Source organism: Nyctibius grandis, chromosome 11 (assembly GCF_013368605.1).
Source record: "Nyctibius grandis isolate bNycGra1 chromosome 11, bNycGra1.pri, whole genome shotgun sequence".
In the NCBI taxonomy this organism is placed as follows: domain Eukaryota; kingdom Metazoa; phylum Chordata; class Aves; order Nyctibiiformes; family Nyctibiidae; genus Nyctibius; species Nyctibius grandis.
Genome location: NC_090668.1, coordinates 16,708,944 through 16,852,308, shown reverse-complemented (window position 1 = coordinate 16,852,308; position 143,365 = coordinate 16,708,944). Strand labels below are relative to the sequence as shown.

At 40.9% G+C, this 143,365-nt stretch overlaps 5 protein-coding genes and 1 long non-coding RNA gene across 10 annotated transcripts; 4 read left to right on the top strand and 2 right to left on the bottom strand.

The window, feature by feature from the left end:
- The first annotated feature begins 7,409 nt into the window (after positions 1–7,409).
- BNC1 (basonuclin zinc finger protein 1) lies at positions 7,410–13,833 on the top strand. Its single transcript, XM_068410759.1, has 4 exons — positions 7,410–7,545; positions 7,711–7,946; positions 9,176–11,103; positions 13,152–13,833. The coding sequence occupies exons 1-4, from the start codon at positions 7,410–7,412 to the stop codon at positions 13,831–13,833; spliced, it is 2,982 nt and encodes a 993-aa protein (XP_068266860.1).
- A 30,354-nt stretch (positions 13,834–44,187) lies between these two features.
- HDGFL3 (HDGF like 3) lies at positions 44,188–83,042 on the top strand. Its single transcript, XM_068409854.1, has 6 exons — positions 44,188–44,630; positions 67,503–67,579; positions 70,905–71,043; positions 72,341–72,499; positions 74,088–74,234; positions 81,628–83,042. The coding sequence occupies exons 1-6, from the start codon at positions 44,547–44,549 to the stop codon at positions 81,631–81,633; spliced, it is 612 nt and encodes a 203-aa protein (XP_068265955.1). The 5' UTR covers positions 44,188–44,546; the 3' UTR covers positions 81,634–83,042.
- Positions 83,043–84,250: 1,208 nt separating this feature from the next.
- TM6SF1 (transmembrane 6 superfamily member 1) lies at positions 84,251–105,057 on the bottom strand. Of its 4 annotated transcripts, XM_068409850.1 has the most exons (10): positions 104,633–105,056; positions 102,364–102,467; positions 100,932–101,029; positions 99,842–99,945; positions 98,882–98,964; positions 97,370–97,491; positions 92,652–92,756; positions 90,455–90,547; positions 89,303–89,422; positions 84,251–84,626 (listed from the first exon to the last, which is right to left on the bottom strand). In XM_068409850.1, the coding sequence occupies exons 1-10, from the start codon at positions 104,722–104,724 to the stop codon at positions 84,435–84,437; spliced, it is 1,113 nt and encodes a 370-aa protein (XP_068265951.1). In that variant the 5' UTR covers positions 104,725–105,056; the 3' UTR covers positions 84,251–84,434. The 4 variants fall into 4 exon arrangements, with proteins under 4 accessions (XP_068265951.1, XP_068265953.1, XP_068265952.1 ...); XM_068409852.1 differs by lacking the exon at positions 89,303–89,422 and having other exon boundaries at positions 104,633–105,057; XM_068409851.1 differs by lacking the exon at positions 90,455–90,547.
- On the top strand, positions 104,909–113,920 carry LOC137668405 (uncharacterized). Of its 2 annotated transcripts, XR_011048936.1 has the most exons (4): positions 104,909–105,204; positions 105,555–105,643; positions 110,767–111,056; positions 112,987–113,920. It is a non-coding gene; the product is annotated as an uncharacterized lncRNA (long non-coding RNA). The 2 variants fall into 2 exon arrangements; XR_011048935.1 differs by lacking the exon at positions 110,767–111,056.
- A 33-nt stretch (positions 113,921–113,953) lies between these two features.
- C11H15orf40 (chromosome 11 C15orf40 homolog) lies at positions 113,954–118,792 on the top strand. The gene is made up of 5 exons (XM_068410758.1): positions 113,954–113,993; positions 114,078–114,475; positions 114,553–114,679; positions 115,781–115,908; positions 117,950–118,792. The coding sequence occupies exons 1-5, from the start codon at positions 113,954–113,956 to the stop codon at positions 118,040–118,042; spliced, it is 786 nt and encodes a 261-aa protein (XP_068266859.1). The 3' UTR covers positions 118,043–118,792.
- A 17,486-nt stretch (positions 118,793–136,278) lies between these two features.
- RAMAC (RNA guanine-7 methyltransferase activating subunit) lies at positions 136,279–141,019 on the bottom strand. Its single transcript, XM_068410547.1, has 3 exons — positions 140,968–141,019; positions 139,023–139,197; positions 136,279–137,421 (listed from the first exon to the last, which is right to left on the bottom strand). Exons 2-3 carry the CDS (start codon positions 139,187–139,189, stop codon positions 137,232–137,234), a joined length of 357 nt encoding a protein of 118 aa, XP_068266648.1. The 5' UTR covers positions 139,190–139,197; positions 140,968–141,019; the 3' UTR covers positions 136,279–137,231.
- Between the last annotated feature and the right edge of the window lie 2,346 nt (positions 141,020–143,365).

Genomic DNA, 143,365 nt, shown 5'->3' with positions numbered 1-143,365 from the left:
AGCATGGTTGATTTGACGGGGCGGTGCCATCGTGTGAAGGTATTACCTAATATCAATTCCATCTTACTGAGCTTTTTCACTTCCCCACACACACACACACTTTTTGGCTGTTTTTGAGGATGTTTTAGTCAATTATTACAAGGACAATTAGACATTTTCAGCTCAAGGTGCTCAACTGCACCCACAAGAGAGAGATTTGGTCAAATTCTAGGCCAAAATGGGCTTTGCTTAGCCCCACTGATGGAGAGGGTAATGGGGTGATGCAACTTGCTGCAGGACCTGGGTTGTAAATACTCTGTTTACATGTATTCTCAGGCTGTGGCTGTTTAAAAGGAGGTCAGGTTTTGGTATCTGACCCCAAATAAACAGTATGAATTTATACATAAGGATCCAGATAATTAATGGGGTGTATTCTGTGGTCTTATCTAGAAAATGTATGCAACTTGTGGCCTTTGTGTTCTTTTAGGAGTAAAAATCATAACATAATTTCCCAACAGAGAAGGGATAAGTGGGAGTTGAGTGGTATCAGCACCAGCCAAAATTTTTGGCACAATAGGTGTTAAGTGCAACTCCTAAATACATGTTTGGCCTCTGAAACAAAAGCTTTTTGTCTGTGTTTTTCAAAGGTTGTTGCACCTCCTGAGCTTGGTAGAAGTGTACGTGGTTGGTGTGTATGAAAACCAGCCCAGTTATTGAGGAGCCATCGTGGATTTAGGAACTGAGTTGTGAGTGTAACTTTGTGTGTAGTGGCACAGTAAAAGGCAAGTTGTGGCCCATCTCCATCTTTCCCATCTCTCTCCTAATTGGTCTCTTAAGCAGGAGACAAGAATTTTGCTAAATTATTTTACTAATAAGCAGTTTGTCAAATGAATCATATAGGGATTTTAAACATGCCTGTTAATGGAGAAGGTTGGAGCTATTTGGTCAGTGCTGTTTACTCTGTCACATCCATGTGCAACTTTTCTCTGCTTAATTAAAAGCTCAATATAAGGAAGATATCAGACTGTTTTCTGTATACAACAAACTGTACTGCTTGTTTGCTTCTCATGAAAGATATTTGTTGTTACTTCTTACGTTTATTAAATAACTGTATTAAGGGCAGCTGTTACTTTGTAACAAACATTTTTGGTGAGAAGACTGTGGAAATAGTGTGTGCTGCGTTCAGTCCAATATAATTAGAAATCTTATAGGGACCTTTTCCTTGTTTCAATAATTTTATGTAATTATTTTAGGCTTAAGTATTTTTAAACTTTAGTATAGAAACAGCAGAACTTGCAACAACCAAATGTATTTGAGTAGGTATAAATGTACATGAATGGAAATCGCTTTGTTTCAAGGGCTGAAGTTGTTAAAGGCAGGCAGTTTATGTTCTGTCGGTGGTGTGTGACTTACCAGTACAGCTTTGACCTCAGCCATCACTGGGAACCTTAAACACGTGAGAGGAGAAAACACCACCATACCGAGCTGAACGTGTGCAAGTTGTAGCATGGGCCAGGTCTGCTTTGTGCAGAGTAACTCTCACGTTGGCCTTGCCCTCAGACCTGTACATGTGTAAGCGCATTTCAGTGCACTGTGGCTTGGTGAGTCCCTTTGCCCCATTCCCTGGGTGTCCTCCCAGCTCTACTTACAGGCAGCGAAGGGTTCCCGTATCCTGTCCAGCCTCCAGGCATCCCGTTTCCTCTTTGAAGTGAGCATGTCAGGAACAGTAAAATGGCCCAGAGCCTTTCTTGAAGATGCTGCAGGGGCCCTCCTAATGTTCTCTACAGGCAGATGGGATTCATAGCCTTACTGAACTTGGAATACATTGAAACTTTCAAGGAACAATGGAGATATAAGATGTTTAATCTAAACTCATAACAGACATAATATCAATATGCAGTTTAGGCTTAATTGTTGGGCTGTGTCTTCAACAAGTACTTACACTATCTGGAGCAGCCCAAAACCTTTTGTGATTGTACTTGGAATATACTGGAATATATTTTCATTACAATAAACTGCAAGGAGCTCAACAGAGTATCAAAAACTGAAGTATGTGTTTAGGAAGAACACGTACAAGGGCTAAATATGTACTATAGAGTGGACAGGGTGGATACAAATACATGTAGGGTAGCTGAAAAAAACCCAAATATCACACTACTGTGTGACACAGTAGACACAGCTGGGTTGTGATACAGTGAAAGTAAGGTGGACAAAATGTAAATTGAGAACTTGTTTTAAATCATGGCAAAACTGACAGACAGTATTATTTATCAGTGGAATATATCCCTAGGGGAAATGGCAAAAGTTGCCTGACAAAAAATGGACAAAGCAAAGCTTTGCTCATTGTATGATGTGAAAAAGCACGGCATTGACAGAGATGCTTAAGATAAGGTTTTTTTAATTTGTCTTTGCTTTCAGTGTTTGTTCAAAGGATTCAAATGCAGAAGTAATCAAATATAACTGGGTGATGAAAAAGGAAGACTTATTTAAACTTTGCAACCGCAAGAAGCCCGGTGGATAAGAGTAATAACAGGAAAGAAAACAAATTGAACAGGAAGGCAACTTCACACTCATGTATAGTTACTGTTTTCTTTACTGAAAGATGCACACAGATTTGGATTTGGCCTTTGATGTAGCTGTGGGCTGTACTTTTAATTTAAGAGATGCTAAATGTATCCATCCCTTTACTTCCCTTGCAAATCTTTTGCAAGGTGTGAACAAGAAAATATTTCCTAATAACCAGACATATGTCCTGTGTTTAATTTTATTTCTACAAACCAAAAAGAGAGCTTAATTTCTGTGGATTATTCTTAATATGTGAGAAAATTGTTACCTGTACTCTAGGAAGTAAAAAGGCTTTCATGTTTTAGCTGATTGGCAAGCAAAAAAAAAAAAATCCTAATGCTTTACAAATTGATCTTCTTCCCCCATTATAAAACTTGCCTCTTCCTCCACAAGTGTTCTTCCTGTGGAGCCACTGCAAGTCTATTCTGCAGGAATGGGACACGTCCCAGTTCTTTCCTATAGGATATGTGCTCACCAGAGCACATATCTTGGAGGGTTACATATATTCAGTGGGATCACTTTTTCTGGGAAATGAGGGTGAGATGGCCATAGGAGATGTGGCTTGTTGCTAAAAGCCCTTAATAAAGGAGGTATTAAAAAGGTGGTATATATAAAAAGGAGGTATATATAAAAAGCGGTATCTGTTATATCTCATCAGATGAAAGTTTCTCTCACATGTTTCTTTCATGTAACTTCTATTTCTTCTTCAAACTTGCATTTTAAACCGATGGGAATTTCTAATCCCTGCTTGCAAAAGATGTTCCCGTAACACGGCATCAGTGACACCATTTTGCCGGTAATCCGCGCAGCAGAGCAGCGAAGCTCTCGTGCTCTTCATGCGGTGGCAGTAGCTTAAAAAAAGCGCAGTTTCTAAAGTGAGGGGTAGCTTTGTGCAACGAAGGCAAGGGGTTCTCTTGGATGCCAGAAACCAGTGAGGGTGCTGACCTGTGCTTTACTGATGCTAAATACTACCAGGGTAATCTGGGACTTGCTCTTCCATTTTACTGGTGTGCATGCTTGCAGCTCTCACTGCCTGCAGAGAGCCAGGCTGGCTTTATAGCGTGAGCAGAGATCTCTGACTCGGTCCTGACAGGGTCTTCAATATTTACTTAGTTTTTAATTTATTTCCCAAGCCAAAGTGCTGTCAAACCAGAATCCATTTAACACTGAATCAGATTTGATACAGTTATACTACCCTTCTTCTCTTGCTGCATTTTTTTAAACCTGCTCTTAGTATATTGCAAGTGAACATAGGTCCCAAAAGGCTTCAGGAGAGCATAGACAATCTCAAACTTGCTTTATGAAACGAAGCCTGATTATATACTCAGAATCAGAATGAACTTGTCCCATTAGCCTGTGCTTTTCTTTAGCTGTGAAGGCTGTGAGTGTGTTGCAAAGAAACGTTCAGTGACTTTTGAAGCATAATCAAAGCCACATCAATATCTGGCAAAAAAGATGTCAGCAGTCGTGACTTTCAGGCAACAGATGTTAAGATTTCTTTTTCAGTGATTAGTAGATGTTTTTCAGTGGCCAGTTTAATGGTTAATCTGTATCTCTTGTAATGAGGAATCATTTCTATTAAAAATCCAACGTTCAGATTCCCACAGTCATGCTGGTAAAAACACAGAAAATTTTGATCACAATTTTCAGCTCTATTTTTTAAAAAATGAAGAAGGAGTTCCTGATAATGGATTTGGAAAGATCCATTTGTGAGGGAAAGAGTGACTGGAAAGCAATAACAAGATCCTTGATGATAGTGTAAGATTTATTTTTTTAAACATCTGCCTTATGTTTCTGGAAAATGAAACTAAATAATAGACCTGAATGAAAGGACTGCACTTAAAAAAATCTCCACTTTAATTTCCATCTACATTTCCAATCCTTTAATTATGATTTTGAAGCTTTACATGTATGCAATATAGAAAGTTATTCCTTTGTTCTGTAGAATGAAATTGTGTGTACATTCCACTTGTTGGGAAAATAAAGCTCATTAGAAGATTTGATATAATTACAGTACCTTAGAATAGGCATATTAAGGATAGTAGGATTAATAGGCAAAAGACAAGCATATTAATGTCATGAAGTTTTGCTAAGTTTCTCTTCATTAAACTCCGATATAAGTTAATTTGGGAGATAATCAAAGCACATCTTTTACAAGTGCCTTTTTAATTTGAACAATGAATGAAGATTTAAAATTGTGACTCACTGGTTATTTTAAAAGTTAATTTTGCCATGTTATATATTTTCTGTGACTGTATTAACGCAAATGTTGCTAGAAAAGTTTTAGGTGACACAGACTCTGACAAGCTCAAATGAAGGGAAATGCCACCAACCTGAAAATCACACTTGTTTCTTCTCAAGGATTCTGACAAGTAATTTTTTAAGTGAGCCACAGATCCCTGATTTGAGGGTATACCTTTGATATGTTAGCAGTGTGCAAGGTAACTACATCTAAGACTGGTGTCCAGAAGCAGTAATGTATTGACTTGAGAGGGGATCAGTTCCATATTTAAAATAGAAGGGGAACTCTACTCCCTTTTTAATACCCACTTTCATATATGTAAACCAAAATGTCCTCCTCTTTTTCTGCTTTTTGCATGTGCAGTCTTCTACACATATACAGGAAGACAAAATAAATACATGTACAATACAGAAGAGAGATCTTACACAAAGCTATGAAATGCAAAATTTTGTGTGGTATATCTTTCTTGTCTAAGTACACAAATTAAGAAGAAAAAATAGTTTTAAAGGTCAGTGGTTTGTGGATCATGTCCAAAGGAAAAAGAATGAAAAAAATTTTGAAATCTCAATTAACTTATCATCATGACAGCTTTTTTCATTGTGCATATTTCTGTTACTTATTGCAGAAAAAGGAAGTACTCTTTTGTAATTTTGTCTGGAGGGACTGCAAAAGATGCATTCATGGAATGCACTGTAGCTTACCAAACCTAGCAGGGTCACTTATGGAAGGGGTTCAGTCTGTGCAAGTCACAGAATATTATGTATGTACAGAGGCAGAATACTTTGAACTGAATTATTGTTTGATATCTTGTGATAGAAATGAATCACCAGCCAACTACACCTTTTTTCCTAACCTTTCCATAAGAAATTTATGGCTTTTTATTGTTATATGAAAGAATTTTAGCATCTGAGTGAAAATATATCCTCCATTAAAATGAAGAAATTCGCACTGCATAGGGTTTTGATGTGTATTTTATGACTTTATGGGGAGCACAGTTCTTTTCTCAAGAATTCAGTATTTTGCAATGGCTCCTTGAAAAGATTAAAGGCAAAGGGATTCAGAGATTTTAACAGCCCTGTTGCCACTTGTTCCCATCCTTCAAATAAAGATGAATCTCTGCATCAAGTCAGTGTAGTTTGGAGATGTGCACGTAAGCTAACTCCTTGATAAGCCAGCTACTGAGACTTTCAAATCTCAGTCCAAATCCAGTCATGTAAAGCATTAGGCATCCAAATGTCCTGCACACACTTGTTTGTAGTAGGCTGTTGTATGTAGTGTCCTCTTCTGTCCTGAGTCAGTCAAATTCATCAAGCCTTAAGAAATGCCCATTGCAAACCCCAGTGAAATTACCTTTCTCTCATGTCCTTTTCATTTTAAACATTTCCTGAAACCATCTTTCTTAGCCTGATTGTCCAAAAACTTGCTTCTTTGTTTTCCAAAAGTGCCAGTGTGGGGATGCCTGCATTGAAAAGATGTTACTTTTTTTCTTCGAGTCTTGTCTTGCTTTTCTGTGGGTATTAATAAGTAGTGGAAGTCCCCATTTTGCATAAGACCCTAGGAACAGGAGTTGCAGCCAGCATACTTTAAAATGTAAAACATTTTGTTTTGAAAACAGAAAAAATGCAGACAATTGCATAATCTAACTTTTTTTTTTTGTATTCCAGTGCAGCCTTTCTGCACATTAATGTCTTCACTTTCCCTCCCCTAATAAATACTCCATTTATGCAGGAACTATTCTCAGTATCAGACCTAAGCAATACAGAATCCTGCAAATGCTTTGCTCTGTAGCAATCCCCATGGAGCTTTAACTAGGACCTCAGAGTTGTCTGTCTGTCTTCTGCAGCAGATGGGCACATACAGAAGAAAACATATTCCAGGAAGCAAGTTTGTACACCCTGTTGATTAGTAATATCTGAATACTAATTTGATTTGCATTATAGATGACCTTGGTGAGGATAAAATGATGCACAAATTGAACTGTGCAACTGGTTGCTATCTGTTTGTGTGCTCTGTTTTGCCTATTATCTTCTAAGCATTTCCCTTACAAAATGTGACTGCTATAGTCTTCGAGGAGTTGAAGTACTTTTTGGTGAGCTTTGTTACTGAGAAGCGTTAGTGAACTCCGGTATCTTTGGCCAGATATGTATATTCTGTGTGGATACTGCTGGGTGTAAGGGATGGCATCTATGCAGAGCGAATGCATTGCTCATTAGAACTTCCTATATTGCAGTATGGAGTTCCAGCAAACCTTCAAGAGAGTGGGACTTTCATCTCTATGTCTTTGTTTTCAAACCTTCCTGAAAAAAGTGATCTTACATGAAGATCATAGCTTCGGTGAATGCACAAGAACACTTTATTATTGTTATAAAGGTCCTTCAGCCTAAATAAATCCACAGAAGTGTTGCTACGTGTGTTACTAAATATTTTGCTTCCATAATATTCTAGTGTTCTAGCTGGTGACCGATTCTCTTTAAAGCAGAAGTAGTCTTACATAACTCGGGTTTTGCCTGGATTACATATATTGCACATTGATAGGTATGGGCTGGTATGTTAACTATGTCTTCATATGGATTTTATGGCTGTATTTTATATGTATAATCTCCACACTTTAGATGGTGCTTATATGTTACCTGTCATCCTTTCTATTGATTTCCAGGCTATCCGATGCACTCTTGTGAACTGTAGTTGTCAGTGTTTCAAACCTGGGAAAATAAATCAGCGACAATGTGACCAATGCCGGCATGGATGGGTAGCACATGGTAATATTTGTTCTTACAATCTATATAAAACCTTTTAGGATCCTCCTCACTACAGCGTGCTTTTTGTGTCACCCCTCACCCCCCCACACCCCAATATTAGTTACATTCAATTTTCTCCATCTCTTGTGACTCAAGTTTATTTCTGTTTTGTGATTCTGTTTTCAGCCCTGAGCAAATTAAGGATTCCCAACTTCTACCCATCAAGCCAGGTAGAAATAGTTCAATCCAATGTTGTCTTTGATATCAGTAGCCTCATGCTGTATGGAACCCAAGCCATTCCTGTGCGCCTTAAAATTCTGCTAGATCGGCTTTTCAGTGTTCTGAAGCAGGAAGAGGTGATACAGATTCTCCATGCCCTGGATTGGACACTACAGGATTATATACGTGGATATGTGCTACAGGTATTTAGAGGGGCTTTTTTAATATAAATATGATAGCTAAGTAGTATTTCATAATGTTTTCTAGCTTAATCTTATCAGTGGTTCACAATGCGTTAACAGTGTGCTACATCTGAAAGGCAGTAATAGACTTGTACAAGCTTAGTGCCAGAAAACAAAAGGTGGATTTTTGGTCATTGCTCTCTTTTTAGTCAGACTTAAGTGAAATCTTCCTACTTTGCTCAAATCTGTCAACAACAGTAAGCCAAGATAAAAAGTTACTGGGAATGTATCAAAGTAAAGGCTTTATAATTTGCTCTAGTATTATTTAAACAGTGAGTTTATTTTTATACAGCAGGGTAGTAATACATTGACAAATAAACTTGCCAGCATTTTAAACACCGGGGACAATATTAATCTCTGGTGCAGTGCTACTGACCTTACTGGGGCTATATCAAGGATGAATTTGGCCCTATGTGCTTACACTGATGTTAGTCCTTGCTACTGTGGAAGTTACCTTTTATGTAAAGTAACATTATGATCTTACATTATGACACAAATCAATATTTAATGGTCTTGATAATCTTGCTTTTTAGTGTTAGGATTAAAAATATGGAATCAATTACCTTGAACCTCTACCACATGAAAAATTTATAATGTTATGTTCTTCATCATCTTAGAAACTCTTACATGCACTGTGAAAAATCTCAGTAGGCCATCAAATACATGTTCTGTGATAAAATATTTATTGTAGTTATTGGGAAAAGTTAGGCATAGCTAGAGTTTGAAAGAACTCCAACACTCTAGTGTAATTACAGCTGTGCTCTGTGAACACTGGCAATAGATCAATACAGGTTCATTTGTTCTCTGATCTTGGTTGCTTGGAAGATTATTAAACTTGCAATGAAAGAATACTTGACTTAAATGAGGAGCTAAATCTTGGTCTGATTGCTCCATCTCTGCTGTCTGTACTTACATGATAGCAACTGTTGTTCAAATGACGTGTCTTAATTTTTGTGGAAAAAAAAATAGCTTATTGGAAAGTATTACTGTGAGTTCAGAAAGAAATAATATCACCAATGTGGTAAAATCTGGAAGAAAGTATCACAGAATTGGCATTAATCTCTCCCTAAATAGAACAATTTTATCATTTCACTAAAGAAGAATTTTTAGTCTCTGAAAAAAGGAGAGATTCAGAGGGTTTTTTTGTTTGCTAACTAATGTCTGACTCATCTAAATATTTTTGGCTTTAGGATGCTTCAGGAAAGGTGCTGGATCACTGGAGCATAATGACCTCTGAAGAAGAACTGGCTACTTTGCAGCAGTTTCTTCGTTTTGGAGAAACGAAGTCCATTGTAGAGTTAATGGCAATTCAAGAGAAAGAAGGGCAATCAATTATAATACCACCACCAACTGCCAATTTGGATATTAGGGCATTCATTGAGAGTTGCAATCAACATAGTCCTAATTTTTCTGCTTCCTTGGACAAAATGAGTCCCACCAACATTCATCCCTTTGAGAATATTGTAAATAACATGGCTTTCATGCTGCCGTTTCAGTTTTTCAGTCCAGTGCCTCCACCTTTGATAGGTTCACCACCAGAAAGACATTTGATTGAGCAAGGTCAAGACCATCGCAATGAAACTAAACAAGATGTTCATATACCATTTTCTGAAAGCAGCTTCTTAACTTCTAGTTCTGTACCATTTCAAGTTGAAAATGAAAGGAGCATAAATGGTCCAGATGTCACCACTAAAACGGAAGATGATGCCCTTTTAAGTGATTCCAGTTCACATAATACAGCAGCAAAGCTTGAAATGACAGCACTATCTCCAGAAAACAAAATGAAATCTGTTGAAAAAAATGGCGCTGGGCCAAGGAAAGGGCGTGTTTTCTGCACTGCATGTGAAAAGACATTTTATGACAAAGGTACTTTGAAAATACATTACAATGCTGTTCATCTGAAGATAAAGCACAAATGCACAATCGAGGGCTGCAATATGGTATTTAGCTCTTTGCGTAGTCGAAATCGTCACAGTGCAAATCCTAACCCCAGACTCCATATGCCAATGAACAGAAATAACAGGGATAAAGATCTAAGAAATGGTTTGACCATTGCCGGACCTGGAGATAGCAAAAGGACAGAATTTACAATTTTAACTCCAGATAGCAGAACTATTACCAGCTATGCCAGCTCTTGTACAGATTCAAAGGGTCAGGCTGGATTTCCCAGTATTGGACAGAATGGTGTCCTCTTTCCAAACCTGAAGACAGTACAGCCTGTCCTTCCTTTTTATCGTAGTCCAGTCACACCAGCTGAGCTTGCTAATACTCCAGGTACTCTTCCTTCTCTGCCTCTTGTTTCTTCCTCGATACCAGAGCAGCTTGTTTCAAATGAATTGCCATTTGACATGCTACCCAAGAAGAAATCTCGTAAATCAAGTATGCCTATTAAGATAGAGAAAGGAGCTGTTGAGACACCTAATGAAAGTAGTGATGTTGCCAGTTCTGAAGATGATACACGTCTGCAAGTGGTAAGCGATGGAGAGCTTGAGACCTGTGAGCATAAGATAGAGAAGCGGGTGACCGACAGGGTGGAAAAGCACCCCCATTCAGGTAATTCATGGCAATCTGTCTCTGGGGTAGAGGGCCCAAAGTATTTTGAATCTGTCTTTGCGCCAAATAACAAATACATCAAGGATATCTCTGACAATGAATTGCATCACTGTGAGAAAGAGGTTAAACCAGAAGAAAACCAACCATTAAAAATAGTTTCCCATGAGATTATGTATGAAGATCCAAAACACCACCACAATGATGTTATAAAAACAATGACTGAACCCCCCATGTATGTTAAAGAGCAGTCAAAGCGCAGGATTCCTAAAAATGACTGCCCTGAATTGCAACAGCACTTGCTGACCGGGGGCTTTTTCAGCACTTTATCAAACAGGGGTGCTGCCATTCCTTGTTTTGAAGACTCTAAAGATACGGATCATGTCAGTCAACATGCACTAGGGATTCAGAAGGAAGAAAGCCACTTTCATTGTGACATCTGTAAGAAGACTTTTAAAAACCCTTACAGTGTAAAAATGCATTTTAAAAATGTACATCTCAAAGAAATGCATATTTGCACAGTTGAGGGCTGTAATGCTGCTTTCCCTTCTCGTAGAAGTCGAGACAGGTAAGAAAATTCTAAACAAAGTTGTATTTATTTTACCATCACAATGGAGCCTAATTTGAAATTAAAATGAGTGTTTGAGGAATGAAGCCTGCAAAGATTTTCTGTGTATCCTCGTATAACAGGTACGATAACTTATCAGAACATTCGTGAAATGAAAATCCATTGAAAGAAACATTTCCTTTCCACTAGACTATGAGGTATTAAATAAAGCCATGAAAATTTCATAACTGATAAAGACTGCAATAGTTGAAAGAATACTTTAGAACATAAAGGGAAAGCCACAAGGGTATGAATTCAGCAATTTTCCAGTAGATGCATGTGTGGACTTATACGTTTAATATGTACTTTCATGTGTATTTTAATGTGTACAGTGTTCTTTAATGAAAAAGCAATGAGATCAATTCAGGAAGTTCTCACTTGCCCTTGTCCTTGCTTTACTCAAGGATTTTGAACAGACTGGTGGGAAAAAGCCCATAAGAAAAGCAGGATTACTCTCTGTCAGTATAAAATTAACATTATGCGGTGCTAGTTGAACTAACACTGTCTGGTGTGTATCCACATTGGTAGTGCTTTCTTGTGAGATTACATACTAATTCCTAAACTATATCATGAGTTTGATTCAGTTTACTGTTAACTGCAGTATTGTGTTGTGTAAATAGTTTTATTTCAGCCTATTATGCACATAGGCTGAGAAACAAGAACGGAAGCTTTCTTATGGACCATCAGTTATGTATCTGAATTGATACCTGATAAATAACAAACCTGTTAGAGTGTGACTAAGTGTTGGAAGTTTTCTGACTCTCCTGTAACAATGTTACAGCAGCTTTTGGCTGCAGGAAGCATGCCTGGATAGTAGTTCAGAGTGACACAAGGTTTAGATTGTGTGTAATCAGCTAGGAGTACTGGAGCCAGCTGATGCAGTCCAGAGAGAGGATGAGCCAGTCTCTGAGGACTGGCCGCTGCATCTGAGATGCACAGATTCATCTGCTGCTGGCCGGGCTTTATACCCTGATCTGCTGTCTGCATCTTCCCAGATGTGAATTCCTCTCCACTGTAATTGTGATATGGGCCACAGGAAAGAAGGCCATCAGTAAGCATTCACATGCTACAAATTCCTTCCCACACCAATATATTCAGTTAAGTTTCAACATAGATGCTTTTGGAAGATGGTTTATGTAAAAAAAAAAAAAAAAAAAAAGTTTAAAAGCTTTGTGCAAAACAATAGTTACTTGGAACAACTTTGCAGAAGTTTCTAGACTTTAATATAGAGTGCTGTGACTGCAAGTGCAAAATATTTCTGTGCCCTTTTGAACAGTTCATGCTTTGGATTAAACCATGATGGCAGTGGGAAAAATGAGTGTTTTCCCTGTCTTGCAATAAGCTTAATCTTCTAGCCAGAGCCTAGAAGTTCCCAGTGAGCTGATTGATGGTATTCAATGAGGAGCAGGGATTTCTTTTCTTTTGATGGTTTTAAACTGAATCCAGAGATGCCCATTCAAAAACTGCAAGTTGCATAAAATGCAGTATTCCTTTTTTCAAGGAAATTCATGTCAAGGAGAAGCTCTGTACTGAAGTGTACAGCTGCATCCTGGCACATGGTTACAGTACTTGAGATCATCAATATATTTTGGAGACTCAGGTGTCACTCCTTTCCTGCTTTGTCCCTTAGGAAAGAATCTTGTTTCTTCCCCCACTCAGACCATTCTCTGATCTCAGTTCAGTATACAGGTTTTTAGTCTGTCCCCCAACTCTTTTAGGCCCAGCACTAGATCTGGTGGAGCAGATAGCTATCCACAATGCAGGAGAGGATCTGAAACATTGATTTCTGTAGAGTTATTTCTGATATATGCCAGCACAAGCAAGTTCAGATACCCAGTCACGTGTAAATCATTCGTGTGCACTCCCAGTGTGGCAGCTGGTCAAATTAAAAGTATACAGTTCATGCATGCTACTAAATATTGATTTTTTTTCTTTGTTAATGATCATTATGAAACAGCTGTTAAGTGAGGCAAAACACTTTATTGCTAAGCTTCTCTTTGTTCTTCTAGACATAGTTCAAACCTAAATCTTCATCATAAGCTTCTGACTAAAGATACACTGGAATTCAACAACCATTTCAATGCAACATACCTCTTGAAAGACATGGCTAACGAGTTTTGTCAAGATGTCTCTTTAAAACAACATGTTGGACATACTTCTGTAATCTTCAAAGGAATGAACAGAACAGGCAGCTTGGTTTTTCCAATGAGCAAAATTAGAGAACCCTGTTCTGAGAGTTATGGATACGATCCATTGAATGATGGAGCTGTTCTGGATCTAAGCACTACTTCCAGCATTAAATCTGAGAGCAGTGCTCATTCTTCTTGGGATTCTGACGGAGGAAGTGAAATATGCACCATGCCTTTGGATGATAGTGATGAAAGCTGTGAAGGACCCAGCCTAATGCCTAATGATGAACTCTACCAAGACTGTACTTTAATTGAGAAAGCTAATCAAAACTTTACAAATTTACCTTGCAGTTTGCCAATAACTTGTCATATATGTCAAAAAACTTACAGTAATAAAGGAACTTTCAGGGCTCATTACAAAACTGTGCATCTCCGCCAGCTCCACAAATGTAAAGTCCCAGGTTGCAACACAATGTTTTCATCTGTTCGCAGTCGGAACAGGCACAGTCAAAACCCTAATCTGCACAAAAGTCTGGCTGGGTCACCAACTAGCCTACAGTAAGATCATGCTGATCTTAATTTGTTTCTCCTAAGAATTAATCATTTCAATTAAGGAATGTGTTAACATTAGTTTTATTTAAACTCATTTGACTTCTAGCCCACTCAGCAACCACAGTCAAATTCTTTTCTCCTGTGTGTGCTCTCCAGCAGTTTCATTTAGCAAAGCCTGGTGCTGTAGTTTTTGTGCAATTGTTTGGTTTGATGTTAAATGGCTAAAGCTTCTCTAAGGAAAAAAAAGCATCTTAGAAATGGGCAAAATATGGAGACATTACTAAAGTATTTCTGATACCTGTGAAGTATTACTTGCCAACAGTAGGAACTTCAAGTGAGAACCATTATCCCTTGTGTTTACATGTTAAATGAGTTATTGTGTCGTGTAAGAAACGCGTAATGATTGAGGTGAGTTTCGTCTGGTGGGGTTGAGAGTTTTGGGGCTACCATTTCGTTCCTGAGACCATAGTCTGAAGATGACTTGCAGTATTAGTTGAACGTGGTATTTGCAGTTTACTATATCCCAAAATCCAAAAGATAGAATACAAATTTGTGACAGCTTTGCATACGGTCCAAATCTTCTGAAAATCCTGCAGTCCTTACTCTTTAATTTGGCATTTCATTCAAATAAAGATTGCAGTATTTTGGCTTTCTTGGAATTTAATACCATTTGCTTTGCAAAAGGAGGGGCTACCTATCTTGGCAGGGTTGCCTGAATAAATCTGAGACATTCTGGCAAGTTGTAGCCATAGAAATAATGAATAGGTTAAGCTAAAATTTCTGAACTGCAGCAAATGCATCCATAAAATAGGGGGATTTTAATTTAAAATGCACTTTTTGAGTTCTACTTTCAGGAAGAGAAAAGTTTTTGTTAAAAATAGGAAAAAAAAAAAAATGAGAAAACCCCAACCAAATATCCAAACTGATTAAGAGTTTGAAGGTGCAATTCTAAGCCTTTGAGACAGAGATAAAATGGATGCAGTAGATATCTTTCATGATTCAGCAGTTATTGTTTCTCTTACCGGTGGGGGGGAAAAACATGTTGATCTTTGTAACAATAGAAGAATGCTTATTCTCATTCACACCTTTTTTTTTTTAATGAGAACACTGTTCAATATCTGTTAAAATGTTTAATATCTTTGTACTTGTCCCTGTAATTAACAGTATTCTGCATTATGTTCTATGCACTTAAGAAGACTGGTCTTGCATAGTATTTAAAAAACACTTTAATATTTAATTTGTAGTCACATCATACAAATGCTGCATGTGTACTTGTGGTGCATCTTCTTTGACTGAATCATTTCCAAAAAACAAAAAGAAATAAGAAAACAAGTCTTGCAGTACCTTTTTTTTTTCTTTAATTCACCTGTTGAAATCTGTTGATCAATTCTAGTATGCAAGCATGATATTGACAGCACAATCTGTACATATTATACCAAAGCGCTTACAGTATTTGTGGTTTCTAGAACTAGTCTAGTTTTCCAGTATAACTGGATCTTAGTCTTTATTCATTTTTGTGACTGAATAAAAATAGACTGAATTTCTGGGTTTCGTATGTATGTAGAAAGAATAGTACAATGCTATTGCCATATGTCTTGATGTTTAACTTATTCTAAAATATACTATGGTATTGTAACCATTTCATATTGTATAAAGGAAACAAAAGTGGACTGAATATTTCACTAATTCTTTTGCAAACTGGTTTGTGTGTGAGTATGGGTTATGCAAGGAAAAAACATGACACAGTTGTAAATGTTTGTGCTCACTAGAAATGGTTTCCATGCATTGTGTAAAGTAATCTTCTATTTTTTTAATTTACAGTAGGTTTATGTGATATTTAAAATAATCCATTTGTGCTTGAAGCTGTCAGGAAAAATTATTAGCCTGGGGAAAGTTGTGCCATTGCTTTGAGTTTTTGTGTTTTGCGGGGTGTTGGTGTTCTGGGGTTTTTTGGGGGAGTTGGGTAGTGTTTGTTGGGTTTTTTTAAATGGGAAGTTATATCAGTGGAGGTCATGGTTTGAAAGCTAAGGGCACAATCATAGGAGACACAATTGCTCCCAGCCTTTTGATATAAATCAATGATTTGTTATCCAGCTATTTCAAGCTTTTTTTTTTTAATATATGTATATATAAAAACCTATTTGTTTAATCATAAACAGTGTTTTTTTTGAAACAGCGTGATGTAAACTAATGCTGTAATGCCCATTAATTTAGCTTTCACTGTGTCCAAAAAGGAAACACATTTGTATACCCTAATAATTTTGTATGTGTTAATAAAAAAATAATAATGCCTCTGGTTGATTCAGAAAAGTAGGCTTTTGTTATTGAAAAAAAACTGCTATTCATTTTTAAAAAAAAAAAAATCTGAAAACACATTCCATCTGTAGAGAGCACTGTTTTGACAATGGTACTAACTTATTCCATAATAAGGAAGTGTCATTATTTTAATGAGCCATTAGAAAAAATGTAATAAATGTTGGCAGATATTGTATTGATTTTTTTTTCTTTTTTTTTTCAGTAGGCAAAGGTAGAGATTAGTTTAAATGCCATCAACTACACAGAAGGTAAATATCTCATCATTGAGAATTGTGTTAAAAAATAGATATTTTGGGCCCTATTTATGCTTTCTATTTTGGAAAGGTTTTTTTGTTATTTCTCCAAAATCTGGATAGGATGGGAGATTTATCAGAATAGGCTAAGCCTGTAGTACCCCTAGTACAGCATATGTATCTCATGAAGCATTCGTGTAGCTCCCTCCTCCTAATGATCACAATGTGGCTGGATCAAGCCTTAACATCTCCTGTTAGTTTTAAATATGTGTGATGCCTATAGCAGCCTGTATCACATATTCACCACAGATGTTGAAGGAAGTAACCTCACTTCAGAATAGTAGTACCGTTATTTTTTGAGCTTTTCAGAGTCAGTCTGGAAAGCTGAAGCGGCTTCCACTGACTGGGGCTCAGTTCCAGGGATGTTTTACATCTGTGATGCTGAGAGTTGGAGGATCAAATCTTACGTGAGATTTGAACTGGGCCTGGATGTGCCTACCCTTGCTACCCAAGTATGTTGCTCCATTTTTTTATTTGTATCTTTTTTTTTTTTCCTCTTAGAAAACAAGAGCCTCAAAAAACTAGATCGTGTCATCTTTCTGTGACTCCAAAGGAGAAGGCACAGATGTACACTGCGGGTAGCCACTCTGTACGTTTGAGCATCTGATTTCTCAGAATACAGGTATTTTGAATAGTTCTTGGTAGCAAGCCAATATTGCTCTGGAACAATGAGTGTCCTAGTGCTTACAGGAGTATTTGCAGAAATCCATTTTGAACGGAGTGGAAGGGATCTGTTTTTGTAGCTCCAGTTTTTTAAGTGCTTTGGAAAGAACTACAGCAAAACCAGAGGCTATTGTTTCTGATGAATCTTTAGTGAAGTTATACACTTTAAAACCTAGCAGAGTGGAGAAAGAAGTTCTGCAAATACCTGTCTGATGCCCTGCATTGAATAGGGAAGCCTAAAAAACAGCTAAACTACTTGGACTTAGTCCAGGGATTTTAAAATACAGTGCCAGGTCTTCCTTGAAAAGGGTTCACAAGCAGCTTATGATTAATCAGCAAGCATAGGTTTAAGAAATGCAGCTAAACTAAAAACACCTTTAGAGTTTGAGATACAGCCCATAAGGATTCCATTCAGCCTGCAAGTGAGCATTCATGTCCAAACTGAAATGAGAGTTTGATTCTGAATTGGGAAGGAGACAAAAATGCAATAAGAGAAGGAAGGCTGGATCAAAGAGGTTTTGTAGAGAAAGCCAGGCTACGGGTTTTTTCAGAGCAGCATTTACTGCCAGTCCCCAGATTTGAGGGGAGGGCAAGACAATATATAAAAGGTAAGGTTTGAAGCTGGATTAAGTATACATAGCGTGATCAAGTCAGCTTTGAATTATTTGGAAAACTTTTGGAAAACTCTTTTGAACAGTTTGCTGTCTAGTGAGATTTCACATAACCTCAGCCAGCATGTTTCTGAAGGTAGACTGGCTTTTAATTTCCACTTGCCTTCACCCCCTGCCCCCTGACTCCCCATGCCTTTTGGCAGTCCTTGGATTACAAGAAGTTGCTAACTTGCAAATGTACTGTTGAAACATCACCCTGTTAAGCTCTAGCCCTGTCAGCTCCATTCCCTGTGAGCACCCTTCAGCTTTCATGTGCGTTCTATAAACAGGTAAAGGAAAGGTAATGCCGTGAAGTGACAGTCCCTCTGGTGAGCACTTGGTCTAATTCTGCACCAGTTTAGAGCTTCGCAGAAGCACTTATAGCCCTTTGTGTCTCTGTAACTCCTATCCTAAACTGGTAAAACTGTGAATTACTTGCCATTATTGCCTGCAGATGCATGTGTTTAATAAGCACAGAAGTTGCTTTTAACTCCTCAGTGCAGTTCTAAAAGAGTTTGTCAAACTGGTGCTTACCAAAGTTGCTAGCAAAACTGCCACTAGTTCGAATTGTAAGGAGTACCATATATCAGCATCCTTCTGCAACTTTTTGAAACTTTTTTTCATTCTAATAAATTAAGGCAAATCCAAACATGTCTTAAGTGAGAGATGATTCTTTGCTTCAGTCTTTTAAATCTTTGGTCACTAATCTTCTTGTTCTATAGTTTCTGCTCATTCAGTGTAGGGATTTCCATAATGTGTCCTCTTACTACTGTTATCATTAGTTCCCACCTCTACCACACTTTACAAATTTAAGTAGAGGCAATCACTGAAGACTGTACACTTAGTGGGTAGTTTTAAGTCCAAGAAACTGTCGGGGTTGGACTGTGGAAATTAGTTACCACTTTCTGGGAAAGCAGGTGGTTGTGCTGCTTGAAAAGAGGTCCTGAAAGCACCATGTACTAGAAATAGCCCAAGCCTTCCCTGTCATATGATGATATGAGCAAGAGACTTCAGTACTTTGAAGCTTCCCTGATGACTTTTTGAGGTTTTGAGTTAGACTGTAAGTTCCTCAATATGCGTAACACATTTCCTACTCATTCCCTGTCGGCACACCTCCTACCACAGACTAGCATTTCTCAAGTCCAGAAGCCCAGCCTGCCCTTCTCATTGATGCCTAAAGCCATAAACCCAGCTACCAGTGAGGTGATTGTCAAGGATGAACTAGAACATCCTGGATTTTTTTTCACCTCCTCTTTGTGTCCATTCAAATTCAGAAACAGCTAGTCCTAACTTTTGTTCGCGTCACAATAATAAACTGCAATGGCTTCCTAATTTTTTAAAAAAAGAGGATCCTTGAATTGCAAGGAACACATTATTGTTAAGGTCTGTACTGAGCACCGTACACTTCAGTAAAACAGAGCAAACAGAAAGATTTCAGTCTGAGTTCTCATTTTAATTCCAAAAATTATTATTCTTAATTATTGTCATTACACAAGCCCTTTTCTAGAAAAACATTTATCTTATCTGAATCTGCTAATTTATATGAATGAGAGTATATATATGCACTCCATGCATAGGTGATTTATGCACACATATATCAATACATAGTATAGTTGCGTATGCGTAGGGCTGCATTTTCATGTTAAACCTAATTCCACTCTCATTTATGGTAACATAAGTTGGGAATAATTTCAATAAATTCAGTAGAACAGGGCATATAACACTGGAGTCATGTCTCAACAAGGATTGTAAGTTACATGTGTGAGTACATGGGCTCACGTTGGCTGCTTATACTGCTTTGTAATTGCTAGCTTACGGAAGCAGTTCAAAATATAACACTTTAAAGAACAAATAAGTTTTAGTAATGTCTATGCCCCCATCTCAACTATAAATTACTAGTTTGCAGATCTATTTCTACATGATCAATGTAACAACTGTACTATGAAAAGTGTTATCTTTGCTGGTAAGATAGCGTGAGACAGGTCCTGTGTAGATGTAAAGCACTAACTCTGAGAGAGCTCTGCCAGTTCAAAATCTGGACAGATATATCTTATGATACTCAGACAGTCTCCAGCCAAAAATTCTCAAAGAGAACAAAATGTGCGAGTGTATGGCCTATAGAGATGTGGAAGAACCAGGAGCAGCCAGAGTGACTTCAGAGGAGATGCTAGGAAAACAACATAACTTACTAGAGAGGAGACACATTGCTGCTCTGGGAAGCTGACTTATGTACCTCTGTGTGGGTTGATATAAACCTTACGCTGGATTCCCGAGCACAGAGAGGCCATGTGCAAGTGAGAGGTACACGCAGGCTTCCCAGGCTGCAAACAGCTTGAACAGAGCGTGCTCCAGACCAACAACTTGCCTAATACTATCATATGCACAGTAATGCAGGGCTTGTTAATAATATCTACAAAAACGAGGCCTTATCTCTCTTACAGAAAGTCACTGTGAAGAGCTTCCAGCCTCCACTGATGTCCTATGGACTGTGAGCCTCTCTGCCTTCCTAGGCATATGCAGGAAAATCTCCTCTGAGTGACATCATGTACTTAGCTTGCTTTCCCAGCACTCTGCCTCCCCCTGCTTCAGCAAAAAGCTACATCTTTACTCTCTGCATACAAAGGATGGAGTAGCTAGATCTTCTGCTGTGCCCATCCTTACCCTTCAGCTATTTCTTCATCTCCTTCCTTTCCAGGGGAGGAGCGAGGGGGCACCTCGGTTTCTGTCACTGCTGTGGAGTTTGACAAAAATCTCCCGGCTCCTTTTGGTTTTTCTCAGCCTTATCTTGCACAAACAAGAACGAAGAAGAGCAGTAGCTGGGAATGAAGCCGAGGGGCTGTAATCTGGGCAACGACCACAGGCTTGTTCCCAAGGGTGAAGGAGTGCATGGAGCACCTAGTTACTAATACAGGTGACATTTGTGTACTTTTGAGTGTTATCACCATTCACAGAGAATCTTTTATGAAGGGTTCCTTCCAGAGTATTATGTGTGGCGAAAAGGGAGATCTTTCTTTGTTGAAGAAAACAGTAGGAACTAAATAGAGGAGAACCCATTTTGGACGCTATGCGGGCATGAACGGCCACTGCCAGTGCGCGGGTGATGATATTGGGGGAGATGAAGCAGGAATGGAGAAAGATCTGCATGTTGAAGGTGAAAGGGGAAATTTCTGTATTTTCTGATTCACTTTCTCTTTTCCTACCCTTTCCTGTTGCATTTGAGAAGGCTACTCTCTCTTCCCTGTATTCTGTCATGACAGAAGAAAAAACTCGTGTAAGGGGACAGTTGGAAAGCAGTCTCCATTTCTCACCCATATCTTTACAACACTATGGTAAAGGGATGGGGGTTTTCCCCTCACTTGGGCCGTGCAGTTCAACTGTAAGAAAAAAAACAGTGCCTCCTCTCATTGAGCTGCCAGCCCTGCATTACTCACTCTTTGCTCTCTTGCTAGTGCCCTTGAGCAGATGTAACGTGAGCCTGGTATGTGCTCTGAGGATGCATTCTTCCTGCTGAGGAGGGGAAGGGCTATCTACAGGTAACTGAGCTGGATTGGCGCTCAGGAGACCTACGTGAAATCTCCAGCCACAACTCTAACTTTCTGTTTAATTTTAAGCAAAGATCTGCAAAGGCATTTTATGCCTGTCGAATAGTAGATTCCGACCTCATAAGAAAATTGAGAGAGTAACTGAGCTAATAAAGGCTTGGATGTATGCTGTGATATTGCAGAACATGTAAGAATCCAGTTCTATAAAATCCTTTTTATGTCCCTATGGAAGATTATTGCAAAGGTAGTTTTTGGATTACATTATACTCCCCCACCCTTTAATTCCTTATTTTAAAAAAAAATCTTCAGCATTCATAAGCAATCACTTCTTCCATCACCAGTCTTTTTGTTTACGGCAAAATGGCAATAAAAAGTAAATTACTCTGTTTTCAGAGCTAAAGAGCAATAGCCACCGTTTGATGTCAGCTCCCATCCCCTTTCTATTACCCTTCTGTGTGACTGAAAGAAATCAATTTGTTGTTAAACGGGCATTTATTTTGTTTTACATACCAGGCTATCATTGCAGGGAGTGAGTGACTTTTTTTTTTGGCCATTTTCTGACTCCATCCTGTGAGGACATGTTCAGCATGGGTATATTATACTGCTGCACTCTTCTGGATGGAATTAGACCTGGCCAGACCAGCCTTTTCATTGCTAACAACGCGAGGTGATTCTGGTTCCGCCACATGGTAGATGCCTGTGTAAAATCTACACAGGCATGCTTTAGAAAAATAAAATCTAAGTTTTCTTGTCTCTTGTTTCAAGAGGTTCATAGCAGTAATATCCCAGGCAATGCCTAACTTGACATAGATTCCTTACAATACACTGTTATGAGGCCTGTCGGTCGTTGTAACAGACCAAGATCATGAAGTGTGCAGCACAAACCAACTGTTACTGCTTCAAACTTTGAGATAATAAATACACATGATCATGTTAAGTAATGGAAATATATCAAGTGTTGCACATCTGGTTTCAGGGATGCATATAACCCAGACAAAAACAATAGTCAAACAGGGAAAGCAGAATAATTTCCAGGTCAGTAATAATAACTGTTCACACAACGCTCAGGGGAAATCAAGCATGCGTATTTGCATTCAGATATGTACTGCAAACTCAAGAAGTCTGCATACCCTTCTATAAAAGCATGCCAAAGTTTCTTTGAAAAGTTGTGTTTTTCATCACATTAATTACATGTTGGATTTGGATAGAAGACCACCATCATGATATTAAATCAACAGCTTTTGCACTGATATAAATACCACAAAGAATCCTGCAAACTAAAGTGAGCACACTCTACCCCAGAAACCTCTGCAGAACATGGTTTAGCAAAGCAGACCAGAAATATCACCCTACTTGGCACCCTGCTCCTGAAATTCAGAACACCTCATGAAGCAGTGATGCTCTTCTAGAAAGGGAGAAGATATCTTTCTTATTTCTAATTTCTCCTTTTTTATTTATAGTTTCTGTCTTTATATTACATCACAGTTCGTTCTTAGATGTATTTCTCCTGTGCTTTAACATGGATATAAGTGGAAAACAAATACAGTGCCTTTGAAAATCCCAAAATTGCACAAATTCTGTGAGCAGCAGAGTGCACCCTTTTCCTAACTTAACATCAAAGGAGAGTCTCAGGGCATTTCAATTGAAGATAAAAATGTTTAATTCTGTGTACAGAAAATACTTTCAAGTGAAACACACATTGGAAAGAGAAAGCTCCCTCCCCAGTGTCTTGGCCTTGCAGCCTCTCTAAGTTCCCAGGACTGAGACTGAGTCACAAGCAGAATTTGAATGCTTTATTTGTTGTTTTTCTTCTTGGCTACAATAATTATATGTTGCCATGTTAGTGGAAGCAGGTTACTCTGTGGAAGAAATAGCTAGGGGTTGTTGGATATTCAAGACAGCTGTATGCTTTATAGAAGCTATGTATAAGCTGGAGGATAGTCCAGATTTCTGAATCTGGGTGCATGACCCTGTGTCCATCCTGGTGCAAGAGTCAACTTAGAGCCTTCTTGTGTCTTAAGGACTAGTGCCGTAAGGCATACAAGGGCATGCACCTAGGGTTATTTTCATTGCAAACTGCATGGCTTAAAATGTGTCAGAATAGAATAGTTGGGTTAGGTGTGCTTTGAGTTTTTTTCTGCGTAACACAATGATTGACTTTTTCATCCCACTTTTCCAGCCTAGGATCCTGGCACCAAGTGCGGCTATGTGGCTTCTTTGCACCAATGCAAAACTTCAGAAATATAATTTGAGTAAATGAAGGGGAAAAACAAATGTGTTTTTATTCTCAGTCCTGAGAATTCTTACAGGAATAGACCCAAGCATAGAGAAATTAGTGCCATTGGCGTGTTACAGTAAATGTGGTTTGGGAACGCTCAGATATTCAGCATTGTATTCCTCCAGCCAGCCAGCCCAAAACGTAATACATTATAATTCCAACTGTTGTTAATATTCCATTTTTATCTGTTGTTTACAGTGTGAAAACTAAGCCCAATGTTGCATCCTTACTCAAGGACTATGTTACAAGATCTTTCTTATGTGGACTGTGATATAAGGAAAGATTATTCACATGATCAGATCATGGTCTTCCTACATGTTTCCTCAGGCCTTTTGCCCTGAAAAGGTGACTCTCATTTTTAAAGTGCTGACTTTGAGTAGCAGTACATAGCAGAAGTATATTATTTTTAAAAATGAATACTGTCTGTGCAACTTTATCATGCATGAAATGGACAGTGGCTGTTGGAATTATACTGTCTAATCTGTTGAAAGCCTTGAATTCACACCTGCAGGTAACTGAATTAATAGAACTCAGTTTTGTAAAACAGCTAAATAATGGTGGTATTATGCCGAATATCTGATGGGTGGAATACATACAAGCTCTCTTCTTCTGCAAGTATTGAAATATTGCTGAGATCTTAATGTTCATGGCTCCAAAAACTGAGAGTAAAGAATTGTAATCTTATGACTTGCTCCTTTCTCCACATTGTTCAGCAATGTTTTTTCTGTTGTTGAGCACTTTTTCTGTTTTTTTCTTGTGCTATGTTAAACGCTGGACCACATTCCAGGTTTAAAACTGAGGATCTGGTATAATTTGTGCACTTCTGCTTCTGTCTTTTGTTATTCCGACATTCTGCTCTCACATAATAAATGTATCTCTCTGCTGAAGTCAATACGTAGTGGGGAAAATTATCTTTTTTTCCAGGCCAATGGTGAGCTTTCTCAATAGAAGGACACCTTTAAATGTGTTGCTATAGCAGGTGTAAAGCAGAAGGATGGATGTTGGGAGAAGACGTGTGGTAAGATGGCTCTGAACCTCTGTGCTAGAATTTTTCTACAAAGAACACAAAAGAACACAAAGAAAAAAGACCCACAAACCTGCTTTGCTAGTTGGATTGTTCATCACCTTCTGCTGGGTTCATGGTCCATTCTTGCCCTATTTTCATTTCTTGAAGGTAGCTATAGCCTACTGAAAGGCCTTAAATTTTGCAGCAGCAAGAAAGGAGGGACCTAACTCTTGTTTAGGGACCTAAACAAGGAAAGAAAGTTCCTCAATCTCTCTGCTTCTTTCATGTGGAGTGAACATAAGAGCCACTTTTGGACACAAAACAGGGCCAATTTTTTTCTTCTGCATCCTGGTCCCTCATATGGATCAAGATCCAGTTAATAGTTGAGTTTAAGGCAGACCTTTAATCTGTGATATTCTGGTGAGCTTTAAATTGAATAGACTCACTTTGAGCTTCTTCAGGTGCAAAACATGATAAAGGTGCCTTTGAACTTGTAGCCTAAGTTCATTTTCCTTGCCATTTGTTTGATTTCTTCCTAATGTAAACTTTTGAATGGTCTTGGTCTGAAGATCTTGGCTCATGGAAACATTTTGAGACAACATAGAATGTTTATGGAAAACTAAGAAAAAAAGCAGTAAGAAGGAGGGATATGGTCAATTGTACTTACTGTTCCAGACCACAGCGATACTTGTGTGGCAGCTGCAGAGCTTCAGAGGTGTTCATGAAAGAGTCTTTGTCATTCTTGGAATAAAGGAGAGTATTGGTGTCCTTGGCTTTAGCGAAAGGGAAGGATAGTCTCCTCGGAAGTAGTCTCTGATGTTGTTAAGACTTTTAGGTAATTTTCAAAGGCTGTGAATATCCATAACTCCAAATGAAATCTTTGTGTTGTTCCCAGACAATGCTGGGTCCCATTGTAACTTCTTCCAGGGTCTTTCAGTTACAAGATTATCCATCAGGGTAGAAAGAGGAGCGAGTTTTATCTACAATGTCATCCAGACTTGCAGCAGCTATGTGGGAGAAAAGCATCTAACTGCAAAGTATCAGAACTGGAACTGAACTCTGATATCCTGAGGTTTAGCAGGTCTGCCTCTCATCTCGCCATTACCATAATCACAATACACTTTTTTCAGCTAAATGCAAGGTAGCAGGACAGATTGGATTATGGCGAGTTCCCCAAAAAGTCAACATACCATCTTAAATCAGAGACAATACTAACAAAACAAGGATCAGCTTTAGCTGGAATGCAGGCATTTGCTGGGAAAGAGGGAGTGAAACATGAATCAAATTCTACCCAGAGTTTGCAAATCAAAGAACTACTGAGTTGCAAGTGAGTTTTTTCAAAGGACTGCAAGAATACCTACTAGAGTATCAAGGGACTTCTGTCTTATGGTGAATTACAGGCAGAAGACAGATGCAGGCATTGATTTGACTAAAACATTGTTTGAGACACAGTGGAACTTTCTGCTATTTGATTAAAATTCCTTGTGCTGAACAACAAGCAGTTCCTCTCTTTCACTTTGTCCCGTAGGGCTTGCTATAGCAGGGGACACTGAGCAAGTGAGCACGTTATCAGTCTGTTCAATACATACACCTTCTGCCAGCTGTGCCTGAGTAGGAGGGATTGAGTCAAAGCTGCACAAAGAATTATGGTGCTGTTGGAATCTGGCCTGCAATCACATCCAAATAATGCCACCTTAACTCCAGTATGATTATGGTGGTGTAGGTCGGAGTAAATTGTGCTCCTGTGCTAAGGTAAGTTGTAGGCCTTGTGCTATGTGCTGCAAAGAGCATAACACCTTTTCTCATTTTGCAATTGTTGTTTGTTGTGTTTTAAGGCTGACTTTTTCAGTATTGTTCTCAGTGCTATACATGAAGCTTCCAGTACTGCCTCAGTGCCCCAACTTGTAATATTTTGTGGAAATGAAGTGAGTGAGAGAGAGCATGTATGTATGTAGGGTTACCATCTAATAATGCTAGATTTTATGACATGAGTAAGAGCTATTAAGAAATTGGCTTGTGATTCTTCAGACATTCCCCACAAGACCTACTGCTATGAGTCACCCCACTGAGATTGGTAGGATCAGACCTTGCATATGCTCCAGTGGTATTTGTCCAGTGGTCTTCTCTTTACAGAAGCTGGTGATGGTGACATAGATGTGCTGCACTGGTCACTGGCCTTGTTTCAATTTGAAGTATGGAACTGTGATTTTTGGAAAGCTGGAGATGAAGGGAATGTGCACCTTTCATATCACAGTTGAAAGACTATGCCAGGATATGTTTATTGAGAAGCTTTCAGGCTGAACAGCCATTAGCAACAGTATTTTGTTGTTGTACCACAGTTATCGTAACGTTTGCGCTCAAGAAGGTGTTGCAATTGTACTATGAGCTGGAGAAATCACGGCGATTCTGCTGCAAGACTGCTACGTCGCACTGTTCTCTGCTATAACAAAATGTACACACCAGCAAACAGCTTGGCACAGAGGAGGGGAAAGTTCTTTCCTGAGGTGAGGGAAGGGAACTTGCCCCACCCTGATGATATTGTTTGAGCTTCAAAAGAGCTTCTGTTTGAGACTTGTTAAAAGTTTCTTGGTAAATTGAGATGCTGCACAGAGCAATTACAGACCAGACCTAAAGGTAGAACTGTTTAATCCTTACTTTTAGCACCTTGTATTGTACGCGCGCATCCCACTCAGTGAAGCAGCTTAGTAAGTAAAATTAAAGACAGGGAAATGTAGGCATAAAAATAAATCATTTTCTCATAAGCAGACGAAACGCTTGTATTGGAGCCAGATGAGAAGCAGAGATTGTAGCCTGAAAGCTAAATGTCTCCTGGAGCAGTTCCCCTCGACCGTAGTTAGATCTCAACTTAGAGTACGCTCTAAGAAAGAAGTTTCTTGTCTTCCCTTGCAATGAACTTGTCTGTTTTGCATCCAGAAGAAGTGTGATATTTACAGTTTAATAATTCTCTGACATATTTAACAATGAGGGGCTTTTAACTCCTAAATTCTTTGAAACGTGCTGGTTTGGGTAGACAGGCTGCACGTGCTGTGCAAACCCACAGAGTTATTTAAAATGTCCCCATAAGGAAACCTGTCTTGAGGATCTCTGTGTATGTACCAGACGGGCATCACTGCCCTGCGAAGCAGAGGATAATTGCTCAGGCGCTCGGACTCGTGAAGCCCGGGGCTGGTTTCTCCGTCCCGCGGGGGGACAAAGCCCGCCGAGGTGTTCACCCGGCGGTAACGGTGGGCAGGCAGCGCCCTCTGCTGGGCGCGGTACAGTACTGCGGGGGAACGCGCATCCCCGTTAGCGGTTGGACCAAACCCTCCCGGGGACAAGGGTCAGGGGCCTGCGAAGGACTTTAACGGCAGCACGGATATTCTTTATGTGGCTTTTCTCGCCGTCCCTTATAGAATCATAGAATCACAGAATGGTTTGGGTTGGAAGGGACCTTAAAGATCATCTAGTTCCAACCCCTCTGCCACGGGCAGGGTCACATTCCACCAGACCAGGTTGCTCCAAGCCCCATCCAACCTGGCCTTGAACACTGCCAGAGAGGGGGCAGCCACAGCTTCTCTAGGCAACCTGGGACAGTGCCTCACCACCCTCACAGGAAAGAATTTCTTCCTAATATCTAATCTAAATCTCCCCTCTTTCAGTTTAAAACCGTTACCCCTCGTCCTGTCACTACTTGCCCTTGTAAAAAGCCCCTCTCCCGCTTTCCTGTAGCCCCTTCAGGTACTGAAAGGCTGCTATAAGGTCTCCTCAGAGCCTTCTCTTCTCCAGGCTGAAGAGCCCCAACTCTCTCAGCCTGTCCCCATACCAGAGGTGCTCCAGCCCTCTGATCATCTTTGTGGCCTCCTCGGGACTTGTTCCAACAGCTCCATGTCCTTCTTATGTTGGGGGCCCCAGAGCTGAACACAGTACTCCAGGTGGGGTCTCACGAGAGCGGAGTAAAGGGGCAGAATCACCTCCCTCAACCTGCTGGCCACGCTGCTTTTGATGCAGCCCAGGATAGGGTTGGCCTTCTGGGCTGCAAGCACACATTGCTGGCTCATGTTGAGCTTCTTGTCAACCACCACCCCCAAGTCCTTCTCCTCAGGGCTGCTCTCAGTCCATTCTCTCCTTTCTGTGAGAGCTCAATGGCTCTCTTTAAAGAAAATAAATTATCTAACTTGGATCTGTACACAAATACAACAATGACAACACTTTCGGACTGCCTCTGGGAAAAAGCAGTCTGTTTGACACAGCAGTGTCTTGGCAGACAGCAGTATGTCCGTGGCGTTGGCAACAGCCATGCAGGAGATGCACCTTTGGCTAATGCAGAGGACCCCAGGGAGAAGAGAAGGCCCAGCTGGGCAAGTCCTTCTGGCAAGTACACCATGGTAGTAGCACCAGCATGTGCTAAGTAGCTTCAGAGAGAGCCATTAACTGCATCAACAAATGATCAGCGAAATGTTGAAGCCACCATCCCTGTGCTAGTCTGCCCTGCAGAAGCTTCCTCATTGATATTTTCTTGTATTAATAGTTGCAGTGCTTTCAGGTGCAACGGTACAGCTAGCAGTATGCTGCCAATTTCTCATGTCAGGGCAGGTTGTCTAAAGCAGAAATTGATGGCAATAGTTTTTCCCAGTAGGTTTCAAAATTTGGTAGCTGTCAGGAGCATTGGCTTCCCATTTCTGGAAAGGAAACCAGTTTTGCTCTGGAACAGCACCAGAAACAGCAAACCACCAAAGCTCCTGAGATTCAACTAGTGTCCACCAGGCATAATTCTGAAAAGTCCCAAATTTATCTCCTGACAATAGGATTCAAGCTCAAAAATAAAAGAACACTAGAAATTGCAACTCATAAGCATGTGCTGTTATTTTCTCCCCCAAATCCATAAAAAGTCACAATAAAATGTCTGGAAGCATCTGGATTCTTTGCAGTTGATCAGTCAGTCCACTGGTCTAGCACGATACAGAGTTACAAACAGTACAATCAATGCAATTTGGAGTAAATTAAGTTACAAAATGGCCCTCATGCAAAGTTTTTTAGTTAATGGAAAGATTGCTACTGGCTTCAAGTTTTTGATTGTGCTCAAACACAGCATCATCTCCACCAGCTACATAATATGCATATGCAGCAGATCGCATTTTAACAGTTTCCCTAGCCATTTACAGCTGCAGCTTTCTCTGCTTTAAACAAAGCAGACTGTAGCTGGTGGCCATGTGTACAAGGAATGGTCATAAAGTTTTCAGTGTGAGTGACAGTCTGACAGACTTCTTGGAGGGGTCAGAATATTAACTTTTAAACTAAAGCTTCTCAGTGGACTTCACATTTTTCTTAGAAAAATTTGCCAAAACTTTCTTGGTTCATCCTCAGACCAAAGCCCAGTTTAGAAATCCTAGCTTTGTAGTATTTTATGGTTCTGTCTGCTAATGTTTCTTTCAGTTGATTTTCATACAAACACATTCCTGCTCCTATTGACCCAAACAGCCAGTTCTGAATACTTGCAGACTAGTTCAGTTCACGCACATCGCTTGAAAGGATATCCACAGTCACAGATTTTCTGATTAAAGAAGAAATCAGATAATCTTGGCCTAAAGCTTTCATCCAGCACCCCACCCCAATGGCCAGCCTCTATGCGTAACCGCTTGTTCAAAATTCCTTCTCGGTGAGTTTTCATGTTCTGCCTCTTCTTACTTGGCCCTGTCTCTTTTCCTTTGACAAACCACTTCTCACACCAATTGTAGATATATCTTAGAAATTCTTCGGTTGCTTGGCTTTTGATTTTTAGAAGAAACCATGTCTCTTACAACCTACCCATTTCAGTCTTGTTTAAGAGGCAGAGGATCCTGATACCTCCTTCCTAACAAATTGACTCTTCTTTGATCTACAGTAAGAGCATCATTTTTCTGTGGTAAACAGAATATATGGCCTTGGAATATTTAAAATATACAGAATATGTAACCTTAAATACAGAACCACATTCATACAGATTAGCTTCCTTGGCATGTTAGAACAAATCAGTCAAATATATTTTATATTATTTACTACTAATCATAAATAAAATTCACGTTGTGATAACCCTTGCTATGATATTGGGCCTGCATGTTGTTCATTTCTGCAGATGTAAGTGGTTTTCATAATCTGTATGTAGTTTTTGTGACAAACATTTGTCACAGTCATAGGTTTCACTGAACTAAGGTGTTAGACATATGCAGAGCAAACAAAGTTTCTGATTTTTCTGTACACTCCACCATAACTTTCCCAAACACTGTGCCTGAACTTAGCTTTGTATCGTTTATCCCTGTGAGCATGCCAATCTGCATTGACATTTTAGGTTACTCAAGCACTCTGGTGGCCATTTTAGTGTTGAAGGAGAAAAATTAATACAACTAAGGTGTTCTGAGTGCTTGCCTTCCATGTCATCCTCAAAAATATTCTAAAAGGTCTAGGGATACAAACTGAAAATAATTTGAATGGTTTATGATAGAAATTGGCAGTACAAGCCATGTTCATAAAGAAACACATGGCTAGCTTAGGATAGTCAGTACAAAGCTGCAAATTGACTCCATGAGAGGATCAAACACTGGGCAAAAGTTTACTTACATTATCGTGCTCAAGCCTGATGAAATAATTGAGACTGCAGCTGGAAGGAACATGTAACCCATCAAACCCTTTAAAATGCCCATTGTTTTTATTAGTATTTTTACCTGTTACACACATCATTAGCATTGTAAGGCAAGCAGGACTCTTAGTACATGTATTTCTGAAAGCAAGCTAATTTTAGAGAAAGCCAACGTTATCTTCCTTTTACACAACAAATAAGATGATTAGAAGTATGACAGAAAGCAAGAGTGGTTAGAAAGTCTGCTTTGGAGGTCACTTTAAAAGCATTTGTACATTATAAATGATCACAGAAATTAAAATGAAGAAATGCATAGATGAATTTTGAAATTGTAGAGGTTTTGGCAAGCGAGAAGCCCTTTTCTCATAGTGTCATCTGTTTTTACTTTTACTCTAAAACAGCCCTGTGGTATCCTTTTAAATAGTGCAGGAACCCCCAGCTGGGCCTCCCTGACTTCTAGTGCAAAACCCACCAAAATGGAGAAAAAAAAGCTTTCCCTCTAAATAGCAAGAGACATGTGTCAAGAGTGCATTTTTATATGCTATAATATAGAACCGAGTTGTGTGATTTGTGTAGATTTTACAGATAAGAAGTGAAACCAGTTTTGTCACCATATTGACACCTTCTCCTAGATGATTTCAGACCAACCAGAAAACAAAAGCCCAGCATTGGGCCTAATCGGCCTTAAAAATGGAATAAATTCACATTTTAAAAGCAAATCCATCCCCAGCAGAGTGGTTAGCCGAGAAAGGGAAGGCTGCACTGAATCCAGTAGAAATTCAGCTGTTGACGTTGCACAGGCATATTCCAATGCATGGTGACACAACGTCAGGAGATAACATCTTCAGTCTTTTCAAGTGAGAATCTTTACTTTGCCTCTGTAGGATTTTTCATATGGAGGTGTCTCTACTACAACATTCATTCTATTCAGTCATTTATTCTTGGAGTTTTTTGTAGGACATTTGAGTGATTCAGTCAGTATATGGATAGACCATAACAATAGAACTCCAGGCCTTAGGAGCATCACAACATAACCCAAATTCCCATTGACTGCAGCAGTAACAACTATACATGCTCTGACTTGGCTTCTGCTCATTACTGTAGCAGCATTTCTGAATGCTACCGCCCATTCAGTGGAAGACTGGAGCTGAGCATGCTGCGTGTTGGGGCAGCAGCCTTTGACATGTCTGGCAATGAACTATATCCCATGAATCTGCAGACAAGCATTTAGGTGCTCAAAGCCCTAGTTTTTAAGCATTTGAAGCACAAGCTTCAAATAAAGGAGCTTGAAGGGGCACTTCACTAAGAAAAATGAGAGAAATTGAGCATTTGTCCTTAATCCAAACCAGAGTTGTTACTGACAGAAGGACACTGAAAGGATCAAAGCTGTTGCCAAAAAAAAAAATGTGGTCGTTAAAGAGAGGGTGTAGCAGTATCTTCATTCCTACAGATACTTCCCTTTCTGCAAAACACTGAGAGAGACTGCACATAAACATTTTTATTATCATATCACATGATGGTGCTGCATTGACGGTGATAGGTTTTCTGGCAAATGTTTGTGTAGAAAGGCAAACATATGGCAGAGTGATCTACTATCAGACGGCTATTTGGACCTCTGCCCAGCCCTTCAGGGATTCTCAGGATCAGTAAGAAGCAGTAGGTTCGTTATAGTGTGTGTGTGTATGGGAACATGTGTGTGAGAGCGAGTTCATATTCAATGAAATGAAGGAATGTGTATGTAACATTCCTGGTGTCTGAAGGTTTACATCAGATTTGTGTGTCTATACTTCACTGAATACAATTTTACATGATATATGTATACAGTTTAAGTAGCATTTAGTATAAATTTAGTATCTCTGTTTTTCATTAGTAGTCTGTAAGTGTGCAGAACTAGATAGTATTTATAAGACTGAAATTCTGTCTGGAGAACTCAAATGCAGAATCTTGCTGGTCATGCAAGTGGGTGGTCAGAATTAATGGGAGTGTTACACTCATCAGGCTTGCGTGAGTGTGCTTCCTTTCATTGCCTCGTGCAGCAGAGGACTGCGTACACCCGGTACACACTGGCCAAACTCTTCCTTGTATTGGTGTCGGCAAAGTTGCACCAAGAGCATTTGGCCTATTGACATTTGTTACAATTACAATTGCTGTGAACTACGTCTTTGATGAGAAATTAATTCCTCACTTTAATTTATATACATGTTGTCACTTTATTAACTTTGGGAAATGAACACAAAATGGAACCCTCTTTTGCCTGTTCATTTTAAGTCCCGTTGCTGAAACAAACAGAAAAACAAATTGCACAACGTCTATATAATGGCCAGTACTAGATGTAAAACAGCTTATGGTTGTCAGTTACAGAATAGCCTGCTGTTACTGGTTTATATTACTGCCCTGAATCTCGCTTGTTGATATCCCTTGTTAACAATGTTAATTTTATGTTATGTGGATATTACTGCTATCCAGGTAAATAGTTTATATTGGTTTGAATCCTTCTATATTGGATGCTGAAGTCTACATGCTATGAGTTCCCTAAGCTACCACTGTAAGGTAAAAACTATCCTGGAAGGCTGGTAGTGGGCAGAGGAGGACGCTGCATGGGAAAGCAAACTGCAGCTCATTTGAATTTCATGCCATTGCTGCCTGAAACTTGTCCTTCATACAAATCTATGGAAAAGTGGATCTTTTCCTGTTGGCAGGGTCCAAAATGACACATAGGTCCAGAGCTAGACCTCAGTTTAAGCTCTCTGCTTAAACTGAGGCTTGCAGGGCAGCACAATTTAACTAAAGGTCTGTGGTGCCTACCAGATGTACCAATTCTTGCCATTCTACTGCTCCTCTGCTAGCCATGCTCCAGAAATTCACTGTTAATCACTGGACGACAAAAAGCAGCTGTGAGTGTTCAAATAATTTCTCCTTTTTGGGCACCATGGGCTACATGGCAACAAAAACTGACTTTTATTTTCATAGGGCCAGCATCTGCCCAATACGGCAAGCTCTCAGACCCCATGAAGTTGCAGAGGGGGGATGCAATACAAGCAATTAATACAGGCATTACATGAATGGACAGAAGATTTGGATATCGCTTTTGGTCTCAATGTCCCTGCTCATCTCTAGACAGGCAATATGCCCTTTGAAAGTTTCCGTGGGAGGTTTGCCTGAGTAATACAGGACCATCATGTCCAGTGGGACTAACAGTCTATAAATACCTGTCCATTATAAGGCTGTCATTGCCAATTCTGTTTGGCTGCTTCATCTCATAATATTCTCTTTGACTTTCTTAATACTAACCAGCCTAAATATTTTATGCTTGTCTTCCAGCAATATACTAAGCCCCTTGCTGCTACTCAGTGAAGACAGGTATCATTTTTCTGTTTATTCTGAAACATTGTAGTTCTCCGAACTACAGTGGGAAGGTCTGAACTAGTATTTATGTTCGATAAGATAACATCCACTTAAACGTAAGTAACAGCTAAAGAAGAAAATAAACAAGTGGTCAGAAGCAAGCCACTTCCTTACCAAGTCATTATGTTCTAATTAAATAGTAATGTTTTCACTTCTCTAGAAATATGTACATTTCCTGACTTATAATAATTTCTCTGCAAATCTGTTAGGATGTGTATTATTTTGTAATATTTCTATTGTCTTTATATCTCATTGAGATTTTACATTTTAGCAACTCAGTTTCTCAGTGATATGATTTGGGAGTGACTTCACTGTATCCAAAGTAGCTAAAGTGGCATAAACAGTAGCAGAAACAGACCCTTTGAATTCTAAGAGACCTAGTGCATATTGGCTGTTTGCTATCTAGTGCAGTAGCCCTGATTTATTATTATTCTATTTATTATTTATAAACATATAACTTTCCAAACTCAGAAGAAGAAAACCATGCCTTCTTTGAAGAGGGCAGTGTTGAGGAAAACAAAGTCAGACTGTGGGGAAAGGGATATATTATACAACAAAGGGATCACTGATGTTCTGGGCAAGGTAATGTTAATTACAAGTTATAATCTTAATTGTTATTAAGCACACTAACTTCCTTGCCTCCTCTACATCCTACTTGTGACCTTTTCTTCTCATCCTATATACCACTTTAATTCCAGGCTCTTTACATTCCTATGCTAACCCTCGCTCATTACAGATGCGGTAGACCTAATCAGCTGTGCTGGATGTCTCGGAGGGATGGAGTTTTGGGAAGGAATTCAAAAGAAATGAGGTTGTGATTCTTGAGAAGCAGGATATGAAGGACATGTCACGAGCAGGGAGTATAGGCTGGAGATCTCTGAGAGACAAATAGGTGAGCAGGATATTAGGTTTGGCATGATTAATGGGGAAACAATCAACATGTGGCTGCCACATGACAAGATGTAAGTTAGGAAGGGGCAGTCTTGCAGGCCATCGCGAGAAACATGATCTGGAGGTAGTGGGTATGTGGAATGTGTGAAGAAATGTACTTTTAAGAAGTTCTCACAGGAGCCAGCTGGAACCAGTTCTTGTGTTGCACAGGGTGGTGTGCTGATCTTTCAGAGTACACCAGAAGGCTTAAGTGATAGCATTTCAGACCAAGTGTGGTGGTGGTTGATTTGGCAGCTTCAGTCCCTCCGTTTCAGCTTCCCTTCACTCCCTGGAGAGGAAAGCAGTGGCTGCCCAGGGAGCTGGGTCCTTCTTTGTTGGGAATGAGGCAGGGAGAGAAAGTAACTTGCCACATTTTCTGCCTGGCCAGTGATAACTTACTTCGCCTGCAACCCATCAGGCACAGTGTCATCCATATCCACCTCCCCAAGCCCTTCCTCATGCCCATTTTCATCCTGGCATCCATCATGGCCATCACCATGGCCACACAGCCTGAAGACTCTCCTCGATGCCTTCAACCTCAGTAATATCTCAGTCCTTACCCCCAAGTCCCTTTGAGCACTAGTATCATACAGGAGTCAGAGGGATGAGGCAGCAGGTCTGGGCAGGATGAGAGTGGGAAGGTGAGAAAAAATGTACTGGTTTTGTCTGGGATAGAGTTAATTTTCTTCACGAGTAGCTCAAAACAGTGTTGATAACAGAGGGGTGTTTTCATTACTGCTGAACAGTGCTTATGCAGCATCAAGATCTTTTCTGTTTCTCACGCTGCTCTGCTAGCAAGTAGGCTGGAGGTGCACAAGAAGCTGGGAGGGGACACAGCTGAGATAGCTGACCTCAACTGAGCAAAGGGATATCCCATACCATATGATGTCATGCTCAGCAATAAAAGCTGGTGGAAGAAGGAGGAAAGGGGGACATTTGGAGTTGTTGCATTTGTTTTCCCAAGTAACCACTACGGTGATGAAGCCCTGCTTCCCTGGAGATGGCTAAACATCTGCCTGCCAATGGGAAGCAGTGAATGAGTTCCTTATTTTGCTTTGCTTGTGCACACAGCTTTTGCTTTCTCCATTAAACTGTCTTTATCTCAACCCACAAGTTTTCTCTTTTACCCTTATGATTCTCTTCCCCATCCCGCTGTAGGGGGTAGTGAGCAAGTGGCTGTGTGGGACTTAGCTGCCTACTGGGATTAACCCATAGCAAAGAAGCAGCAGGATGCTCAGTCCAGTGAAGCCAATGTGTAAAACACAGGTATGGCAAGAAGAAGATGTTTCCAGGTGACTCTTGAGCAAAGCAAAGTGATTATAAAGAATTGCCATATCCTCACATGGACTGGAGAAAGAGGGTATGTGTATGGGAGAGGGCAAGAAAGAATGTGTAGTGGTGATATCTGGACAAAAGTGCCTTCACAGGGAAGAAAAATGCTCACGGAAAAAGAAAGATAGTAAGATTTGGATGTGGCCTAGGTAAAAGAGGTGGAAGGAGATAAGACCCATTTTTTAGATTTGAGTCACTGAGAGTTTGGTGATGTTGACCATGGGAATAGGAGAGGATAATCTGAAGAAAGCTTGAGAGGTGACATCATGGGAAAAATGCTGAGAGTTTTTCTACTGATTTCAGCAGAGTTGGGATGACATTCCAGTCACTCAGTTTGGATTCTGTTAAACTCTTGTTGATGCCAAGCTATCCAGGAAGAAACTCCTGACTGAATTATTAATTCCTTGTTTTTCCTGTGATAACACACTGCATTACAACGGATGAGATTCAGAGCTTGGGTTCTGGAGCTGTGAATTCTAGAGCAACAGGTACATCCCAACATCAAACCACTGCCCCTGAGAGGGGTTTTATGGTATCAAACAGTCACAATCTCAAGAGGTTGCTTGCTAGCCACATTATTTCTTTCCATTCCCTGGCTTCTGGCACTGTCATTCAGTGACATAAAAGTGAAATTACAAAGCTCCTTAAATAAATATGTTCTGTTGTCCATGTCGGGATGTAATATTCATTAAGTCACATTCCAAAAGGTATTTTGATGAATGTACCAGAGGGCATGTGAGAGAAAGCCTTTTCTCCAGTATTTATGAGGGGAAACTACGATGGGGTAAGTGTCATGAATCTGCCACTAAATTTATTGTTCCTGTCAACTGTCAACATATTTCTCACCCAATAAATTTCTGAGGCTTTAGATGACACGTTTAAAATATTTCTCCAGAGGAGAAATGTCTGTTGCAGGTTTTCTTTCCTAAGTATTATGGCTTTATAGCTTTAGAGATGGAGTTTCTCACCTGGCCATTTGAAGAGGCATTTTATAGATTAGCATATCAAATGGAGATGAGAAGTCATTAGTTTCATGGTAATGAATGACGTGTCTACCAAACACGTAAAATTATGGGAACAGCAAAGTAGACTGTGCAACTTCTCTCTGACAAGATAAGCTTCATATCACAGATAATGTTTACTGCATATTAATGGAAGTACTAGATTTTGATGAGTGTTTCTCAACAAATGGCTGCTAAAGCATCTCACATGCCACAAGAGAAAATTCGAAGAACAGTGAAGTTGCAAAGTCAGGTAGTCAAATGTTGGGAAATACTTGGGCTCAGGTTGCTGGTACAACTTTAATTCTGCTGTCTTCTTGAGAGGTTTGTGGTACAATCTTTAATAATCTCTTTCTGGTTTGTTTTTTTCCTCCCATAGAAAATCTCAGGCTGGTTACCACTTACAGGCTCTAGTGGGTCATAAAGTCCAATACCTTTGAATGCAGTGTCAGGATTTCCACATAAGCTGATGAGTTAACTGGTAGCATAGTAACAGATCATTAGTCTGTTGGAGAAGTTACCTCCTCCATTAGTCATGGAGAAGTTACCAGCAGAGAATGAGACGTACTGGGCCACAGAATTTTGTTAGATAATATGTGGGCTTTCTTGATGTTTTCTAAGATAGTTTGAAATCTTTGTGTCCTTACACTCATGGCTGCTTTCACCTCTGTATCCTAATCCCTTTCTGCTTTTCTCATGTCTTTCCTAGGCTTTAGCTCCTGCTCCCCTTCCAGCTTTTCCCAGTTGTCTCTGCATACGGGTCTGGTCACTCCACTCTGGTATTCTATCTAGGTACTCATAGGGAGACAGCCATGTTTTCTTTTTGCTTCCCCAGTCATCTCCAGTCATGTGATTCATCACATTCCCTTTAGCCTAGAGCATGTTTAGTCCAGACAGAACATCTGAGACATGTTTATCAACCCCTATTGAGCGCGTATAAATGCTTTTCAGTCTTGCAACTTGGCTACATTTTAATGGATATGCTTAGGATAACAAAAGATACCTGGCAATTTGGTAATTTTACAGTTATTTCTTCTAATGTCATTGTCAGAAGAGTTTTGATTTTTAGCCACACAACCATCATGGAAAATTTAAAATCTAATGGTTAAATTATGAAAAATATAGAAGCAACTGAAAACAAAGGTTTGAATTGGAAATTGTTAAGCAGCATTAACTGCAGACATTGTTTGTCTGCTCTAGCTTTAGTTGAAATGCCTGTAGAGAACGAGGAATGGCAGCAATGCATACTTGCTAATAACATTTGCATCCCATACAAACCTTTCCAGCTAATAGGGGAAGGCTCCCAACTACAGAGGAAGTTAATTTGAACTGAAGTGCTCCGATCTTTCCTGCCTCTAGGATACGCGTTCACATCTCTGCAACACGTAAAGCAATCACCTTAAAGATTGTCTAATTTAGCAGGATTAGGAGACTGCTCCAGTGTATAAGAAGATTCATGAAACTGAGTATAGATAACTTGCTCCAGCTATGATACGCACCCTTCTCGTCTAAGCTTATTACAGAGAAGGCTTGAAATCCCTTGGTGAGCTTCTTATCTTTAGTAATTAAGACTATCCTAATGGGCATGGTAAGTGCCTTTCTGTGCATGTTGGGATGGACATATAACATCACAGCCTCTTTCTGCCTGACATGAAGTAGCTCTGTGATTGCAGAGAGTGCTCTCAGACATGTCTTGCACAGGGGAATGGCTCAGTTGTGACTCAGAACAATTTCCTATTAAAATATTTAACAGCCAAGCACTAGCTTACTGTGGACATAAGCAAAATACTAATCATCGTAATCATTGCTGACACATTTTTACATACAGGAAAAGGAAAGGCAGAAGGAAAGAAAATTATATCAGCTATAGATAGATAAGTAAAAAGATATCATTTTATGTCAGTGTCTTACAGTAATGTTGATTATACAAGTGGCCATGTGGCAGAGCATTTATAGTCCGATCTCAGAAGAGATTTGAGTGGGGAAAGCAAAAATTGAAGGGTGGCCAGGGACAGAATTTCTGAGGCAAATATAATAATCTGTGTGGCTTCTACATACACAATATAGGCAGCATCTCACAAAATGACAAGTGCAAGATAGCAGCATGAATAGGGTCCATATACAAGACAGTTCGCATACAAATGTCCAATATATGTGTGCAGAACTATGATCATGGAGTATTCCATGCAAAATGTACATATGTTTAAAAATTTATTCATGACTTTGGAGGGTGCTTTTGAAATTAGGCCTTTTATGTCCACATGCTGTTTGCTTAAAGATTGATCCACACTTTTGAATCAATGGAATTCTTTCTCTAAGAAAATTTTCAACCAGAAATGTAGCTATTTTTCTCCTCATATGAAGAGGGAGGAAATGGTCAGGACTGGCTTAAAGCTTCTCAATAGTTTAAGAACACTGTTTCCTGGGAATTACTGGGAAAGCAAAATTCAGTAGTGTGGTAGTGGCTTCAAAACAGTTACCTCAGACACCATCTGTCCTGGGTGACTCACGGTTTTGCTACTGACCACATTCCTGGCCCTGCCACCTCTCTGCATGGTCCTGCTGGGCCTCTGCCTTTACTCCCTTCCCCTGCTTGTACTTGTATATGCTGCCCTGCTCTGGAAATATAACACCTGTCTGGTAGGATGAGAAGCGAAAGGAAACTTGGTCTCATTGTTTTGGGGAGCTTAGGGGGAAGGAGAGAGCCATCCCTGCTGCAGATCTCCCTTGCTCAGGAAGGACATGGTGTTGCTGCCTCTGCGACCTACTGCTCTTTGTCTGTGCCCAAAGCAGACACAGCTGTTGACTTCTGTAGACTTCAGACCTGGCCTATATACATGTAGCGTATATATTAGCAAGCTTCCACACCCCTCCATTCATGCTTATCACAGAATCACAGAATCACAGAATGTTAGGGATTGGAAGGGACCTCGAAAGATCATCTAGTCCAATCCCCCTGCCGGGGCAGGATTGCCTAGACCATATCACACAGGAACGCGTCCAGGCGGGTTTTGAATGTCTCCAGAGAAGGAGACTCCACAACCTCTCTGGGCAGCCTGTTCCAGTGTTTGGTCACCCTCACCGTAAAGAAGTTTTTCCTCATATTTAAGTGGAACCTCCTGTGTTCCAACTTGCACCCATTGCCCCTTGTCCTGTCAAGGGATGTCACTGAGAAGAGCCTGGCTCCATCCTCATGACACTTGCCCTTTACATATTTATAAACATTAATGAGGTCACCCCTCAGTCTCCTCTTCTCCAAGCTAAAGAGACCCAGCTCCCTCAGCCTCTCCTCATAAGGGAGAGGTTCCACTCCCTTAATCATCTTCGTGGCTCTGCGCTGGACTCTCTCTAGCAGTTCCCTGTCCTTCTTGAACTGAGGGGCCCAGAACTGGACACAATACTCCAGATGCGGCCTCACCAGGGCAGAGTAGAGGGGGAGGAGAACCTCTCTTGACCTGCTGACCACACCCCTTCTAATACACCCCAGGATGCCATTGGCCTTCTTGGCCACAAGGGCACACTGCTGGCTCATGGTCATCCTGTTGTCCACTAGGACCCCCAGGTCCCTTTCCCCTACGCTGGTCTCCAACAGGTCTGCCCCCAACTTGTACTGGTACATGGGGTTGTTCTATGATCTGAAACTGCTCTTGAAGTGTTTGGAAGAAACTCTCTTCCCTTCCCTTTCCCACTTCTGTGTAGAAGGGGTAGATGAACTCCTCTTTGTAACAGAAGAGAAAGGAACAGAATACAGGTTATATAGCAGAAGATCTCAGGCTTTGTATGCTGTGATGAGTGGCTGACGTGGTTATGCGCACTAAGAACCTCCTTTGCTGTTTGTGCTGAGGTGGTTTTCTGTGCTGTTACCATGTGGAATACTCGATTTGGTTTTTCATTTATCAGCAGGGAAATTTGCTTTTTCTTCCCCATCCTTTCCCAGCATCTTAACCATGGCTTAATGGAGGAACTGTCTGCCAAGTGTGTTTAAGAGTTTGCAGCTGGCCAAAGCTGAGCGGAGTTCTTACCTTGGCAACTCATTTATCCTTTGCAGCCTATACACAAGCGAAAAAGAGAGCTGCATCCTTGCATGTCCATGGGATGAGTTTTCTTTGGAGCTCTAGTATGTGATTATCTTCACTGCATCCTCTGCAGACACCAATGCTGGGAGAAACAGAAGTTAAAAAGTGGACATTTCAAAGAGATGTTTCAGTTCAGTATCTCGTCGCTTTCAATTTCACTATTCTGACATTAGCAATACATTATTGCATGGATGTGTATATAATGTGTACAGTTTCCTTTTGGAAGAAATTGGCATATGTCCTGCTCCTTTCTGATTTAAGGTCATTATATAAGTTACTAGAAAGAGCTATTAATATCTGTAGATGAAAAGCAAACAATGTATTAAAAAAGCAGCTCCATCTCTGTAGTAAGTATTCCAGAGATAGGGCTGGTTTGGGGAGATAATAGAGGTATGGGAGGTAAGCCACAACACATAGGATTATTCTGGACAGACTCGGATCAGAGTCCACAGCTCCTGTACTCAGAGATTTTATATTACATTTTTCTGAAGGGAATTTAAACTGAAATGAGATATCAATTTAAAAGGATGCAAAATCCTATCTGATGTGAAAGTGAAAGTGAGCTGTTTGGCCACATGTTTATACTGAAGGTGGCTGCATTGGCAACCCTGTCACTGATCTCGGTACTTCAGGAACAGATAACAGCATTGAGCACAGTGCAGGCTAATCATCTAAATGTTTATCCAGCTTCTTGGATTTTTTTTTTTCCCACTGTTAGTCTGCTACTGATACCTGAGCTAATGATTTTACAGCAGTGCTTCCACCAGCAGAGAAGTCCTTATCCTATTTTATGACCCAGGGAGACAAACTTTATTAACTCATGTACTACCAGCAGCAGCGTTTGGGTACCAGAACCACATCTGGGGACACCATAAACAGTAAGAGTCTTATTGGTCCTGTTCCAGCTCAGGAACAGGTGCCAGAAGAGGTGTTTCTTTCTCTTCTTTCTCTGCCGTTACCAGCCCTTACAGACTGTTAGTGCTCTCTGTAGTCCATCTGCTTCCCCAAGAAATGTGACCTTACAGCCTTCAGCCACCTATTTCCTTCTTCATCAGCAGGAACTGCCTGCAGCCCAGTGCTTTCCTTGGGACTCAAGAGAAGAACCCAGACAGAGCTGTCTCCCTAAACCCAAAGGGGATAGTTGCCGTCTTGCACGTGGGAATGGTTGGGGAACCCACTGCTACAGTCTCAGCCAACCTTCAGAAAAATCTTTACTAAACTTTTCCACTTGTAGCCCAGCTTGCAGGTGCCTTACTAGTTTTGTTCCTCTAGACAATACTTCAGTATAATAAATGTCAGTAATAATCGATTTCTGAACATTACAACTTAACTGGTAACAATATGGTAAAACCAGCACTATCTGAGGTTTGGGTTTGTGAGTTCCCAGTGCTTCCCTTCCACAGAGGAACATGTTTGTAAAAACTGGCATCGTCTGGCAAGGGCCAGGTCCCAAATATCCTCTGAGGGTAAGCCCGTGTTGTGCATTTAAGCAGATCCCAGGTCCAGGTCTTTGTGGCTGTGGGTCTTTTTTGAGGTTTAGGCAGACAAGGAAGGGGTTGGCAGTGGGGAAGAGGCTGGGTCCAGAAACTGCGAAAACCCTGTGCCGTGGAGCCAGGCCTTCAGCCCGGGGCCTGCTTGGGTCTGGGTGTTTGGCCACATGGGGAGGGCTGGGGTAAAGCCAGGGCCTGCAGGCACCCCCGGGGTGCAGGCAGCCCGGGTGCAGGGCAGGCCTGTGGACAGGGTGTGTGACAGCGGCACTGCGGGGCCGAGGCACCTTGAGGAGCCGATCCACGCAGGGGCCTGGACCTCCACGACAAGGGGGGACAGGGCACCCCCCAGGCCCAAGGGCCGGGAGCCCCTGGCCAGGGGAACTCGAGGGTCCTGCTGCAAAAACCAGCCGGGCTCAGCCGGCTTCTCCCCGTTGCCCAGCCTCCATGTCGGGCGCGCATAAAGAACCGTGTCATGCTTCAGCTGGGAAGGAAGGGCCGGGAGGGACTGGAGCCGCTCTCTGCTCTCCTATTTTCATAGAAACCGATCTGTGTACCTAGAAAATAACAGGAAGGGAAAGTGCGGGGGGGAGGCGCAGGCGGGGGGGGGGGGATAAGAAGATCCTGTTTTCGGTCTCTGCCCGAGGAGTAATTCGGAGGAAACGGCTCCATATTCCCGGGGCAGCGGCGGCTGCGGCGGGGATGGAGCGGGCGGCGCGGGCGGCGTAGCCAGCTCGCACGGGGGGGCCGCGGGCAGCGCCGCGCCCGCCCGCCCGCCGCCGCGGGGTGAGGGCTCCCCGGCCGCCCCCGCCCGGCCAGGCGCCCCGCCGCCAGCCTGCTCCCTGGTACCGGGGGCTGCTGGGGTTGTGTCCAAGGCCTCCCCCTCCCCCGCGTACACACACACACACACACACACTCACACACACACACCCCATCTCCTGCCGCCGCCGCCGCCGCCGCCGCCGGAGAGATCGGGGATTGCCCGCGGCCCGGCCCCGTTCCCGGCTGCGCCCCGTGCCCGGGCGCATCGCACCCCGCGGGGACTCGCCCGGCTGCCCCCGGGGCGGTGTGTGCGGGGCGGGGGGCGTGGGAGGGCGGGGGGACACACGGCAGCTCCCGCGGCGGCTCCCGATGGCTCGTCCGCGGCCCCGAGAATACAAGGCTGGAGACCTGGTGTTCGCCAAAATGAAGGGGTACCCGCACTGGCCGGCCCGGGTGAGTACCGCGGCGGGGGCGCCCGGCCCCGGCCCCGCGCCGCCGCCGCCCCCCTCGCCCTCTTGCCGGGCGGGCAGCGGCCGGGCCGCGGCGAGCCTCCTCCGGAGGCCCCGGCCCTGGCCCCAGCGGACGGGGGGCCGCGGTGCGCGCCCACCCCGTTATTATTGTGCATCTTTTCTTTGATCTGCAGATTTCTCCCCGGCCCCCCGGGAGGAGGAGGAGGAGGAGGAGGAGGAGGAAGGGAGGGGGGCGAGCGCGGGCTGTACCTGGGTTGTTATCGCGGGGAGGAGGCTTGGGGAGCCGGCAGCCCTGCCTGCGTGACAACTATGCTGTTTATTCTATGCCCTCCCTCGCCCCGGCCCCCCGGCTCCCCCGTGGCTAGGGGGCCCCCACCTCCCCCCCGCGGCCGGGGCCGGGGGCCGGACAGGACAGGGCAGGGCGGCCGCTTCCCCCGGGCCCAGCGCGGCCCAGGGCCCGGGCGGGCAACAAGGCCTCGGGCCCGGCCTTGGGGACGTGTGCGGGGAAGGGGCACGGCCTGGGGCAGGGCCAGGGCCAGAGCGGGAAAGTGGGGAGGGGGCGAGGCCTGGTGGCACGCAGGGGGAAGGGGCCGAGGCCCGGTGTCAGGCTGCGGTTGTCCCCAGGGTGGCGGGTGCAAGGAGAGCCCGGCGGTCAGGGGGCTGACGGGAGCCGGGGGCATGGATGGTGTGGAGAGGCTGGGTGAGGTGAAGCAGGGCCTGGCTCTGGGGTGCGGCGGTGTCCCTATGGGGTGCTGACATCCCTGCAGCTCCGTGGCCGCCACTCTGTACGCAGGCTTTTGGGTGTTGGGCCTCCCCGCTCAGCCACTGGCTTTATTTTGTCTTTTACTGCGTTGACTTTCTTTCATAGTCCTTTGTCGTTTTTTGTTGTACGCCGCTGTGGTATAACTGAGGTGGAAAGGCATCGTGGGCATTTGGCCGTCAGATAAGTGCCCCATTGTATTTAAACATCCATTTTTGGTGCTGCTACACTAACGCAGAGCAGAGCTTTCTGCGGGGGGTCTGGTACCATGGCACACTACATAGCTTGACCCTTCCCTCCTTTTGGGTCACTGTTGTGTAAACTCACTGTGTAACACGTGGTGTGTGAACTCATTGGCAGGCAGTTAGAGTCTGTATTTACCTGTCTTCTCCAGCCTTGCCAGGGCAATTGGGTAGTGCTTCATGCCATCATTTTCTAGTCAAGGAAAGTTGCTGGTCTTCATAAAGGGCATGAAGATAATGAAGTGTTGTATGCAACATGCAGGAAAACATAGATGGGCAGGATAAAGATGGACTGACATTTAGCATTACCCTTGACAAGAGAGCCCAGGAAAAGGATGGGTATAAGTGGTGGAAAGTGAATTGAAAAGTGTCCTGAGTATGACTGAGGAAGCAGGAGTAGTGGTGTTGAACAGCAGACACCATACAAGTAGGGAGGGCCAACATCACAGGCTTAAGCAAAGGTGAAAAAAGAATAGTGAGAGGGTGCTAAATATCTAGAGAAGCATGTAAATAAGGTGGTGCATTCAATTATTGTGGCAGAGCAGGCTGAAATTAGAATGCAAAAGGCCAAACTTAATCAACACTGGGTTGCGGTTTTGTTATTCTATCATTATATAGGTTGGTGGATATACTACCTAAAAAATGGCAGTTTATGTCAGCAGAACAGCATGATCCACTGAAAATTGACTTTCCTACCTCTGTCATGGTTTAATTTACTGTGAAAATTTTAATGTGAACAGTTGAGACCATTACCACGTTGAAGCATGTTAATCCCTTTCCTTTTTGAGCCTTTGTAAAACTCCTGTTTGTTTACCCAGAAGCAGAACAGGGCCTTTTGTTTTAATGGCATTTTTATTCCTTTATAAAATCATTATATGCTATGCAGCTGGTCATAGCCTTTGCCTGGGTGTCTAAATAGGTATCTGAATGGCAGTGATATGCAACAGAGTACGTCTTCACTAGGAAAAAATAGGTGTACTATTAACATAACTTACTTCCTTTGTGCAAACTAACAGGATGTAAAGTTCAAGTGAAGACAAAGCAGTCTCTAGTTTTAACATGACTTAGCAAGCAGAGATGGAAACTGTAGAGAGCCCAGAGTTTACCATCGTGTAGGAAGAGAGCAGTAGGCTAGGGGAGCATGAGTACTAGGTTTTAGTTCACCTGAGTGTCAAGAGGCACAGCGTGTGCTCCTGTAACACATGGTGTGGTTACATACAACTTCAGGGTAGATCAAGCTGATGTCTGCCTGAACCTAACATATTACTCATGAAAAATACAATTCTTACCATCTTTACTAGGACTTTTCTTCATGTTGGTTGCCAAGTTTTGCCTGATGCGCTCTTCCTTAAGTGAAGGAAAAACCTAGTGAGGACACTAGTCTTTATTTTGTTTCCCAGCAAACATTATAATATACAAATAAGAAGAAAAGAAGTATTTGAGTTGAGAATGCAAGTCAGATACTCTGATTAACTGAATGTCTTTTATCCAGGGGATTCGCTTGTTTCCAGATCCTTGAGTGTTTGCTACCTACATGTTTATTCATTATGCAATTAGTGTGTTTGATCTTTGTATTCTCATGTAAAACCTTACATATTTCATGCTAATATACTAGCTTAACAATACGAGTAACAATACATTTAAATGGCGATGTTATTGCCCCTACCAAATGGTGTGAATTTCCTGTCTAGGGACAAACTTCTTAAACTCTGTTTGATAAACCTGAGAAGTGTTAAAGCAGGACAGAAGGACACTGCCTACCCTTTAATGAAACACAGAGACATAACTGACCTGGCTCAAAATCAACCGTATATTTTTGTGTGCATGGGTAGCGTCATACAGAAATTCTAACTCAGATCCCAGAAGCAGTCCAGCTGCGGTAGGGATCTGCACCTAGCTCAATTACTCCTGTCTCTCATTAGGTATAACGCTTGTGGGTTTAGCTGGCTCCTTGTGGCACAACACTGCAGACTTATCCAGGCAGCATCTCTAGTCATAGACCATTAGCTTTCCACCCCCTCTCTTTGGAGGTATGTTGATCTAGCGATCAGCAAGAACAAGACCGGCAAGCCTGACTTTTATCACTGTGAGTAAAGAGAGAGAAACCGTAAAGAAAGTGCCCAGATAGTGATGATACGTCCAGGGACCACTGAAAAATTTTGTCTAGTAATTGACGGTGCATTGTAGCAGTCAAACTGCATTTAAAGTTTCTTTGTGGATTGGTCTAGAATTAATTTGAAAAGGACCGAACTTGCCACACTTAGCCAAAACAGTAATGGCCAGTAAATCTTATATTTACATGTTAAAATAGAATTGGTGAATAAAACCACTCTCTTCAAAAGATGCTTTTAGATACTTGGTGTCTGAAAGATGTCACTTAGATCTTATTACCCGAAAGGGCTGCTTTGCATTTTGGTATCGCGTTTTCTTGGGCAAAGCCAAAATTTCCTTTAGTTTAACTGGAGGATAGTGAATAAGTTTAGGGTTTAGGCCCCAAGAATTGTATTGAAGCTTAATAATAACAGTAGATAAAATACTGGCAACAGTTTGGTTTAACATGGTTTTTATGTTAGCCTGTGATGTCAGTTGTCTTCAGATGCTTATCAAAAATGCAGAATAAATACCAACTGGACAGGTCATCAGCCGCTGTAATCCAACAAATAAGCAATTGTGTATCCAGGGTGCATGCAAAAATAGAGGGAAGATGCTGTTATGGTTAAAATATAAGAAATAAGGATTCAATTCATTCTACATTTCATGATTGGTCTTTGCCTTTGAAGCACTAAATCCCTCTGTATATTAGTTCTCTGTGAAAGACAGTTAACAAGACTTTTCCCTTTAAAAAGGTGTTGTGGAGACAAAATCACTAACATTTATGAGTTGCTTGGCTACTGCCATGATAGGAGCTGTATTAGCACACATAGACAGAAAAATCTCTTTCTTCAGGTACCCTAGTTTATCTAGGATAGATGTCCTGGTTTATTGAGAAATTGCCCCTTGAATAGTCGCTCAGATGAGATAAAAGGGAAAAACTAGTGGTAGATTCAGAAAGATCAATAATGGTGTTTGTTTTATGAGTGACCCTGAAGAAACAATAAGCACTTAGTTGCTGAAATTAGCTGCAGATTTAAAAATAGGAAGGAAGCTGTTAATGCAACTGTAGAGAGCGGAGAAAAAAGTCTGGAATGACCTCAATAAAATAAGAGTGTGCCCAAGTAAATGGCTGATGCCGTTATTGAACAGAAATCTGGGATCACACAGCTGGGGAGACAAGAACTGTATTTGGGTAAACACAAGTAGTTTGTGTAGGGATGGTAAAGTTGGTTTGAGACAATACAAAGGAGATCCAAGCAGGTAAGACAATGTATTTTAGTGTAAAACACATGGATGTTTAGAGCTGTTTAGAATGTTTTGTGTTGGGAGGAGAATGCAGCCTTTAAAGTGACAGTGTCACACTAACTATTATGAAGGTGTATTTACTGTCTTGTGGAGCTGAATTTCCTATTTTCTGGACTCCTGTTTGTCTTGTCCAGTTCCTTTGTTGCTACTCTGAATTAACACCCACTTGAACTCCAAATTTGCTAGGTAGCTGACAATCCTCATATGTGAATATCGCTATTAAAAAGCATCTGCCAATAGCAATGGCAAAGTGGTATTTGGGGCACTTTAACGTATTAGAGTCGCCAATGGGTGTGAAATTTTCAGTATATTGCTTGGAGTAATACATAGTAAATGCTGTCATTGTAATGGGAACCAGTGTATATCGTGGGCTGAGCATCATAAATGTGATGATTATGTGATAGTTTTTAGCTTAGTGCGTTTTTTCAGTATTGTTGACCATGTCCCCCATCCAGCAAGGCATGAAAGTAAGGCAAGTATGAACTAAAGTAATCTAAGGGAAGGGCTTAAAGGTAAGCTTATGCTTAAAGACTTTGTTAGACTAGAGCCTAAAAAGATAAGGCTAATAACACTATAGTATTATAATGTAATATAATATTAGAGACTATTACAAGAAATTACTACTGCAGAGTGACAGAATTCCAGACAACTTTCAGTATCAGAAAAAAAAAATTAAAAATATATTTTGGACACCCCTATGCAGGCATTTCAGTAAATAAAGCGCTCTCTTCCAGTTCAGTGGAGTATGGTTGGAGCTAGTGGGTCGATCGTGGTGAAGCTCTCAGTGTAGGGCCAAGGCCTATGTTCTGACATAGTTTGATAAAATACAAGGTGCTTAACCTGGAACAACTTTGGTCAGTTGTAATTGCAAGTATGACAGCTTGGAAATATCAAACTCTCAAACACATCGTAGAAGAAAGATTCTACATTTTAAGTGTTTGATATTTAAAACAGACCATTTGTTTTCTTATTAGTATAAGGATAAGGGAAGGTAGGTTTTCCCTGGCAGGGTTTATCTTTTTTGGCAAAGAATGACAGACAAAAATCAGATTAGATCCAGAAAACTTCAAAGGGTCCGTCAGAAATAGACAACAGATCTTTCTCTGTGTTTTTCTGCCAAAATCCAGTCTGAAGTCTTTTGAGCTTTTCTCCTTGGCCATTTGGGACCTGTCCAGTCCTTTACCACGTGCTTTTCTCTTTTTTCCCCTTTTGGTTGCTCTGGTTTATGATCTCACTTTCACTGTGTTACTAAATATGAGTCTCCTGTGACTTCTCCTTTACCAACTCAGAGCTTCTTCCGTCTCTGTCCCTCTTTAATTATGTACCTCACTCATACATCACTCCTCAGAGATCTGCAGGCAATTTTTCATGGCAGGACTCTGTTTGTTCCTTTCTGAGATGAGACATGATTTGCTTTTCACTGCACAGGTCTGTCTTAACCTAGGGGCTAATGGTGAAGTCCTGGCTTCTTCAGGCAGCATTCCCATGACTTCTGCTGTGGTGCATCTGAAAAGAGCACATTTAAGGCAGTGAGTCCTTTATGAAATTGTTTTTTACTTTCGCAACCTTCTGCACCAGGTTGACACATGTTGCTTAGATAGCATTTAAACTTTTATTTGCAGATATCTGGTCGTATTTAGAGTAGGTGTGAGTGCCTTTTCAGTGACTTTATCAGCTCATTGAGTACTGTTTCCTTCATTTCCTAAAGCAAAAATAACAAGGAGTGAAGTGTGAACTCTCCTAGTGTTTGGAACCTGGGGAACCTCAGCAGCTGATGGTCTTTCTCCATGCTCCTGCATTCTGCTTTAAGTGTGACTTAAAAAAAGATTTAATCTGAGGATTATAGTGTAAAATGGAGTAATTTTTATACATAAAGTTGAACCATAGCTTACAGTAAAACCTTTCCAGTTGTTCTTGTTTGGCAAACAAATAATTTTGGGGCCAAGATGTTCTATGTTTGTTGTTAGCATGGCAGGGATATTTGGGAAAACGTCTTTAAAATTCAGTTCTTTAAATCTCTCTTTTTTTTTTCTTTAATTAGTTTAAATAACTAGCCCCAAATGTGCAAGTCTGATCTTTTTGTGTAAATGACAATAGATGAATACATTTTCTCCTGCAGTGTCATGATTTTAAGTCCAAATGAAGCTGACCCAGAATGGAGACAGTTGTCTCAAAAGTTTTGAGGCAATAAGCAATTAAAGTTTTTCATACCCATACTGTACAGGCTTTTTGTTAGATATTTTTCCTTGTCATTTTGAAGCCACTGAATAATTTTCATCAACTAATCTCATGGAAATCATTGGGTATATGTTTTGTCTAAAGGAAGGGTGCCCCTTCCAGTGAAATCTAGCCTGTCAAGTCAATCTGTATGTTCTTACTGCAAAAAGAGATGAGAAATGTTAGTTTCCATTACATTAATTGACAGATCTCTTCTTTTTATAATTGTGTAAAGAACCTTTTAGGACCCCCAACTGGAATGAATTTTTTGTGAGCGTAGAGAGCAAAACGAAGGCTGAGTTTTCAGTCTTAACTCTTCGTTTCCCGATTTCCCCATCATAGTAATGCATTAACGAGTCTTCCTGCATTTAGGGTAATAAAAATCTTGTAAGCAAGTGATTGCTGACAGTAAATATATACAATTGTCATTTGAGGATAGATGAAAGGATTTCCTGATCATGCTGGAAAAGTGATGACAATGTAGAGAGCTTGGGCATTTTAACTGTTTGAAATGGTGGTGTCTGAGCAGTAAAGACCTTTCTACTGTGTGCTTGAGAGGCATAAGGGAGAACGAGTCTGCCTGAGGCCTCTCACTAATACTGTAATTCGAGAGATAAATATAGCAACAAACACTGGGAAGTAGCCTGTGTGGAGCAGGCAGGAAGAAGGTGTGGAGCCAGCTTTTTAAAGGTGTTAGGAATTAGCTGAACATCAGTACTTCGCTGTATCTTTAGGTAACTTGGTACTTCTCAAGTCTGCCCCTGTGTCGGTATCTCTGATCTCTACATACCATTGATATGTATGTGTGTGTGTACACATACCTATTCTGTGCATAGGTATACCCACTCCCATAGGGAAGATAAGTGCGGAAAACATAGGTGTAGCACATTGCTGTGGTAGCACATCACTTGACTCTGAACTCTCTGAACTCCACTAGCGGCAGTACCAACAGAGAAGGGCCCAGTAGTTTGGCTGAAGCACAATAGGAGCAACTAGAATGAACAGTTACTTGAAAGAGTCCAAGAAATATTTGGCAAACAAGTGAGTATCATGAGGTAAAGCTTCTAAAACTTAAAGAAGGAAACAGATCCTTGCTTCTTTCTCTTGGGAAGGTCTCTGATTGTTTCATTCATTTGTGTTAACAGCCAGTTCTAAACCTGATACAGAAATTTGAAATAAACTGCAGATTCATTTCCAATTTTCCTTTCTTCTACTCAGACCATTTGACATGACAGTCTTGATAATACTTACTGTTACCTGAAGGGTACATGAGACCTGGCTTTGGGGTTGGGTTTTTTTGTTTGTTTATATTAATTTTTTGTTCTAGAAAACAAAAGGAAGGTAAGAAATTTGAGTAAATACTACAGCATCGTAACAAAACAATGAACTTCCCATGTTATGGTGTAGTTCCTATAACCCTGTTCTGAAGTTTCCCATCCTTCAAATGGTCCAGATCAACCTAAATATTATCCTTGGCATCACTGCTGCTCCAAAAAGACACATAATGTTCTTGAATTTCAGAAGGATTTAATCTCTCTCTCCTGGCCTTTTGTAAAGCCCTGCTGAAATCTGAAAATGCCTTCCGAGTCAACATAAAGGGAGGGAGACACATTGTACTGTGCTCTGGGTAGCACAAAGCCCAACTTTAGAAAGGACAGGTGTTCATAGACTTTGGTCTCTGCCTTAGAAAAGTACGTGTAATTCTCTTTCAGTTTTCCATTAGCAGACTGAAAGGATAATTAGCATACATCTGTAGCCCCAAAAATACAAACTGGAAACAACTGTTTATTTTGCCTTGCAGCAACGTGTAAAAAACCTAGAGAGAGGCTGTTTGCCAGCTCTAGTTCGGCTGTTTGAATAGAAGACATCATGTAACAAAAGAGGAAAAACGGGGCAAGGAATGTCATACACCAAAGAATTTCTTTAAGACCATCAGTTGTACAGCAGAGTAAGAGGGGCCAGGGAGGAAGGAAAAAATCCCAGGCTGTAGGGACTTTACAAGTATCGCTGTGATGTCAACTAGGAAACAGTGTGTCAGCCTTTAAAGTCAGTAACTTTGTACTCCTTGGGCTTGGAAAGCACCTACCTCTGAAGCCACTTACAACACAGAAACTAAACCCACACTGAGGCAATAAGTAGAAGAAACTATAAGTCTGGGAGAGCTCGAGATACAGTTGCACAATAATGTAAACCATTTCTGGGAATCAATCCCATATTAGACTGGATTACTAAATGTACTAAATATAAGTACATATTGAAACTTAATAATAACATAGGGAGTGACCGTACAGAGATACATAGCATCAGTCTGGAGATGCAATCCAGGTGGGAGAAGCAGGAAAGTGCAGATAGAGGAGCAAATGCTATAGCTGCAAAGAACAGTTCTGGAGACGCTGTCCTTCCCTTGATGTGTTTATGCATTTTGCATAAAAAGTCATTGGATACAAGCAGCTCTTTTTTGCTAGTTGTTCTTCAGCTCCACAAATCTTAGATTTTACTATGTTCAGGCTTCCATGAAAGGTATCCTGTGAACCCCTTCTTTTAATTCCTGGAGGATGGGGTGTCTTCCTCAGCTGGAATCTCCTTCACATGAAGAAAGCCAAGAGTCCAGGTCTCTGCTCCTGGCTGTTACCCTAGTCCCTAACCTATTGGGTGGTAACTAGGAGGCAGTTCCTCCAGCTCCTCCTCTGCGTATCCTTTGGGAAAACTTTAGATGTAGGGCACTTATGGTTCACCTTTTCTATGGCACATATCAGTACCTTCTCGTTGCAGCAGCTGTGGGGTGGGGCAGAAGGGAGGAAGGCGCTGGTGGAGTGGTGTTTAGACTAGCATGTGCCATGGGTTGGCCATCCTGACAAAGCAGCGTAAGGTGATGCCAGAAAGCAGAGCACTGTGCCTCCAAAGGAGGTTTGTGTACTTCCTCCTCTCAAGTTTTGCCTTTCTTTTTCCTACTGCTTGTGCGGAGACCACCCAAGCACAATGGCTGAGGGGGGCTCCAGAGCCAGCAGGCACGGAGGGGTGTGATTTGCACCCCATAGCAGAAGTGAGGCCGTCTGTGCATGGCCTGCCTGCCTTCCTTGGGATATAATTTGTTATTCATCACTGTATGTAAAGCAATCCTCCTGGCCCCATTGACTGCTTTTTGGTGTGTGCCTTGACATAAACATCTGTGTATTTTTCTTTAGCTTCCTTCAACTTGTTACCAGCCTGTACAGCGATGTCCTGCACAGGGCCGAAATAATTTTCCTGGGTGCGGTCGCACCACGTGAGGGCTGTCTGCCAGCTCTCTGGCAGGATGTGTGTTTGCATATGGGGATTTCTGCATATTGCCTTGACCTTTGCAGCACATTGGTTGTTCAAATGTAACTTGTGGTCCACTATTGGCTTCCTGTAGTATTGCTGCTTCCAGCTTTCTCTCTCTTACGTTGCCAGTCCTTTTTCCCAGCTTTTTCCTTTTGCAAACTAAATTTTGGTTTACTTGCAGCTCGTATTTCTCACAGACCCGGGACTCTGTGAGTCAGTTGTCATATTGGTTTTGCCATCACTGGGTGAAGTGACTGCATGTTTATACATACATACATATGAGCATAAAAGACCATCTTTGTCTTAATATTTGCAATGGTTCCCAGCTTGCTGTCCCAGGTGCCTCTTCCAGAACATGGAAGAAGGTGTTAAGTGGGGCAGATACTGGCAAGGAATACACCTAAGCAAGGCATCTCATGCCAGGCACTGTGCCCTACCATAGTGGCATCTTTTGTCATCTTTTTCTTAAACTAATTAGTTGCTAGTTGGTTTTCAGCCCAGATGACACTGTTTCCATCTGAGAAGGTGTAAATTTGTATTTCTGTAAGGATTTCTTCAGATACTATTATCTGGAATCCAATTAGGTAGCGTTCATTCAGGATTAATCGCATGTGGAAGTGTTTGCAGAATTGAGGTTCCTGTGTTCTTAGCACGATTACCGCTGTGTTTCATTATCCTCCAGCTGACCCAAGCTTGGGCATTTCATGTGTTCTAGGAGTAGCCCTGTTCAGATGCACTGCAGGGCTGCAGGCTTGCTGTCCTGGTTGTTACAGAATAGAAGGAAGATGATACCTGTCCCATTAGTTTGCTCTCTAAAGACCATGTCCCAAAGGCAGCGAATGAGTTCGACTGCATAAAGATTCTTTGATTTCAATAAAACTGCTTACATGTGTGCTGCCGTGCCTGTAGAAACATAAAGTAGGACCACAGCCTAAGGGAGAAGGCAGACGTTCATCTTAAAAAAGAAAAAAATAAAAGATGACATTCCTTACTGTAGTGCCTCTCCAAATACCAGGGCTTTTGAAAGATATTAGTGGTGCAGCAAACTCAACAGATAATTCTTTTCGTATGGTGTCTGGATCAGGTGACTCACATATGTTCAGGTTTTCAGGTACCCCTTTTGCTGCTTTTTATCAGGAGTTCTTTTTCAAAATCTTCCTCTTGTGCAAACTTAATTTTTCTTTGTCACAGTCAGTATTTCTAGCACAGCTTTTAGAAGAAGGTAGCATAAAGTTATTAAGCCTTATGGTTAGAATTTTAATGTCTGCAAAGATGTATCACGAGTAATAAGCTTGTTCTATCTGTTACTATTTTGTTTTCTTTGCATTTATTTGAGAGACTCTGCTTTGGAGCTTTTTATTGTTGTTAAGGGAGTGGGTCAGTTTTCTGAGCAGGGTATTTAATTGGTGCTTCTGGTAAAATGACAAGAATTCCTTGTTAAAAGATGAAAACAGATTAGAGAAGACACATTTGTCAGACAGGGCTCTTCAGCATTAAAATGCTGTGATTGTTTTCTCCTTATCTTTTGGAAGATGTTTTATGCCATCTCCTGCCTTACAAATGAATGGATTCACCTGCGTATATAATTGCCATGTTATTGTGCTGGATGGGATCTGATCATACAAAGACAGTGGCTTTGTTTATGCTGCCAAACTGTATGCCCAGCTGTGCTTGCAGCATCAAGCCTCTAGCTGATAAGTTTCTAGAAGCCCATAATAATAAAGATTTTAGTGGCAATATGTTACGAAGAAATGCCAGCTTTTTTAGCAGATGTGGGAGCAAGGGGAACAATTTTTTAATGAGAAGCTTATACTTTTTCTGAAACATTTTCTTCTAGGTGAAGGTATTAGTTTACTTGTTTGCCAAATGTCAGCAATATAGTTGACGTGATATGATAACAGGGGTGTCAGGGCTGTCTCCAAGGCAGATGTATTGAAAAGGATGCCGTCATGAGTGCTACGTGTGGGGCTGAATTGGGGATCTTGACAATTAAAAGCAGCGTGAGCTAGAACTCTTTGGTTGTGGAGCGTGGTTTGGACACGTCATGTGTCATCATGAGTGCGTTAAAAAGTAAAGGCAGGTGACACTTAGAATTAAAATTTTGAATACTGACTGAAAGGCTTTTGGTTGGATTTTGTTAATTTGTATGAGGTGTATATAAACACTGTATCTGGATCCCAGGATAAATTTGTATGTGCAGCGTTCCCTAATGTCGTTCCTAGTTCCAGATATGTGTCTTACTAACCAAGTTCTCTTCTATGTGTAATTGCCTTTTCCCAGTTATTTGCACAATATGAGTCAGAATAATATGCTGTTTCTTTACAGCTGCTTTTTAAAACAAAAAGGTAACCTGATTTAAAACATTTTTTTTTTTTACTGAGCATTTTTTTGGAGAGTGCCAAGCTCCCGTGCTTAGTATGGATGCCATTCCTGACTCAGAGGTAGAGTGTTTTAAAAATTTAATATTAATGTATGCGGGAAAACAGCTATTACAGTTCCACATGTGTAATTTGTCCCTTGACAGCCTGTATCCTTCTAAAATCATCATTCCTTTAAAATTAATCTTCTGATTACCCCTTCAAGTCCAGTATAGAAATGAGAGAGAGCAATGGCCAGAAGCCCTTGGTCTTGTTCAGAGAAGGAAAGTTAGAGAAAATCAGAGACTTTTGGAAGAAAGCAGATTCTGGAGTAAACTTTGTGACTTCTGTAACATAACCGCAGCTGAGTCACTAGGTTCTGTAGATAACTCGTGTTCATGGAAACACCATATTCTGAGAGGTTATTTGAAAGTAACACAAAATACTTAACACATACCTCGTACACGTATTCCAGTTAACTTATTGGACAGAAAGAAAGGATGTTATAAAGTAACTCTTAATCCTACAAGTATGTAAACGTGTAGGCAACTTCAAGCCCATGATTAATCTGTATAAATTAAAAGAAAGTACTATGAGTTTAAAGCTCATATTTAGTGTTTGTAATGTAAAATATATTTTTTAGAATAAGGGGCATGCCACCTTAGCAAATTGGTCACTAGCATATGGATATATTCGTGTGTTCTCTGACAGTAATGCCACTTACATCTCTAAAAAGACATCTTTTTGTCTTTCTTGATTTTATTATTTCATTTCAGTAATTTTTTTCTAACATGGTTTAGTAATTAGGATTTAAGTTTGTAGGTCTGCATGTATATAATGGAGTGCTTTGTATATTTTATATAAAGAGTTTCATTCCTGTAGGCTGCTGCTTGAGATTTTTTTTATTTTATTTTTTTGAAGAAAATGTTCATTTTGATAAATAAGGTTGTTAATCTTTTAGAATCTATCTAAGTAAATTTCAGCAACATTACATTTTTGGTCAAAACTAAATGAAAACTCTCATTCTGAGGTTTTGGAAGCAGAAAAAACAGGCAGGTGGGGAGGAGTATGACTTGGCTTGGAAAAGCTCATTCCTGAGTCTCTTTAGGCAGACAGATTAAAATTCCTAGGAGTTTAACCTAGACTGAGAGGGACTTTGCAAAGAAGGTATTTGACACTGTAATGACAGCTCCTGGAAATCTGAGCAGAGATTGAAAGCAAACCCAGTAAAAATACCAAAGCTGGGTCCAAGTGCTGCACAGAGACCACTGTGACTCCACAGATCTCTTTTCATACCATGGTTTTAGCGACCCAGTTGACACAGGCAAAATTTCCATCTTAGCAAAATAGTCTGCCAGTTTAATTGGTTGTTTTGTACCATGGATGGTGGCTAAGGCCACGGGAGCAAGGGAAACAATTATTTACAGGCAGTAGTTAGGTTTATAGTGACCCCAGGCTTTCCACAGACGCTGAGCGCTTCTGCAGGTACGAGTTTGCAGTTTGTCAGCAGAGTAAACAGGAAAACCTGCCTTTGAAAAATTACTGCAAATCTCTCCATTTCATTGGCTTTGCAATTAGATTTCATTGCTTCTCATTCCCCCCAGATTGTGCACATGTTGTTGTCATATGTGTTATTTGCATCACAACAAAATAATTGGCCTGTGTGTGGGTGATGCTTGGTGATTGTACTTATCCCATAGCCCCAAAATCCACTGAGCCTCTCCCCTGCTGAAGAGTCCCAGTCCACCATCTTCACGTGAGCACCCTAAGTGCCGTGATTTGGTGCTCTGAGTGCCTGTGCTTCTGCAGTTCTCGGCACCAGGATGCGGTGTCTCTTCGGCGACCTCCACCATATTCGGTGCCTGCAGAAGATACGTGTTTGTATGGCTTCAGCACTGTGTACGCAGCTCAGCTGGTGCAGACTGCCTGTGCCTGCAAAAAGGTGGGTAGGTAATAGGTAAATTAGTTTATGATACTGTGAAACAGAGATTTATGTTTTGAAGTAGTTGCTTAAATCCTGCAAATAGATATTCTGGTGTGAACACGTACACTCAGGTATTTAGGACCATGAGTCTTTATGGTCCATGGGTCCACAGAGAGCAACATAATGAAGACAAATACATGCTTGGCTGTGTCTCCATTCCCTCTGGAGGACTGGTCAGGACACTTACGCAGTCTCTACTGCTGCACCCAAACCTCAGAGGGTTGCGGGACACTAAAAATTTTCTGTGCTTTTAAGGAACAAATATTTTGTGTTCTTTTCCCATGTGACAGTAAGCATTTTTTCTATGCAGGCAATTGTTCAGTGACAAGGAGTGTTTCAGTCCCCTGATATTATACTCCTTAGCTGCAACTGACGGTAATAGGTCACAGGGGAGACAAGCAGGAAGGTTTTCTGTACCCAAAGGCCCAGATGATAGTTGCAGCCTCCAGAGTGTCCAGCCTGAATCCTCCCTAGCAGGAGCCCGCGGGCTGCAGCAAGTGAAGCAGATTGTTCCTTTCTTTGTCTGTACTATGTTTGTGTCCACCCTGATGCAACCTGGGGGCTCATATTCGGGGACCTGCAGTCTCCATCGATCACGTTTCCTTACTGAAAACAATTTTAGCCACAAGCTGTAGTGTCAACAGGGTTTTGTGTACTTTGTGGGAAGCTGGACCAAATATTGCACAGGGGCACTTGGTGTTCTTCAGCATGGAAATACTGTGCCAATTCAATTTTTTAACTGACTTTTTGGGGAAGTAAATTACATTGGAAAAGAAATAGTAAATTAAGCCAGCCAAGTCTAGGAGACTGCAGTCTTCTAGAAATTTGCTTACCTTTTTGCTTTAAGTATGCCAATATGAGTATAAGGACTAGCAACACTTCTTTTATTAAAAGCTTTAACAATGGAATATGGAGCTTTGGATATGTGGAACAGATGACCCTCGAGTATAAAATTTGGTTGTGTGTATTTGACCAAATGTCAACGCTCTAGACAGACTGCATCTGATTGAAAGGTTTTGATCAAGTTGACTGGCCAAAAAAATCCTATCATCTCATGAATATAACATTTTTCCTTGAAAACAAACAAAATCAATGAAATAGTAAAATTCTCATGTAAATATTGGGAGGCCAAACGATATTTCTCAGTCTAATAAGTTCTTATACCATTTATTCACTCTTTCTAGCGGATGTGATACAGAAGGTAGCAGGGTTTATCTGAGCATTTTGGGGAGAAAGATGATACAACTTCTCACTTCCCTTTGGCTTATAAGAAGAGAGTGGTAGGAGAGAAATACAGTGTTTGTGAATGTGCAGTCCCTAAAATTTCTTGTTTGTTGATGTCTTGGCTGGTTAATTAGTTTTTATTTGCTGTATGTCTTCCAAACACATTTTTGTATGTGCATTTCTTGCACACTCTTCTATTTCAAGACAAAAATATTTGTAGTAAGATGTTATAGTAGGATAACCAGATTTTGTCATCAGAAACTGCTTTCATTTCTTGTTGGTGGGCTCACTATGTTTTGCTCAGGGGGATGTACATTGCGAACAGTATTTTGATATCTGAGGAATAATTCAGACAAAGGAGAATCAAGCTTCGCTGTGCTTAAAGGGAAGAAAAGTAAACACAAAATGCCTCAGAGCTGGCAATATTTTTTGAAAATGAGCAACCTCTCCCCACCCATCCACAAATAAAAAGTAATTTTGTGAGCCATGAAACTTAAGTAGTTTATTTTTCTCTGACTTGCCTTTATGTGGATTCCCTGTTGTCTGATGTTTTGGTTGAGCCTGCATTGCAAGCTGTCTCTCAGCATATGGACTACTTGTCGGTCCATCTTCTGATGGACAGCCTATTTATCACAAAACATGGGGAAACTTAATATCTCTTTGGCCTTTCTCCTCTTGTCTGGTTTGGCAGAATTGTCTGATGTGTCCCTGAGTTATTGCAGGTAAGAGTCAGACTGAAAATAGTGTGATCACATCCTTTCCTTTCCTTAGGGAACAGACTGGGAAAAAAAAAATCCTAGTGGTAGCCCCATTGCTTCACTCACAGTGGCAGGGAAACACTTCTTTTGGAGAAAATGGAGCATTTTTGCAGCAGTCTAACTTCTGGGTGTGCTCGCTGGGAGGTTTACAGTTTGGTAACCTAAAATCCTCCTCTGACAGAGCTGAAAGTATTTGTTATTAGTAATACCTAGAATTTTAGCAGTGGACATCAGGTGTTTTATAAGGAGAACAATACCATAGTCCCCATTTGTAAAAGTGAGACTGAAGAGATGCAGTGGTGTGGCCAAGGTCATCCCAGAAGCCAGTGGCAGAGGTAGGCCTAGTCTTTGTCCCCCGAGTCTCGTCCTCTGACAATCTTCTGTCCACCAGCCACTAAAGCTCACAGAGGACTTGAATCACATGAATAGATCCGTTATCTACAAAGTCATGCATATAGATACCAGTCACGCAGAACTAAGCTTTGGCCCCATTTTCATATTGAAGATTAAAGCAGCTCTGCAGAAAGTGTATTTCAACTTTCTGTCTTAAAAATATGCTGCTAATTAGGGATGTAAAGGGGCTGAACTCAGCTGCAAGACTGCTGATCTTTCCTAGTGAGACATTGCCTGCCAGCATTGTTTGGACTCCAACTAACCCTTCATTGTCTTCTATCTCGTTGGGGTCCTGAGCGTGCACAGAAAAAAAGGAGGATTGATGTCTTTATATTGTCATTTCTGGCTGTCTGCAGGATACCCTTCAGCCATTTTCAGCAGTGCGCGAAAGTATGTTCTGCTGTTTTTAATCTTGTTTTGCTTTTTGTTTTTGCTGGTGGCACTCTTCCATGCCCAGAGACTTTTTAAATTTTTACTTTTGTAGCTGTGCAATTCCACCTTGTTAAGTTGGATTCTGCTTCTAGTCTCACCCTTCACAGGGTTATCTTTTTTAATGGGTGAAAAAGCGCGTACGCCGGCATTCCACACTAGGAGTTCTAGTATGTGATGTACATCGGGGACGGAGTTGTGCTCTGCTTCAAATATCATATAGTCCTGATAAATGAGAGAAAAATTCTGCTGTCTCCAATCAGCTTTAGTTGGATTGCTGTTCAATTTAAGTACTACAGAATTTGAGTCACAGTTTTGAGCTTGAAGGAGGCTGGATTTTTTTTTTTCCTTTTCTTTTTTACATTTTAGGATCCTCGGGGGAAAAAAATTAATATTTTACATTTTACAGAACAGTATTTTAAATAATGGTTTAGAAGAGATACTGCCATACTGTTGACTCCCAGTAGCATTAGCTATTAAAAAGCATATTAAATCCATCTGAATAAAAACGTTGTAGAAAAGCAAAATATCCTATTTTAATAATAGATTTTGAAGAGTATTGCTTTTATCCATCTAGAGTTTTGCTAATAAGCTAACTGCAAAAGATCAAGCTGCTTGCATGTGTTGGGCAATAATAAGCAACTTGAACCACTTTCCAGCAAAAATACTATAGGCCTTTGCTCGACTGCTGTGCAGTGACTCCAGGGATTTCAGTGGGAGATACTGATCTCTGCAGTGCTTCTGTGTGCTTTTGCCAATCAAAGGCATTTACAGTATGTCAAAACAATCAGTGATTGCTGCTCTGCAGTTTTAATGCCCTCTTTTTGCAAAATAAAAGGACTTGTTCTTGTGGTTTCAATGCCCACATAAGCATCTCTGCATGCTGAAGTAAAGCTTTCTTCTCTGTACATGTGGACCTGATAAGTATTTTTGCATAATACCTTTTTTTTTTTTCCAGTATAAAATTCTGTTGGAACATAATGGAACAGGGTCTGGTCCAAAAGCCACCCTGACAGCCTGGAATTCCTGCTTCTGAACAGCAGCTTACCCACAGCACAGGGATTTTGTGCTAGCTATATGTGACACCTGCTGTCCCTCCAAGCGGAAGAGGACGCATCTGGGATGCCCTTCCACCTTGATGGGCAGAACTGCTCCTTTCTTGACTGCTGCGATAATGTAAACCTCCACAGAAAGCTGCTTTACATAGACAAGCAGAGAAACAAAGCTTGCCGTTTCCTCTGTGTCTCTCAGAGACATGTTTCCCATTTTGTAGGGAATGTGGAGCTCTGCGGAGCAGAACACCCAGGAGGGAGTGCAGCTTCTTCTGGTTCTGCACCAGCCCTCCCAGGGAGCTCCTTCGCCTGCCTGGAATATGCCACGTTATCCCACAGGCAGGCACGGGGATGATTTGTGCTTCTGGGAGCCACTGTTGTTCTCGGAGAGCAGCTCTGCACTGACCTCCTCGCAGGGCTACAGCTCTGCAGCTCCAGTCCAACCCACCCAGCCAGTGCCTCTCTCCCCAGGGTCCCTAACCTCATGGCAACTGGGAAAAAGGTGTTGCACTATGAGTACTGCCAAACCCAGCCTGTGAGAACCAGTTGGAAATACTGCCTGAGAAGTCAGCAATTACTCAGCATCACTGAGAGCAAAATATTTGGGCTGCATATACATCCCAGCCTGTAAACTACAATGTAAGGAGACAGATTTCTTGCTTGCACATTGGTAGTCCCTAGCAACACCATTTGATAAAGCCCTGCTCTGGTTTGAGAGGTCCAGGCTGAATTTTTTGTTCAGTGTTCCTGACCCTAGAAGCCTGGCATTTGTTTACCGAAAAAAAAGCACAGTTATATCTTTAAAGCTCTGCTGCTTGCTTGGCAAACAAATGCTGGGAAGCGCAGCTCTGCTGAGGTTGTGCAAAAAGAAAGCAATTGTTATTCATTAAGCAGATGACAGCAACGGGAGCAAAGGGGATAAAACTCGAAATCTGAAACCACCTGCTTTAATTTTAGCCATAATTGAAGCGGCTGCCCATGCTGTTGCTGATGCACGTATCAGATTTGCACGCCATGCGCTGCTCTCGCTGATTTCTGTGGCAGCAAGCTCCAGCCCTGCTCTGCTCTGGTTCAGGGACGGATGAATCTCCTGTTTGATTGCAGGTTATAACGGGCACTTTAGAATCTGTTTGTTTCCTTCCAGAAGCAAAATGCAATCGCAGTCTGGCTCTCTGATAGACAGATGCTTTAGTCATTAGTGAGGTTTCTGTGACTACAACACTGTGTCCTAGTATGGGTGCACTTATCTCTTTTGTTCCTGGTTGGAAGCAGTGATGCTTTTCTCACTGTTGTGCTCATGCGCTCGCTTTCTCCCCCTCCCTCTCTCTCTGTCTTTGATCTTGCTGATATGGGGAAAAATATCAGATCCAAATCTTCAGCATATTTAACCAAAACATCTTGTAGGGTGGGAATAAATGGTGACTGAGTGCAGCAGCAGGAGGCTGCAGTATGGTTGCTGGTACTGCTTGCTTTCTATTACTACAAAACAGCAGCAATCGTCAAGGAATGCTGGGGTTGTTCTGCAGCTAAATAAGCACTTAGGGGCTCAGTATTCACCGAGGGCTAAGGTGGTTTTGCTGGTAATGGGTGGACTGTGCAAAGCTCTTCTCTCACAGTCTCTAATGCAGGGACTCGCATGAAACAGGTGAAAAGGGAAGAGATCTTTCCTAATGGCAGAGAGGGTCTCATCCTTCACTAAATTCCCTGGAGTTTTTGCCACAGAGTTAAATGGCCGTAAGATACCACTGTCACTTCCTATTCAACCTCATTACAGTACTAGTGACATAAGCCTGAGAGCTGGGGACCTCACAGCAAAATCAGGGAAGGCAGGAAAAGTCTTGACCTCAGCTGCACAGTGAAATGTTAGAGTGGGAGCATTAACGGTCTATCCTTGGGCTGTTCAGTGCAGATTTATACGGCATGTGTTTGTATGTGTATGCCAACTTTCAAAAGCTATGAAAAGCTTTTTTATGGTTTCCTGAGATGATACATAGTCAGAGGGGATATTCGGATGAATAAAGAAATATGTCACAAAATGGGGAGCAGGTGAGCTGCGTGACAGATGTGCATGCTGTCCTTTGTCGGTTTGCTGCTGCTCCTTAGCTAACAGTATAAAGTGCTGGGAATATGACATGAGGCTTAACTCCACTTGGGATGTTGCTTAGGAGAAGATCCTCGCTGTTTTGGAGCATAGCACGTCGTGTGATGTAAGATCCCCATTCCCTTCTGATCAGCGTTCCCTACTAAGCATGTCTTCATTCCTCCACTTCGCTGATCATTTACAGCTGTTTGCTTTATTTCATGAGAAATTCTTAAAGGGCTGAGAGAGTAACTGGACTGCGCTGTTCTGTAATGTAGCCCAGGGCTGGCGCCGCGTTTCAAGCAGCGAAATGAGATTCACACTCAAGTCCCAGCAGACATTTTTCATCTCAGTCACAGGAGTCCACATTTTTCTGGGGTCTAGTGTCTCTCTGGACATCTTCCTTGTCATAATAAAGAGGAAGATGACTGTGACATCCAGACAGTTGAGGTGTGTTTCCCCCGTACTTGGTAAACTGCCAGCACAGCCTTTTTTGGTCTGACGTGTAGATACTTCCATGTTTAAGCGAGCATAAGATGTGTTGCAGAGTGGGTCATACTATCTCCCTGACTTGCTCTCAGTTTGTAAAGTGAATTGCTGTGGTTTTCCCCTGGAGTCTTTTTCTCACTGTTATAGTCTAATACCTGTATTTAAATCATGAATTAGTGAGCAAATAACTACATTATGTGCACTTACTTAAAAACAAATAGTTAATGTCAGAAAATAATGAGTTCTAAAAAAATATCTTTGGCAGTCTTTCCTCTATGTATTCCTGGTGATGAAGAGGACACCAAACAGCCCTGTCATGTCACTTCTGTTCCTTCTTACACACAGCTGAGCTAAAAGTGAATGCTCGCTTCCATCTTCCACCAGCATATATCTTCCTTCTATGTGCATTTAAATAATAGATTCTCCTTTTGTTTATCAATTCATTAGCTTTTTTAAGTAAAAGAAGCTGTGTAATTGCTGTGCCCACAAGGCATGTGACACCTCTGGCCATCATGGATTGTCTCCTGCGGACCGTGCTGGGCAGCGAGTGCACAGTGACACACAGCCCGGCATGCCAGAGCCCCACCATCCACACCCTGGGTCACGCCACAGAAAAGAGACAGGGAATGGTTTAGAAGTGCTGTTATGTCCCCTGATTTTGGCATAGCTGCAGAGAATCCTCCACTTAGACCTAAAAGATAGGCATCCATTTCTTTTGCAGAAAGGAGCACTGTGATGTTACAGCTCCACATGTGGCTCTGGTTTCTCTGTCCCCAACGGGTGTCCTTGCAGAATGACCAAAAGGACTTGAATTCTTATAAAAGCTTGTACTCCTTTGAGAGCTACATAGCCAGCAGATGCTTTACAGTGAAAGAGAACATCCTTTGAAAACAATCTGGTGTTTATAAATCAACAAGAATTCAGTGTTTGGGGTCCTTCAGCAAGAAAGGAGAAGGGAAGCACATGTGGGCCTGGCCTCCTGAGTGAAAACATGCAGGTTCCATCCCCGTGCTCTGCTGAGGAGCAGATTTTGTATAGCATTGGTATGTCAGCACTTTGCTCTCAGTTCCAGTGACATTTGGCAGGATTTAATATGCTTATGTTGAGATTGAGTTGCCTAAGAGCCAGGCAGCAAGCCTTTCACCTGCTCGCTGGTGTTGCCCTATAGATATCTAGATTCGTTAGGCTCCCTCTTCTTAGCCCGAGAGTTCTCTGGACACTTAATTTTAGACACCCACATATGCTCACAAGTGCCATTTCTGGGAAGGCAGGCACTTAGATCTTATTTAAAGCCATGCTGTGTTTCTGGTTTATGTGGGTAGGCACCTGGACTCTGCTATTTCTGTTGCAGAGGACTGAAGAATCAGATATGGACAAGACTAAGTCATAGGCCTAACCTCCTGCCTCGTGACCAACGCTCTCACTCAGACATCGGAAGATGGGTCTAGGCACTGCTCAGCCTGAGGAGCTTGTCCCAATCCCAGCTATATCTCAGGAGAGCACCCTCATCGTCCCTCCCTTAGCTGCTTTGCAGCTGTATCTTAAGAAATATGAGGCCAGGGATAAAATGTGAAAGAAGAGATGGAGCACAGAGGGAAGCGGTGACCAAAACCAGTTATTAGGATGCTGCAGGGGAAGGAGAGTCCCAGGCCCTCCTCCCTGGTGTGCGTTATGCATTTTAGACTGGGTACCACCATCACCACCAGGAAGCACTGATGACAGATTGTCCAGTTTTCCAGCTGCAGAGTCTCAGAGATGCCATCTGTTCCCCATTTGTTGCAGAAGTTATTTAGGTGGCTGGGTGAGACAGACAGGATTACCCTCTGGGCTTCGGTGCCTTTGGTGAGGCAGCATCTGCAGTTAACACTTAAATTAAGCAGACTTGATTTTATTGCCCTTGTGTATTATAATGGCCATGAAATCATTAAAACTTTTTGTCTGCTTCTTGGTCTTCTGTTGTCTTCCTATAGTGTTTCTGTCACATGCTGACTTTGTATGACCTGCCTGCCTGAAAAATCAGCAGCCATTTTCTCTTCCCCACCCCAGCACACAGTGGGACCTCACAGGGGCGCGGGATACCTGTGGTAGCACTTCCGTGGCTTGGTAGGGATTCTTGGATGAGGGACACCACATTTGGGAATAATCCTTTTTCCATTTCTGTCTCACAGATTGATGAACTCCCTGAAGGAGCGGTGAAGCCTCCAGCAAATAAATACCCCATCTTCTTTTTCGGGACTCATGAAACGTAAGTGAATGAACATGATCTTTTCCTTTGAAAATGTGTTCTTCCACTGCAGCTAATGTCATCTCCACTGATTTTATTGGAACAAATCCTGACCGAAGCCACTGGGAGCCTAGAGACAGGTCCTATGAGCCAAACTCATTTGTGTTAACACATGGAAGTGAAACCTGAAAGTAGGTGGGAATGCTGCTGCGTGGATGGTGTACCATGGTCTAGGCATAAATAATAACCAGTGCCTGTGTTTCCCATAAAGAAAAGTGTTGGCATAAATTTATTAAAGGGTCATCTGAACTCAGATGCAGGGGCAAGTATTTTTTACTTGGATGTACATGATAGCGGAGATCAGGGTGTTGTATTCAGACACGTTTGGGTTCATGTCCTGTGTGAGAACTTGCTTGGTAGTTTGTTAAATGAAAGGAAGCAGACCCTGGAGTCTCACGCAGTCCTCACATGGCTTTAAAATACATACATTCCTCTGAGATTTGTGCTGGGGCTATTGCAGGATGGAGTTCTCAAAAGGGATAGAGGAACTGAGCTGGATGAGCTCAAAGGGAAAGAAAGGAATCAGAACAGACAGGGTAAGTTAGATCTTGTAGTAATTGCTATAGAGAGTTTCAAAATTATAATGTACATGTCTCTATTTTAAACTATGTCTGAGATAGTTAAAAAAATAAATTTCAGTTTCCATTCTGCATGGAATGTTTACCTTTAAAAACTTTTCCTTCCCCACTTGCAGGGAACGTGTTTTCTAGAATTCCTTAAAAAATGGAAAAATTAAAAAAATGAAATTCTGGTGACATTTTAAATTCAGTTTTAGAGGTTTGAAGCTTTATTAAAAATGTGTTTATTTTTGAATTTTAACATTATTCCAGAACATAAAAAGCCCCATAGATCATATGTTACATTTTATTTTAAAAATCTTTAAAGGCAGTTTCTGCTTAATAAAGACCAAAATAGCCTCTCTTTAGTTAAAATATTTTTTCCTATTGCTGTAATGAAACAACCTGATATTTTGATATATTGTGATCTCCTACTGCAGTCACAAAATAATCTAAAAAGAATAAAGTTCAAATAAACCTATGAAATTTCAAATTCAGAAATCAAAATGTAATTTTTTTCTTAATAGAAACATTTATATTGAGAAATGTTTTGAGAAAAGAACTCTGACCACTTTTATTCTGAAATGAATGAATCCCAAACTGCTAATCTCTTTTGTTTGGGATTTTGTTAGCCCATGATCTGACTGTAACATCTGAAACAGGAAAATAGTTTGTAGTTACCACCTTAATAATTTAAAAAGCATAACTGTTAAAAATGAACTGTAGATTGCAGCTCCTTAGTTTTTATAGCAGAGCAGTGGAGGCCGTTATACTCTCCCAGTGGCAATGAACGTATCTCAAACAAAGACCTAGACAATTTTTCAGTGTTTACTATACATAAAAGGCTGTAGAAACATTTCCATACATTACTGTTGCACTAAATTAAGGTAGCTTATGGTAAGTTTCATACAGTTTTCCTTTGTTATTTGTATTAGAATTGTTTGTATGTCTTTTTGGCAACAAGGAGACATCTAGTATTAGCAAAAGCAAAGATAAAATAATTTATTCAGATGCCTTGCTCTATTGTAGCCTTTAATATTAACGAGACCATCTGTTAGTTTGGAAATCACTGTTTGGCTTTCAGGTAGAAATGCAGTCTTGTATTTGTAACTATATAATTGAAATATTTCTCAATGAGACAACTGAGTGTGGATGCCATTCTGTCTCCTGTGTAGTTAAAAGGAAGCTCTTTCCCCAGAGACTTGTCATCTGATGCCTTTAGCCACCAGTTGGTTCTGTACTGGCAAACTTCTTGGCCAGTGGGATGATTTAAGTGAATGAAACTTTGCACATTCATAAATGCTGGGAAGAATCAGGGTATAAATCAGGCATTAATCTGAAATAATGTTTACAGCAAGGGAGAAATATGATCCTGTGATTAAGGTATTAGACTGAGACTGAAGGGAGTTGGGTTTTCCTCTGTACTCTGCTATCAGTTTGAGTTTGACCTTGGGCACATCTCTGTGCCTCAGAAGCCCATCTGCACAAAAGGGCAACTTCCCAACCTCGTGATGATGTTACGAGAATAAATGTGTTGTAAACGATGGAGCTCCAAGATCCCGTGGTAATGGAGACCATAGAGTTAACGTTAATTGCAAAGATCATCAGGAAAGTAGGACAGTGATTACAGTGAAGGACACTGTGACTTGCTCAGCTCCGGTCACTGGTGACATAGAATCTTCCATGTGGGAATGAAGGATTTTTTTTGCCTTCGCTGTTTTTAATTAACTTACGATTAGCCATCCCCATACCGTGATACAGAACACAGTAAACACACTGGATATAGATACCCAATGAAAAGGAAATTATGCTTTCTTCAGGTTTATATAATAAATTAGACTTTTACTGTAAAGTACGTAGAAAAAGCAGGATAAATCACCACTCTTCCTTTTTTTTTTTTTTTTTTTTTTATTATTTTTCCCTGCATTGTGGTGCCTGTGCCTGAAATTAGTTGGCCTAGTGCATAGCTGACTTAATGTAGCAGCAGAGCACAAAATCCCTCCTTTGCTGTGCTGTGTAAAAAACAGTTTGGCCACAAGCACCCTGTGTGTCTCATTGTTTCCTTGTATTACTCATCTGCCTATATTCATCCATTGTTTCTTGTCTTATATGAAATTATAAGATTTTTGGGAAAGAGAACATTGTTATTGTGTTTGCACAGAATCTAGCATGTGGGGGGCTTATTCCAAGAAAGAAGCTCCCAGGCTTACTGGCGATATAGATAATAATAAATGCCTCTGCTTTTTCTGTCCGGTAGTACAAAGGATAAGTTTTGGCTCGTGGGTTCTAGGCACTCCTTACATGCTTTAACTTTTCATATGGTATTTTTAGGCCTTTCTGGGTTTGTAACACATAGGATTGGAAGTTTGATCCCTTGCTATCACAGGCAATTACGTCATATAATCCTTTTCATAAACTGTTCAAGTGCCAGTTCCCAGCAGTGGTTAATATAATAAATGAGTCTCGGTTTAGATGTTTCTAGAGAGACCCAGCATGATTTTGCAACATCAAACATCAGGATGGTGAGCCAAGCCATTAAATCAGACTAACAGCCGTAACTCAAAGCCAGTGTGGTAAATAAATAAATAAACAAACACATAAATAAAACTGAAAAAGAAATTATGGAATGAGCAGAAGAATAGGGAAAACATTTGCACTGTTAATGTGGGGTTTTTTTAAAGAGGAGGAATTTAAGTCCTTTTTTGAATGTTACCTTTGTTAAAATGCAGTGCGTTCCTGGGGCCCAAAGACCTTTTCCCATATAAAGAATATAAAGATAAGTTTGGGAAGTCGAACAAGCGAAAAGGATTTAATGAAGGCCTGTGGGAAATAGAAAACAACCCTGGAGTAAAGTTTACTGGATATCAGGTAAATGACTTTCACTTCTATTCCTCCGTATCTTTCTTGTTTTCTTCTTTGAGGACGACTTGTCAATGTAAACATTGTGTGAGTGATGTGGAAGGTCCTGGTTTTGGTGGAGCTAGAAACTTTCACAGCTCTTTTAATTGTGCAATGTAAAGGCAGCTGTGGTCTTGCACTCTGTGACAAATTGAACTTTAATCATACTGCAGAGCCCTTTGCTTTCTGTGATATTCTGGGGTGGTGAAGTGGAAAATTCTGCAGCAGATTTAGTTGAATTAAAAATGGAAGGTTTTATTTACTCCAGTATAAACATGAATAATTTCTGACTTCTTTCTGTTGTTTATTTTTATAGCAGGTTCGGTGTATTTTACACGGACCTTAAGGTCACTGCACTTTTGATTTTTACATTAGTAATGTATAACACGTAGGACACCACTGCCAAAGTTGTGAGGGGTGAGAAGGTGGAGGTTGAAGCTGTTGTCAGGAGATAGTAGCTGCTGTACAACAGCTCTCCCTGTTGGATGTCCGGAGCAAAAAGTCAGTGAAGCTGGAGGGGGAGAAGAGTAGTTGGTGGGCTGTACAAAACCAAAGAACTTTTCTTATTAAAAAAATGTGGTCCTTTGAAGACAGAAATCACCTCCAAAAGAAGGCGAGCACCTATTACATTATTAGCACAAAACCTTACAAACCAGAGATACGGACCACCTGCATACAAGCTGCTGCCCCTCTCAGTTCCTGTTTCATATTTTCAGCCCTACAGATGTTTTGCATGCTCTTGGGGATTTAAAAAAATCTAGTGAATAGTCTGTGGGAGATGGACTGTCAAAGAGCTCTCAGCCTCCTGGTCAATGTTTGCTTTTTTGTAACACAGAGACCTTGCCCTTTGCGGGGGTTGTAGCAGCCATCTTCTCTCCTGAATAAGCCTCTCCTACTGCAGCCAAAGGCTAAAAGTTTGCATAATTTTGCCCAAAGTGGAACGTGCCAGGTCTCCCCACTGAGCAACCCTTAGTTCTCCAGCAAAAGCATTTTTGTTATCAGATCTTCTGTTTCTGTGTAAACCCTTCAGAACACGCTATCCCAGAATCTGCATCTGATAACTGTTTCCAAGTGGTGACTGAGAAAATTGCCTTTGCAGACCTTTTTCTTGATAATTGCAAGAATAACCTGAGCTCTTCCTGACAATAGTGATTAAAGGGTAGCTGTCTGTTACCAGTATTTGTCTTCAATACAGAACAAAAATTAAGTAATAGATTTTAGTGATATTTTTGTTGTTCATGTTATTATTGTTATTGTTATCTTAAAGGCAATTCAGCAACAGAGCTCATCAGAAACTGAAGGAGAAGGAGGAAATACAGCAGATGCCAGCAGTGAGGAGGAAGGTGATCGGGTAGAAGAGGATGGAAAAGGAAAAAGAAAGAATGAAAAAGCAGGCTCAAAACGGAAAAAATCCTACACTTCAAAGGTTATCTTCTGAGTTTTTCCATTGTTACCCATGTGCATTTATAATTAGAATACTGTCTACCTCATGGCAATCTGTTCATTCTTCTTCAGCATTCTGATTCCAGTACCATAGCGATGGTGTTCAAACAGGCAAAGGGAAGTGCTCTGGGTTTTGTCGACAGCCTTAGTGAGACAGCAGTTGAAATACTCTGCCCTGTTCCAGTGCCCACACTTTGAGAAGGAGATGGAAGTATGGGAAGGAGTTCAGAAGGGCTGGAAAGAAAATCCGTGCAAAGATGGATTGATAGGTTTGATCACCTTAGATAGGTATTTCCCCATGAAGAGCAAAAAAAGCCTTCATAGTGTGCCTCCCAGGAGACATGAGCTCAGGTTTGGTTCCTGTCTGGGAGAATTCAGGCTTCCCTCTCCTGTCTCCAGTGCAAGTGCCCCAGATGCCATGCTAAACGGTATGGTAGGGTCAGGTGTGCTCAGCTGCTCCTGTTGTAGCTGAGTGTAAAATACACAAATACAGGATACAGAATGGGAGGGAGGAAGAACTAATTCATTAAGCAGGGAGTAGGGCACTCAATTTGTAGATAAAAGACCTACATTGTAGTACCTACCTGACCTGTTGATACCTAAGTAACAGCGTAGATGAGGAAGCTAAATGTGTCTCAGACTGCCTCATAATGGCTGGTGAACGTAATCACCTGCGTAGTGACAACTTTGGGTCCAGATACACTTCTCACTTGTCACCTGGGTGAAAGGGAGCAACATTATAGTCACTTCTTCCAATTCTGTGTGTGCCTCCAGGTCTGTACTTTGCTTAAAAAATTGTGGAAAGTGTGGCACAGTCATATTTATTCACATTCATGTTATTCTTCTCTGAAAGTGAAAACTAAATGAAATGGAAAGAAGCAAGCAAACAATCTGATCCAGGCTCAATATGGGAGAGAGCGGGAGTTTTTGTGGTTCATCCACTGAACAAAATGTATTAAGTAATTTCACCCCCTTTGTGTGTTTTACATTAGAAATTCAGGTCTGGTCTACCATCTTCTTTCCAGAAGACTCTGGGCAAACAGAGGATTAGGAAAATGGTGGCTTAATGCCACAATTTATCCTTTTGTACTGTAGAATTGCATAACATAAAGAGAGCAGAAAAGATGTATCGGTTCCACATGGCTTTAATGCTAATATATTTAAGCTGACAGCACTAAAAAAAGTACGGAAAGCAGCTCTGCTAATGTTATTCTCATTTTACATCTCTGTGTTTAATCAAAACTTTTGTCAAGCTGGTACCATCTGTTTCATTAACTAGCAAAACCTACAGGTGACCCAACACTAATACCCATCTCCTGTTACTGTGTCTGTCTGACAGTCAATTGTGCTGCCAACCTGTGTTGAACAGAGAATTTCTTCTTTTGCTTCATTGATGGCAGTAACTCCCACTACTTCACCTGAAAAATGCTTTTCACCCCACATATCCTCCCCAATATTCACCTTGAACAGGGAACCACATGATCAGACAGCATGCCACATACATTTCAAAAGTGTCTTTCTCTGACTGAAGCTCAGTTTTGACTTTTTAACTTTGTTTTTGATAATTTTAGAAATCCTCCAAGCAGTCACGGAAATCTCCTGGAGATGAAGATGATAAGGACTGCAAAGAGGAAGAAAATAAGAGCAGCTCTGATGCTGGGGACGCAGGCAATGACACAAGAAACACTTCTTCAGATTTGCAGAAAACCAGTGAAGGGGTAATCTTCTGTTAATATAATTCACTTCCCATGCAGTTTGCTACTGGGGGGCTTTGGAGCTGGGGGTGAAAGACATTGTGTCGCAGTGACCTGTGCATACAACGTGCCGTCTTTTTACGTTGCATTTTAGTGCTCAGAATGTGTCTAGAACGGAAACATGGGACTGGTCCCTGCACTAGTACAAGTTTTGCTCTAGAGAAACAACTGAATGAGAAAAGATACTATAAGCATTATTTTTGTTCCAACACTTGCATGGATGTCAGCTGATAGGAACTACTGAAAACCATGAGCTGGAACGATGCAAAATTGATGTGAGAGCAGAATCAGACTGTTTGCGTAATGCATTTTGGCTCACTAAACAGTGGGAGCCTGCTTATCCTTTCACAGTTGTTTAAAATTTGTGCAGTCCCGCTGACTTCTTTGGAGTTCATGTGGGTTCATGTGCACTTCACAGGCTCTGCATACTGCAGGTTTTAGGGCAGATCCTGCTTGGGATATGACCTTCCAAGGAGGGGATATACAGTCTGCTCCACAGCAGGTTTTATGTTTGTGTCAGTTGTGTGTTCATATCAATATTATTCTGTTGTGACCGCAACAACAGAAAGAAAGGCTGCTGAGCAGGGGAATTGGTATGGGAATCAGTTAGTCGTCAGCTACCTTTACTAGCTACCTTTACTAACCACTACTATTTCTGACCCTTTGGAGCAGCACAGGCCTCCCTGCTCCAGCGCTTACAGCTCCAGCTCAGAACCAGTTCCTGTGTGGTTCCCATGCCAAGGCCAGCAGCCGGGCTGGGCAGTCACAGGAGCTGCTGAGTGACACGAATCCCCAGGTGTGAGAGGAAGCCAGCCAGCACAGGCTCTCATCTGACATTGCTGAGGTGCCTTAGCACCCAGCTGCATGCTCAGGCTCAACCCTTTCTCACAAAACACTTCTGGGGAGCTACTGTTGTCTCCTGCTTAAAGACTCCTCCCAGAGCTTCCTTTCCCCTTGTCTCTCTGTGGGACAGTGTATATGTTTTGTGGCTCTTCGCCTTATAAAGACTTCGATATGTGGCTCGTGGGGTCAGGAAGATCATATGCCCTGACTGTCTCCCACTCACTCTGAACAAGCAGCTGGCTTGAGCCAGAGCCTGAGACAAGGAGACGCCTTCCCAGCACCTTGCCCACAGAATGTGAGAGTCTGGGGCTGATGAGTGTGGTCAGAGCATAGTGTGCATGTTGCCCATGTTCTGGCTAGTGGACCCTGTGACACTTTCATATCTTCAAATAGGTATTTGAGTGAGCAAACTGGCCATAAAGTCCATCTGAGGTGGCAAGAGGTTCAGGAGGGCAGTGTGACTGGAGTTCACAGAGGCATGTTCTCCATGTAAGGACCAAATGCTTACTGAGTTATGTCAGTCGCAGATTAAGTGGCTAAAAAGTCACATAGGGTGTTGGCTTTGTGGCTGGTGACATTCTTTGCTCTTCCTTCTGGATGTGACATGCTTGTAACTGCTGGGAGGTAGAGCTGAGCATGCTAGAACATCATGGTGCTCTGCAGCATTTTCAGGTTTGCAGATATCTCAGCCCCTATGCTAAAATATCATCAACGGTCTCTGTGTCCTTCCTGCCAGCACCAACTCCACAGGAATACTCAGTCAACGTTGTCATACCCATGCGAGGAGTTGGCCCTGCTCTGACTTCTGCAACCCCAGCACTCGAGCTTGACCTCACACTTGAACGACCAGTCTTTAACTAAATCTTGGGTGCTTTTAACATTACGGGAAAGGTGAAATTTTAGTAGCAGGTACTAAAGAGAGATGGAGAGACGGTTTTAAGGGCAGCTTGAGATAAAAGCACTGATAAGTTTGGAGAAATTCACATCCTGATCCAGATATTTCACTGTGGGCATTTCTGCCGCAGAATCAGCATTTCACATGTAAATCCTCTTTTTAGATTTTGTCAGTGGTGCAGTTCTCTTTTAGGACCAGGAGGGGACACTCCATCTCCTGGCATCCTCAAAGCCAGGCCAGGTGTCTTTTTAGAAGATATGCCTTCGTCAGACACAAGGCGCTCAGGGAAAGAGTAATCAGATTTTTTTTTCAGTTGCTGTTAAACAGCCAGTGACACAGCACGTCTCTAGATCGACCTCCTGGGGTACAGGGCCGGCTGTCCTGCAGCCACATCCTGCTGGACATCCAGACTGGGAGTCTGCTGGAGGGTGTTGAGCTCCTCCAGCCCATGCACTTGAACTTCTCTTCTACAAAAAGGAAGGTCAAAAAAGACCAATATGTGCCTGCAGAGTTGGGATATGGTCCTCTTGTTCACATGCATGAGTTCGGAAGAACGTCTAGGTCTGCTAAAAGACACCATCATAGATGAGATTATGTCTCTTTAAAATCATTTAGCTTGTGAGAAGAGCACTGGACCAACACCAGGCAGTCTGAAGAAGATGGGCTTCCTCCTCCCCAGCGAGCAGCAGCAGAGCTGCATGCCCACCGCCTTGCCCACTGCCAGCCCAGACGGGCTCTGGCCGGTCATCTGGCCATGAGATGGCGCCAGGCACCATCCAAAATGAGCTCTGGGGGCTGCGTGAGACCCACACCTGAGAAGAAACTTGTAGAAAGGTATCATGAGGGCAAAGAGACAAGAAAAACAAGGGCTCAGGGCCCTGATCCCAAGGATAGGCATGTTTCATGCCCCTGTTTTTGCCACCATGACTGGCTGCTTAAAGGATGCCTGGTGGTGGAGGCAGGGAAGGGCGGTGGAAGGCAGGTGGGCAGAAGGCTGCGGGCTCAGCTACCCTGCGCATAGTGCTCCCCACGGCTGCGTCCTGGAGAGCCTTTGCCTCCTGTGCTCTGCACTGCCCAGGTCTCTGACCACACCTAAAGGACACAAGCAGCTTTTCTCTTAACAATACTAATAACAATGAGGTAGTGATTATGTTTTATAATGCCTGGCCTGCAGGCTGAAGACACATCTGCCCTCTTCAGACCAGAGGGAACCTTGCCTTTAATCACACTCACCCTCAGCATTATGGGGATCTTCTTGAAGGGTTAACGGCTGAAGTCAAATGATTGCAGGAGCATCTTCATCTATATTTTTTAATGAAATTTCTAACCTCCAGGTGGTAGAGGAAAGCTTGAAAATGGGAAGTGATGGCTTCCTAAAGACTCAAAACCCAGAGCAAATAAAAGTACTTCCAAAGCTATGATATTTTTTCAGCCAATTTCACACTGTTCAGGGGCTCAACTTGTGATTTTTTTTTTTGATCCCTGGGGTTGACAAAGCTGCTTTCTTTTCTTATCTCATCCCTTAGTTTCTCAACTATTCTTGAGGACTACAGGCACCCTCAACAGCAGAGACATTAGCTTCCTCAGACTCAGCCACAGTTTATAATTGTGTCCTGCCACTACCTGTTTCTCAAGCTCTTTCCTTCACTGCTGTTCTTTGGCTGATTCCTTCCCCAGAAAGATGCAAAGCCTGAACCTCAGGGTTTTATTATCCAATATTAATTAACTAATAATATATTAGCTAAGACAGCCCATCCCAGAATTTGCTCAAGTCAAAAGTCACAGACCCCACCCCCCATGACAGTCCTCTGCTGTTAAATATTAAATTGTTTTGGCTTTCTCAAAACACCACATAAACAGAATATTCCAGTATTCATGGCTCTGTGTCGTTTACTTTCTACGGTACAAAATTAGCTCATAAATCAGTGAATTCGTGGCAGCAGATTTACATTCCACATTTAAATCTCCAGTGACTTGTGTGTGTGGTTCTTGGCTGGCATTAACTCTGAATCTTTGTAAGTGAACACCTAAGTTGCTTTTTACTTTCACTCTCTGGATACCCATAGAATGACATTTGAAAGCTGGCTGTAGTCCCTGCCCTGTTATAGAGTATTTGAATGTTCAGGTCAGCGCTCAGGGTATGTGGCAAGTTTTTCTTTTGGTATTCATTATTTTAGTGACAGTCCGGACATTGTGTTGGTAAATGAGGCATTCTCTTTGTGTACAGATGCATGGGGTTGCCTTTCAGGAGGTGAATTATTTCACTGAGGCTCTGAAAAATAATAGATATGTTGGAAATGAAATACATTTTTTTGCTCCTGGTACAGCCCGAATATTAAAGTGGGGTAAAGGACTCTGATCTTTTCACTCATGCTGACAATCAGTTACTAACATGGGAGTCAGTGGATCTATTTGTGGAGATGACTGCTTGCCAGCATGAATAAGGGGATCAAAATCTGGTCCAAAATTACTGCCATCTGATACTATTGCAATTGGGAGAAGATATTTAAAACAGCCTGTGTCCAGGACGTATTTTTTGTTGTGATATTCCTGTGGGGTAGCAACAATTCCAGTTAACTGCTGTGAAAGACACGTTACGGCCAAACTGGCCAGAGAAATACAGGTTCATTGTGTCCTTCTGATATGGTGCTGAGATGTTTGGTTCCTTCACTCTTCATTCTTTAATTCTCAAGAATAACGCTGGTTAGGCTGCGTAACGGGTTTGGGGTTTTATCAACATTAAAAGCGTAGCATTTAGGGCTCTATTCAATGTAAAACCATTTATGTGGGCGTTTTTCCAGAAAATGAAAACAGTATGTATTTGTCTGAATTTTTTTCAGCAATTTGAGTTAAAATTTACCCCTCCAAAAAAAGATAACATTTGTAAAAATGTGTTCAATTATTACACAGTAAAAATTTCTATGTAGAAATCAAACAGTGGCATACTCCTGGGTGTAAAGGTGTGTTTTCTGCTGCCTTCCTATAGGTCAGGATAACAGCACTGCTAAATCAGGCAATGGGACATAGCTCAGGACAAACATGGATGTCTGAATGCAAGTTGAGGTTAAAGCAGCTGGTATAGAAGAAATACACTCTTTGCGTCTCTGGGTACATTGAATCCTGTAACCATTTTGACCTCAAACCAACATGGAATAACAATGATCATACAGAGCAAGTAAATCATTATCCTTCTGCCCATCCAGCAAGAGCCTTTAAGGTGCAGGATGGCTGAGTCAGCTGCCAGACGCTGTTGAGGAAGGAATTTTCAGTGCCAGAAAAAACAAAGCCATTTGTGGGTTTAGTTTTATTCCCTGCTCTCTGTGTTCTTTGTCCTTCAATTTTATTGATGACTGAAATTTCTCACTCGAGTCAGTCAGATCCTGCGCTGTTTCTTCGGTGTGCAGTAGCGCTGCTCAGTGCGGCACACGTTGTGCCGTATGTTACAGTACAGCTGAGGGCCTTGTTCAAAGATGATGTGAGTTATCTGTTTCTGAAGAGATGTGAAACTGTGGAGACCATGGCAACGGCGCAGCTCTGCCGCATCCTCGTTCAGCAGCTGCCGCGGGAGCTGCCAGCACCGTGTGCTGCCTGGGCAGGGCAGGGAGCCGGGGTCCCTGTGCAGCCCCGCTGGCCCCGGGGGCTGCCTGCGTCTGGGGAGGACAGAACTGCTGACTTCTGGGGCACCTGGGAGTGCGCCTGGGAGGCAAAACGTGGGTCATGCTGGAAGATGGTACTGGAAACTCAAAATCCTAGAGGATGATTTGCATACCTGGCTCTTTGTTGTCCCTCCTGTGCCACACCGTGGCCCAACAGACCGATCTGTGAGACACCAGGGGGTGGAAGTATTAACATTCCCAGCGCCTCACGTGAGGCTGGTGCCTACCCGGTTTTCTGGCCTTAGCCCAGAGGGGAGTTAGTAAGTGCAAAGGTTTCATGCTGTGAAAGGACAGCTTTCCTTACTGCATCTGACAGTGGTACCGTAGGGACCGACCGTTTCACCACCCATCCTGCCTACCAGGGCAGGGTAGCAGCTGTCATTAAGAACTTCAGCAGAAGGAATGGTTTGATTGACTGCGCATTTGTAGTTGTTTTAATGGATGTCTGCACTTCCCTCTGAAGGGAAGAAACGGCAGCCAACCCCTCCAAGCCACGTCTCCAAAGCATCTGCAAGGATAATCTCATTGACTCTTAAACAGGAGCGAGGTGAATGGCAGTGCGGTGCTCTGGATGATCAGCCCATTGTTACACCTTTGGGGGGAGGCAGGGCTCCGGCAGTTCCTGTAAGCCCTCACTACATGCACGAGCATTTTATAATAACCCCTTATCATTTGTCATTAGTCAGGATGTACCAGGACCTCCCACACGGAAAGAGCAGGTTTCCATTACTTACTGTTGGCAAACCCTTTGTTGCAGGAGAGAAGAACCGCACTGAACAAACACAGTGCAGCAACCAGACTGGGATCCCAGACTGCCAAGCGGGCACTTGTATGCCCATACCCTCTTGGATAGCGGACCATAGTCCGCTATAGCCATGGCATCACACACAGCAAGGGTGATGGGCCAGAGGGGTAGAGAGCTTAGGCAGCAAACAGCTCATGCAGCGACGTTAAAATGTCTTCTTCTCATATCCTCCTCCAGATCCTGGGTAAAATGAAAATTCCGTCCTCCCCAGTGGATTTCACCTGTACCCCCCACTTATTCCTTGATGTTGATTTTTTTCCTTGGATGATCCCACCAAATACAGTACTAAGTCTTTCGTACTGCTTGTATGTTGTGTTTATTTCTGTCCGTCAGGGTGTGGGTGGACAAGCATTCACGCTCTGAATTCTTTACTAAGGAGAAGGGACATCTTGCTCGGGGTCAGGTAGTCATGCAGTGTTGCATGTCTTCATGTTGCCAGACAAAAGCAGCGTGTCCCTGTGCCTGTGGGCGAGTTTTGCTTTCTCTGTTTAACATGAAGAAACCGCGACTTGGAGACCCTTGCCATGATCACGCGAGGACAGTCTGTGATCTAATGTCAGTGGAAGCAAGAGCTGACCTTGACTCAGTCCTGACGTGGGAGTTTCTTCCTTTTCTGTCATCACCTTCCAGGGAACTCCAGCCCAAACCGTTGCCTTTTCAGAAGCAACATTCAGATACGCTAGCTCTGAAGACTGTTGCTCTTTCTTCATCCTTGCTGAGCGTTCGTTCGTTTGCCCAGACAGGTGTTCTCCTCGCGAGGCGTTCAGGAGCGCAGCAGTGCCCGAGCTCCTGCAGGACGCACAGCAGTGATTTAGTGCAGTGCAAAAATGCAAAATGTGGTTGTGTGTGAGGTTAACTGCAAGGTTCGTATTTAAGTGGTTGGGGAAAACAAAACCAACCCACAGACACTGCATATTTGAATAAAGCCCTAAACGTTTACTTTTAAACTGCATTCTTTAGTATTTTGTAGCAGTATGTTTAGTTGATGTAACGTAAGCAGTTTTTTCTAGAAAAAAATTTCTGTTCAAACAGACCAGGTGGTTACTTGTACCCGTGATGTTGAAGTGTAGGAATACGGCATTAATTTTATCCAGTTTGTTGCAGCAGGCTTTTTCTTACATTAAATGTGATATTTTTTTCTGTCTCTTTCTCTTTCAGACTTAACCAACAAAATGACTGCTGAACATTAAGGGAAAACACAAGAAGGTTCCATGTTTGGTTGTCTAATATTCTTGGATTTGATATGAGTCACCACATCTGTCATTAGTGTCATCAACAGCATCCCAGTTTGTATGCACATTACTCACATTCCTCTCTGTTGTGTTTGCAGAAATGACATTTTACCCTTTTTTCTAAGGGTTACTTTTTGATTTTCATTATTATTTGGTTGCATGAAGTTGCCCTTTACCAGTGGCTGAGGTTTATGAAGATATCGCATACTTGAACATGTTTTAGATTCCTTTTCTAGCTAGAAAAGGTGTAACTCCAAATTATATCATTCTCAATCAGCATTTTTTTAAAAACAAGTAATTCTTAGAAATGAGTCCCCTCCATACGAGACTACAACAGTATCTTCCACCTACAAACATACTTTTAAATTTCCCTATATCCATACTTTGTTGATTTTTGATCAGTTTACAACATAAAAGAAAAATTCTTCTTCAGTTGAGATCACCACCAAGTTCAATAATGTAATAAAATACCTTTCCTTATTAGAAGTACCTAGCTAGCTATACTCTTAATACTTCTCAAAATCATGATGTAATGTACACTATCTGACTTAGTTCCTATATGTGGAGTTAGTGAAAGTCTTTTTGTGTTTCTTTAGATTAATACAAGGATTTTTTCCAATGCCAACACAATTTGAAATCATTCATTTGGATGCTTTCCATTTTTAAGCTTAACTGTGATATAGAACCCTATGGGAAACCAAAAGAAAACATCAATTTTAAATACTGAAAGGCTTAAAAAAGGATGCTGTCGTTCTGGCTTTTTTTTTTTTTCCTTTTGGAAATAGAACTAGACTAGTAAGTAAGCATTCCAAATCCATTATTCTGTGTACATTATTGTTGCTATTGTGATAATAGAGATTTTTATTTATTTTTATGCCAGCTTTTATTGTGAAAACATATTTAGTCTGGTTTTATCAATCCTTGTTCTGCTTGTCCTTGGACATCTTTTGCGTATTCAAGGTTTGTAGTTGACGAGTTTACTGTAAAAAACTAAAAAAAAACCACAACAAAAAAACAACCAAAAAAAAAACAAAACAAAAAGAAAACAAAAAAATGTATTGTTTTTACAGAATAAATTTATTGGAATGTGTATTGGGAGTAAGGTTTGAGGTTGTAAGCAACTAAGTTAGCGTCATATTTGGCTTCATACGTGTAATAATGTGAGGTATTAATGTAAGTCAAGTATTAAAGCAAAACATTCTGTTAACATGAGTTGACCATAATAGATACAAGTGCAGGTGAGATCTTTATTTTTTCTGTACTTTGCCTTTTCTGGATAACAGGAGGTTATTAAATTCACCTTGAATGTATTCACAGTTTCTTTAAAAACATGAGAAGTAACATCAGAGGCTCAAATACCTGTTTATGAGACAGCACGTCCTGTCGCAGCCCAGCAGCTCGGGGTTGGTTTTCCGGGGAGGACGTGCTGGGATGGAGCTATCCCAAATTCTAGCGTACACGGAAGGAGCCCGCGCCAGGGAGGCTGGGTGCTGGAGGAGGTTATGGCTAAGGTCCTTTTTGCCGAGAAGCACTGACTGAGATGTGGCGTGGTTCTTTTGGACCTGCCCCTTTGGCTGGAGGTATAAAACCTCTCTTCTGGGTCCTCTCTTCCGGGCACTGCTGTGAACAACACCTCAGTGTTCAACGGGAGAGCGTTAAAGCATGAATTTCTTGCTGCTCTGAAAGTCCCCTTGTGCAGGGTGCAACACGCATGCACATGAGATGATGCTTTCTTGTTACTGATGAGGTTTAAAAAGGCAATTAAAATTCTCTAATCAAAACACCCAAAAGTCAACATCCCAAAATGAAGTGTTTCCAGTTAAAATGGATCAGCTAACTTCATCTGTGAGAAAGGCACTAAATGTACTGCTTTTAGCATAAATACACCTAGGAGCCACAGAAATAGTTCTGATTGCAAACAGGAACATAAACTACACAAACCAAGGTCGCTGTATTTGCTGCTACTTGTTTATGACCCACCAGCATTAGCAAAAGTAGCTGCGGAGAAGAACACGGCCAAAAACCCCTCCTCTCTGAAAATGTGTGCTACAGCGTAAGGCCTGATTGTGCAAGGTAACGAGCGCTCCGTGCCCAGCTCAGCCGTGCTTGTAAGCACGTGCTTAACTGCAAGGAGACGAGCAGTCCCTGCAGAAGTGAATCCTTGAAAGAATTAACAAAACTGTGATTTGCTTATCATCTATGGAGTCTTAACCATGAGAGCTGATTGATTGCTTCTTAAAAGATTTCCTGGGATTTTTAACAAGGCTGACCCACAAGACATACTGTTGGACAAATAAAACATGTGCATGTGACAGAGTTATGGATGTTAATTTTTGACACTTCAAAACGTTGACCTTCACATTCTACAGTAGCTCTGTATAGGGCGTCCTAGCACCGATGTTCTTCAGCGTGCGGAGGCTAAACACTGACATCATTATTATTATTTAACTTCAGGCAGTATTTCTAAAACTGTCAAAGCAGCTTACTTAAAAATAGCTATGGGAACTAGCAGCTCCACTGCAGCACAAAGTCAAAATGTTGCGAAGTGGTACTGAAGAGAGTCATCTTTATTTTCCCTTTTGGAGTAGGATAAACAAACCAGACCGTGCAATTTTACACAATCGTGCAATTTTACACATCTTACACGCTTCATTTGGGTTCCATTTGAGCAGTTCAATTCCATCCCAACCCAATTATATACATCGCCAAACAGAGGAGCTGAAAACAGTTGTGCTATTCCGCTTTTTCTTCTTGTTTTGTTTTCATAAAAAACTCCGGCTTGTGGACACACCTGTAAGCCAACAGCTGGGGAAGAATTCCATACATGATGTTCAATATCAGAAAAAATTGTTTTGCTTCTTCAGGGACTCTGTAGATGTAGGGAGTTCGAGCATGAAGAGAAGCACCAATATGGGAAAATTGAGCCTGTGGTGTGTATATATTGTATATATTAAAAAAAAGGTAAAGTTGCTGTATATTATGGAAAGACAGTATAATCTGCATGCAAGTATGCATCTCCAGCGACATCTTCCAAGCCAGCCCTTTTATTCCAGAACTACCCATCCTACTTCTGCACAGCGGTATAAAAATACACCCTAAACTAAGGTCATTAATATCTGCGTATAAGAGGCATAAGAGAACTGTCAGTACCATGGTAGGAGGTGTATTTTATGCACATAGTGGCACTGATCTTTACATCAGGTCTAGGATTTCACTCTGGGCTTACAGGTGATTATTCATGCAGCCGGGTCCACGATCCTTCCCCAGCCAAACGGCCACGGCAGCGTGCATCGCTGTAGAGATCTGCGCTCCGGACCCTCAGCCCAGGGCAGGACTCGCACCAACCTCCCTAAGAGAGTTGCGTTTGGCATCAAGGAGAAGCAGACAGACACTCGCTCACTCAGAGTAAAGTTAGAAAATAAAATCTTGGAAGCTCTGTTAGGGTTTTTTGGTTTTTGTTTTTTTTTAATCTTAAACCCAGTCTTACAGATTCTGAGCCCAGAACTCCTGATGATTTCAGAAAATGTCTGCAATATTTGGCTTTTGGGCTGGGGGTGGTTCTGAAGTATAGGTTAAGTTTACAGTGAAGGTTATATGCAAAGACAAGCTTGCTGGGCTGAAGCATATTTTTAGCATAAACAAATATTTAAAGATAGAAGCGTCAGGATAGTCGCTGTCTTTTGTCTCCATCTGTTACCTGCTATTTCAAGCTACAGCTCATTCACATTAACTATTGTGTGTCCAATTATTTTTTTTAATTTAGTTAGTGCGCAGCAGAGGAGATCTGAGAAGTTAAAACATCAATTTGATCTTAAGCAGAGCAGGAGAAAGGGACACCAGGATTTTAGTAACACAGAGAAGTACACGATGGCCAAATCATGTCCTCTGTTCTGGCTTCAGCAGGAGTTATCTTGGACTCACAAAGAACACAGTTCTGTTCACAGTTAGCAAAGTAGAAGGTGAAATACAGTGCAGGTGTTTTAATACACACCCCTCTAGCAAAAGGTTAGGCTGAGGCCATACATCAAAACAGAAAAGGAAATCGGTTTTCAGGTGATTCTAACCACCTCCACTTAACAGGGAGAGCTGATCTGGCAAACCTGAGTCAGGAAATGGAGTAATCACAGAAATCAAGTACAAACACACTTCAGCAGAGTGCCACTTAGCATGTTTCTGTAAATAGCGATTACACAGTTAACAGATGTTCAGGGGCACGCTATCAGCAGCCTTTTTATATCAGCCCCATGAGTCAAGCTGTCTTTTGCAGCATGTTTGTTCTCACCTGTCTCAGCCAAGAACTGCTTTTAGCACCTGGATGGTCTTGCTCGGATCTCTGCTACCTTCCTTCACCTCGGGAGCCATCTCAGCCCAAGCAGCCAGAGTGTTCCCCAGCAGATAGCCAGCTATCATCAGGCTTCAGGTAGGATGTTTGGGGTGTCTAATGTTTCCCTAGATACTAACAGCCTCCTGGTAGTATCTTAGAGTCTCTACTGGGGTGAACAAGATGCTAAGCTGTGTACTTCTCTATGGAGGATTGCAAGGCCTGCCTGTCTCCCAAGAGTGGCCAGCTGTGCATCATAGTAAGTTGATAATAAATTTCTAAGTTTATAGTAAGCCTAGTCAGAAAGAGCAGTAAGGGGCTGCTTCTGAGAGACCAAGAACTCCCACAGCCTCCTCGATGCCTTTGAAGATCTAAGCCTTATTTGTGGTCTTGTCTCTAACAAGAGTTGTGGCATGTTAGTGAGCTTTAAGCTTTATAAAAAGTAGAAACATTTTGTTCTATTTGTACCCCATGAAGATTTTTACTAGCTAATAATACACCATATAATGAAGTTACTGTTTATTAGGATTGTCTTTCAATATAACACGTTGTTTTTTCCTTTCATTACCAGGGAGGATATTTAGGTCTATTAAAGTCACTTTTTTCCCCTTTTAATTTGATTTGCCTCTGTGGAAACTGTGTTATGTCTTTAATCTCATGTGTTTCCTTTCCATGACTGTACTCTGCTTCTGCTTCCCCCCGCCCTTGGGGCAGGGGGTGTGTCTTAAAAGCAGATCTCTCACTCACCAGTAGCTCAGAGACAGAGGGGACAGCTAGGGACAGAGGAGGGCCTGGAAAAAGGTTAGGAGTCCTTCTTCACTCTGTACCTTCTCTCTAAAACTGACTAAAATCAGGCAAAGCCTGTAACTGATTTTGGAGGGGTTTGGAGTAGGTCTTATGAGCTTAAGGAAAGCCATCAAATAGAGTGGGGGAGAGTAACCTAGAAAAATTTGTGCCTTGGGTTTAGATTCTCTTGTAGACAAGAGGCACTGCAGAAACTAGCCACCAAAAATTGCAGGATTAAGGAAAGCACATAGATGGAGAAGGAGTAGAGAAAAACTTTCTACATCTGAGAGAACAGGGAAGTGAGCTACGGAGAGCTGGTGAAACAATGGTTTTGGGTAGCAGGGCTCTTCATCCCTTCTCATGTAGCTCACTTGCATAGGGAAATAGTCTCTGAACTTGATTAAATTGCTATTCCAGCCCTTTTGTATAATCAAAAGCTCCTGGTACTTTTGTTGTGTGACATTCAAAGAGCTCTTCCTGAAGCTTCAGAAAGTCCAATAAGGGCCACAACCTGGCTTTGGGGTCTGAATGTTGGTAACAGAATAATTCAAGCTGAGAGCTATATGTAATTCTGAAAAACAGTAAATATTTCTCTTTGTGTGTGAAAGGCTAGGCGCTTTAAGAGTTCTTAGTTTAGGTACATCAAATGGTATTTTGAGACTTGTTTTTATAAGAAGTGCATACTTCATAATGACAGAAAAAAAATACTTAAAATCCCCACATTCCCCATCTCTAGGAGCAGTATTCATTCCCAGGGCAATGCCCACTGTTTCCATCATTAGATATTTACCTTTTTTGGACCTTTGTGCATAACAGAAAGCAAAGTGTGTTTCAGTAACTACTTATGTTTTAATCATCAATTAAAAGCGTTTTAACTTGAGAAAACAGTAGACAAACCTGGAAATGTATTTTGTGCCTCAAAATGACAAAACAAAAAAGTAGAGAAGTGAGCCTCCAATTCATTGTCACACATGTTTTTCATTTCAGGTTGCTCACAGTTCACCAAGTCAAATTAATTAAATCATGTTCAGTTGTGGGATGACTGAAGTTTACTCTGCAGTGTGTTAAAGTCAAAACTACACGAAAACCCCAAACTTAAAAGAAATGTTTTTTGAGTCAGGATAAAATGTGGGGAGTGTGCAGCAACACAGAGTCCTCTCAATTAGTTAGTTTTTGTCAGCCCATGCCTTTTGCTTGTGCCTAGGACAAGCTTCAGAGAGTAAGGTGGGAAACTTTGAGTGTTAACTTTGGGTAGCTTTTTCTCTCCTTGTCTAATGCATAAATCAGCATTATCCTGAAGCCAAACGACAAAGGACAACAGAGGGGTTCTAGATTTCAGCAACAAAATGTTGCATGTATTAATCATACAGCTAAAAGGTACAAAGTGCCATTAAAAAAAAAAAAAAAGTGTGTGTTTGCTATTGGAAACATTTAAAAAACAACCAACCAACCCCCAACAAGCCAAAACCAACCAAACGAAAATCACCTCCAATCTGGGGGGCTGAGCTTCTTGGTAAATTTGCAGGGTTGTCATGGTCAGCACACTCTTGAGTTCTGGTTTACTTTTCCTTGTGCTAAATAATCTTTGAAGGAGCAGTTTCTTTCCTGACTGACTGGGGAATTATGAAACCTGAGTAATCTGTCAGTAGGGAGAGGTTCCTGACACTGGCTTGCCTACTTTAGCTAGCCTGTGCTTTTTTTAGATTAGATTTGGGCCAAACACAGTTGTATGATAGTTACGATACCTTTTGAGCATTGAAACCTCCTCATTAATGTTTGCCAGATTCTGTTTTGATATGATTTGGTGATTCAAGAACTGGTGTGTTTAAAATAAAAAAGTCATTCTCTGTGATAGTTGCTCACAAATAGAAAACAAACTGTCACTCCCCCCATCCTTACTGCGCATTAATCCATGGTTGCTGTCTCTGGCCTGGTGAACAAAGTGTTGGTCTGTGTTTGTCTAATAGCAGTACCTCAATTACACTTACTGCCGTGTCCCTTTGTTCTCATTCTTGTCGCAGGATTACGTGCATATTTTCTGCATTGTCTGGCTGCTCAGAGCACCTTTCATTTCCTACATACAGTATAAATCAATTGGCACTGTCTCAACTGCTAAATGTTCATCTAGCTGTCACAAGAAGGCATTTACTAGTTCCTCTTGCATTTTTTTGGTTTGGCCAGTCTTCTCATAACGATCAGTGCCATTTAGTAATTAACTACAGTTGTTTATTTAGGAGAATCAGAACAGAATGTGTTAAAAAAGTATGACCATTGGTCTGCCTTTGGCAACATGAGCATGTCTTAGTGTTACTGTGGTTTGTGGCCCAGGGATTCTCGTCTCCCTTAAATTAGTTTTTTACAGCTATAAAAGGTGATCTGAGTTACAATGGCATAAAACCTGCATGGGAAGATCAAGCCCTGGGCCCCTTATTTATTCCGTAAGTCTCTACTTATTAACTTGTAATTCAAGAATGAACATGTTACAAAGAAGTACCTGAGCTAGTCCTCCAGCATGTATAAGGGTTAAATCAGGCATCCAGGAACAACCAGGCACCAGCAGGCCATACAGAGCAACCACAGAGTATGGCACAGAGTAGAACATGTATGCCAGCATCTGCATTTTAAACAGAAATATTAGTTGCTTTGCAGTCTGAGGGAGATGCATTTAAAAATCAGCCAGCTGCTGACTGAGGAGTTGTGACTATTCAAAACTACACTCCTGGCAGCAATGATTCCCAGGCTTTTTTGCAGCTGTGACTTCTTTGAGAAAAGAATTTCACACCTGGATGCTGTTCACTGGATCCAGCTACCCTAAGGCCTCCACTACAGCCATCAGGCTGTTGTCTCTCTGCCCCATCCAAATCCACTTTATCCCAGGACATGTTTTTCTACCCCTTGCCACCCTGATACCATGCCAATAAGCATGGCTTGTCCTAACTTGGTGTCCAACACAACATCGGTGTCCATTTCTCAAGCTCCACTGCACTTTCAAGTTTGGAGGTGGGAGATAGATACACCCAAGCCACCCCTTTCCCAGAAAGAACTGGTCCAGCAGAGATATTTGGATTCTGCTCATTGCCTCACTTGTCAATCCTCTCACCACTTCAGGCCCTGCCCCCATGCAGCAGCCAGGGTGACAAAAGAATGGCAACCTTGCAAACACTGCAAAACTAAAGCACAACATTCCCTCCTCTGCAATGCTTGTGTAAACAGGGTTTGTAAAAAAAGTGTCATGTTTCAAGGAGTGTGTCACTGGTGACAGAAGCATAACATAAGCTTAAGGAATCTAGTCCTTACTACACTCCTTTTTGCTCCATTATTTCAGACTGAAAGTCTACTTAGCCCTTCTAAGGAAGGGGAATGATCATAAAAAGCATGCAAATCTGTTTCATGGGATATATTAAAAGAAGCCTCAGTAATTAGGATGTGTAACTCTAGGTAACTGATTTGAATCCAAATTAAGTTTATCACAACAAAGAGTTTACTCCCTGTAATGGCTGTAGTAAAAAATATGAAATACCATTTCACTTGCCATGAACAAATGCTTCCCTTATTGATCTTGTCACCTATGAAACCCATGGCTTCATCTTTGTGCCAGTTAACAAATCACTTCTTAACACTCTATGCTCCACAGTCAATGCTTTACCTGAAGCTTAGGATAGGCAGCAGGATCTTTTATATAAGGCTCGTGAAGTTGAATATATAGCCGGCAGAGTTCAGCAGGGCAATCCAGAGCAATCTAAGAAGAATTTTTAAAACTTCCCGTGAACAAAGAATTCGTTCTAAAACGAGCTGACCTGACACCTCTTACCAGCCCTAGAGATTCACTAGCGGTCTGCAGCACTGCTACCCTGGAGTCTTGCTCAAAATCTATTGCAAAGGTGATCCATTTGATCACCCATTAAAAAGCTGAAATGCAGCCTCCTCTCAGCTCCTGCTCAGAGGGTTTGTGAGGAAATGCTGACAGCCTGCTTTAAAGATTGTGACTGGAAGAGAATTCCAGTCAGCTGGCTATGCTGTAGTAAAAGTATAATTGCTATTGATTTGCTCTGATAAACAGACTTTGATCCCAGCAAATGAACTTTCCAATGGAAAACTGCTCAAAGAGTGGAAACTTGAGGTTAAGCACCCAGTTTTAGGATAGCAAGCTATGAATGTAGTCCAAGAAAAGAGTTGCATTGTGGCAAGGTAGCAGTGGAGAGCAATGCAGAGAAACAGGGCTTAATTAAAATAATAATAATTTTTAAAAAGAGAGTAGCAAAGGAGAGATTATTGGATTTTACATTCCTATAGAAAGAATAAAGTTCCCAATAAACATGAAGAGACCCAGTTGCAAAAGTAGTTCCTTTTCTTAGTAGCCCTTAAAACTACTACAAAAAATACTACTCTAAAATGAGTTAGCAATCTGTGTCAACAGCTGTCACTAAGTGTTTTATGGCAAGGCACCGCCAATGCCTAAATTACAGGACTGAACAGTAAGTTTTGCACAACTGAATTTCATGTGTATTTTTCATGTGTGACTTTGAGGGGGAAATGCAAAGATTTACAAACAGTGGATATTCCTCCCTGTTCTTTTTCAACATGGGCATCCAAGAAGCAGCTCTGAGTGGACTATAATGGGTTATGTTTTATTAGCTTCTTCACAAAATCATGGTTACTGCAGCTTACACAGAGATGTTCAGTTGATCTCTGTATGTATAAGGCCAGTAAGCAGTTCCTATTTGGTAAACGAAATATATAAGGAAATGACCACGCTCTCAAAATCAACAAAAAATTCTGAGGAATGAAGTAGGACCGTAGAACCAAGCGGGATTGCAGAACCAAGTTACATGTTAAAGCATGAGATTAACATTTCCCACAGCGAAATTACAGGTAAAACAGCTGATTAACCTGCATCAGGAGTGCTCTGAAGTAGCATGATCTATAAGAAATAAAGCAGTCTGTGACGAGTTAGAAGAAAAAAAAATATCTGAGGCAAGTTTTCAGAAAAACAGCAGAAGATGAGAGAGTAATGTGAGCAGAACTATGAAAGGACAATCTGCGCTAGGTAAATAAAATGTTGCTTGGATACTTATCATCTCCTCTTACTGGAATTATGCTAGACAGGATCAGATCTACAAATCGAGCAAGAAGGCATTTGAGCTCTGTTCACTGAATGATACACAACCTCCCTTCTGCTTAAGACAGAAAATGCTTTCGAGCTGACAAGGACTAGATTTACCTACTACTGGATTTATCTACTTTGAGCATTTTCAGTACTGATTCATTCCCTCAGAAATTTTAATTCAATCAATTATGCTTAAAAAGCAAACATTTTTTAAAAAAATCAGCTCTTGGTAAGTAGAAACAACATGTGGTGTTCAGGTCATGTGGATCATTTTTTTTTCAGGTGGAAATGTTCTCCTCTAACTCATGCAGTGTAAATTAACTTGGTTTCCTATATAATTTTAACTATGCATCTCTGTTTAGAAAACCATGAATACAGATTTAATTTAGTTGGTTTGTTTCCATGTTCTTGGACATACATAAATAACACCAGATCAATGAAAACAGTTTTAGGTCATGCTGATCCGCACTTGGGATGCTGTTTACTCTTGTGATTGTGCACCTACTTTCTTCTGAAAAACATACTTTACACAGGGCAAAATGGAGAAGAAAAGCACCACTAATTGTCGTAAATAATCAAATTGTCCTTAATATATCTAAGGCCTATTCCAACCCTGAAGGTCACAGGATTTCCCTTAACCAAAATGTACATACTTTTTCACACAGACACAATGATTTCAAATTTAAAAGTTTGACTGAAAATTAGAGACCAGAATATTAAAATATCTTCAACTTACCATGCCCCTAAATATGCAAAACCCCGTTGCTAGAATGAGGTATGCAGCTAACATTAAATCTATTGGTCGTCTTAGGAGTCCTTTCTTCTGGACTTCCTGAACCACCTGCAACACAGAACATGTTTAGTAAGTACATCCCAGTTCCACATGACATGTATTTAACTCCTGATCAGTCACTACAAGAAGGCTGAAGCAGTGAAACATTATGATAGAAGCAGTTAGTTCTCAGTTACGTTACCCTATTTACCTGCTGTTTTCAGAGACAGAAAGATTTCCACATCTAAAAAGGTGATTTCAGACTTTATAGGATGCAGTGAGGAAAATTAATCTGCATAAACTCTAGAAATGGATGCATCCAACTAAAGCCACTTCAATACAAATTAGTTTACTTTCGAAGCAACCTAAATCAAATGAACACTAACTCTGAAATCACATGAGGCTGTAAAGCAGCATAACTAACTTCTTCAAAGTTGTGTCTTTTGTTAATTGGAATGAATTCATTTTCCTGAATGGCCCTATGGAGAAAAGCTTTGGAAATGTAGGTTTGTCTCAAACATTTGAAGGTGAATCTAATACACTTTGTAAAAGTGCTGTTTGGAGGGACAGCAAAATGAGGGTCCATTTTGTTATTGACAGTGAATGCTGGTTTTCAGCAGCCTGTATCACTATTGAAATTAATGGAATATCACTGGCATAAAAGAAAAGCTTTTCTGTGGCCAGCTGAGTTCTCTGAGTTCAGTGAGCAAATAATGTATCTTAATATGTAATGCAGAAATAGAGAATGAACTGTGTGTGTGCATATGGAGCATGTGGAAAAGCCTCCTTTCATTCTTTTATTACTGTATGCTATGGATTCCTCTGATGGGCACTGAAGTGTTTCATCGCATCTGGATCTGTTCTGTTCTGCGTCTCCTTTCCTCAGCCTTAGAACAGTAATCCCCCCACCGCACCACAGGGGCTGATGTGAGGGATTCACACTCTATGGTAGCAAAGGCCATATAGGTATCTAACATGGAAGATGGCTTGGAGGAACCAAAGTCATCTCTTTGCCTACACGGTAAAACTTACAGGACCCATAGAAATGATTTGAGGTAGACTTTCAGCACTGTGTAGTCACAGACAAAATTATAAGCACATCAGAGTATCTTTCTGTAGTTCAGAGGGAAAACTTCCACATTTTTATGTGTTGCTCATTTCCTCTTCCTTTTTATTAGCAGTGTGTTGGCATGCAGACAGCAAAAGAAAAACCTGATTTCCTTCCTGTTATACACTTGTGGAATTGTCTCCAAAGCACAAAACAATAATTAGGATGTAGAGGCAGTCAAAAGTACTCAGGATCAAAATACTCACACTAAAGTTATTGAAACAGGAGAACTGATCTTGCAAGCACAATTCCTGAGTAAGAACTGCAAGATCCAAATTGTGGTTTAACAAAAATAAGGCTATCTTAAACACACAGGCCATCCCTTTCACAGAACTTTTTCTTTTAAAGGATCTTTTTCAGGAAAAAAAAAAAGTGACATCCTTCTTTGTTTTTCAAACACAAATAACAGGCCTGGTTTGGTAGTATGGTGTCACTTCACATTATTTAAAGTACTATTGTAGGAATGTTTATAATATTACCTGCAAAGAATATCTACATTCTACTATTTATTCCTATGAAAGACAAAAGGCCTCCCATGGCTGCTGAGCTGCAAGTAATTTTCAGATGTAGACTACCTAAAGATAATGGAAAGTTGTAAGGTTGATTAATATATTTTCTTTCATTTTTGTCTAAGTATGAAGTATATATATATATATATATATGTATCACTGCTCCTATCAAAAGGTATATTAAATGAATGTGCATATTTACTGTGATCACAAAGCTACAATAGAACTTTGTACTTAGAGGTTTTGGAGACAAAGTCAATATTAGTGGAAACAACCTCTGGTGCAGTACCAGTTTGTGAAATTGCCAGAGTAGAGAAAACGTGCACCTTTTTTCTCTATGCACACATTTATGCAAACGAAATGAAAACGCGAAGCTTAAAAGAAGCAGAAGCAAGAATTTGCAACAGTAAGCGCTTTGCTGACAGACCTCAGCTACGTAGTCATTTTGCCTTACCCTTCTTTTAACACAGAGAAGTCACATCAATACACGCTAAAATGGATTACATGTTAAGTACACTGACTGAGTAGAGATGACCTGCCACAGGTTTCCCATTTATTGCAAACAACATTGAACTCTGCACACATCTTGCCAACCCTGCTGTTTCTTTTGTGTAGCGAGGAAGTGTGTGGGCACGCTTTGCAATCTCTCTCACTTCCAGGAAAAAGCTATTTTCCATAACTTCTGAGAGGCTCCTTACACAATCAGTTTTAAGGAATTAGGATAATCTTGTGTGCTGCCCATAGAAGTCAGTCCCTTCAGAATGCATGTGCAAATCTGAATGTATGTGTATTAATTGTGTTAATGAATTCTAAATTAGATCATTAAACTTTTCTGAGCTGATATACTTGTAGATAAATCTGCTGGGCTTTGCAAATACTGCAGCACAGCTTGGTTTGATTCTAAATGAGGGCATAACTCCATTCCTCTCCCATGTACCCTCCTCTGTTAGAAAACACCCAGAACTTGATTATCTCTTCTCTGTCCCCACAGTGATTTTTTTTTTTAATTAACTGGTTTATAATAATATAGCAATGAAGACCTTGGCCAACAGAATATACCTTGCTTCCATTGCTTTCATCTAAGTATTTTCCTATATACTTGCACTATCATGTTTAACAGCATTATTACACTTTCTTTCTAAATCTTTTTCCAACTCTGAATAATGATAGCTAAAAAAGTTCAATTTTACAGCTAATTGCAAATGATCTATTGAAAGAGAACTAAATCCTTCCAGGACTTACAATGATTAGCTAGCTGATTAGTAGCATTACACACAACTATTTTCTGGAAACAATATTTCATTTAGGACTGAGTTGTATAAAAAATGAGGAAAAATTAATGAGGAGTTGTGTTAAGATTTAAAGGTATTTTAAGGTATACAGTTATTGAACACAGGTGTTTATGTTCAGATATGGAGCATAAATTAGCTGTGAAGATAAAAGAAGAAATTACTTAAGAAGGCTAGGAGGTCCCAGTGAAAGGAATCAAGGCTTTTTCTGTGACCTCCTGATTAAAGAAGTTTAGGTTTACAAGAAAGGATTCACTAAGAAGTGCAATGTTAAATTTTCAGATCATCAGCTTTTTATACACTCTCCTTTTGAAATAAAATTTAAAGACTAAGTTTCTCTGGAATATGTACCAAAGTAAAATATCAAACTGAGGTAAGCAGTTGAGCTCCTGATAAGCCTAGGAGACATGTCTGTATTTCAGCAAATACCTAGTCCATCACGTATTTTCTATAATAGCAATTTCTGTGATGTTCTCAGTACTAGGAAAACAAACTGAAACCTTCATCCATCCTCCATGCAAAGGATGTTCTCACTAATATATATGGCAAAAAATCACCATCACTACCTTTAACTACACTTGACTTCTCTACCCTGATGACTCTTAAGAATGTGTTTCTGGCCAGAATTACTGACGCCTTTAAATAAATCAGCTCAAATTGCTTTGGGATGGGACATGTGGTTTCCTATAAGCCTATGCAGGAGGGCAGAAGAGGGTTTGGCACCTGAAGTCTCCCCTGGTTTGCCTTTCATAGGGTTTGCCCTAAAAGTGTTGATTCTGTAGTGGTTCTTCAAACTTCAGGTGATATTAACATCTGTCTATACCCCTCTTTCTTACTGAAGAATCATGGGTGGGTGGCTGAATGTTCTCTTTCATACATTTCTGGGAAAATGTGTCAGTGCATCATCTGCTGTTATTCTACGCCATAGGCTATGCCCTGGCACGGTGACTGCCTGTTAGCTATGGAACAGGAACTAGCTCCTTCATCTCTATGTTTTCAGTTACAGAATAAACCTGACTGAGACTCAGGAGCTCTTGTGATGCAAAAATATTAACTGATTATATTACTTACAACTGATATGGTGTGCTGTGGCAATAAACTGGCTTGCTTATAGCAACAAAGAGTTAAAGATCTGTTCCGTGCTTTGTACTGCAGGTTGGTTTTTTTTTAATAAAACAGTGCATAAACTATTACTGCATACGGCCCAACTACTAAATTCAAAGGCAAGATTTAAGGAGCTTTAAGTAAATGTTATTTTTACAGATTTTTTTTAATAAGTAAAAAGGGTGTAAATAACTTTCACATCAATTAATGTACAATGTCTCACCTGTAAAATCTAACATTGCAGAATGCACATACAAAACATTATTAAATTACATGAAATCTGTAAGTCATCTGCAGAAGAATACTTTCCTGCAGAGCTTCTATAAGGATTTTGTGGTGCTTCACGAAGCTGGTATATGTCAAGATTTTCATCAGCTAAGAAACTGAAACAGTCAGAAACTGAATAGATAAGAGGGTAGTAACAGAATTACCCTGAGAAATGAGTTCTTTATATGTGAGTTTCTTTTGCTTTTTCTTTATCCCACCATAATGAAATGGTCCTGCAGTATAGATATTTTTACAGTATCTACCCCGCCTGGCAGCGATTGTCGTAATAAGTGAACAGCTACAGTACATTCCACGCTCACAGAGGGACCTATAAAACTCACTAGAAACAGCAGGCATATTTCTGTTTTCCTAACAGTAGCCAACACTTACGTACAATAATATTACCTTGACTGGAGTGTCATGAGTCACTGAAGGTTGGTTATAAATTCGGAACCCAGCCCATATGGGAAGGCAAATATATGGTACACTTAAGAAAAAAGCAGGACACACTTTTGTTCCGTATTTGCCTGTTAAAAAGTAATTATAAGATGTATGAGAACTTGTAAGCTGTGTTGCAGAAGAGCTAAAAAATATCCTATGTAATATCAAACCTGAAGGAGCTATGGTAATGTAAACATAAAACATCAGAAACCGCTGTTAAAGTGACACACAAATCTTGTTGAAAATCATGTGCTTGATAGTAGTAGAGTCACAGGTGACAGAGAGCCTCGCAGACAGGAAGCCGTTTTGGAAATTAGGGGTTTTTTGAGGGGACAGGAAACCATCTCTGTCACTGCAGTAGGTAATCCTATAGGATGAGACAGCTTTGAAATCTCTTAATGGAACCTGCTTCAAATAGAGACATCATTCTTCCAAAAATGGAAAAAAGGAATGTATCTGATATAGCATTTGTTTTCCAAAGTCCTGATTTCTCCTACAGGCCTGTACTAATGTTTGAGGAGAAAACATAAATTCAGAGAGCTATCCTCAGCCCAGGTAAATCAGGAAAAACTGTGTCTTTTACACTGGCTACTCTCTTATGCCAGAAAGGAAGGGAGAAGGCATGCTCTCGAGAACAAGTTTCTCAGCCTTCCCTAGAGGAAAGAGGAAGAGATATTGTCGCATTAAATCTGCTGACTATTTTCTCTGTGGTGCGTGTGTATCTACAACGGAGGGAACTGGACTGGCCCCAGGCTGCACCATGAATATTCCTCCTCTGTCATAAAAAGCAGGGCTGTAGCAAGCTTGTCTAAAGCTGTCCACAGGATTTGGACACATGAACGTTTTCCTCAGTTGAACACTGGTCAACTTCACATCCTTTTAAGCTTTGCTAAAAAGGAAAACTTCAACTGAGGGATGTGGCACTCTTAAAGGACCACCAGTCAGTAATAATGATGTAAATTTTTTTATTACAATTCTCAACCTCTAGCAGCACAGCTATGCACTGATTTATGTTAGAAATCCAGGAATGTTAAATTTATTTTGAAAATAGAATCACATTTCACTTTTAAAGGTGATCTGGATGCTTCTTGTAAGGTGCTTGAAAGTCAGACTTAAGTAAATTGTAAATTTCATGCAAAATAGAATTTATATTTTTTATGATACTAAGAGACAGTTATTGTCTCATTGCTTAAATTAAACCTAGTTTAGATGAAAGCCTTATAGGTATAATAAAATACTTTTTTTTTTTTTTTACTTGAGAACAATGTAAATTGAAAGGGGTTTTTTTCCTGGTCTCAATCTTCCCCTCCTCATATTTAAATTTTGAAATATATTGCATCTCTTTACTGATATTCCAATTCCTGTTTCATATAATTACAGAAAGGAACCAATACTGCAGTAAAATACAAATAGCCTAATGTTGAATTCAGAAAATGTTTCACAGGAAAAAGTTAGTCTCATAAATTATGTCCTTACCCACAATGTTTCCAGGCATAAAGACAATGATGCTCATGATAATTGAACCTAGCCAGTAAAGGCCAATGGTTCTATAGCTTTGTCTGTTTAAAAAAGAAAAAAAGATATAATTATTGCACCACCCCTAAAAATCCCCTAACCCAAATCACCCTCAAATATTATACTGATTGCCATGGTCGTATCTTAGTAAGTAAAGGTTTTAAAATCTGTACAAGTCAACACTGGATTCTTGCCTCTGAGAGGGGGATATGGAGAAATCCGACATTCATGTGTGAGAAGGTTATCACACGAACAGTACAGGATTTGTGCACGCTTAGGTATTTGCCATTATGTTTCACTCATCTGAAGGCTGACTGCATGATTTTGCATATCAGATTGTACAAGACTATCAAATAATTAATAATTAATTTCATTCTGGTAGTGTTTCTGTTACCAGTGGGTACATTAGCCTCTGGAATTTAAGTACTTCTTTTCTCAAACTATTTATTCAACAGCAAGAAACATAAGAACCTCTAGAAATAACCATTTTCTCTTAAACTGCATAGTACTCTCTAAAAATGTATGAGAGAACATCATCATGCTAAGCAATCCATTACTCCTATCATAAATGTTACTTAATAAAAAAAAACAAAGGTTTTACACCCATGGTTTTAATGTACATCCTCTTAAAGCTTTCCTTTTAACTAACACAAAGGATTCAGAGGGGCTATGCTCTCCCCTGCAGAGTGAAGAAGAGACACTACAAGTCAGTGGATTTCCTGGTCTTATTCAGCTGAGAGAAAGGGTAACTTGGTGAGATTTCAGTTCCTGAGAGTAATGAAATTTTAATAGTGTTGCTTTGGCCTAAGACATGAAACAGTCCTGAAAGAAAAATCTAAATACTGCAGAGAAAAGAAAGCCCTCTGAAGGTTATATGAGAATGCAAGCAAAATAAAGAGTACACAAATCAAAATTACTTACTCCCATGCAATAGCTGCCACCATCAACAGATACATCAGATAATGAACAGAGCCATCCCAATAGCAGATCACATGGCCGTATGCGGTGTTCAGATATGGTTCACCCTAGGGAACATTTATTTTAAAAAAGGTACAGTGATTAGAGGAAGAATAACAAATTATCAATTAATAAAGAACAGCAGGAAACAATTTCAGAAAAGTAACTGATGTTCTTTCCACCCAGGGGTACAGTTTTTGACTGGCAATACACATTTCCAAGCACAAACCTGATTTAGGTAGGATCAGGTATAACTAAATCAGTTCTATAGTTGCAAAACAAGGTGCAAGATGGAAGGGAAAACTCCTATGTATGACTGTCAGCATTGTTCTGCTACATTATGGAAATATTACTTTTCCATACTTTAGTGATAAAAGCTACAAAATAAAGATACATTTAACATGGAACAAATAAAGATATATTTAGCAACCTAGAGATCTACAACAGCATTGAATATATTGATGACAGGGTATAACCTTGTAAGGTCCAACTCATTTCACACTAAAGTTCATGGAATCTTTTCAATGACTTCAGTGACTTTCATATGAAGCTCTTACTGAGCTATTTTTGGTAGATGTTGCTATTCAGCAGCCAACAGATTCTGCTGACTAGGTATCTGGCATCAGCATTTTTTAACTCTACTTTAATTCCTTTCAGTAAAGTGATTAGGCAAAAATACAGGAGAAATTTTGTTTCCTTCTTGGTAACACATTTAGGTACTGCAGTCCTCATCCACTCCTGAGTGCTGAGTACCTATGGCTTTCTGCAAACATGTACAGTCTGTTCAGTTCCCACCAAAGTTAATATAGAACAGTATTACTTCAACTAAATGAAATAACGTTGGAGCCTGAAAGGTATGTCATTTTTTCCAAATGAATAGGTGATTTCAAGTCAATGAAGGTTTTGTCCATAACAATAACAAAACAGGTCAATCACCAAATTCAAGTTGCCCTTTTTGAATGTGTTAGTGGCTGTTTTTTTCTGTGACAAATACTGTATCAAGTTATTCATAGTAAAGATTTTGTTTACATTTGTAAGCCAAACAATTATTTACCTCTCTCAAGTAATGAGTCATGAATCCATCAATAATTCCATCCTGTTCCAGTCCAATTATTAGATTCACTACACTGGTAAAGGCAAATACAGCATAAACTGTAATAAGATAAAGCGAAAAAAAATTAATAAAGACTTGGAATCACACTGTTACTTCACAGTCCGATAAATTCAGTTGGGCAGAGATCTATTGAACTAGACACATCTACTTTGCGGTCACAGATATCTAGCACACAATATGGCTTTCCCACATAGCTTAATATTTTTAATTAGTGGTTAGTCAACAAAATTCTTTGGAAGCTCTTCTTAGGAATGTGAAATTCTGTAGAGCTGTATGCACAGCCTCCATGGAAAGTCAGTGTCTGCAGAAAGGGCTGTGTAGCCTTTCAAAAATCTTGGTCACACAAAGCAGACGACCTTGACTGTAGTCATCCCTTGGAAAGGAGAAAGGACAACGAAAAGGAGGCGGAGAGGGAAATGTGACTTGCCATTTTTGGAGGCGAGCAAGGCTAACTGCGCTAGCCACAGCAGTCCATAGGAGATCTATCTGGCAAGTTAGAGAGTTACTCCTTTGAGACAGGAAATTTATTTGCAGTAGGTTTATGTTATTTATTTCCTTTGACTTCAGTGTGAACACAGAGTTCCCGGCCTCACGCAGAACACTGGGGACAGATGCCTATGAGTTGTAGTGAGGAGGACAACAGAGGGCAGATACGGGTGGTTTGTATGCTGCTTTGCCTATCAGCCCATCTTGGAAAATTTCAAAAGACAGCAGTATTTTCTCTTCTAGATTTTTGCTATACGGTAATCTAGATCTAAGGTTTCCTTTTAAAAGGTAATCAGTATCTCTATTCTTTTATGGCAAAGTATCAATATAGAAATGTTTGCCTGAACCTGCAGATAGCCTAAGCCAGGAGTTGGGGTGGTTTGAACCTTCTTCTCTATCACAAAGGTGAGTTAACACAGAAGCCTATTCAAAATGGGAGAACTAAGGAATTCAATCCTAGGAAGAACCAAGCCATGGAGGCCATTGATCCAAAAGATCCGAAAATCCCAAACGAGTCCACTCAGGATGAGATACGTGTGAGAGGTCTACTGTGGTGCTTAAGTCCTGCTACAAGGAGGATCTTAACAGAGCAGGTATGACCGTATTTCAAACACTTTCACAGCCCAACTCGAGTGTTACCCTTTTCAAATAGGAGGTCTGGCTTGTCCCTAAGCTGGATCTCCTATTTGAAAAGAACAAAAAGGTTCAAAAGCATTATTTCTCTTCCCTTTTCCCCAGTCTATCTGTCTTTCTTGGCTCCTTAGCACCCCACCAGACTGAGTTCTGAAGCCATGCCTCAAATGTTCAATCTGAAATAACCATCATATATTATCATTTATATAAATTAATACTTTCTGAATTTAGCTTCATTGTTACCAAGACATACCATAAAACAGCGGGTCTTTTGGTGGTTTTCTTTTGACAAGAACACGAGCCAACAGAGCAATAAAAACCAGAACCAGCAATCCAACTGCAACAATTGCCCAGGAACTGTAACAGTATTAAAAAGAAAAAGAATTTAAAAGACAGAAAAAGTGATAGAATTTTGCTTCTTCAGCTTTTCTCACCAGCTATCCTCAAATGCACATACTCTTAAAGTAACTTCTAATACTTTAAAAGGCTGGTTTTGAAGTCTGTCGCATAGTCTGTCATAGTATTCATTTTATAGTTTTGCAGAATTTATGTGCCTGTCTTTTCACATGTGATTATCTAAAAAAAGAAAATACGAAAATAGCTAGATAAACAACATATCCAGGAGTCTAGATTTGTCCCACTAAAATCAGTTTTCATACTGGTATCTGCAAAAATAAACAAAAATGATGAAAAACTTAAAAGGCCAACAAGAGGTGAAAGTCACAAACACAGAGATTTCAAAGCCGCAAAGGATCATTAGGGACATTTAGTCTAACCTCAGCAATAAATTATCTACTCAGGAAATTACATATTCACAAATAAAACAAATAAGTCCCGTGGTATAGGAGTAGCAGTGTGGAGCACCTATGATGGATCTAGGTTTAATTTCCCATTTTGGAAGTGTGACCGATGGTCTCTCCGGCCCTATAAAGCAGGATTGCTTGGGGGGCTCAGTAACTGGCGCACGTGGGCTCAGCAGAAAAGATCTCTTCTCTGAAGATGGGGGCTATAATGTCAGTGCATGGGAAGTGGTGATGGAGGAAAGCACAAAAATCTTTGGCACAAAGCAAATCTATCTCCTTCCCCAAGAAAACGTGAGTTAAGAAAATCAGTTTGAAATTGGTTTAGATCTCTAAGTGCGTAAATTGTATTTAGATCTTTTTAAGACGGACTCTCCTTCTCAGTCTTCACTTCTGTGCTTGTGAACGGGAGCAAAAAAAGGAGGGGAAAGTTAGGTAAAGTCCAGAAGCACAAGCTAAAAATATTTGGCATCTGATTTTACACATTGTACCGCTCTGTGTATCAAGAAAACAAACTGTGTACCAACAAATAATACTGTGACAATTTCAGCCTTAGTGAAACTTGACTTAAAATTATTGCAAAAAACTTGCAAGATCAAATATTTCAGAATATATACACATATACTGTCTGAGTCAGGATGAGCTGCATAAGCTTGTTGATTTATTTTATGGTTTGAATCTTCTGCTAGTCTGTTTTCCCAGTGATGAACTTCTTCATACTATTATAGCTGTTAATATTGCAGTGACTTTTCACTGAGGTCTATCAATTTGAAATAAGTATTGGCAATGACTCAAGTAAGTCAGCATGTGTTATTCAGAATTTCTCTAAAAGTGAGAAACAAAAAATTAAGTTATTGGCCAGGAGGAAGAAATGAGGAAGGAACAGATGTAGCAAAGCCTTAAAAACGTTTAGCAAATATTTGTGCAGTAAAGTTGCAAAACACCCCAGGCAGTGAGACCACAAAATACCACACGGACCTTTAAGTACATTGGGTTTTCCACAAGACCTTTCTTCTCTAGACCTGTGGTTTATCCTGTGATCCTATTTTTCGGCAGAGCAAGGGCATATTGACATTTTCAGTTAAAACTCGCACGTCTTACAGGGTGCCTGCAGCGTGCGGCTCGGGAGCCTTCCGAGGCTGGTGAGTTCTTCTTTTTAAATAGAATTGGATTTTGTTCGTGAATGCCTTGACAGGGAGCCGGCGGGAGGCCGCAGAGCCCCGGGACAGCCTCCAGCGCCCGCTCCCCCGGGGCTCACGGCACGGTGAGGGCGCAGCTGCCGCGGGGCCTGGCGATACCCTGCGGGCCGGTGCGTCCCTTCGGCGTTACCAGCCAGCCCCCGCGGTGAGCCGCATGCGGGAGCGGCGGGGACGCCGGGACACGCTTCAGGTGATGAGAAAGCAGCGGTTTTGAGGGTCCTGGCGTGGGGTCCTGAGCCAGGAGCCCCGCTCGCGTCTCCCCGTCTGCATCCCGGCCCGGCTCCCCTTAGAGGACGCGGGCAGGACCCGGGAGCGCGTCTCCGCCTGCCGCCCGCGGCGAGGCCCGACCCGCGCCCTGCGCTGTCCCGCTCCGCTCAGCCCCGCGGCCGCCGCTGCCCTCTCCCTGCGCCGCCACTAAAAATACCCGCTGGGCTCCCCTGGCCGCCCGCACCTCCCTCACCCCCGCCGCCCGCTCCGCTCCCCTCCCCGCAGGGCGGGAGCCGCCCGGCCTCGCCCGCCTCACCTGCCGCTGGCCGCCAGGCAGTTGAAGAGATACGTGACGGGGATGGCGGTGAGGGAGAGGACGAAGACGCCGGTGGCCGCCGAGGCGCTCATCCCCGCGGCGGGAGGCGGCAGCCGCCCTCTGCGCCCCGAGGCGAGAGCCGCGCCTTGCCCGAGGCGCCGCCTCGCCTCAGCCCTTCACGCCCCGCGGAGGGGCGCTCGCCCGCGGCCCCGCCGGCCTCTGCCCGCCGCCCGCCCCATCGCCGGCGCGCGCCCGCGGCGGGCCGCCCCTTGCCGCCCCGCGCGGGAAAGGTGAAGTGCGCCTCAGAAACCGGAGCCCGCCCGTCGCTCCCCCGTTGGCTCGGAGAGGGCCGTGGGGCTTTCCGCCTGCGCCGGGGCTCGCCCCGCTCCCCCTCGCCCCTGCCCCGGGGGCAGGGGACTGCCCGAAAGGCGGGAGTGGGGCGTGGCAGGGGAGCCTAGCACCGCGGCGGCGGGGAAGGGGGCTCCTCCGGTAACCGCCACGGAGCGACAGCGGCGAAATGCCAAGTGGATGCGGTACCGGCTGAACTAAGCGTTGTGAAAGAGGCTTCGCAGGTCAATTGCTAACTAATGGCGCTGCAAGGGATGGCAGGCGGATGCAGTTGTGTGCGCGGTGTCCCTTCGGAAGCGATCAGTTTTGGTGGAAGGTGGTAGATGGAAAGAGGTTCCCTGACCTGACTGGTGCAGGAGTCTCTCTAAGAAACCCCTAAGAAAAAATTACTCATCGCTTTTTGCATCAGAATTTAGCTGGGTTATTAAGAACAAAGGCATTAGCATTTTAAAAATGCTTTAATTATGAACTCACCTTTTCCATTTCAATGTCACAAAACGTAACAAAAATTAGGCATATGTTTGAATTTATCCATCAGCATTTTTTTTCCTGGCTTCAAACTTTATTTATACAGGAGTATCAACATTAAACTGGCAGTGTGCAAACAAAGGTGGAACGAGACTCGTGTGCAAGGGAAACGAATGAAAACCACTATTCCTAGAGGTGAGTAAGCATTTAAATCCGGGACATTGACAAGAGAGCATGATCAGCCTGTGTTGCATGGGGAGAACCAGCAAATGTGTTTCTAGCCTGCCAGGCAAGCTCTTTCTGGTAGAGATCAGGAACTATTGACGCTGCTGTAAAAGCACCTGTCTGCAATAACGGGCACAATTCCGATTCCCCCGTGTTACAACGATACAAAGGAGGAGTGCTAAGGTGGCTGAGGAAACAGGGCACCTGTTCCATCAGGGAGAGGCTGGAGAGCTTGGCATACGAGTGCTCTCTGTAAATACTTGAGGAGTTAACACCAGGGAGAGGAAAGAACTCCTTAATTTGAAGGACAAAGCTGTGAAGAAACTTTAACTAGTTTTTGGCTATGAGCATTAAAGGGTCTTCAAAGTCTTTTACAATAAGAGCAGTGAATAAAAAAAAAAAAGTCCAGTTTTAAGATGTTATTTGATAAGTTTAAGCAACAGACTAATTGATATGATTGCAAGAAAGGAACTCGATGACCTAGAACGTATCTATGTCCTGTACATTATACACAAACAAATTCTTGTATAGTGAAGTTATTATTTCAAGTGAGAAAGGTCTAGAATCTGGCCATAGGTATATGAATGGGTTAAACCATGCTCAACCAAACTATCTGGTAAAAACATGATGCAACTCCTAAAAGGAATTTAGTCCACCCAAGTGTCAAAATTGCCATTGGATGAGTCAGGGCTAAATTTACCACCTCCAAATACCTACCTTTCAATGCACAGCCGGTTTACTTCTCAAGCTTTCAAACGTATAGGCTGCTTATTTGTACGCAGCTGCCACAGTGCAGTCTCAAGATTCATGCCTCAAGCTTCGCTTCTTAGTTCCTGTGTCTGTAAAGTCAAATGCTATATAGAAAACGTCTTCCTTACCACTCTGCCAGCATATTCCACCACTGATTTGCATCAGGCTTGTTAATCAAGTCCTATTTCAGCTTCTGAGTAGAAACTATGAGGGCATACCATGTGGTAGGCACGTAGCAGCTCCCCTGTACGGGGTGCATTGTTTGAGTCTATTGTGTAGAGATCTATCAACTTGTGATTAAAAAAAATATAATCACCTGGTAGCAGAAAAGACATGTGGATTCTGGTATTCCACACTTTCCATATCAGAAATCTTTATTTCTAGTAGTTCTAGAGGAAAAGAGAAAACTTGCTCTGTTAGCATAGCCCAAACCCACTGGCCACCTTCCCCAACAGCAAGTAGTTCAAAATTTGGCTTTAAGTCAGAGATTAAGTGAAACAGCAAATTATCTTATTGATCAAACAACACCCTCAGTTTAAAAGCAGGAGTCCTCAAAAACTAACACATGCATTTCTTGAAAGCTTTAAGTGCTCTTCTAGGGGAGGAAGGGGAAAGAAGAACTTCAACCATATGTACCACCACCCTCTATTCACATGTACCAGAACAGCAATATAAAAATGAAGGTAGGAATAGGGTGTCTTCAACAACTTAATTACTAATCAAAGTAATTGATTAGTAATTAATTTCACACTTACATGAAAGCAGTGTTGATAAACTGCTGTCACCAGAGAAAGTATAACCTCCCAGCTTCCTGTCACATGCTCAATTATATTCATTTATTAATGCTGCAAAAGCATTTTTTCTTTTTCCTGAATTTTATAAATGGTAACATCATCATGAGGCATGTGGATGCCATCACTTGTAGAGAACCATACAACTATTTAACTATTTAGCAATATTAGATGTCAGGGTAAGATTGAAAACCACGTATATCCTACATAAACTGCAGTGACGCTTAGGAAAGCAAAATGGAGTAATGAAAACATGAAAATTAAGACTCCTTCCCATGCAGAAATTGTCAGAGGGTCATATTTATTGACAACGTGATTCCTAGAGTTCTGATCTTACGTTTCATTTGATAGAGAGTCCCTTCAGCAGCACGGTGTCAAAAACAGTGATCCTTCACCACACTGTAACGTTCCTGTGTCAGAAACTACATGATTTCTGTCTAAATGGCCACTTTTAAATAGACAGCCCAAGTCTTTCTCAAATCACAAGTATCAGCCTTCTGCCACGTGACAGATTCCTCACTGGGAAACCTACCACCACAGCAACAAACCAGATCCCTTTGTATGGCCCCTTGGCTGGTAATACTCAGCTCACAAGCAGTATGCTTGGGCTGATGTTTGCCAGCTTCTCCATTAGACCATTACTGGATCAATAATCAGTATTTATAATACAGAAGATATTTCTCTTCGGTCTCTCTAATAAATGGCGACAGATTAGTCTTGATGTCAGGACTAAGGCAGCATTTGTAAGTGTGCCAGCAAAAGAATACTGTGGAGGACATAAAAATGCTTATTTATTAATGGTCAGCTTCCGCGTAGGAGGCTTAACGGGCTGTTAGGTCTTTATGTCTACTTTTAGTCTGGGAAACAGCTCTGATCTTTAATAACTGCCTGTTAAATCCTAACAAATTGTAGGGCTTAACATCATATTGAGACATAGCTGATTTTATTTTAAATCAAAGAAATGACGTTAATCTATAAAAATATAGGTAGGTGAACCTTAAGCAAGCACATGAAGATGAATGCAAGGATTAAGAGACGCTATTTATAGCTCATGGAAGCATTGCTCATGTGTTCCCATACGGCTCTGCCAAGCAGCAAGCTTCCATTGCATTATGATGCCAGCTACCAAATACCATCCTGGTACAAAACAACTCGTGTCATTCAATTTTTATGGAACTAAGCTGATACATTCTTGGGTGTACTTCCTGTGTTTGCAAGTGAGTTTTTAAGGCAAGAGGAGTCAGTGACCAAGAGTTCAGATGAAGATGGATTAAAAGGTGAATTAAAAGATGAATTAAAAGCTTCATGTTTGGGACTTTTGTTAATTTGCTGAGGGAGCAGCTTAGACCACACATAACTGCAACCCTCCAACAGCTTTAAATCCAACCCATTCTGTTCCTGAATTTGTTGTTAGTTGGGGGCCTAAGACCTGATAAATGATGCTGTATTGTAAATCACAGACTGCGTGGTGCACCAGAGACAGTATCCTGCAGTTTATACGGTATGCACTGGGGGTCAGGAGGCCATGTGCTAATGATCTGCTGAGTATTTGGGGGGGTTCTCCAGCAGCTAGAAGCATGCAAAGAGGAATTTGTGATTAGTGACCATTCCACTTACCAAATTATCAGTACCACAAAAATGGAGCTGCTTTTTGCGCTACAGCCTGTCTATTCACCAATGAATAATCTTAAGGGGGAAAGAGACATGTCAGAGTAAAATTAATAGGCATTACAGTAAAAGGGAGTATGTCAGTTGTACTATTTGACTTAAACTGTAAATGGCAAGAGTGTGGCTTCTCAGTAGGAATCTTGTTAACCATGTGGAAATTGAACTGCTAGCTAAACACCCTGGCAGAAAGGGAGGAAATGTGCGCTCTCTCTGGAACGCTGCCGTACCTACATTTAGCAGGGATTGAAAAGTAAATAGCTTCACAAAATAGTCACTGCTCAATCATAAAGATATGCTGGTAATAAAAGAATTTCCCCTCCTTTGCTTCTCCAGCTATGCAGTTACAAAACATTTTTAATTATTTAAAAAATACATCAAAGTATGAGATTTTTCATAGAACCAGCCATATCAGTATTCGAAATTATATTTAAAATAGGTATGTGGTGAGTAGAATCTTCAAAGGCTTAATTAATTGGGTTTGGTTTGTAATTACTTTCAGATAAAAGCTGTGAAGAATGTTGCTGTTGCCATTTGTTGTATATTTTTGAAATACAAAAAAGTGCAGAATGAAAACAGAAATAGTTACCACCAAAACTGGAATGATTAAAAATTTCCAGGTGATGTTTGAATCAGTTGTACACATCTCTAATTTTCACAGAAATATTTTGATTTATGGCAACAGGGTACTGTAAGCAACGATTACAATATATTAACAGAAATTAATGTAGAAATTATAAGTATTATCACTAAAAACCAGAAAAGCATATTAGTATAATTGAGGGCACAAGAGACATAACAACCTTAATACTCCAGGACAACTAACCAACACAGCTGAAAATGCACAATAAAGTGCTTGCATACAGGAATTACTTGTAGAAATTATTCTGAATTTAAAAATTCTGAGAAAGTTGCATACTTATTAAGGTCAGTTTTAGACTACGGTTGAATTTATAATAGAGAAAAAAATACCAATAGCTCTGGTTTTGGCTTTTTTATCAACATTATATAGGCACTTTGCAAGACATAAGAAAAAAACATAATCCCTGCCCTTAGTGTTCCTCAGTTCTGAGACTCAAGTGGTTTTCTTTGCATGCATGGATCCAGTGCTCCAAAAATGCAAGGTCACATTAGCTGCAGACCCCACATCACAACAGTACAGGTTAACACAAACCAGAGAGAATAAAACAATAATAATCACAATAAAAAACCCAAGGAGATAACTTTATTATTACTTGAAAGCATTGTTATTACAACTTTACACATCTGAATAACTTTAATGCTACTAGTAATTCAGTCACGGGAATGGTAATATGCATGTCTGTCATTCCTAGCCATGGCATGGATCAGATGTAGGGGATTTTAAGAATCTAATTCAGTGTGGAATGGAAAAGATGTCATCAAATGTCCCCAACCAGGAAGTTTAATTAGAAACAAATCTGTGATTTACTCTGAATTATTCTCTTCCCTCCTGAAGCAGAGAAAGGATGCTAACCACTTATGAGAACAATCGCTAATCACTGTAAAAGTATGTGCCAGCTCAAAAACTCTGATCATAACAACAAACAGCTCCTTAGAACATACACAAAGCTGAGTTCATGTGAGGAAAAGAAGGAAAGGGAGGAGAATTTAAATAACTTCAGGAACAAATGATTGAAAACAATACGCTTTGTAACCCAAACCCTTTTGATGGCTCTCACAGAACTGGCCCCGTTTCACTGGCAGGGAAGGCCAGGGCCGCTGGGCAGGCATTCAGGCATTCCTGTGTCTCTGGGACATCCCTGGCATCACAAGTATCTCAGAAATCCCTGCAGTTTGATCAGGACATTCTCTGGTTCTTTTTCCATGTATGTAAACCCACTTTGTCCTCTCTCTCCCTGCTGGCAGGTAAAGGAACCTCAAAACTCAGCAGAGTTCTTCCTTCATGAATTTACACAGCAAAAAGGCACCAGGTCAGCACGAGCTTGCGCAGGCCATTGTGTAGACCTTGAAAGTGAGCTGCTCAAAAGTGCAGACACTCCCTGACCTTCTGTTTTGCTGGCTAGTGATCAGGACAACCTTCACAGCTATATAATATAACACTGTTGAACTTTTGTCTGCAGCCCTTGATTTGTAGCCATTCTGTTACATAAGATCAAACAAAAAGTTCTTCGGCCAATCTGCACTGCTTATGTTAGGTAAATATCTTTCTCTTATATTAATTTCTGCTATATTTCCTAGACAAAAACTGAGGGTACTAAGAAAGTAAACAACAGGACAGCATTTTAGTGACATTCATGTGTAGCCCCTTTTGGGAAAAGCATTGTGTATTATTTCTGATCTGGACTGGTGAATACAATCCCATGATATCACATTTAAAAATGGCTATGATCCACCTACTGATAATGCCAAAGGAAAACTAGCTGATTTTTTTTTTAAGAGGAAGCTGGCACAAAGATTACAAGGTGAAACAAATGTCTGAGGCTCATTGTCTACACGCAGAAAAGCCCAGTTTCCGAAGGAAACCCGTTACTTAATATGTTCTTAGCTCTCACTTCCAAAACTGTTTAAATTGGTGCATTTGGCTGTTAGCTGATCAGATCTGATGAGCATCCAGGTCACATTTCTCCTTTTCTTTGTCTCCTTTCCTTTGTCTCTTTTCCTGTTTTTCTTTTTTTTTTAGACTTTTTGATTTCTTTCATCTTATTTTTATTTGTTTCTTTTTCCTCATTTTCTCTCTCAACTTCCTTTCTCAGCCCATCTCATAGATCTTTCCCATTTTTTTCTATCTTGCATAGCTTTGTCTTATGATTAATTTCTCATCCCTGAAGCTACCTTACATACTCTGCCCCAGCCACTCTCCTTTTAGCTCTTTGGCATACTTTTCCCTCTTTTTTTCCTTAACCCTCTTCCACGCTTGTTAACTTCCTCTAGCGTGTTAATGGCGATATGTTCACTTTTTACAAACACAGCTCTCTCTAAGCAGAGCAGTCATGTCTGTTGGCTCTCAGCTGACAAGCTAACCTGTGAGCGAACACAGAGAGGTAAAAGCAGAAAGACAGCAATGAAGGAAACTCTAATACCCAAATCATCCCATGACTGAAAAAAATACCCCCAGAAAACTATTTATTTGTGTCCATGGCATTTCTCTCATTATTTTTTTCCATCTCCGTCCCTAAGCTATCGGAGGGAATCTGGGCTTCTCCCGCTTTCCTTTCTTTGCCCACCTTGAGATAAGAAAGTGCAAAGGTGATACCTTCATTCTTGTAAGTCAGCAGTATGATTTTATATTTTAAATATAGCCTCTGTGCAAAGCTACTTGCTGCTTTCTGGTTGGTATACCATGTTTTCTTGTGCCCTTTTCCACTATAGTTTACCTCGCTGAAATTGCTTCCATCTTGCTTAAGGTTCTCCAAAACTTGTTCTGAGAAACGGAACACATTTGCTTGGTCTCAGTTTTGTCCTAATTATAAACATAAATGCAGAGCGGTGACATATTCTGTTCCTCTTTTAGCCACACGGTTCCATAAATGCTGACAAGTCACCTATGATAAATAGCTTTCAGCTCCATGATTTAAATTGCTGCTGTATTTACAGCAACACTCCAGTAGATGGCAAAACGATCTACCTAATTTTTCAACTGACAGTGTCTGGTTTGACAGGACTGTGAAAACCTTTTTTTTTTTCTTTCCCCTTTCTTTCCCAAAAGCTACCAAGATAGCACACTAAAAATGATCCTATTTTGCGTGTCAGAATTTGCCAAATTAATTTACCACCCTACATTCCCTGGTCCAAGGACCTTAAATTTGATGGCTTTAGGCACAAAATGCGCTGCCTCTCTGCTGCATTCACTATTGCTAGTTTTGCTTTGTTTTTTCTCCTCAGAAGTTTAAAATGTGAATATAAATGGATTTATTTTGTATAAGAATTGTAAGGTACACGAGCCCAGTGTCATTAATGTTTCAACATTATTTCAGAAATAGTTAAAATAGGTGATCAATCCTTGTTTTGCCTGTTACCGTAAGGAGTCGGGTATTACAAAAGTGAATCTGCATTTCTCGTGGCTAAGTAGAATAACGGCAAGATTTATTCCATCCACATGTAACGATATAAATTTCCCTGTCACAGTGCTGTGTGGTCTGCGCGACTGGTTTTCCCCTCTTCGCGGCTCTGGAAGCGCATTCCCACTGCACAGGCACTATGAGACGCCTTTATAAAACTAACAAGTGTCACAGATATAAAACACGGCCTAGAGGGCCCAGCCGCCGCCTGGAGGACCGCGCTCCCCTCCCCACAGCCTCCTCCCCTACAAACTGAAGAGTCCTAGCCTTTTTGGTCTCCTTTCATAAACCAGCAGCTCTATCCCCTTAATCATTTTATGTGGAAGACCATCAGCCTGCAAACAGCTGTGCTTTACTTGAAGAGCAGAGGATTCGCTTGGGAACGCTGCATTGAGAATAGTTCCTGCTATTAAGATAAAGGAGCTTGCTTTTAAGATAAAGGAGCCGTGACCAGTTCACAGGGCCCTTTGAGGCATGAAAGAAGTAAACGTGTTGAAGGTCAGTTCTGAACACAGAACTGAAAACAAGGAATGGTTGTTATGTTTTGAGCCCAGAACACTGTGGCTTTTCCCAGAATGGGTGATGAGTGATTAGCGTGTGAATGTTGATGTCATCTTGAACTGCATAGTCCAGTTCCTGCATTGTAACATTTAAATAGGGCTGTTTTGAAACATAGAGCTGGTTATGGAAATAGCCACTGTATATACATATGTGCCTATAAGAAAATGATAATGTGAAAATGAGAATACAAGACTTGTAATGATGTTATTTTATCATTGGATATGCTAATACTAAAAATTAGTATAAACTAAGGATTATCTGTGTGCAATGTTTTACAGATTGCATACAATAATTTGAGGAAATTGATGTATGTATACAGTATTCAGCATCTTGCAATATGTGCTATGTAGTAGTAGAACTTCTTCACGCAAAAAGTCCTGTACACAAATCCTTCCACAAATTATAGTAAAGTAATAATTTGAGAACACAGGAAAAAAACACCTCCTCTTTTCTCTTCCCTAATTTCTCTTTGAATGCCTGCTACACTGAAAGTCGTGCAGGTTTCAGAACACAGTCTTTAAAACAAGCCGTGTATTTCAGACCGCCTGCTCCGGGCAAACGCTGATGAGCACCCTCCGGAGGTGCTTCATTCCCCAGGCCACAGACGGCCTGGCTGTAGCACGGCTGGGGGAATCCAGCAAGCTGCCGGCAGCCGGGGCCGGGCATTAGAGAGTGCGGCGCTGGCGGCGGCTGCTCCGGTCCCGGCGGGGCGTGCGGGGAGAAGCCAGCGGCCGGGGGAGCGGCCCTGGGTGCCGTGTGCCTCCTGGCGGCGGTGCTCCGGCAGCCCAGACCCGCCCGCACCGGCAGTGACCTCCCCCTGCCACCCGCGGCAGCTGTGGCGCAGCGCGCAGGCGCGGCCGGGGGCGGAGCCTGGCGCCTCGGGGGCGGGGCTCGCTGGTGTTGCCGGCAGGGCCGCACGGCGCATACTGGCCCTCGCCGGCTTCCGTCGGCTGCTGGCGGCGCCGGTGCGGAGCGGCGGGCCCATGCCCCGAAAGGTGCGCGCGGGGAGGCCCCGGGGGCGGGCGGGGGGCAGGGGGCGCCCGCGGTGACCGCGCCTCTTCCTCTGTTTCAGGGAAAAGGAGTCGGGAAGGGGACCGCGGAACCGGGCGCCGCCGCGGGACCGGTGGTGGCGGCGGGCGACGGCTGCGTGAGGGTGGCGGTTCGCGCCAAGCCCGGCTCGCGGTGCAGCGCCGTCACGGGTAGGGCCGCCGGCGCGGCGCGTCTGCCCCTTCCCGGGGGGGGCATCCTCCGCTGTGCCGGGCGGAGGCGGGACGGCCCCGCGGTGCCGGGCGGCCCGGGGCGCTCGCTGGCAGCGGGGTTTAAGATGCTCCGGTCGCTTCCTGTGAAGAGCGGGGCGGGTGGCCGTTCCCGCTCTAGGAATAACCGCCGGGAACGGAGCGGGAAAGCTGTTATTTCTAACGAGTCCTACAGCTTATCTCTGTGCCCTAAGGTGTAAAAAAAATAAAATAAAATAATTAAAAAAAAAATCGGAAAGCTCAAGAAAGCAGTAATTTCACACTTTTTTCAAAGGAAGCCAGGAGTGGCCCTTCCCCATCGCCCTGTAGGTAACGCTGGGTGGTGCAGCGAGCACGATGTAAGTTCTTCTGAACACATTTTTTTTTTAAAGGAGTAACAGCAAACGCGCTTGATCAGCACTTCAATTTGACATGTGTAATTTTGTGCGTGCTGTTTGGATCCCAAGAGGTTGGGCGGTTTTATTTGAACTATAAAAGTTTGATCTAATCAAATGTGTCCTCCCTCTACAAATCCGGACTTGCTTATGTACAAATTAGAACTGCTTTTCATACAGATATGTGTATGAGACTGACATGGTGGACTGTAGTAGAGTATCCAGGCTCAACTGGCAACACAAGGAAGTTGTTGATGATGGCACAGCTCTCTGGGCAGACTGATTTATCATGCTTTTTTTGGTGGGATAACCTGATTTGTAACATGCTACATGATGCCAAGCTGGACTGCACCTGCATCAGAATGGGCACCATAGAGGGGGGCGTAGAACAGTGCCCCAGTTGTGGGAAAACTGATAATTAATGGCTGTACTCTGATACAGGTGTGAAGGCTTCACTGTTCTGTGTATCAGAAGGTTATCTTTGTTTGTAGTGGCTAACAGTTTTACCTGAAGGGAACTGGTGAAGTGTAAAAATGTTGTTACCTGTTAATCTATATTTCTTTGGTTTTAAATTAAAATGCTTTTGAAAGCATAAGCATTCATTTTTAGGAGACAATAACTAGATGTTTTGACTATTTTGAGTGTAAAATCCTTAAAATATTTGTTATAGATGTGACAGCTGAGGCAGTAGGTGTAGCTATTGCTGCACCACCGTCAGAAGGGGAGGCAAATGCAGAGCTGTGTCGCTACCTCTCTAAGGTGCTAGAAGTGAAGAAGAGTGAAGTTATTTTAGAGAAGGTACTTCCTTTTTTTTTTTCTTTCAGTCTTGCCCTTCTGCAATTTAAATTCAAAATTTTGAAACTTACTCATTGAGTACAGGGAGCTGCTCTCCAAGTTCAGTCCAAAAGATACTTTAGAAGTGTTTAGTTGAGTTAATGGAATGATTCATTGAGAACAAACCAAGTGTACGAAGAACCGCAGCTGGTCTTGAGAGCTTTAATCAGAATAGTTCTCATCGTGATATATTTTCCAAATTTGTGTGGTTCATGTTTTCTGTGTTCTTCGAAGATTCTCTTGTCAAATTGCAGTTCACAAAATTTTGCAGACAATATGCATTTTAATAACTTTTCAGGTTTTTTTGAAGTAACTTCTGTACTTGAGTGAAAATTTTCTGGCAATTAACTGTCACACATAAGAGCATGTATAAGCACTGGGATAATAGCTGGGCATCAAGAGTTTCTTTGTATTAGAATTTACATGTCTTGACTTTGGTGAGCGGAAACTCTTTGTTTTATTCATTGCATTGAATAAATAATTTGCTTTATTAATTCATTGTACTTAAGGTCAGTCTTTCCAGCCACGTTCATTTATAGTTTATGAACATAGGAACACAATAAAAAATTGTGCTTTTTATTTTCGTCTGTTGGTTTAATGTAGTACTTGTAGCAGTCTGTTAAAGGATAGTGGTAAATCACAACATGATCAATGAATTGAGCACTGTCTTGCCAAAAGGTAGAGATGCAAAGATTTGAGTCTTGTTTTTCCAGAATCGTGGGCAAACTGCTTCATTTGTTTATCAACATTTTACAGATAACACTGTCTTCCCGCCTTAAAGGGATGTTCAGGTTTAACTAGATTATTCTCATAAGTGCTAAGCAGAGCTGAGCATAAAAGGGGACAGTGTTGCCTGACCTTCCTGACTCAGTTGTTCTGACCTATGGTGTCCAAATAATTACATGCTAGTGTTTGTTTTTCACAAGCTGCTGTTTGTTCTCAGTGAAGCGTTGTGGTAAAGTCTGTATTGTACCTTTGGCTTAGATTTTTCCATCCTGATCTGCTAGATGTAAACAGCAAGTGATTTTTGGTACTGGTTACTCTCTTATGTACTACTTTATGATAAGTGCTAACATTAACAAAACCAATTCAAATTGGGAAATTGGTGGGAAATGATCCAGTATAAAACGGAAGTTACCAGATTTCTGTGCAAGGGGCTTGATTTTCATCATCAGCTGGCTAGACTGCTTCAAAATATCTGTTTTTAATTTCAAATTTCATACTGTATTTCTATATAGAGGAGAAGGACTCTTTCCTCCTTCAAGATGTCCCTTGTGGGCTTATCAAACTTTTTGCCAGGGTGCAGATTAACAAGCAACTTGTTTCTCATGGTTTACTAAATACTAACAAAGGTGTGTCTTCAGGCAATATGAAATGAGGTTGCAGGTTTGCCAGTTCCTATGTAAAATAGCCTTTTTTTCAGTAATACAAAACCAGGTCAATAATGTTTCACATAACTGCTGTATGAATATGAATGTCTTACAGGTTATACATGATGTTATTTCTTTTCATTTAGTTGATATTATCAACCTGAGAACTCAGCTTAAGAGTAACTAATACTCTGTGGGAGGCAACTGAAGAAAGATCTGAAAGTACACAGTTATCAAATATACACATATATATACACACACACCCACTTTTTAAAAACAAAAATGCAAATTAGTTGGGAGTCTTGCTTCTAGATGATACAAGTGAATTATGGAAACTTACCACTCCTTGCTTTCCTAGCCTATAAAAAGAACATCAATTCGGGGCATGCTCTGGGACCTGTATCCAATTTTAAAAGTGGAGTGGATAAGACATTGTTTTCCACCTTTCAAATAACTAGAAATGACATTGATGAACTATCTCTTACTGTTGTTAATTCTGCATACTCACACTTCAAGAGTTATTTTTAAAGTACCTGGTATGTTGGCATTACAGTGAGATTTTTTTGCAATGTGTATTTGGTGGTGATTCTCTGAAAGATTTTTTTTTTTTTTTTTTTTGTATGTGTCTAAACCAGGGTGGTAAATCACGTGAAAAAGTGGTGAAGATTTTGGCATCAATGACACCAGATGAGATTTTAGAAAAACTGAAAAAAGAAGCTTCCAGTTGACCTAAAAAAGAACAGGAAATGGGACAATGCGTCTTGGTAAATGGACTGATATTATTTCTTATGTAAATCTAGTCCTGTTGAGAATGTGGGTCATGACGAGGGAAAGATACTTCTTCCCCCCTACCCCACCTTGTTAATATAGCTGCTGTATAGTTGAAGTTTTTGCGTAGGTTTGGTTAGAAAAACTTGTCTTTACTGAGGCTCTCTATCTGATTCTGTCACTACAGACTTTTTTTTCCCCTCGGGAGAGTTTCCAGTTGGTAAGATTTGTCCTCTTGGTGCCTAAACAAATGGTTTAGAAAACTTGTTTCTTAGTGAAATGAACTTTGGTTAAGAAAGTGAAAGGCTTGGAGTGATAGGCTTCAATGTGAAAAGTGGTACAAAAGGGATGAGTCTGGATGGTAAAGACCCTAGAACACCGTTGTCTTCAATATCTAACGGCAGGTACTGGGTGCACTTTTGCACTATGTGCACATATGTATATACATCTAAAAGAAACTTATTTGAAGCCAATACACTGTTGGTCACACAGGCAAGCTAAAAGCAGAATCACCTGAACAACTGAAACAAAAAACAGAAGTTTGCAGTATGAAAAACTGACCCACAATCTAGTAATTGCGTACATGGTGTCACTTTGTAATAGTCTGTAATTAGCTTCCTGAAAAGTAGAGGTACAATCATGTATCTTTGCCAAATGTATGTCAAGTGTAATGACTGTTTTTAATAAAAGGGGCAAAAAGTATTGTCAAACTTTGTTTTGTGTTTATATTTTTAACAAAAAAAAATTGTTTCCTAGAAGTCACTTATTAGAATGTTATTTTTAAACAGGGCTTTTATGCAATCTTTCCTTGGTTGAAAAATGAGTAGTATTTCCAACCTATGGAGAACCGAGCAGAGTCATTTGTAGAACAGAACAAGAAGTCTGAAACAAAATGGGCAACTATACTCCAGTCTCAGGGCTAATGAGAAGGCGGCTTAACTTCTCTCTTTATCATGCTTCAGAGGTCAGAGTAAGATTTAACTAATATTTCCCAAAAATGTATGTGATATCGCACATGTCTCTGGTAGGAGTTTGATTTTTCATCTGCATCACTGCTGATGTCTGAAATTGTCCTATCTTTATTATGGTGGTCATATTTTAAAAATATATATATAAAAATGTAATGCCTAAGTAAAAAAGAAAAATTGTTCTGAAGGTTTGCTTAAGGTTTGTTATACCTTCTCCTGGAAAACAATGTTATGAATGCATAAGTTACAGCTAAATTTCTTTACCAGCTTCATGCGGTGCAGACTTTATAGCTCATAATTTAGTATTTCATGGACAAAAGTTTTTGCTTAAGGAAATTCTATTTCCTGTTATTCTAAATATTGCAACAATTGTTTTTATAGTTACAGAACTGGTGCTTGTCAAGATGACAGCTTCTTCAAGGTGACTCATTTTAAAGATGTTATGAAAAATGTTACTTTCTTGTTTGGACAGTGTTTGGAGAACTAAGTCTAAATCATGAATCCTGCTTGCTTAATAGTTTGCATCTGGGCTCATTTTCTCAGGCCTTTGGTCAGCCGTACGTTGCCTCAATTGCCTCTTCTTACTTACCCTTTTCAGTCTGTACAGGCTGGTTTTGTTTTACTGCTCAGTCAGTTTTGGTTCACAGCTCCTTGCTGTTTCATCTGTTCTTGCCCAGCAGAGGGGTACCATGTCTTGCAGAAAAATTAAGGTAAAGCAAGCCAAAACTAAGTGTTCATGGTTGTCTTTTTTTCATTGTGAATAGAAAACAGCAGTCCAAAGACTGAGGAGTCCTGCATTTATAAATTGTATTCTGAGTTGGATGCTGCAACAGCCATTATAAAGATTTCTTTGGAAGCTAATACCACGTGTTACATTATTCAATATAGTATATAATACATATAATGTATTACACTTTCCCATGACTTCAGACCCAGACTGAGGGAGGACCTGGGTAGGCAGGTATAGTCTCTGAAGTACATTGGTCTTCAGTGATAATTATCTACAACAATAGCTAATTTAATCTTTCAGTTCCCTCTCTGTCTTGCCAACATATTCTGCCTAGTCTTTGCTAGCTTCTGCTTCAGAGGTTTCACCTTTCCTAAACACCTTCAGCTGGCATTCTGCATCTTTCTTCCTAATCAGTGAAAGCAACTTGAAGACAAATAGGGTGCCTTCAGTGTATTCTGCTGTCATTTGTACGTAATGTGAGCCAGGCATATTGTCATATTCATCACTTGTCAGTCAGAAGATAAGTACTGTTCAGCTAGGAAGTTTATTAGTCCTTGGAAAAACAACCGCTGCAGAAATGCAACTATTGCATTTCTGTACAAGTGTGTGTGGGGAGGGGGGAGCCATTTCTATAATACTGATTTTGTGCTCGGCCAAGCCAACTAATTTTCTTTCATCTGAGTTGTGATATGGCATTTAAGACTCACTTTAATCTGTCTAGTTCAGTCATCATACAGTATTTTTTCAAAAATTGTTGCAGGTGGCTAGTTTTTAGCACTGCTTGTTAGGAAGCAGAAATATTATCGGTGGCACGTATTAAAGCCCTGGCTTTTGTTGCTCAAGCCATTTCTTGGTTCAGACCTCAGTAATTATGTAAAAAAGCCATGGCAGATGAAAGCCACAGTAGCAATCAAAGCAGACGGATGGAAATTAAGTTCTCCTGGTAGTAGTGACCTGTCTCACTTAAGACTGAAACAGTGGACTAGCTGGCAGTGTGGCAAATAAAGCCTTTATGTGCTGGGAACAGAGAATTTATTTAATGTGAGTAACCAAAACTATTTTAGAAGGGTAGTATAAATAACACTGAGGTGGTGCCATATCTAATATCTGAGAGCCTCTTATATCAACATTTTAATGCAGTCTTCCAGTTATATCCATAATATCTTGGTTGTAGATAAGTGTATCCTGGTGAAATGCCTGGGAGGCAGGAATTGCTGGTCCATTGTGTATCAGAAGTGAGGTATACAGAAGAGTTAAGCAGCTTGCGTGGCTAAACAAGTCAATGCCAAACCCGTGATTTAGGCCTAGCTCTTTCAAATCTTGTATTGGAATCCTAACCTGGCAACTATCTCTTCATGAACACAGTGAAATATCTTTCATTCTATTGAGAAAATTGTGGTAGCAAATATCTGTAACTCTTCAGCAGAGTATGTTTTTAATAGAACAGAGCTTTGTGATATTGTAGGAGGCTTCTTCCAAGAATTTCAAAACGCTTTTCACATCTCCTGTCTCAAAATAAAACTTAGCTCTTACTGCTAGACCAATTTAAAAACATTGTGGTGCCAATTGCTGCCCTCCTTTTACTTGTTGGGCCTTGCATTATCCATGTGCATTAAGCTACATGATTACTCAACTGCTTGAAATCCTACTATTGACTCAAGCACTGTCCTCTTTTCCTAATGCACTGTCTGACCAATTTCAGTAAAATCTGTCTAATGGCGATTTAATATCTTGCTGCTTACAGACCTGGGCAGTCAGTGCATTTTTAATATAATTAATTTATTTAAACATTAGCAAAATAGAAGTTACCTGAATAAATTCTATGCCAAGCAGTCTTATGGCATAGAACATTACTGGTCTTTCATCCACTCGGTTACATTTATTTTCTAAAATCCAGCTTTGAAAGTAGGTATATGGTTTAATTGCAGTACTCTAATATGCTAATTAAGGGTGTGTAATTATACCCTCTGAAGCTGGCCTCTTTGCTCTTTTACTTTCAATCCACTCCATTTATCATCTGCAGTGCATTCCTCTCTCTCCGTTTAGTCCCAAGTGTTTCTAAATCCCCATTTCTTCAGGTACTATCAGTCTAAATAATCCTGTATAATTGAAACTTTGTCAATAACTGGCAGTGGCAATTTACCAGAAAGCAGTTTAATATCTTCCTTCTTTCATCTTCCAGGAAGGTAGATACACCTGATCTTTCTGCTCATTACTTCACGTCTCACTCTGTGTTTCCCATCTCATACTGTTTATTTGCATATGTAAAACTTGAACCAGATGAGTTCTTTTTAATTTTTTTTTTATTTCAACCTACTATATTCCCCTCTTAATATTTTTCGTCTTTATCTCAGGAGGATGATTCATTGCCATAGTAGCTGTTATAAAAATGTGCTCCCCTGTTTCCTTCTGGGATCACAGAGCTTTACCTGCATGTCAAGCCTATGTTGTTATTCTCTAGGAAGGCTGTTGCACTTGGGGCAAAATGCTGTTCATGTAACCAAGGCACCGTAAACAGTTAAAAAGCTGCTGAAGAAATGAAATACTTGCCTGAAAGGAGGAGTCTGATACTTCTCTAAGGTACTGGGAATTCATTTCTTCCTGGTCCTTCATATATTAGCTTTTCAAGTAATTGTTAGTGAACCATGAAGAATTTTGCTTTCCTCTATAAATACTGCATTTATTTGGTTTTGCATTGTTTCAAGAGCTGGGGAAGTTAGAGTGATGAAGTAGTCTACCATAACATCTTACTACAGCTTGAGGCTCAGGTTTTGGAATGTTATTTAAATAACTTTGAGTTTCCAAGTCTGAAGTAAGGCAGGTGGAAAGGGAAATACATTGAGTACCAATTTAGCAGTTGGTCACTATAGAAACATGGTGTAAAGAGAACAGTTAACTGTGGGCTTAAGGAGAAGAGGATGTTGGAATGAACAATAGAGGGTCAAAGCCTCGTTTTGTGCTGCTCAGGTAAAACAGTTGTCTGCCTTAAGAGAATAACTGGGGTTACAAAGTGTAATTCTGGGGCGATTGTCATTAAGCTGCCTTTTTTCTATTACCTGGTACGTGTGCAGTGCACATAGGAAGGGCTGCAGCATGTTGTTCCTTTGGCCAGTGTTTGTTGCTCTAATGTTTTGCAAACCAGGATGCATTGAGGCATAATTTATAAAAAAATTTCAAAGCTCTCAATACATGTTAGGACATATTTGACGCCCATCTGTCTGAAAAGGGCATTAGCAAGTTGAATTTTACAAAACAAGCTATTCCTATGGAACCTTTTTTTACCAGTGCTACTTTCACCAGCTTGTCTTAAAATCTACAAAGTTTTCTGCTTCTTTTCTGGTGTTCAGAAGGTCTGCAGGGTTAAATTTGATAGCAATATCACCACGTGTGCTCAGCTCAAGCAGCCACCTTCCTGACATCTCTGAGCCCTGGGATAGTGTGCCCTTGCTGCCTCTCACATTCAGTTTTGCTGCTGCTGTTTCAGGTAAGTGCCCTCCAGCAGGACCAGGCTCTCTGGGATTGTTTCTGCTCTTTATTTGTCACATCAGCATTGTTGGTGATGCTTACCTCCTTAGATGCTACTGCATTTCTTTTGCTGTTTCATGGGCCTGACAGCTCTTTGAAGTGCACTCATTGTGGAAGGGGGGAAAAAAAGACCTTGTGATACAGTCTTTGCAATCAGAGGGCAGACCTGTCCCTTCCAGTGAGGCCCTGTAGCAGCTCTGGGTAGTCTCCTGGCATCTGCCCTTTAATAAAATGTCTCCTTTTGTCTTCAGTAAATCTGACAGCAATCAGCTAGCATGTATGTGAGGTCATGTTCCTGCTATGAGGAAAGATTGCTATTAGCTGCTAGGATGCACTTCTGAAGAGACAATTTTCTTCAGTTTCTTAGCTGCCTTTTTATCGTGGACGTGCAATCTGTTGCTAATAAACCTGACAGGTTTATGGTTCTTCTTTCTTTTTGTTTGAAGAACCTGATTAAGCTCATCACTGGCTGAATATAAATGCTAATACATAGAGAGGACCAGCCAGGCAAATTGCTAATTTTACTTAATGAGAACGTCTGATTCTGCTCAGTCACTTCCTCACTGAGTTCAGGTTCAGCTACTAAAGCAGACCCAGGAGCTTTCTGTCAAATACTTTCAAAAGATGATCAGCCTATAATGATGTTCTCAAACTGTATGACTTCTGTTTGCTGTGATTGCTGTCACGTATCAGCTAGAATAATTTTTTTCTTTATTTAATACAGTGCCAGGCAATATTTCTGGCAAAAGATAAATGTGAAATTAGAGCATCTGAAAACACTAATTTGACAATAGCTGTCATTAAATTGTGGATGTGTGACAAGGCCAGTCTTGGAGTAGCCAAATGCCTGTGTGTATAAAAGCAGAGAAGGTGTAAGATCTAATTAAACACAACTTTCAGTAGTCTGAGAAGTATATAAATCCTACATCTGCAAAAATAAGTAAAGTGAGCCTGTCAGTGGAGGTGTTGGTATACATGTGTTACGCACTTAAACAAAGACAAAAAGCACATGTAATACCAGAGCTTGCCATAAGACTTTCTGCCAGCTTTATGGGGTTGCCATTGCAAATCTGAATTCGAAAATATTTTTTATTCTGATCTTGCTGTAAGATAGACCTCTACAAAAGACAGAAATTTTTCTGCACCACTGTTCGTGTTGCCAGGCTATGAAGAAAAGTTCCACTAAAGCGTGTTTAATGGAAGATGGCATTTAGCAACTTTTTCTATAGAAAACCTTTGGTTTCTCAGCTGCATATGATTCCTGCTCACTTCAGTGGACCTACTCGGTCTTTTTTACCTGGGGAAGAATTTAGTGAAGTGCTCCAAGTTTGACACACCTGGGCTTATAAACTTAGGTAAGCAATTTCATTTTCAGATCTTAGCTATTTCCAGGCTGGGTTTTAGGCTTTCTCCTGCGGTTATCCAGTGGGAGGTACCTTGATTAGACTCTCTGAAGAAACAGAACTTGTTTGGTTGATTCCTGGGTTTGCATACTAGGTGAATTTCTCCAATCCAAAAATAAAGAAAATAAAAACATGGTGGGGAGAGGGGGAAAAAAAAAGGGAATCATTTACATTAATCAAAGGTCATTTGTCAGGCTAGGAGCAATTTTGCTTGGCTTGCTGCCTGTCCTTGTAAGCTGTGCTGGGGAGGAACATGCACAGAACAGAGTGTGATAAACTCCAGATATTTTATAACACCTGCTCTGCTGTTTAGCACTCAAGTCAGAATGGGGAAAAACCTGTCATGGTTTCAAAGACAGTAAATCTAATTATTTGCAGTATAACTTTCACAGTTATTTTTTACTTGTAATCTATGAATCTAGGTGGGAAAAGAATATTACCTATGGCCCTCTTAGTGTGAATCCTGAGCCCTTAAATGCCAATCTGAAATTTTTCAGGAAGGAAAGGTTCATCTTCTAAAATGATAGATTCATATAAGGGCCATTGGTGTGTAATATAGAAAGAGCATCTACTGATGTTGCTGTTATGTGGGTTAAAATACAAATTCAGATGGAAAAGTTAGTGAGCTGCTCATAACTAGTTCATCTATTCTGCCTTCCCATCTCCTTTAGGTAAACTGATTCTACAAAGGCAGCTACAGTTTGCCAGTATTTTTTCATTTCAGTGACTGGGCTATTATCCTTCACAGCAAGTCAGGACTGACACTTTGTAATTGCTGTGAGAGGCTGGCACATTCCCTTGACACCAGCGTCGGCCAACTGCAAATCCCTCCCGTCTTGTCTTATCTGCAGAGCTTCGTCGAAAGTATTGTCAAATCTCCCACCGGTTTCCATTACACTAAATTGGCAGCCCTGGGAGCTCGGCCTCCAGCCTTTTGCACTGGGAGGAGCTGCTGCCAGAAATGCTTATTCAGGTTAGTGGGTACAATGAGAGTTTGCTCTGCAGGGGAAGAGAACTGTGGACTGCATTAAAAATTGTTTCAAAATATGAGACACACTTTTCTATTTCTGTGTCGGAAAAGAAAGCGTTAAAGACTCTAATTAGAAGGGAAATTTGAACTCTGAGAAGTTTGTGCCAATCATTGCTACCTTTCATCTCTTGAATTTTAGACCCAGCCCCTCTGCTGTATTAATTTCCACAGTTGAAAAAGTACAAATACCAAATGGGGATGACGCTTCAAGGTTTAAGTGAAATCAATTGGGAATGGTAAAATCAGGTCTCCTGATTAACTGACTCATTCAATAGTGTAGTATGTGGGAGGGTAAATCAAACACTTGTTTTCTTTTGCTTTACTGTCTGTGAACACCCGTCTTTGTTTCTTCCAAGATGATGTGCTTTCTCCCCAAGGCAGCCTTTGGTCTACTGTTACATGCCTGTTCAGTTTTGGAGGATAAATACAGCCCACAGTGTTAGAGGATAAATAAATTTGTGACTTCTTAGTTGCAACAAGAAAAGTGTGGAGGCAGGTTTGGCAGCAGAGAATAAGCTATCAAGACTGTTGTGAACACTGGATTGGCAGCAGGGGAGATAACTGTATTTAAGGATTTTAGAGAAGAACTTGTCCTAAACCATAAGGTTTGAGCCAATTCTAGAGACTAGGACTGCTGAATATCTTTGTGTCCAGTTTTATGAAGAACAGAATCTTTTCCAAAGAAGAATGTCAGACTTCTCAAGTAAGAAAATAAGAGCATATAAACTAGGTATAGCAGCCTCTGCATTTTGTCCATTTTTCCCAGTCTTTTCTGTTTCTAATAACCTACAAATTCTCATTCTAGATTAGATGCGGGTTCTTGGAGATGCACACTCCTCTGTTCCTGTGGTAAAGCTCGAAGTCTCTTGTTACCACTGTAATACAAGTAATAATAAGAGCATAATCAAGGTTGTATTTGTTTTGTGGTTATTCTGAACACTAGAGACTTACAGTAATTATAATACCATTAAATAGTAATGGAAAAAGATTTAAAAGTAGATCATGAGACTCCTGGAAGGAGATGAAATTCTTGCTCAGTTTTCTTCACTACACCAGGCGTTGCGTTCCTCTCCTTTATGGCAAAAAGAGCAACCTAAAATGGTTTCCAAAATGCTGGGGCATAGATGGACCCCTCTGTGCTAGGGGCCAAGAGTGCCGTATAAAATACAGCTTTGTGTGGGAGAAACTAAACAGGAATGAATTCAGTTTCAAAAATTAGTTTTCTGTAATTTTGGAAGTGCGTTGCGTCTGACTGCATTTAGTAGTCAGAGAGACTGCGTTTAGTGCCCGGAGACAGGAATATAACTATGAAGAAAGCAGTTCTTCTATATACCTCAGTGTAGCTCTCACCATGGGATCTGGTTGCTTTATAAATCTACTCAGCCAGTGTTACGACTCTATTTCAAATTTTTTTTGGAGTTGCTGATGTGAAAATATTATATGATACAGCTCTATGACCCAGCCCTTTGTTTCATGAAACAATACTCTGTCACAACATCATGATTTGTGTAAGCCAGTGTAAAGTGGTATTTGTCTCCCGTCGTCTTTCATAATGTGTTCACAGTGTAAAGCTCCTGTCACGTGCTTTAAACTTTGTGTAAATACAAGGGATGTGAACATCTAGAAGCCAGGTAATAAAATTGGTTGTGCTAAGACTTAAGGTGGCAGGGTCCCAGAGGGTCAGAGGCATGTGTGTAGGTTCTGTATTTTGCACATGAGATAGACCAGCTCCAAGGGGTCTTTCAGCAGCTGCCAGGCCATTGCCTTGCCCTTTCTTTGGGATGGGTATGTTTTAGGGAAAAAGGATTTCTTTTCGGTAGTTTAGTCTGTCTTTGTCTCATGTGAGCTGCAAGGTCTACATTGGGCTCTGATTATACAGTGTCTCTGTGGCTGCTGCAGTGTTTACAGTGCTCATTAGTGAGGGAGAGATGATGTACGTGACTTTGGTTAATGATCCTTTAATACACGGTGCTTCCAGTCCAAATTGGAAGAGAGCATCCAAAGAGGACAGGCTATGCATGATAAATACCTCTCCCACCTCACAGTTAGAGTAGGCTCATAACAAATGTGAAAAATGCAATTTCGTTTTCTCTCAGCTTTTCAATTTCCTGCTAATACCCTTCACAGAGGAAAAAAATTGTTTTTGTCAAAATCATTATAGTTTAAAGCCATATAAATTTGAAAGCTCTTAGAAGGTTACAAAGGTGAATTAAAATACCCCTTTTAATTATTCCTTAAGCATACTATGTTTGATTTTGGTTTATTCCTTTACTTCCTCCTGTGTATAGTGAAGTTTCCTGAAAAAGGGCCAATGAAGAGGATTTATAAACTGGTTTTAGTATAGTCACATTGTGGTCTGTATCAGTATTTAGGTGTATTGCTTATCTTAACATGAAGTGATGTGTTAATTTGACTTGGACACTGAGTAAAATGTGGACACAAAGTAAACAATTCATGGAATTAAATAAAATCATAATTACAGGTCAGTGATTCTGCTATAGTGTTCTGCTAGTTAAAACAGAAGGCCTTGCCATTACTGCATGGGAATCTGCATTTTATCATCTGCCGGCAGAGAATCAGCCCTCTTACCACATTGTGTGCTCTCCGGTTTTGCCTGCGGGCCGGCAGTGTCGCAGGGACAACAGGGCATCCTCAGCCTCCGCAACAGCACAGACCCAGCGTGGCACTTCCCCACCCCAGCTGCGATGCAGATGTTATATGCACAAGATCCTTCATGCGTTAGAACATTTGTTTAGGTTCTCAGCGTGCTGCAGTGGACCGACTGCTCATATATATTTATATCTGTTATGCTCACAGACAAGAATGTGCTTTATTTAGCAGCTTAATCCATAGGAATTCAAATAAGTTCTACTATTTGGCCCCTTTGCTTGTTCTCAGGTCTGTAGCGTTCTCTACCCCCTCTGTGTTAACCCAGACAAATCCTAGTGAGGTGTCAATGACTTTTTATTACCTACAGTAATTTTCTTTTGTTAAATAACCTCCTCTCAGCTGTTGAAGCTGAGTAGTTAACTATGAGATTGCCACATTAAACTCTACTTGTCTCTCTTGCAAACAATAGTAGGGGAGCTCAGTAGAGATTTCGGTAGGTGCTTAGCACGATAAGGATCCTGGGATCTCCTGAACTCAGCTGGGATCTCTGAACAGGCTGCTTTTAGTATCCCAAGTGGTGCAGACAAAAATACTGTAAGGTCACTGCCACGTACTATTGCACAATGAAGCTGTCCCAAAGTAACAAATCCATAGTTGATGATAAAACGGAAGGAGGGAGAGGACCCATACTTAAGCCATTGTTAAGAAAGGAGGAATTGGTAATGAGCTCCAGGGGGTTCAGAGGATAGCTTCCAGAGGGAAGTGTGGAAAATCTGTCCCTCAATTCATCTAAAATTAGACTGGGCAAAAAACCCCAAACCCAACTACAAATGTTCTGTGTATGGAGGGATGGGATGATGGTATGGTGGCATCACAACAGGTAGAGTGAAAGAGGCTGGTGATGGGCAGGGAGTAAAGATCTTTCCATTTAGAGGCTGTTTTAAAGCTCTGCCCTGATTTTGCCAAATGAAACCAAGATGCAGATATTTGATATGTTCTTTACTCAGGGCTGACATTTTGGTCATCTTGATGCTGACTTTGGGAGGCATGAATAACCAAAATTGAGCTGACATTCAGTTGTTAAGATTTCCTTATTTTTTTGTGTTACAATTCTTAGTGTTTTCTAGCAATCCTTAAAGTTGCTATAGCTGTAGCGGAAAATGTGAAGAGCCTGAGAAAGTTTTCTGAGCCATGTCTTGGGTGGCACGGTTACAGATAGGTTTCTGCCTTTTAAAACGTAGTATAGGAGGTGTGATCTAGAGAGACAGAAATAACAGCTAAAAGTCATTCATCAGCCGATGTCCTGGAGCACTGCTGCGTGCCATATGCATGTGCAGCGAAAGTGGAGTTGAGCCAAAGAGCAGCTGAGTTTGTGGACAGCTTTGAATCCAAAGTCACGACGGGACCTGCTGGGATGTCTAGGATCCTCCTCCAGAGCATTAATGAGAAATAGATGCCATCTGGAGGCATTTTCTTGCCAAGGGACTGTGATGCCATGTTTGTCTTTCAGTTCTCATCAATCACAAATAGCTTTTAAATAGATTTGTATTTTACCTTTAGTCAGATGATTTCGTCTTCTCAGCTACTAAGGACACTCTGACCTTTCAATAGACTCTTCTGGAAGAGGACTTTTTATTTCTGGTAAGACACACGTGTTGCAGTGGCTGCTCTGTCACTCTTTTTCCTTTTCCTGCACCAGTACATTCCCTCTTTCATCATAGCTGCCTCATCCACTCCTCCCCGTACCACTGTATTTTCTTCCCTCTTCTTTTGCTGTAGGTGCAAAGAACAACTTTACCTTTAATGGTTTTGAAACTCAGATGCTTAACTATGTAATTCTAGTAGTTTGCATTAAAATTTTTGCATCTACTTGATTTTAAAAAAGGCAAGCACTGTAATACTTACATAAGGCTGGAATTTTACTCACTCTTGTCGTGATTGTATGGTGAGTGCATGAATGTTTTTAAAATCAATTAGATATAAATGAATAGTACATTCAATACAGTAACTGTCACAAGTTTTATTGATGTGGAATCTGGTTTGTATAGATTGCCCCCTCGGTTTTAATTCACCTCTGTTTAATTCAATGTTAGCTATCAAATTGGACTACCCATACCTCTTACCTATGATGAGGCTGTCTTTATGCTACTTATATTATTGAAGGGCTTTTCTACTACACCCATAGAATTAGAAGCACTTACTGTTTAGTGCAGGTCTAGCTTTGAGAGCTTGCTAGGCCACAGAATCCCAGCTATGCACCTCTAAATACTATGCTAAATAACTATGGAGTGACCTAAAGGCAGTGTTTAAATCAAGTCACTGCCTTCATAGCATCTATAATGTGTCTGGTTTTCATTAAAAGAAAAAAAAAAAAGAATCAGTAAAGAAATTAATTCACTCACCAGAATGTTTCTAATGCATTGTGTTGCATTAGACCCCATCTGGGATTGTTATACACCATACCTACGATTTAAATGGAGTAGCCCCTGCCTGGGAGGATTTGTAGCCGAAATAGAGAGCACAGAAGAGGGAAACAGGGCAGACTTAACCACTGTTTTACAGATGGAAGCTGAGACACAAAAGCATTAAAAGTGGTTTGTAGCTGAGCTGGGAGTTAACATGCGTGTCTGGTTCTATCTTTGAAAACATCCTTTCCTTTTAACTTTCTTTTTAGTTCAGGTAGAATGACTGGCACTGTGGCAAAGTTGTCTTTTTAGAATTTTAAAGTAGCTTTAAAAGGTTTTTTCTTCAGGAGTGTTCAAGAATATGAGGAACTAGTAAAACAGATATATCTGAAACAAATAGCTTGGTGCCTGTGTAGTGATAAGAAGGAGAGAGTAAAAACAGTACTGGATTTAAAAAACATTTTTAGGCCAGTGGCAAGAGTATGTCTAATGCAGGTATGGAGGGAAGTAAGATTAGGCTGACCTTTTATTACCTATCACTAAATCCATTTTGTCTCTTAAAAACTAAAATCCTGCTGGTGAGGTCTAAAGAGGTTCTTGGATTTACCCAGACTGCAGGATGTGTGATCAATAGCTATTTGTTTATCCTCCCTTGGATCTCTCCACCTTACTTAAGAGTTTAAAATCTGCCAGGGTACTGAGCCAGCTGCTTAACTGCTTCCAGATTCCTAGGGCCATATTCTGACAGCTTGTTTTATGCTGAGGAGGTCCCTGGAGTCTGTGGTGGAGGAAGGAATTTTCCTTTTTTTTTTTTTTTTTTTTTTACTGTGGCATGGCAGTAAAGTCACTTGATAACCAATAATCAAATTTCAAAACTTATTTTCCCCTACAGGGTTCAGGATACACAAGCAAACGGCCATGAAACAATTGTTGCTTTAGCTCAGCCGTGCTCCTTCCTGTCATTGCCTGGGCTGTACAGTGTACCCTCCCACTCCCATCTTATCTTAGAACAACAAAAAATGTAATTCTGCTGATGGAAGGATCCTCTGAGCTGCAGGGTTGAAGAAATAGGATTTGCCCCTGTTGGCAATTTAAGGTAAAGTTCTTCACATTCATATAGCAGCTTAGCTGTAGCCAGGATTTAGAGGCGGGTGTGTGTACCCCAAGCTCGATGCTCCATCAGTACACTGCAGAGCAGGTGTTTCGAGTGTGTGGCTTATAAATGAGTAATGTGAGCTTGATCTGAGGAGAACGTGTGTCCACACAAAGCTCTTGCACTAAACGGATCTAAACTCCAGAGGTTGCATAGGCTGCATTTAAACGCTCATACCATTAAACCCACTGAAGCAGTATTCTTAAATGTGCTTTGTTTTAGGCCTCAGTGGCATTCATAAATCAAGATGACTTGATGACTATAGAAGGGTAAAACTTAAAAACCAGGACTTTGCTATGGAAAAAATAATTTTCTTTTTATTTTGTAAAAAGAATATTTAATCATTTGGGGCTGGTTGCTCTTGGGAGTTATTACTGTTACTTTATTTTTCTTGAGCATATTTTCAATAGAAAATGTATCGTTTCAAGCATTTCTTCAGACACAAACTTCAGACATGACTTTGGACAAAGAGCATCTGCTTTCTGATCAGCTCGGATCATGCTAAACTTGGAATATGGTGACCAAAAGCTATGTGAAACATCTTATAGTATGCTTGTTTTTTTAACCTTTATCTCAACAGTACTAATTATAATCTTAAGTATTTAATTTATGTGGGTATATAAATACCAGATTGTCTTTCCTCACACTGAGCTTAGTGTCTTAATCATTCTTTACCATGTAACATGTTTTGGTTTGAAGATGCTGCTTGAATCCTTGAAGATTATTTTTTTTCATGGATAAGGTTGGGCCTTGGTTATTTTTGTAGTTCTAGAACAAATAACTAAGTTGTTTTCTTAACTTGAACTCATCTTTTTGAATAGATGAGTTTTTTCTTCAAACAATGAGCAGGAGCAGCTTTGATACTTGTTATTGATACATCTTTTATTAGTGAAGCAAGGTTTGAATTACACAATATGAAAAAAAAAAAAAAGGCAGCCCATACTTGTGGAAAAAAGTCATCCAGCTGCTGAAATATTATTTGAAAAAGAAGCATGTCTGTGTTCAGAAAAAAGACAACATTCGTTTGTATTCCTGCTAGTCACAAATAACAGGAAAGGTAACCATTGGAGATGATGATATGATTTATCCTGTTGTGTGTTTATTAGACTTTGAGGAAAACACAGTTATTACCAACTTTTAGCATGTCTTGTAATAAATTTGCATTTTAACAGGACAGTGTACTTAAAAAGTCAGGGGATGAGCTGTATAGAAGTAACACTTTGGCATCACTGTTTCGCTTAAGCAAATGAGGACTGACAACCACTAGTGCAGTCCGTGCTTTATTGAAGAAAAATATAGGCCATGGTAAACACAAAAATAAATTCCAGCCTGCGGGGCCTAATGAAAAAATAGTCCTCTTGAGAGGTGAGATCATATGGCACCACCACAGTACGGTTGCCATCTACTCTCCTGGTGGTGCTGGAGCCACTGGACTCTGTTTTGATCTCTAGGATTTACCTCTGTATGTCTTGAATCAGGCTGCATATTTCCTAGTTACTTTCAGGGAAACCTGATCTACCCTATAATCTTGCTTAGCTTCTGGTCATTAGAATATCAGCGCTGTGCATAATTCAAGCAGGGTTATATAGCTCGCTTCTAACGTACAGGGACAAGGGGACAGATTATAGTAATTTTTCCTGATTGGCAAATGGAAGGCAAGGGAGGTGCAGTTCTGTTAAACTGCCCCGAAGGCAGTCAGTAGCTGCTGTAAGGAGCAGTCTGGTTTCCCTTCCTTCTTGCTCCATGTTCCTGCTCGCTCTTGTTTGTCAGAGTTAGAGAAGGTGTGACCGCACAAGTTGGATCAGCTAACAAAATTCACTCAGAGTTGTGTAATTCAGAGATTTTTTTTTTTTTTTATTCCTAAGGAATAGGGGTGGTGGCAGGCAAAACCTTAGCTTAAATTTGATGATACAAAAAGAATTTGCCTTCCACCATCTCAGTACAAGAAGCAAATGTGAACATGTTTCTTGGTTAAGCAGAATATTTGTTACCAAATTAATCGTACAAGTATAAATATATTCAAATATATTTAAACAGTAGATTAAATATATTTTTTGTTCTAGAAGCCGAATGCTGATTATATGTATATCAGAAATGACACTTGTCTTCCCTGTCTGAAATCTCTACTAGAGAGTCTCTTGAAAGTAGTTCAGCTTCTAACTAACCTTTCAAAGCACGTCTGCACATTTCTATTCCCAGCTGCAGAGGTAGGGTAAAATAGAGGTTGAATAGCAGTGAACACTTGTAAAATTGTATCTCACAAATCACACTAAGATTTTTTTTTTTCTATGCACTTTCTTTTGCCTTCAAGTATCTAGTGGCTTAGCTGTGGTTTTGAACTAGATGATCTTTAAGGTCCTGTCCAACCCAAACCATTCTATGATTTTTTTAAAATGCTAGTTAAGAAATTGTATAAAAGCTACTTAGTTGTTGGCCACAGCACCTGTAATTTAGCATGATAATTCTTCAGTATCAATTAACAGTCTATACAAAATTGCTATCTGTGTTCAGGACTTAGAACTGCTGCAAGAGCCGTATTCAGAACTTCTGGGGTGTTTAAACTCTTGGTAACGTGGCAGTTGTTTTTTAATACATAACATTTACCTTTCTTTTGTTTTATTCATGGTAATAAAGATGTCTGAGCAAATGTCAGATGGAAGAGACCTCTTAAAGTCAGATTCCAGACACTGAATTTTAATGTTTACCCTGCAATCTCCAGCATAGTTAAAGCAAACAATTTCTGCAGCGTTTGAAGTTGCAAATATTAGTCACCCAGCTTCAGTTTTGCCATCTCTAATGTGCTGTAATGCACAAACCGTAATTGCAGGCAATACTGGTTTTATTTAGCTTGACAGAAACAGTAAACTGGACTTTATCATAAATACTAATAATTCATCTATGTGGAAACTGCTGGAGGTAATATACATTGAATTCTATTTACCTTTCTCTCCAGTGCAAGGCATGCATTTATTTAGAAATGTACTTCCCCAAAAAAATATTCTTGCCATAGTTGTTCCAAGGAAAGATTTGTAAACCATATAGGTCCTTTAAAGTTGAACTGAGAGCTGTAATGATGAGGCAGATGTAGTCAAGAATGTAAAGACAGAAACCGGGAAGCTGCACTGCTCTGTGTGTCTCCTGGTCTCAGTCAAGAAGCTCAGAATAAGAGAGGTGAGATCATGAAATGTGTGATTCTAAGCCATGACTTCTACTTAGGCCATCCTAATCTATCTGCTTCTACAGCTTGGTCACAGTGTTGTAGATTCTTAATTCACTAGCTGAAAGATACTAAAAATAAAATAGTTACTGGGCTTGAGGAAAGGCAACACATGAGACAGAATCCGTTCCTTTTGCCAGGTTTTATCTCAACCTGAGGTGCTACTCCAGATGGTAAGGAAGAAGAACATCCTGGCACAGCCTGACTTCCGTGGCATAGCTGGCAGTGTCAGGCTCTTTGCAGAAAGAGATGCGCTCCCTTCTTGAGGTGGAAGTCTGGGCTATCTGGTACTTTGCTTGTGATTCTGCATGGAAAAGGAATTCCACTGTACCAACTTGCAGGCCACAGGTAAGAACTCTGCATGATCTTGTATCCCCCAGTGTAACAGCTTCTCCATATTAATGAGAGTTAAAAAGGGTGCATTCATCCAGTAGAACTCCGTAAGGAAAAACAAACCTCTCACTAAAAGATTTCTAAGGTCAAACAACTGAATTCAAGGCGAATATTTCAGGGAGTAGAATATTAAAAACTGTATTAGAGTTAACAATATTATATGAAAAGCAGAAAACAGAAATACTTAGCAGGTAGGTGGAAATGCTTGTGTCATGGCTTTTGTATCACCGACTATGTAAAAGCTACACACTGTGTGTTTCTAAGATCAACAGTAAACATACTCTTTACTCTTAAAAGCATCTTATGAGCTGGGAGACTGTGCTTTTGACTTCTATATTTATTCTTTGTTTTTAAATCAAGATGCGCTAATTTGCACTCCTTATCTCATAATGTCATGACTTTTACAACAGCCAGCATGGATGGTTCTGTGTTTCTGTACAACAGCTGAAGAAAATGTCAAGTACAAAGAAATCCACTGCTCTCCTGATACAAATTACTTTATCACATAAATGGTGAAACAGAGAATTTTGACCCTATTATAGAAGAATGTAAGATAGTGGATTAACACTCCAGACTTCTAATTAATCACAGTGTCTCATCCTCTTGACGGTTGCTGATTAGACCGTTCTCACTTAAACGAACAGCTGTCCAGTATTAACACTTACCTGTTAGTGCTGCTTCTTGTGCAGCTGTCAGCCGAGATGACACTGTTGCGATTCTGAATGTTTCAAAAGCACGTTTCAGAAATACTCAGAAACATCCTTACATGTGAACTATACTTTTATTGTGTGAATACTTAAAAAACCCACAGAACTTAAATTCTAAGAACTGAATAACACTCTGCACTGCTTATGCTGTTTTCTCATGCAAAAAAAAGTACAGAACAGTAGTGATTATGGTTCCTTTCTTCTATAACATGCACAAAGTATTTCATACAAACTAATTACAATTCTCATCAAAATTTTACAGCTTTACTGAAATGGGAATTCCAAAATTTGTTACACACATACCAAATTTCTTTTAAGATGATACAAATTAATTTAAGTGTGATATCACTTCTCAAGTAAACCTTGTATATCACTGAACTACTACAATAAGAAGATATGTATTTAAACTACTTAATTTTTATTCCAACTTTTAGACCATGTTTTAAGAGGAACGCTGCAAATAAATTGAAGCCATTGAGTCAACACACACTAAGCCGACCCCATAAAATATTTCTCCAATAGCATCTCCTCAGTTTTAAGGCATCTGAAATTTAAACCAAACTGAGCTTTTCTCACTATCAAAAGCAAAACAAAGAAATTCTCTCCAGGGAAACACACTATGTCACTTTCAAAAAGAACTATCTTAAGGCAATGTGCCACTGCTACAGGCTGCACACAAACCACAGCTATTTTCCTCTGACCTGTTGTGTTTTCTAAAGCAGAACAGAGAGAAATCCCAGTGATGGAAGAAAAGTGTACTAGTATGTATTCAGACAAAAGAATGAGACAGAATTTAATCTAAAATCTACAGACTCTAAACAAACTCTGAATAATACACTTTTATTATTCATAAAAGGTATTCCCTTTTTCAATTCACACTACAGATAAACAGCAATGGACCGTAATACTAATTCTTCAGTTATCTGTAAAACTGTGGAAAAATAAGAAAACTGAAATCTAACTGAATTTGTTACACAGCATTACTGGACCTTCAAACCACAAGTATCATCAGTAGGGATGGTAACGAGGCCCTGGGTTGTAGGAGTTGTATCCGTATTGCCCATAGTGGGAGGAGTACGATTGTCCTTGTCTGTGCTGCTGGTAGTTATTACCCCAACTTCTTTCTGGCCTCTGATTAGATCTATAGTCACTTTGCCAGTTGTATCTTTCCCCTCTAAAATATCTACCATCTTGAAACCTAGAATGAAAAGAAATGTCAAAGATTCACATAAAGTTTCACTCTTAAATGTTACAGTTTTCATGAAAACTGTCATGTAACTGTTTATACACTCAATTACTTATACGTTTTTATGACAAACTGATGAAAACATACCTATAGTCATCTGAGATAATTCACTAATTCTTACTGCTACCCAACACACTATTTGCTAAGCAATGGAAGGACAGTCTGTTTCCTAACACAAAGTATTCGTAGGCATTAGGTGAACTCCTGGAACTTTCAACAGAGACTCAAACAGACCATATATCTAAAAAGCAACCAGAAGATACATCCGTAGCTGTGTCAAAGACAGGTTCAATCTAGTAGCTTCATGGTTGAAAGCTGTGGCAAAGCAGGCTTAAGTACAATTTAGCTACCTAAAAGCACAGTCCTGGAATTTGCATATTCCCTAATACACCATTGCTTCATGGTCTCTTGTAGATTCCCATACTCAAGAGAGCATATCTTATCGGTGGTATTTAGCCATTGCTCAGTCTAAATTTTGGCTTTTCAGCTGTATCCCAATTCCTATCAACACCTGAGCTGCCTCACAGTCATTTTCTCTGGATATCTCAATGGTGTGGTGTAGACAAACAACATTTACATGAGGTTCACTTTGTGACTGGAGTGTAGGTGTAAGAGTTCATTAGTTCAAAGAACCACAAGGTTTGGTAAGAATATCTCCTTAAACAAACACTTTTTTTTTTTTTAATCTGTAGAAACATTCTGTGTTTAACTTAACGACAAGCTTCTAGCGTGAGAAAACATTAGAATTGTCCTTTTTTTCTCTAGATAAGGCATGAATCCTATTTAGGTATTTAGCTAAGAAGTCTTCCCAATTGTTAGTTGGACTGGAGTTTAACTACTTTATATTAAAGGCTGATGTTAGTATTACCAAACATATTATATGCTGTAATCATTGTTTTTCAGTCACACAAAAATTAGATGTTACTGTCAGAATTCAGTAAAAAAGCTGCAATTACATCCTGAAGAAATAATTCAAAATATTTTGCAGTAGGCAGGTGACACTACACTTGCTAGACAGATCGGATGATGGATTTTACAGTCATTTCTACTAGATAAAAGAAATACAGGCTAATCTAACAAAGTACATCAAATATTTAGGTTAAAAATGAAACATTTTTCTGGACAGCTAGCAACAGATAATCACACTATTAGCCTGTTTGGTTGCACGTTTTCCTGCCAGTTATTATCCAACAGAAGATAGGCTGCTTAGTTTTGCAGAACTCCCATCCTTCCCCTCTAGAAAAATGTTCCTGGCTGAGCAGTAACAAACCCCAGGGCGCAATGGGCTTGGTGGTTCCAGCTCTTACTAAAAAGGAAATTACTTCATACTTTTATACACAATGCAAAAACTTTGACTATCAATACAGAGAAAATGTAAAACTTCATTACTTTTTAGAGAAGACTATTTATCTTAAACATAGTTACCTATGAAGTAACAAGAAGATGCTTCTATTAACACAACAAATTCCTATCTATCTTCTGAAAGAAATGATCATTTAACTACATATTTGTGAAACTACCAAGATTTTAAAAAAATAAAAAGAAATCAATACCGATCTCTGTTTCTCTGGTTGCCACCAGATCTATTTCTCCATTCTTCTACTATAGGAGGGGGATCTGCAGGGCGTTTCAGATATTCTTGGTATTCTTCATCATCTGATGTGAATCGATGAGCAAACATCTTTTCATAATTCAGGGGCATGTCAACCAAGGAAGTCATTCTGAAAACTTTAAACATGAACACAATAAAAGTGGCTTTAGGAATATATGAAGGCTCTTATTGTAATAGCTACCAAAATCCACTTAGGGTAAATGAAGGACAATGAAAAGTTACACTCAGATTAACACAGCAGTTAAGTTTTGGGCAGACAGCATAGATGACTGACTCTTAAGTCTTGACGATGTACAACTGTAAATAACTCTCCTGAATAGGTTATCTCTGATGAAAGCAATTCCAATTCCATGTGCAGTCCTTTGGACATCTTTACTGGATATGCAGATGCTGATCTGTCTAAACACTGGGAGTGGTTTTAAGGGACTCCATCCACACAGGAGAAATTCAGCTCAGATTAATACCTAATATAGTTAGCCATTACCCAGGAGCATCTCTGAATCAATTTTGATAGACCTAGATTAGATGAGCTGTGGTAGAAAGACATGGGACATTTCTGAGGCTTGGTAATAGAAAAAAGCACTTCTTCAGAATATACTCCCCCAATCTACTCCTAATCCATTCTTGACAGGAAAAACATTACTACAATCAACTTGCAAAGCTTGCTAAGGTAGAATATCATGCAAAGCCTACAGATGCACATAGCCAGCAAAGCAAAATAATCAGATTTATTCACAATAATTTATGTGTTAATAACTTGATTCAGGGAAAGGACAGCACCTAAGAGGATGTTAAATTACCTCATAATATACCTATCTGATGGGATTTGTGTTTAAGGCCTTAGTTTCCTTATTTACCTGGCTACATATGCATTTGCCCTTCAAACACTGGTGCCGTCTAGTACTGTCCATCAGTCTGGCCCTAATCGCAGGTGCTGAGAAAGGCTCTATGCTTACTGTTTTAACAAGCCCTGGGTAATTTAGAGCATTAAAGGTCTTTGCCTCTAGACTTCCAGATTAAGCTCTTTTGCTGTCTCCTGAAGATTTGCAGGCAGGACCAATATTCGCCTTGCAAACTGGAGGGAAGGAAGGAGGAGAAAGGTTTCTTCTGGACCCTGACACCTAAAATACATACCCTCAACGACCAAGCCCAATTCTTCTCCCCACTGTACCCATGAGCAGCTTGAGACTAGGGTGAGTAAGTGGGATGTTTATGGGGAATACAGCACAGTACTCTTCCTGTAGACTGAACTCCCCTTTCATCAGCTTCCGAAAATTCAGTGTCTGATGATCTCCAGAGCCCATCTGCAGCTTTCCCCCTTCCGCCTAATGACGCAGTGTAAATCTTTCTGAAGCAGGTGTAGGAGTTATTCCTGCAGGATGCCCAGTGACTTCATCCTCCTTTTTTGCAATACGCTAACCTCGTTAGTTTTTACTATGAGCTATCTCCGAGGACCTTCGCTCCTCAGGGGCTATCTCAGTCGGGGCGGGAACGGGGGGAGAACACTGCCCTGGGGACCCACCGCGTACCACTGCAGCCTTCTCCAAGAGCCGCGGGGGCTGCTCTCCTCACGGTTAGTGATTTTCCTATCAGATTCATCCTGCGGGGGCCGGTAACAGGGTAGACCCGTCACCTTCCTCCCCATAAAGCCAAACACTGCCTTGAGCAACGGCCGGGGCTCAGTTCCCCTCAGGAGGGCCTGCGCCCCAGCCCTCTGCCCCTCACGGCGGGGCGGGCCGGGGCCCTCTCCCCTCACAGCGAGTGGGGCCCCGCTACAGCGCCGGCGGCTCCGGCCGGAGCTCGCCGAGGGGAGCAGCGGGTCTCGGCTTCCCGCCACCCTCCTCCCTCACAGCCGCCCCCCCCTCCGCCGCCTCTGCCCCCCTCACCCTGCGCCGCCGCCGCACCGCCGCAGAAAGCCCTCCTCTTCCGGGCCGGGCCCCGCCGCTTCCCCTCGGCCGCCGGGGCGGTGCCGCCTCAGGCCGGCGTCCCCTCAGCGAGCCACTGGCGGCACCGCCCCGGCGGCGTAGGGGGGAAGCCAGTAGGGGTAGAAGGATTGATCCCCCCGAATTATGATTTGATACAAAGCACGTTGTTATAAATAGTATTGAGGTTTGTGGGGCGCTTTCCTTGGCTCCTGTGTAGGTTTTAAGGAGGTGATACCTGAAGTATTTGGATTTTACTGAAAAGAGTAAAGTGAACGTGGCACCTACAGTTAATAATGCGATTTAAGTGTATTTCAGGCATTAAAAAATTAGAGATGTGTTGACTACTGTGTGAGGAAAGGAAGATGACATGAAGCCTTTTTGGCAGCTAAATAATTCTGCATAAACCAAAATAATTCTCGGTTGGCGTCTGCTTCAGCAACATATTTACGCTCCCACCTGGTGCTGTAGATGGTGGTGAGTCCTGTCGGCCTTAATACACGTGAAGTTACATGTGAGCGTAAAAACTTTTCCTAAACGAGGTCCTGTGCATGTAAATAGAGGCGGGGAACTTGTACCTCCCCTCCTGTACCTCTGCTACCCTGGGTGTTATTACTAATTTATGAAGTGCCACAGCAGTTATTAACAGCTTGCTGCCCAAATGAATTGCAGTATGGGCATGTGGTGTTGCCTCTCTCCTCTGAGCGACTGGTGGCATCAAGATCTTCCTGTAGCAGAAATGGTGTTGGTGCCCCTGTTCCCCTATTTGACTTGTTTCCACAATGCTGACGTCTTTGCATCACTGGCTATTTTCCACAACTCCTAAGCCAATGATTTTTAAATGGTCTCTCGTGCTGTGTATAAGAAATGTTTTTTTTTTGTAGGACCCTTTCAGAAAGTTTTTTATAAGCTCTACTAAAGACTCTATTGCTCGCAGGCACTAGCAAAGCATAGAGACTGATAATCGAGTACGTCACTTGGAACAAAATACCCCAGCAACAGCAGCATCCAATTCTCAAAAAAAAATTAGACCAGAATAAGTGCCCTTTGTTTCATATAAACAGCAATAATTACAGTCTGCTCTCCTGCATGACCTATAGCAGGAGGTTATTGTCACTTGCAGAATAGAAATGATGACCTCAATCCAAACAGCCTAATGCAAATATCTTAGCCTGGATAGCTAGTTCTATGCCAAACAAATTGTCACTGAGGCTGAAAAATAATATATTTTATCTTAAGTTTTCCCCATATAATCCTTGTTCTACTGACTGCCCTTTTAAAATGTGCAGAAGTAAGTAGGATCCCCCAGACATGTTTCATTTTGACCACTGGATATTGCAGTTTCAGGTGTGTCTACAGAGGATTTCATGCGTAAAATTAGTGAGGTGATCCTTAATAAAAAGGAGATACTTCTTTTTTTGATGCTCTAGTCTGCTCTTTCATGGGTGACATCTTTCATTAAAAGACCAAACTTAATTTAGTATTAAACTTTTAATTAAAGACTCAAGTCATCCATACATTTAAGCATGTATATCATCTGAGCATATATATGTTCTGTTGAAGGCATGGGCTGCTTGTAAATGCTGTGAGCAGTGTACCTCACAAATTACTGTTTTTCTAAGGTGCTCTCATGAGCATATTCCACATAGAAAAACACTTGCAGGGAACAGCTAAATCAGAGTGGTACATAATTATATACATCACATATATTTATATATGATGCTTGTGTATTGGATCTTTTTTCATGACATTTCTTTATGCCTGCTATGGGTTATAACTTCAAGAAGGAGATAATAATCCAGGTGGCAATTCCCTAAGATTTCTCATAGATGTTATACTGAAGTTCAAACTGCATGTAAAATAACCAAAGTGACAGGTGATTTTTAAAGGAATAATGGCACTTAAAAATGAATATTGTCACCGAGTAAGACTTTCAACACCCACTAAATGCCTCACATAGCACATACGTACATAGTAGGTGCCCAAGTACATAAAAGGTCTAGCTCCAAGTGTTGTCAGGACTGCAGACTTGATAATCTGCTCTTGCAATCTTTCTGCTCACTTCAAGGCTCTTCAGGTAATTAATGTGTTGTTTGTGAATGAACACAATCTCGTAATTAGCATCTCTGAAGTCTACTGTAGTGTGATAAAGCCTCAAAGGGTTTGCTTTTTTTCCTGTGGATTTCATTATGTTAGATAACATACTGTTAGATGAAGTCTTATCTTCTAAATTTTAAACTAAGAGTTGTTCCTTTAAGCCAATTGGAAATTAATGGAGTGTTTGTAGAATGAATCTTTCTGACTGAACAAAGGAATATACACTAAAACTTGCAAAGTCTTTTTTGCCTTGAAACGGTGGAAA

Bases quoted from the DNA above. Each gene is read 5' to 3' on its own strand.
- BNC1 (XM_068410759.1), top strand. From the start codon at position 7,410: ATGTTACCTGTCATCCTTTCTATTGATTTCCAGGCTATCCGATGCACT. The intron at 7,546-7,710 runs GTAATATTTGTT...TTCTGTTTTCAG, and splicing joins GCATGGATGGGTAGCACATG to CCCTGAGCAAATTAAGGATT. The intron at 11,104-13,151 runs GTAAGAAAATTC...TTGTTCTTCTAG, and splicing joins TCTCGTAGAAGTCGAGACAG to ACATAGTTCAAACCTAAATC.
- HDGFL3 (XM_068409854.1), top strand. From the start codon at position 44,547: ATGGCTCGTCCGCGGCCCCGAGAATACAAGGCTGGAGACCTGGTGTTC. The intron at 67,580-70,904 runs GTAAGTGAATGA...GTTAAAATGCAG, and splicing joins TTTTTCGGGACTCATGAAAC to TGCGTTCCTGGGGCCCAAAG. The intron at 71,044-72,340 runs GTAAATGACTTT...GTTATCTTAAAG, and splicing joins TAAAGTTTACTGGATATCAG to GCAATTCAGCAACAGAGCTC.
- TM6SF1 (XM_068409850.1), bottom strand. From the start codon at position 104,724: ATGAGCGCCTCGGCGGCCACCGGCGTCTTCGTCCTCTCCCTCACCGCC. The intron at 102,468-104,632 runs GTGAGGCGGGCG...ATACTGTTACAG, and splicing joins TGCCTGGCGGCCAGCGGCAG to TTCCTGGGCAATTGTTGCAG. The intron at 101,030-102,363 runs GTATGTCTTGGT...ATCTTATTACAG, and splicing joins AAAAGACCCGCTGTTTTATG to TTTATGCTGTATTTGCCTTT.
- C11H15orf40 (XM_068410758.1), top strand. From the start codon at position 113,954: ATGCCTGCTACACTGAAAGTCGTGCAGGTTTCAGAACACA. The intron at 113,994-114,077 runs GTCTTTAAAACA...TTCATTCCCCAG, and splicing joins CGTGCAGGTTTCAGAACACA to GCCACAGACGGCCTGGCTGT. The intron at 114,680-115,780 runs GTAGGGCCGCCG...TATTTGTTATAG, and splicing joins GCGGTGCAGCGCCGTCACGG to ATGTGACAGCTGAGGCAGTA.
- RAMAC (XM_068410547.1), bottom strand. From the start codon at position 139,189: ATGACTTCCTTGGTTGACATGCCCCTGAATTATGAAAAGATGTTTGCT. The intron at 137,422-139,022 runs GTATTGATTTCT...TTTTCATTCTAG, and splicing joins AACCAGAGAAACAGAGATCG to GTTTCAAGATGGTAGATATT.